Source organism: Tenrec ecaudatus, chromosome 13, assembly GCF_050624435.1.
Source record: "Tenrec ecaudatus isolate mTenEca1 chromosome 13, mTenEca1.hap1, whole genome shotgun sequence".
NCBI lineage: Eukaryota > Metazoa > Chordata > Mammalia > Afrosoricida > Tenrecidae > Tenrec > Tenrec ecaudatus.
This window is the reverse complement of record NC_134542.1, coordinates 22,952,426-23,096,604: the sequence shown is the minus strand read 5'-3', so window position 1 is coordinate 23,096,604 and position 144,179 is coordinate 22,952,426. Positions and strand designations below refer to the sequence as shown.

Sequence of the window (144,179 nt, the reverse complement as noted above, 5' to 3'; positions counted from 1 at the left end):
CTAAGCATGTGAATAGACTTGCTATCAGACAGACAGCTGTAAAGTCAATTATTACTGATATATTTAGGCTAAAATGTAACACCTTATCATTTGATCTCCTTTATGACACATTTTTTAATTGTTTCGGTTTTTTATAGTTTTTGTTCTTTTTAGTGACATTTTTCTGTTATACTTTGTCCTTGTTTATTTTTTTTGTTTGCTTGCTTCTTATTTTTGTTTCATATGATTTTTTATATATAAAACCCAGGAGAGGTAAATCCACAGTGACAGTAACTGGGTTAATAATTACCTAGGGGCAGGGCAGAGGAAGTATGAGGGAAATGCCTACAAATGCCAATTAACTTCCTACCTCCGGTCCTTAGCATATGCTGTTCCTTATGCCAGAAATGCCCTGGTTCCCAATATTCACACGAATAGTTCCCACCTCTACAGTTCTCACTGGAAACACAGGCAACCCCAGGTTACAACCTCTGACATACTTACAACCCAGTTATATACCATCTGCATGAAGCCTATTATATTAAAAATTCAAGGTACAGCCACTAACAAATGGGCACTAATTTGTGACACATGTCAAGCATTATTTATTGTTGTTTTATTATGTTAAATCTGTCTTAATGTTTTGGGAAGTCGTTATTTAATCTCCTTTATGCATAGAAAAATACATTATATGCTAATACAAGCATTGGACTAACTGGGTTGTTACTGCAAGGTCAGCAGTTCAAAACCACCAGCTGTTCCATGGGAGAAATTTCAGGTTGTCTACTCCTGTAAAAATTTATCTCCTCAGAAACTCACAGGGGTAGTGCGACTATGTCCTATAGGATGGCTGAGTCCGAATTGACTTGATGGCAGGGAGTTGGATTCTCGGTATTGTTTTGTATACATGTATATTACATACAAATGTATATGGTATGTAAAATGTATATTACAAACCATACATAATTATTCTTACATACATACAAATTCACCTTAAAGATGGACTTAAGGAACAGAATGCATTTGTGAGCCAGGGACTGCCTGCTTCCAGCTTTTTCCGATGTATCAAATAGCCACTATATTCTTAAGTTTTCTGTTCTCTTTTGACACCGCATTTTAAATCTACCATATCCTTTGTTCATATTTATTTTTCATACCTGTCTCTTCCACCACCCCCAAGTATCTGTATGAGCTGAAGCTGGATAACTGCTCTGTTCACCTCTGCTTTCCCTGAACCCAGCACAGTAGCTGCAACACCCGGGTTTCCCATCGCTTCCTGTGGATGTGTAGATGAATGAAAGAAACACAACCAAGGCTTGGGAATAGTTTTACTCTATGGAGAGTTTTCATTTAAACAATACTAATCTTTTATTCCATCTCATTTTAAAAGTTTAAATCTTTTTTTTTAAAATCATTTAATTGGGGGCTCATACAACTCTTATCACAATCCATACATATATCCATTGTGTCAAGCACATTTGTACATCTGTTGCCATCATCATTCTCAAAACATTTGCTTTCTACTTGAGCCTTTGGTATCAGCTCCTCATTTTCCCCCTCCTTCCCTGCCTTCCTCCCCCATGAACTCTTGATAATTTATAAATTATCATTATTTTGTCATGTCTTACACAGTCTGACATTTCCCTTCACCCACTTTTCTGTTCTCCATCCCCCAGGGATGGAGGTATATGTAGATCCTTATAATCAGTTCCCCCTTTCTACCCCGCCTTCCCTCCACCCTCCCGGTATGAGCATAATACAAAGAAATAATTGAGTTAACCATGCTTGTTTTCAAATACAGCTTGTACCACTTAATACTGAGTCACTTAGGGGAACCTTCTTCCCTTTTTGCTTTTTGAGTCTCCAACGTGGAAATGAGAATAATGAGGAGGTACAGTGATGCAGTAGTTAAGCATTGGCCTTTTGCAAACAGGCCAGTGGTTCGAACCAACCAACTACTCCACAGGAGACAGGTGTTGCAGGAGCAGTAAATTTCATGTGGCTCTTCTAGCTAAAGTCTCTAACTCCCACCAGTTGACCATTTACTGCATGACTCTGATAAGAAGGTGGGAAAGATAATGACATGATTCACCTGTGAGTAATTGCAAACATGATTCCTGGGAGTGCCATCTAGGAATGAAGCTCATCCTCTGGACCCGACTTCCCTGTGCAGTGAACCTCCCGGATCCAGATGACACAATACCATCAGAAGAGCAGCAGCAGAACCAGGAGTCAGAGCATGGAACAGTGACGGACTTCCCAGCCATGGAGCAAGTAGAGCTGAATGCTTTGGTGCAGGGGGCTGGCTTGCAGAGTGGAGTGCCTCTGGGCACTAATAAGGGAAATTGGGTTTGCTGCCCAAGAGGTGGAGCTGAGTGCCTTGGGGCTGCGGCTTTTCTGAGTTTGTTGCCTGCAGGCACTTAATAAAGGGAGCTGAGTTTGCTGAACTCTGGAGCTTAAATGGACTGCCTTCCAGTTGAGGCTTATAGCAAAGTGGTACGTCCTTTGGGCATTTATTAGCGAACTTGACAGAGCTTTCTAATGTGTCCTGATAAACAACTCAGCCCAGAGCTTTCCCACTGGCTTTACAACTTGCTTGCTTCCTTAATGAACCCTTTAATCATGAATTTTGTCCGTCTGCTCTGTGTAGCCATTGCAATGGATATTAAAACTCAGAGAAGTAAAATAATGCACATTAATCAACAGTGCAGATATTCCGTCTGTTTCCATAAAGATTACTCCACAAAACTAAACTCACTGCCACTGAGTAGATTCGGACACATTGTGACCCTGTAGGACATAGCTTCCCAAATGTATTTGGCTGAATACCCCCTTTTCAGGGAAAAATAAAAATCATGCAGCACCCCCCTGGCAATGAAAACATTTGTAGCCCTTATCTAGGATCAAGTGTAGATATCTGCTTTGATAAAACCCCCACAAGCTCGGTCTTCCAGCACTGACCAGGCGGTGGTATGGTCCATGTTGAGAACACTGCGATAGGGTTTCTGGAGGCTATAAATCTTTATGCGAACAGATAGCCGCATTGTTCTCCCGCGGAGCAGCTGAGGCATCAGCCTTGAGGTTAGTTGTCCTTGGAAGCGCTATAGAGCAGGTGCACTCTGCCTCTGGGATTACTTTGATTCACTATGGACTCAAAAGTGAGCTTAGATTTGGAATTTGGTTTATCTGGCAATAGAATTCAAGGTGAATCAAGGAAGGGACGATTCAGCCAGAGTGCAGTATCGCTCCAATGAAACACACAACATGCCTTAGTTCTTGAATGCTGCCTCCCCACCCACAATCATGACCCAGTTCTACCTTACAAATCCGGCCAGGCTGGAGTATGTGCATTGGTCCAGATAAGAGCTCTCAACACATGGAATCCAGGACAGACGCACCCCTCAGGAAGAGTAGTGGGAATATCAATACCATGAGGGTAGGAAGGAGGGCGCGGGAGGGGAACTGGTCACAGGGCTGGATATATAAACCCCCCTCCCAGGGGTACAAATAATAGAAATGTGGGTTCAGGGAGACAGCAGACAGCGTAAGATATGAAATAACAATAATAATGTATAATTGATGAAGGATTTGTGAGAGTGGGGGTGGGGGGAGGACAAAATGAGGGCTCAATAGAAAGAAAATGTTTTGGAACTGATAATGGTAACATATGTACAAGTGTGCTTAATATAATTCAATTATGGATTGTTATAAGATCTGTAAGAGCCCCCAATAAAATGATTAATAAAATTCAATTAAAAACAAAAATTGAAGGTGATTGTCTTTTCTTACAACTTTATTATTCTTTCCAGTTTATCTATTATTATAATCAAGGAAGAGTAATAAGCATCATTTTAGGAAATTCGCATCCCACATTATGTACACCATTAAAATTGGCAGATGCTACAAATCCGGTTTTTGTTTGTGTTGCTTTATTTTGTTGTTGCTTGTCTTCAGAGTCCTGGGAGTTTACACCTCTGCCATCAGAACGTGGAGTTGAACTGTGCCTATCTAAAGACCCAGAAGTTAAAAACAAAACCACCACAACATTTTAACACTTTTCATTCATCTTTGAGTCGGCAGTAGAATATTGTTATTCTGAAGCTGTTTGGGGCATAGCACAGGATAGACAAATGAATCATTCTGTTGCTATTGTGAGAAAGGGAGATGTGGGAGAGCTGGAAGGCAAACAGACACACAGAAGAAGAGGTTAAGGGAAAAACTTCAGTCTTGAATTTGAGTTAAAAGTAGCAGAGTGAACTCATGATGTATTTTGTTCCACAACATAATCATGGCGTGGAACCAGCAAAATTCAAACTACATTGTTTCTTGATTAAAAACAAAACAAATCAGGGACAACTTTTAAATAGAAGACTGAAAAAATACATTACCAATCTCCATGTATAGGCTGTATTCACATCTCCATCCACTCAAGCACTCTTGAAAACTAAAAGGAAAGAAGAGAGAGAATGTGCGGGAGCGCCAAGAGAGCATCCTCCCAGCCCAGTGGTTCTCAACCTTCCTCACGCTGCGACCCTTTCATACAGTTCCTCGTGTGGTGGTGAAACCCCAACCATAATATTATTTTCGTTGCTATGGCATAACTGTAATTTTGCTACTGTGATGAATTGGATGGCCCTTGTGAAAGGGTTGTTCGACCCCCAAAGGGGTCTCGGTCCACAGGTTGAGAACCGCTGTTCTAGCCAATCAAGCAAGTGTGACTGCGGGCTGGCTATGTGAAGCTAGTACGGAATTTTGGTCAATGTTGGGGGTAAGATGATGACATGTGGTTATGTTTTTGAGAACATAGTCCTTGCCTTTTAGAAATACATATTGAAATATTTATATGTGTGATTATATTTTGTCTTAGGTTTGCTTCAAATAATCAGGAGTTGGGGAATTAGGGGAAGCTACAAACCCCTTTAAAAAAGCCCCCAACTCACAGTCATTGAGTTAATTACAACTCTTGGGGACCCTATTTCTGAGACTGTATCTCTTTCCAGGATTAGCAAGGCTCATCTCTTCCGTGAAGCCGCTGATGGTTCACACTGCTGACCTTGTAACCACGATGTCACCAGGCTTCTCAGAGGAGCCCCAGAAAAACAAAATTGCCATCCATGGATCACTGTGAAATTCGATGATGACCACATGGGAGTCCAATATACTATTGGCCTATTTCTGTATGTTGTTGATGTTTTCTTAATGAAATGTTTACTTTTACGAATGAGAGTTTCTCCAAACCACCCCCACCCCCATCTGTCTGCTGGATTTACTTTCCCTGAATTTCCTTAAACACACGAAAAAATGCTTTGATTGACATTATTTATACCATGAAAGGTTATAAATGTAGGTTTCTGTGGGGTTCTTTCCATCATCATCTCCTAAAAAAAGAAAAATCACCCACTAAGCGCCTCACGTGTGGGCCTCAACTTAATAAGATCCATATATTACCCAAGCATAGACATGAAGCATGTTGAATTCATTGGGCCAGGTGTGTGTAACAAAACACCAACTTATTAGAGCCACTTTATAGGCTCTTTTAAGCTTTTAATGAAATGCTTAATTAGAACCACAAACACCTCCCAAACAATAGGCAATAAGAGCTTTTTCACCAGTCACAAGCCTTTAAAAGCATGATTGTTGTTAAATAAAGTTTGAGAGGCCCACAAAGGAGGATTCCTTTCGGCACCCAGAATCTGAATACATCTGTCCCAGGTGAGTCAGCACTGCCTCCATAAAGCCTCATGGCTGACACAGTGAGCTGCTGTGGCCACTTGTATGATTCACTCATCAGGAGCTGGGTTGGCCAGCACTTCCATCCAAGACACATGCCCCCCAGAAAGGAAGCCACCCAGAAGTACCACACGGTGTCAGACCAAACTCTCCGCACTGGTCTTTGGCATGAAGCATCCCTTCCCAATGCAGACAGACAGCAAATATTGAACAAGAAAGAGAGAGGAGACGCAAGTGCAATACTGAGACAATCAATCACGACTTCTTGCTCTGTGGTGAGACATCCGGGAGGCGTTCAGGTCAGTGACCTTTGGACACAGCAAGTGCTTTGGGTCAGTATAAAAAAGGTGGTGTTTAGAGAAGAGAGGCACCCCTGATCCTAGCCCCCGAGTTCCAACCTAATTAAAAAATACCTGACACACCATGCCTTGGCACATGGGTGGTGAGAAACCACCCACTGACTGCATCAGTCCGCATCAGCCAGGGCGATTTCAGAAGTGAACCCGGGAAAGTGCCCTGTGGGTGAGATCACCAAGGGCTGTCACTTTGGAATCAACTCAGGAGTAGTTCGGAAATCTTTCAGTTTAGGGAGGACAGTGGGCTGAGCAGCTGTAAGCCTATGTCCCTGTGAGTGTGTCCACTAGGCCATTTGCTTCAGAACTTCTAGCAGGCGTTGCTAAAATGCAGGTTCCTGGGTTCCATCCAAGACCCCCTACATCAAAATAGGAGGCTCTTGCTTGGAGATCTGCAATTTTAAATAGCTCTTTAATTGGTCTTTATGGCCACACAAAATTTGGGAGTCACTGCTCTGGGTCAGCCATGAACAGTGCTTGTGACCACAGATCCCAAATGCTCGCTATACCCCCTCACCACCACTGCCAGTCAGTCCCTGTCCTCAAGGGCTTCCTGGAGAAGCACTACTTTTGACTTCCTAAAATTGTGGAGTATTTTCACTGCTATGTGCCAAGTGCCTAACGGCATACATAATGCACAGCAAAAAAACAAACAAACCCAAAACCATCAGAACCATGTGCTATGGAGCCAGTTCTGACTCAGGACAGCAGCAGATGCCTCGCGTTGAGCTGCGCAAATTGGCACAATGTCCCACTTTCTTCCAACGTGCCCTGGCTGGATTCAAACTGTTGGCCTTTCTGTCAGTAGCCCTGTGCACTCCTTTGTACTCTCCTGGGTCACTTTCATACAGAGTAGTCACGCAATAAATATTTGCTGAATTAACGTAGTGTACAATTAGCATTCGGTAGGTAGCATAGGATGAGGGCATCCATTCCACAAGCTCTGAGGTTTGAGCTTTTGGCCATGAAGGGGTGGTACACCTAGGTGGGTCTTACACCTGGATTGGTCCATCTAAGCTAGGTGAATTTGATTCAGCCAATGGAGTCGACCAGTATTGTCGACCACGCCTCCCAACGGGGCTCCTGAAAAGGCAGAGGTTTTGCTCTAGAGCGCTCTCTCCCAGCAGCTGCTACGCGATGTAGCCCAGCCCAGCTGCAGTCCCGCCAACTGTGCCATGGACTGTCTGACTTGTGTTCCATTTACTGTAGTACCTGAAACTGCTACTATTCTCTATAAACCCACTTGGACCGCAAACCAGACTTTGGCGTGAATTCTTTCTCAAGTGGAGCCAAGGACCGAGGTGCATCTCCCACCCGAGAGATGGAACATTAAAGCCACCACTGTTAGCTCTGTGGTGGCCTCTGTACAGACTTCAAGTTTATGAATATAGAGCTGCCTCTACTGTTAAGGAGCCCTGGTGGTGTTGTCAAGTAAGTGCTGGATTGCTATCTGAAAGGTCGTCGGTTCAAAACCACAAAGTACTCTGCAGGAGAAAGATGAGGCTGTCTGCTCCCATAAACCTTCCCATAAAGATTTACAGTTTCAGAAACGCTGTTGCTGCAAGTATGAATTGATCAGGTGGCAGTGGGAGTTCGTTTTCTGTTTGTTTGGGTTTTAAATAAATCATTGTATTGGGGGCTCTTACAACTCTTGTAACAATCTACACATCAATTGTATCAAGCACATTCGTACGTAAGTTGCCATCATCATTTCCAAATTTTCTTTCTACTTGAGCCCTTGGTAGCAGCTCCTCTTTTTATCCTCCTTCCCCCACCCTCCGACCCTAATGAATTCTTGTTTCGCTGTCTCCCTTCACCCACGTTTCTGTTGTTCATCCCCCTGGCCCCAGGCAGGTGGGAGGGGAGTGTTATATTCCTCTGTCCCCCCTTGGGGGGGGGTAGTGTTACATGTCAATCATTGCCATTAGTTCCCCCTTTCTGCCTCTTCTCCCCTGATGTCACTGGGTAATGCAAATGGCTAACATACTCACTCAACTGCTAACCCAGAAGCTGGAGGGGTGAGTTTAACCAGAAGCACCGGGGAGAAAGGCCTGATGGTCTACTTCCATTGAAGCACCGTTAGATTCCCACACACACAGGGTCACCATTGGTCAGGGTCAACTGGATGGCAACTGTTTTTGACCCACCGTTGACAAAGTTTCTAGAACAGAGAGCTAGAATGATAAATCCAAACCTAAAAGCCAATCTTAAAGTCTGACCTGGGTAGCAACCAACTAGAGAGCTAGAAATATACTCGTACGTCTTCCTCAAGATTCTTGGAAATCCCTACCAGGAAAAAGAAACTATGCCTGAGTAATGACTTCAATCCTAGCTATGCCTTTCTCTCCACCATGACCCAAATCTGAAGTTTGGGGAATCTAAAATTAACTCTTCATCAAGAAGTGGGTGGAGGTTGCCAAGCCCACACGCAGCTCACGAGTCTATCACGACCCATTGTAAAAGTTGACAAATGTGTATCTGGACTATTAAAACCACATTAAAATGAAAAGAAAACACAAATCCTTACAACTATACCAGTAGGTAACATGGTGATAAATGGAGAAAAGATGAAAGTCGCCAAGGATTTCACCTGGGTTGGATCTGCAGGGGCTGTGGATTATTGAACGCGGCTCTTCTAGCCAAAGTCTCTAACACCCATCCAACCACCTTCCCCTGTGTGAGTTCGGTAAGAAGGTGAAGGAAGATACTGATAGGATTCACCGGTGAGTAATTGCTAACAGAATTTCCTGGACTGCCATCCTGCTGCGTGTAAAATGAACCTCTGAGAAGCAGGAGGAGGGTCTCATTACCAGCAAGAGCCAGGAACGAAGTGCATCCTCTGGACCCGACTTCCCTGCACAGTGAATCTCCCAGATCCAGATGACAGCTATACCATCAGAAGAGCAGCAGCAGAACCAGGAGCCAGAACATGGAACAGTGATGGACTTCCAACCCCGTGGAGCAAGTAGAGCTGAGTGCTTTGGTGCAGGAGGCTGGCTTGCAGAGTGGGTGCCTCAGGTCACATAATAGGGGGAGTCGCCTTGCTGACCCATGGAAGTAGAGCTGAGTGCCTTGGGGCTGAGGCTTATTGGAGTTAGATGTCTATGGGCACTTAATTCAGGGAGCTGGGTTTGCTGAACCATGGAGCTTAAAAGGAATGCCTTCCAGTTGAGGCTTGTAGCAAAATGGTACGTCCTTTGGACATTTATTAACAGACTTGACAGAGCTTTGTAACATGGCCCAAGAAACAATTCTCAGAATTTCTAACTGGCATTACAATTTGTTAGTTTCCTTAATAAACCCTTTAATAATAAATTTTGTCTGTGAGTCCTGTGTAAGTGCAAGGGATATTAGAATCCAGAAAGGAAAAACAGAGAATATTAATTAACACTACACAGGCCCATAAGCAATGCTCATGTAAACAACAGTAAAAAGATCAAACAATAAGTTGCATTGGTTATTGTACTACACAAGAATTCTGGAGAGTAATGAAAAACAAAGATGTTACTTCGATGACTAACGTGCACCTGACTCAAGCCATGGTATTTTCCGTCATCTCATATGCATGTGGAAGTTGGACATTGAGGAAGGAAGACCAAAGAAGAATTGATGCATTTGAATTTGATACTGATGAAGAATACAGAATGTACCATGGACTCCCAAACAAATCTTTTTAAAAAGTAAAGCCAGAATGCTCCTTAGAAGCAAACATGGTGAGACCTCATCTCATGTACTTTGGACATGTTATCAGGAGAGCCAAGTCACTGGAGAAGGAAGTCATGCTTGGTAAAGGAGCAGGGCATTGAAACAGAAGAGGGCCCTGGACAAGATGGATCGAGACAGTGGCCAACAATAGGCTCAAACCTAAAAACAATTGTGAGGGCGGTGTGGAACCAAGGGACGTTTCTGTGGTACATGGAGGTGCTAGGAGTCGGATTCGACTTGACGGCACTTAACTTCTGTGTGAAATTGATGAAACATGCAAGCTAGATGCATTGAGAATTACCGGTGACTGGAATTAGAAAGCAGGAAACAAAGAAGGATCAATATTTGGAAAATATGACCTTTGTAATTAGAAACAGACCTGCAGATCACATGATAAAAGTTTGAGACTTCCTCTTGTAGTCACCTTTTTTCAACAACGTAAAAGATGACTATCAACATAGATCTTGCCAGATGGAGTACACAGGAATCAAATTGACTACATATGTGAGAAGAAAGGATAGAGGAGCTCAATATCAGCAGCCGGCATCAAGTTAGAAGCTGGTTGTGGAACCAATCATCAATTGCTAATGTGTAAGTTCAGGTTGAAAAATCAAAACAAGTCAAGAGTCAAAATATGATCTTCAATATACTCTTATTCCACCTGAATATAGAGAACATCCCCAAACAGATGTTATGCATCAAATACAAATGACCAAATACCAAATGAATTAGCTGTGCGATAACATCCAGACAGAAAATAAAGAGAAGGCCAACGCAGATGTCAAACGAGACTCTGAAATTTGGTCTTCTCTGTAGAGTAGCTAAAATGAATGGAAGGAATGTGATGTAAAAGAGTTGAACAGAAAGTCTCAAAGGACCCCTTGAAAAGGCAGAGTCAAGTATTATAATTAAATGTGCAAAGAGCTAGCCTTAGAAAGTCAGAAAAGGAAGACTCTGTTCAGCGTTTCTCAAGCTAAAAGAACTGCAGCAAACGTTCCAGGTTCAAGATTGTAACGCCGAAGGATTCTCACAACTGAACGTAGGCAACACCATGGGAAATAAAGAACAGATTGAAGTTGACAGGGATTTCATTTACTCGGCTCCACAACCAACTCCCATGGAAGGGAAGCAGCAGTCAAGACATCAAGGACGGATGTATTGGGACATCTGCTTCAATAGACATCTTACAATATTGAATATGAAGATGTCACTTTAAGAACCAAGGTGCCTTGAAGGTGAACAAGTGGCCATCTAGCTCAGAGCAAAAAAGCCCACATGGAAGAAACACACCAGCCAGTGCGATCACGAGGTGCCAAGGGAACAGGTATAAGGCATCATGCAAAAAAAAAAAAGATATATGTGTGTGTATGTATGTGTATATGTATATATATATATACCATATTAAATGAAGGGGGAAGTGCAGAGTGGAGACCCAAGGTCCAAGTGTCGGCCAATGGAGATCCCCTCATAGAGGGGTTTAGGAGAGGAGATGGGTTAATTAGGGTACGAGGTAGTACCGATGGAGAACACAGCTTTCCCCCAGATCCTGGATGCTTCCTCCCCACAACTACCATGATCCGAATTCTACCTGGCAGGGCTGGATAGGGCAGAGGCTGTACACTGGTATATATGAGGGCTGGAGAAACAGGGAATCCAGGGTGGATGATACCTTCAGGACCAAGGGTGTGAGGGGCGATGCTGGGAGAGTGGAGGGTGAGTGGGTTGGAAAGGGGGAACTGATTACAAGGATCCACATGTGACCTCTTCCCTGGGAGAGGGACAGCAGAGAAGGGGGGAAGGGAGACTCCGGATAGGGCAAGATATGACAAAATAACGATGTATAAATTACCAAGGGCACATGAGGGAGGGGGGAGAGGGGAGGGAGGGGAAAAAAAAAGAGGACCTGATGCAAAGGGCTTAAGTGGAGAGCAAATGCTTTGAGAATGATTGGGGCAGGGAATGTATGGATGTGCTTTATACAATTGATGTATGTATATGTATGGATGGTGATAAGAGTTGTATGAGTCCCTAATAAAATGTAAAAAAAGAAAAAAAAAGAACCAAGGTGCACCTGTCCCAAGTCATGGTATCTTTCTTTTCTTTTTAAAAAAATCATTGTATTGGGGGCTCTTATAGTTCTTATTGTCAGGGTATTTTTCAGTCACTTCATACGTAGATGAAAGCTGGATGGTGTCAGAGGAAGACCTGGGGCACTGGCACTGTGCTGCTGGCCAAGAAGGCTGAAAGTACCATGGGCTGCCAGAAGACCAAGCAAGTCTCTTCCAGAGGAAGTACTTCCCACGTGTTCCTGAGGAGCAAGGATGGTTAGAGTTTGTTTCAAACACTTTGGACTTCCTATCAGGTGAAACCAATCCCTTAAAAAAGGACATCATACACTGGTACATATGAGGGTTGGAGGTACAGGGAATCCAGGGTGGATGATACCTTCAGGACCAAGGGTGTGAGGGGCGATGCTGGGAGAGTGGAGGGTGAGTGGGTTGGAAAGGGGGAACTGATTACAAGGATCCACATGTGACCTCTTCCCTGGGAGAGGGACAGCAGAGAAGGGGGGAAGGGAGACTCCGGATAGGGCAAGATATGACAAAATAACGAGGTATAAATTACCAAGGGCATATGAGGGAGGGGGGGGATGGGGAGGGAGGGGAGGATGGGGAGGGAGGGGGGGAAAAAAGAGGACCTGATGCAAGGGGCTTAAGTGGAGAGCAAATGCCTTGAGAATGATTGGGGCAGGGAAGGTATGGATGTGCTTTATACAATTGATGTATGTATATGTATGGATTGTGGTAAGAGTTGTTGGAGTCCCTAATAAAATGTAAAAGAGGAAAAGAGAAAAAAATGATTAGGGCAAAGACTGTACAGATGTGCTTTATACAGTTGATGTATGTATATGTATGAACTGTGAAAAGAATTGTATCAGCCCCAATAAATTGTTAAAATAAAAAAAATTAAAATAAAATAAAAAAAAAGGACATCATGGTAGAGAGTTCGTGAGCAAAAGGAAGACACTCAAGGAGAAGCATTGACATAGTGGCTGCAACAATGAACTTGACTCAGCCATTTTGAGTAATTCCGTATTTCAGCACAGTTCTTCACCCTGTTTTTATACAGATGCTATGAGTTGAAGTCAATGAGAGGGCACCAAACGACATCATCATGCCATGATGACATGGAAATTCTCCGTGAGTAGCTATTCCAACTTGCTCCAATTAGAAGCATGAAACACAAGCATCGCATCTAGCTTGTGGACCCCAAGGCCACATCATCCCAGCAACCAGAATGTCATGGGCTCCACAGCTGGTACCCTCTTCTGTCCCTTAAAGTTCTGTGGAGCCACATGCTCAGAGAGGTAGTCTGGAGTGTCCTCTGCAAGGCTTGTTGTCTAAGACCAAGGTGAGTTAGTTCATTGTGCCAACCTGGCTGATAAACACATGTGGGTTAATTGAAGGGCAGAGGTATAAATGGCTCGGTGAGCCTCGCCTTTCTAGTTCTCAGGTCTCTTGCTTTGTGATGATCAGACCAGGGTGCAGCTGCTGCAGCAGTTCCCTGCTTCAGCTGGCAAGGCTGACTTCCTGCAAGACATCCCGGAGGAGAAGCCACATGGACCTACCCTGATGCAGCCCTGGGTGCTGGAGCAGCCGTGTGGAGACCCCTACCAGCACTGAGATGCTTACATGCTCACTGATTCAGCTTTCCTCCTGCAGTCAGCATCATTGTGTGTGTTTTGTGAGATGGAGGAGGACTTTGTGGATTGCTGTCAGACATATGGGTTAATGTTGGACTTGTGGGCTTGGGCAGCACTGTGTTGGGATGTTTTCTTGATGTGCACTTAACCTTTATATAAAACTTTGTCTTATACATGAGTTTCTGTGGATTTGTTTCTCTAAAGGACCCAGACTGACACACAAGGTGACTCTCCATCTGTTTCAAATGACTCCTTGTTTGCAGGAAGTCCAGAGTCCAGCTAACCAAACTGGTTTAAACCCTCAAGCCCTGTCTCCATGGCACACAGCAAAGGGCTTTCTGAGAAGCTGTGTCTGGAGACAAGAGGAAAATATCGCATCATTAGAGCAGCCTCTTCCAGGGACTGGCTGTGCTGTGTCACTAGATGGTCTTCTTGAAACAAGGCAGAAAGCTGGGTCAGGTCACCTGGACTGGACAGAACCACGGTGCATCCCATTCACAAACCACATCCTTCAGCCCAGCGTCTGGAGAGGCTCCGTGCTGAGGGCACCCTTAGCAAAAGGTGGTGACTCTGACATGTAACCAGAAAGATGCTGCTGCTCCCTGTGGCCAATGTCTGTGGCTGCAGGTGAGGCACGACTGAAATGGCACAAGAACTTTAAGAGGTTTGAAACTATGCATCCCAGAGCTCCGGGGATCAGAACAAGCACCTCAAAAGGCAACAGCAAAGCCTAAGGGGTTTCTCTCTGGGTCAGCCTGTCCAATTTCTCCCAAAGCATATTCAAAAATAATAATAATAATAATAATAATAAAAATAATAATAATCAAAAGCAATTCGAATCTCCACTTCGTCTTTAAAGATAAAAAGAACAAAAAGGTGGCATGTATTTTATTGCTCACCAAGATGTCCTTAAAAACTATTGTACCCAAACACTGCCATTCTCAGTATCCTGCACCCAGCTGGCAGCTGCCTCCTGCAATCATCCTCTCCGGCCCATCCTCACAGCTGGGTCATCCACCTGGCCGCTCCTCTCCAGGACTCAGCTCTCCATCAGGTAGCTCGACAAAGCCTCTGGGGTTCCCTTTTGCCTTCCTGCCAGAGAGCCCAATCATTGAAGTAGTGAATATAAATAATCCTGGAAGACTGAGCTCTAATACAGGGGTCACTTTTGGCTTGTTGCACTGAGGCCCCATGTAAAAAGTTGAAAAGGATTAAAAAGCTTGCTTAAAAGGATGTCCCTGCTCTTGTTCATCCTAAATGGGGTGTCACCCAAAGCTGTGGAAACTCTCACTGGTAATCATTCTGTGGCTAAACATCTAGTGACAAGATGTTTAGTGCTTCACAAAGCAATCTGCATCACTTTGGGCCACATTTCCTTTGGGGAAGTTCTTTCTTAGCCAGCTCTCTGATAAGGTTTGAGGTCTGGCCAATGGTCTTCCTGCTTAAAGAGACATTTCTCTCCATCAACCAACAAACATGTCTCAGTGTTTTAAAGTCCTGTGTTAGTCTCCCAAAGGCTGGTTAAATATACCGTATATATTTGTGTATAAGCCAAGTTTTTCAGCACATTTTTAATGCAGTTTTTGTGGTAAAATTAGTGGCCTTGGCTGATATCGGGTCAGCTTTTACTCAAGTATATACGGTAGTCTCTAAAAAAGAAACTCTCCAATTACTAACACCAGTCCTACTCTCTGAACTCATTTCTCAGGTTGGCCGCTCATAGTAGCCTGCTACAAACAATTCCACAGCATGAAGCATCCAGAAGGAAAAATCCAAAGAAAGAGCATGCAGCAAAAAGGGGAAGAGGCTGAGCAGGATGGAAAGGACAGATCCTAAAGGAAGGCCAGGCTAGAGCTCAATGGCTTGTGAGAAACGGAGGACTTGGAAGAAAGTGTATGTAGACAAATACTTTAGTCGCCTACTTTAAGACACCTGGCAGGTCAGGATTCTAGGTGGAGGGAGGCCTTCACACTTGTGCATTGGAGATAAGTCCAAAACAAATTCTCATAACTAAGATTGATCCACAACTATCCTCCCATAATAGTGCTACCTTAAAGTTCCTTCTTACAAGCACATGGCAGGCAGCTTTACCTGTAGGAGCAGACATGATGTAATTGTTCTCCTTACTCAGGGGACAGTCACTCCCCCTTACCTTCCCCCAGCACTGGTGTTAGGTTACTCTTCCAATGAAGTTGGGGACCTCTGGGGTCAAGGGTACAGCCTACTTTGTTACTTATGTGGTTATCTGTAATTAGGGGGGCTTCGAGAGTATATAAGCTGGTGTTGGGAATACATTTCTCTCTCACTCTTCTCTCTCTCTCTCTCTCTCTCTCTCTCTCTCTCTCTCTCTCTCTCTCTCTCTCTCTCTGCGCAGACCTGGCTCCTGAAGTTAGGGTGGGGGTGAGCACCCCAAAAACTTTTGTCTGTCTCTTAATTTCTTCCCTTTAATTATACAACCATCCCTTAGGACACTTCCAGGTGTGGAGCTGGACTTCACAATGTCCAAGCACCGCACTCCGCAGAGTGGTGCGTCTCTAACCACCAGGCACCACCATCCAAGAAGCCTTGAGCCATCGAGTTGGTGTGGACCGAGTGGTTCCAGATAATTTTGGAGGATCTGGCCTCAGCCAATGCTCCTGCCCTAACAAAATCACTCCTTGCCCTCAGTTCGAACAACCTGGGCCCCAACGCTCTATCTACTTTGTTATCTCTACTTTGTCTTCAATTCCAAACCTCACTCTTCCCATTTCCTGTTGATAACCAAGATCTGCTTCCAACTGAGTCCAGTCTGGTGGAGGGCCCAGTTATCTATGGCTCTCTGAAAACTCGTATATCAACTAACTCCACTCTGCTAACAAGTGCTCCTTGTTCATCAGCAGTTACACCTGGTGCTTCCGAGCTCTAGTCTGGCCAGCCCAAGTCTAGTTCTAGCAAAACTTCCATTAGTTAACGGTTCCAGCCAGGAACAGCCCATGATTAAATCTTTACATTCTCAAGGATCTCTGAATGTTGTCAGGTGAACGGACGAATGAGTTTTTAATGAGAATACCAACAATGAATGCAACCAAAAGCGCATTATGAAGTTCATGCCATGTATTGAACCAAAGCAGGGCATTTTCAATGGCCTCATATATGTATGAGAGCTGGACAGTAAGAAGATTGGAGAATAGATGCCTTTGAATAACGGTGCTGGTGAAGAATATTAAATATACCATGACTACCCGGAAAAGGAAAAAAAATCAGCTTTGGAAAAAGTACAACCAGAATACTCCTGAGCAGCAAGGATGATGAGACTCACGTGAACTTTGGGGATGTAATCAGGAGTGGCCAGTCTCTGGAAAAGGACATCCTGCTTGGTAACAGAGAGGGGATCCGTAAAAACAAATTATATTCTTAAGATGAGTTGATATGGTGGCTGCAAAAATGGGCCCAAGTTGAACAGGGATGAGGATAATGCAAGGCTGGGCAGAGTTGAAGGACACCCCCTTACAGAAAGGTCACGGGAGGAGACAAGCCAGTCAGGATGTAGTGTAGCAATGATGAAACATACAACTTTCCTCTAGTTCTTAAATCCGTCCTCCCCTCCAACTATCATGATCCCAATTCTACCTTACAAATCCGGCTGGTCCGGAGGATGTACACTGGTACAGATAGGAACTGGAAACACAGGAAATCTAGGACTGATGAACCCCTCAGGACCAGTGGTGAGAGTGGTGATACCGGGAGGGTAAAGGGAGGGTGGGGTGGAAAGGGGGAACTGGGGACGGACAGCGGAGAAGTGGGTGAAGGAAGACGTCGGGTGGTGCAAGATCTGACAAAATAATAATATTTTGTAAATTATCAAAGATTCATGGGGGAGAGGGGAGCAGGGGGGAAATGAGGAGCGGATAACAGAGGCTCAAGTAGAAAGCAAATGTTTTGAGAAGGAAGAGGGAAACAAATGTACAAATGTGCTTGACACAAGGGATGGATGTGTAGATTGTGTTAGGAGTTGTACGAGCCCCCAATAAAATGATTTAATTTTAAAAATATGGCTGGGAAGAGTTGCATTCAGTTGCTATGAGTAGAAACCCACTTAATGGCACCTTAATAACAATCATTACATGTCTGTCTTTAGAGTTCTGTCTTTTGTAGCACTGGGAATTCATTGTTTTGCCCAATCTATATCTATTTCCTGTCTTCTGGTTTTCATCTGGGGAGTATCAGTCAAGTCTTTGACCTTTCCCTGAACAAGAGAGTTTCATAGCCCTGTTGGGCCAACAGGTTTCTCTCTCCCAAGAATCTTAGCCGATAGATCAGAGTGGTCATAACTGAGCAAATACCTCCAGAAGGCTGGGCCCATGAAGATTGGCCAATTATTTGAGGGACAGCATGTCACTGCATGGGCACTAAAGCCAAACTGCCATGAGCATACCCTGCCATTTGTTATCCGCAGGACCTCAAGGACTCATTGAAAGGCCCTTTTATTTAACTTCACTCTGCCCTGAGTTCTTTTTCTGTATATAGAGAATATGCATTTAGGGGTCATTAAGGAATTTCTTACATTGAAGCAGAGATTCAGCCTCACAAGACAAGCACCAGTTTACTGAGAAGTCCACCAGAGCGCCTTCAGTATCAGAGTCCTTGCAACAATCCACACAGTAGCAGGACTCAAGAACGAGGGGCTGAGGTCCACAGGAGGTAGGGGTGGGCGTGGTTTCAGCTTAAAGGCCCCATGCCACCCTCTCCCATGTCAGTAATTCTTGAAACCAATTTATAGGCATACCTTTCAGGATGCCCTATATCAGGGCATGCCCATTACAAGAGTCTAACAACTTAAAAATAAAACTCACTGCCATTGAAGTGCTTTTTGACTCATATGGATTCTACCAGTCTAAAGCAGAAATAGCCAGAGCTGTAAATCTTTACAGGAGCAGGCAGCCTCATCTTTCTCCCTCAGAGCCACTGGTGGATTCGAACCACTGACCTTCCTAGTAGCAGTTCAGGGCTCCTTTCAAAAGTGTCGGTGAAAGCCAAAGTTAAAGCTTCCTAACTAACCAATATCTATGGTTCCCCCAATTTGGGTGTACTGTACAAACCAGAGGGTATTTTTACCATGAGCAGAAGTGCTGGGCTGGTTTGACCTAGATCATCCTATCTGGTTTCCAGGGTAACAAGTAGACAGTTAACAACTAAAGGCCATATTCTCATGCAGCAAGAGAAGTGGTTTTTGTTTGTTTTTTAAACTCTTAGACCCACAGGGTCATAAAAATCGTTATTATGCTAACGATGTCCCTACTGTGAGGTAGTGCTTGAGCGAGCCTTACATGAGTGCCTGGAACACAGTCAGCAGAGGAGAGCCCAACACCTGGCAGCTACTGTTGCCGATTCAGACTGCATGCTTCTCTCCTTTCTGATTGTTAAGTCTTTCCTTCAACTCTCTAAGCTCCCAGCACTCCTTCCAATAAATTGATCAGAGTACCTTTCTACTTCTTGCCACCAATCCTTATCCCAGAGTTACCCTGGCTCCTGTCTGTACCCAGTAGCCAAAACCAACCTGACCCTTGGTTCCCTGTACTAAATCACAGATACCTCAAATTACCACATGAGATCCTATGAATGCCTATATTCCTAGGACCCAGAGTGTCCTGAACCTGAAAGTGATGTGCCTTCCAGCCCACCGTCTGGGCAAGCTTGTCATCCAGGGAAAAGATGGAAGAAGCCCTCTTACTCTGCATAACTTGCTCTGGGACTTCAGGGGCTGCATGTATCAGTCACCTTAGGGCAGTAATAACCTTCAGACAAAGGGCAAAGGTTTCGGTAGAGAGTGGTTTCAGAGAAGGTAAGGTGTTTGAACGGATCACTGGAGAGCAGGGAATAGAAACTCGGGTAAACAAGACCAGGATGCATTGCTAAGAGGACCCCTGGCCAAAAGCAGAGACCTCAGTCCAGGGAGGAGCTGGTTACAGAAAATCTGTCTCTAAAGGGGAAGGACCGCAAATAGCACAGTCTTGTCTTTCTCTTGCTACTTGGTGAAAAGGGACGATGATATCAGCACTTCCTGTTCCCCTCCACTTCACTGAGGTAACTGTCTCGCTGTGGAAGCAGGATGACTCACGGGGCATTTCTCCTCCTGTCTCCTGGTTATGGTCATGGTGTCTGGCTTTCTGAATCGATAATTCCTTCTCTTGTCTGAGTTTCCCTGAGTCCCCTGCCCCACCACCCTGGCTCAGGTCTGGCTTCTACCTCACTGCCTCTGACAATGGCTACAAAGAGCAGAGCAAGACACCGAAGTGGCTTTCCTGGCCTGGCGGCCTGATCGAGGGACCGGAGCTTTGCTTCTTACTGAAATGAGCTTCTATTCCTGCTCCCTGGGGTCAAAGAACATTGTCCATGGAAATGAGCTTCTTTAGAAACAAGTCAAGGAGAAAGGATAAGGGTAGAGACAAGGAAAGTCCCCCTCAAGACCAAGATGAACAAACAAGCGAGAGCCACCTTCCTGTCCTCCCCAATTCCGGCCTGACGGATCATCAGAGGACCCCTCCTGATAAAGCATTTGACACAGTTTTGCAGAAGTTATTGTCTATGTTTATCTCGTCACCAAACCACTCCCAACTCTGCATAACAAGAACACATCTCAGAGGGCTTTGCAGATTCAGTCAGCATCGTTTTCATTGTGTATCACTGTTTCCCATCTCGCTTCTCTTTGACTTATGTGTCGAATACAATTTTCTTTTCTCCTCTTTATTATAAAAAGAAAGAAAAGATGAGAAGAGAAGTGGATACCAACACTCAAAGCTGGTGTGTCTTTCTACAGACTGGTGACTCCGACTTACATCTTTCCCTTGGAAGAAGCTCATAAAGATGGAGACCACCATCTGCCTCTTGGCTTCAGGCTTCTCTTCCCTGCTGTCGACCTGCTATTGACTCATTGAAACCAAACCAACTGCCATCAAGTCAACTCCAATTCATAGCAATAACATATGCTGTCGGTACATTACAGAAACAAATCCACAAAAAATCATATGTATATGAGAGTTTTATATAAAGGGTAAGTGTACATAAAGAAAGTATCCCAATGCACACAAACCCACAAGTTCAACATTAGCCCACGTGTCCGACATTGATCTACAATGTCCTCCTCCATCTCACAAAACACACGTAATGACACTGACTGCAGGAGGAAAGCCGAGTCGGTGAGTGTGTGAACCTCTCAGCACTGGCAGGAGCTGCTGCTCCAGCACCCAGGGCTGCATCGGGGTAGGTCCATGTGACTTCTCCTCTGGAATGTCTTGCAGGAAGTAAACCTTGTCACCTGAAGCAGGGAACTGGCTAAGGCAGCTGCACCGTGAGAGACCAAGGGACCCGAGAACTAGAAAGACCAGGCTAACTGAGCCATTTATCTCTCTGCTCCTCAATTAACCCCACATGTGTCTATGGGCCAGGTTGACACAATAAACCTTCCCTGTCTCACATGCTTCCGAGGAGAACAGAGCTCCACAGAATGTCGAGGCTGGGACCTTTCAGAATCAGATCTCCGGGCCATTGAACCAAGACACTGTGGGTGGGTTTTCATCACCAACCTTTTGGGTAGTAGTTGAGCATTTGACCATTTACAGGACCAGGGGATTGCTATAGAATATTATTGCTGTGGTGGTCCTTTATCTCCCCCTTTTTACTGCTGATCGTAGCAGACTCTGAACAGCTTTGAGAAGAATGGGAATTCCAGAACCTTTCATTGCGCTCGTGCTGAACTGGTCAAGGGTCAAGAGCCAGTTGTGGGAACAGAACAAGGGCATATTGCATGGTTTCAAATTAGGAAAGCTATTCTCAGGGATGTATCCTCTCACCATACTTATTCAGTCATCAGAGAAGCTAGATTCCATGAAGAAGAATGTGTCGTCAGGATTGGAGGAAGGCTTATTAACAACTTGTAAGATGCAGATGATGTGTCCTTGCTTGCTGAAAGTGAGGAGGAGGTGGAGCCCTTGCAGATGGAAATCGAGGATTGCAGTCTTCACAATGTATCACAATTTGATGTCAAGAAGGCCAAAAATACTCACACCTGGACCAGAAGGCAACATCATGATAAACAGAGAAAGGATTGAAGTTGTCAAGGATTTTAGCTTGCTTGGGTCTACAATCAACGCTTATGGAAGCAGCAGTCAAGGTATCAAGCCACATATTGCATTGGGTAAGATTGCTGCATGAGGTCTCTCTTTAAGTGTTAAAAAGCAAGGGTGTTACTTTGAGGACTACGATACGCCTGATGCAGCCATGGCATTTTCAATCATCTCATATGTCCGTGCAGGTTGGACACTGAATAAGGAAGACAGAAGACAAACCAATGTGTTTGAATTATGATGCTGGTGAAGAACATTGGCAGGACCACCACAGACTGTCAAAAGAACAAGTAAATCTGTCTTGAACTAAGTACAGCCAGAGGAAGGATGGCAAGCTTCCATCTCACAGACTTTGGACATGCTGTCAGGAGAAACCAGAACCTGGAGAAGAACGCCATGCTCGGGAAAGTGGAGGAGCAGTGAAAAAAAGGAAAGCCCTCCAGAGGATGGACTGACACGGGGCTGCAACAGTGGGTTCAAACGTGAGGCTTGTGCACAACCAGACACTATTTTCTTCTACTGCGCATAAATAAAGATGTCGGGGGATGAAGCGAACTCCATGGCACCGAACAACAATGACAACAACACTTGTTAGTTACTGTCAAGTAGCTCCTGACTCATGACCACTCCGTGCTTACAGAATGCAACTGCTCCACAGAACTCTCTTGACTGCAGTATCAGCAGAAGGAGACCCCCAAGCCTAGCTTCAGCAGAATAGCTGGGTGGGTTCGAACTGCCGACCTTTGGGTTATCAGCCAAGCATTTCACTATTTGCGTTCTCAGGGGACTCCAGCTCTAGACAAGTGTATCCCAATATCACTCATCTTCTTCATATATGGTGAGATAGTTAACGTTTATTGTGCCAGCATGGCCAATGAACATGTGGTATTAATTGTAGGGCAGAGAAAGAAATGACTCAGCGAGCCTCGCCTTTCTTGTCTCTTGCTCTTTGATCATCGGACCAGTGTGCAGCTGCCTTGTTCTGTGCTTGATCTCGGCCTCGATTTGCAAGCTACACTACCTGTGGGACACCTAACCCATGGACTGTGTCGCTGTAATTTGAGGTCCCTTCAAGACCTGCTTCAACACAACATTGGAATTTACATCTCTTCAGCTGGGGACTGTTAGACCCTGTCATCTGGATGACTGTTGGTGAGCTGCCTTGCTGTTTGCTGCCTGTGCCCGGATAGCCTGAATTGCTCTACAGAAGACTACCTGGTGGCCCTCAAGACTTGAAGGACTGCCAGTGTCTTGCAGCTGTCTCACGGGAGTGAGTTGGACTGAGCCATTTGTAATGCTTTATAGATTAAGTAATTGTTTATTTCTTATGTTCTATCTATCTATCTATATATATATATAATTATTAGCATTCTGGTTTTGTTTCTGTAGAGAACTCTGTCTAACATATATGGTATTAGTTACCTGTATTGCTAGTTATCTATTTTACTTTTAAAATATCTACCTATCAATTTCTATTTTACCTTCTTCGAGGTCAAAATATTCAGAGAATCATGAGTTTAATGTATATTTATTTTATTTTATTAGCACACACTTCTAGAGCACTCACCCTTTGCCGGGTACTATTCTACGTGTGTTACAAATATGAACTCACTGAAGCATCACAATGTGTACAGGTGGCTACCATCTGTACAGATTAAGAAATTGAGTTTTCGATTAATGAGGAAACCATCACACAGCGAGTAGCAGAGTCGCGATTCGACCCAGGTGCCATCTGTTTAGGTAAAGATTACAACCTACAAAACCCTTGGGGATGGGGTTGTATTCTGTCATATAGGGTCCCTGTGAGAGGGGATTAACTGAGCGTCATACAACAACAATGGCTCCAGAATTTGATCTCAACTTGAGCTAATCCGAATTACCCATTACTGGATTCTTCCTGACTCCTTTCCAAGATACACCAACTCCCCACTTAACAACACACTTGCTATCTGACACTTCACATTTGTGAGAACTCTGAAAACTTGCTCAGGTGCTGAGCCCAGGGGGCCCTCAAGGCCACCCCGAATGATATACAAGAGGCCCTAGGGAAAACTGAGCTCCACAAGGGGCAGTGAGTGACCGACCATAAATACCTTCTCCCTTTTCTCCCTGACCGATCCATCTGGCCAGAAAGGGCGTGAGATGGCAGTGGAGAGATGTGAGGTTGCAAATGGTCCAAGGGTGTCACTGAGGTTGGTGGGGGAGGTGGAATGAAGGAGCAAGAGAAAGGAGCTGGGCAGAGCCAGGGAAGAGGGAGGAAAAGGGCAGTCCCCACCCAGGGTGGGCAGGGCAACACTTGACGACCACCCCTACAGGTAAACAGAAGGTGTTGTGGGGAAGGGAGACCCAAAACACCAGGCACATCCCTGCCGTAGTGAATGGCATCGAAGGGAAGGGGCACAACACTGGTTAAAATTAAAACCAAAATATTGACAGTGGTGTTTGATTTTCATTCATATACCATCTCTAATCATCTCACACTTCGCCAGCAGTAGAAAACCATACTTTGACAAACAGGAGTCAAGTGGAAGGAATGGCTGGACTTAGCACAGAACACTTAACTACTTTTTCCCCCATGCGTCAGAATTGACTCGATGGCAGTGAGTTGGGTTATTTACTGGTAATGTGGCTTTGAGCAAGTTTTGGAGCCATCTCAGCATTGGTTTTCCCACATATTAACTATAGAGAAAAATTCCCACCCACTCCATGGCAGGGGCGAGGTAAAGGAAAGTATCCCATTTGAAAGTACTGCAGGAGACAGTATTGCCGCAGGTCAACCTCGTCTCCTCTCACGATGAGTAAATGTTTGCGATGAAGGAAATGGTGTCCCCACTTGCTCCCTATAAGCAGCTCTTGCTGGTTAGAAAATTCTTTCAAATCCAAGGTAGATCCTTATGTCCCCCTACACTAGAGGTTGCTAGTGCTGCCACCAGTCCAGAACACAATACTTCATGAAGGTCTGTTTATATGATTCCACTACCTGATGACTTCCTATGGATAACATTCAAATGTGAACATCTCAGCCAAAGACCTATAATAGTCATTTCCCCCACACACACACTTTACACGTCGTTGTGCTAACCATCTGCTTTTCTTGGCCACCTGAGCTGATGCGTTTCACTTTGTACCGTAGTGAGGCCCAGGTGTGAAACAAGGACCCAGACAGAGTCTTCACTCCGTGCCTCAAGAGGGGCCCGGGTTTACAAGTCCCATTTCCCCGGTCAGAGCCAGCAGTGAGGGGGCCTTGCAGCTGGGCTTCATTACAATCAATCAGCCTCCAACATATGCTGGATTTATTGCTTGGTTGGTTTTTGTTTTTGTTTTGTTTCGTTTTGTTTTTTAAGGGAGCAGGCAGAGATGGTGGCTGCATTCTCGCATTTTCAGTCAGGTTGAATCCGTGGCCGTCTGGAAAGAGACTTATGAATAGAAACCCTTCAGAGGGAACTCTGAATTTTCTTTCTTGGCGAGCTCCTACCAGTTAAAATTTTCTTGATTCCTCACTCAGACTGTGAGCTGTTGTCTAGACAAAGCCTGTGAGAATGGCAAGGGGCTGATCTCTGGTCCTTTCTGGTCTTTGTCATCAGCAGGATACAATGAGAATAAATAGTGGTCTGTGTATTGGCTTCCTAGGGCTGTCAAAAGAAGGTACCACAAATTGGATACCTTAAAACAGAAATATCTTGTTTCACAATTCTGGAAGCCAACTGTACAAACTCAGCAGGACAGGCAGGGCCATGTTCTCCCCCAAGGCTCTTGAGGATGCTCATGTCTTGTCTCCCCTTGCTCTGGTAGCTCCAGGTAGATGCATCCTCACATGGCCCACCTTCCTGTGAGTGCCTCCCCCTCTGTCTGTCTGTTCAACACCTTTATAGAACATCACTCTGATTGAATTAGGACTCCCCCTACTCCGGAAGGACCTCGCGATAACTTTAACTGAGAGGCACCAGGATTAGCACGGCAACATCCGTTCTGTGGGGAGTAACTCGATCCCTAGCATCATGTTATAGCATGCTTTGATATATTGCAAGAATCTCCAAACCAAACTCACTGCCACTGAGTAGATTCTGACTCACGGTGACTGTATAGAACAGAGTAGAACTATTCCACAGGGTTTCCAAGGCTGAAAATCTTTATGGAGCCAGATTGTCTCATCTTTCTCCTCTGGAGAGGCTAGTAGCTCACGCTGGCAATCTTTCAGTTAGCTGTCCAATGATTCACTCTCTACACCACTGGAGCGCTTTGTCAGAACCAAAACCCACTGCCATTCAGTTGATTTGGACTCACAGCATCGGGTTTCCAAGGCTGCAAACCTTGAGAGGACCAGAGAGCCTCATCTGCCTCCCTTGGAGCAGCTGGTGGGTTTGAACCACAACACATAACCTACTGCAACATCAGTGCAAGTGAAAGCTGTATCACAGGTGCCTTTCGGGGCTCATGCCTGATGCCAACAACGTATCCATAACAAAGGATTTCTCTTGAATCCTGTATCTATTTTCACCACTTCATATCCCAGACTCAGAGAGCACTTCACTCCTAACTGATCGTTGTGTGAGGAAAGGAAAGATTTTCAAAAGGGAGGAAATGCCTGCAGATCCAGGGCAAACATCTCCTCCCTCCCAGCTGGCTCTTCTCCATCTCTCTGTTGACCAAACCAGAGCTTCCTACCGTGGTGAGAAAACAACTCTTTTCCTGAAACAATAAGCATCTTGTGTTGGAGACACAATCTAATTAAAGAGATGATTCAAAACAAGCTGCAGCTGTTGCCAATAAGCTCATCGGCCAGGCTCTGTCCGTTGCAGCTTTTTCAGTTAATCACTCGAGGGGCCTTGTGACTCGATAGCACCTCAGGGGGGACGGGGCACATGGAAAATGGAGCACGAGCGGTCGATGTCTATTCCTGAATGGGATTTGCTCACAGGGTACAGTCTGAAATGCCTTTGCGCTTGCATTCTTGTCTCACTAGTAGTTTTGCTAAGCACCTCAGTGCTCCGGAGCCTACCCAACACGCGCTGGTCACTTGGTAAAAATGCACCTGGTTAACGACAAAGAACCGTGTTCAGGTAGCTGCTTGGGTTTTGGTCCCCTTCCAACGTCCCTTGATTGCAGAGTTGGCTTTGAAACTGCACAGTGTATCTTTTATTTTTAAAGATGTGAAGATGTTACCTGTCCCTCTCTACGTTGCGCAGTGCCCCCTACTTTGGCCACTTCCCACATGCCCATTCTGACCCTGTACCTTGTGCACGGACCTTCACGCTCAGCTTGAGATCCGCCATCCTTGATTGCGCTCCGCCATGACCGACGGAGGAGGAATCTGTCCCAAGCCCTGGGTTAGATTCCCACCCAGCCTGCCCCACAGCCCTGCCCTAGTGATTTTGCTTCCCGATAGTGACTCTTCCGGCCCCATGTTAAACTCGTTTTGGCTCCCCTCATCCGGACGATATGTCTGTGTCTGTGCCATCTTCATCTCTTATAAAACGGAACACATGTTCTCCTTATATTGTTTTTGACACAGGGTCTCGTTTGGACCATAAAATCCACGTCCAAAGTACATGTGAACCAGTTTTGATGATGAGCACTTCTAAGAAACCTTCTAGTTGTACTTTTCCCAAGCCAGGTTTACTCGATCTGCCGGAAGTCCGGCTCTTGGCCGAATGAATCCATTCTTCTGTGCAGCTGCCCCGTGCATATGCAGCAGTAGGAAGACCTGGTTCGGGTCAGGCACACCTCATCCTCAGAGTGATCCCGGTGCTTTGGCATGCATTAAAGAAGTATTGGTGCAGCAGATGGGCTCAGTTGAGTCATTTGCTTGATTTTCTGGGAGTTTCTTCCATGAGCTTTGAAGCTTGTGGGTTTCACGAATCCGAAATGAAATCCTTGACAACTTTAGCCTTTTTCTCAGCTTATCATAATGTTGTCTATTGGTCCAGTAGTTGTGAGCACTGTTTTTTCTCTTTCACATTGAGTTGTAGTCAACTCAAATTAGAATTTAAAATTAGAAATTAGAAAATGAATGCAAGCTGTTTCTACAAAATGTCACCAACTTCTTATTCTCTAAACATTGAAGCTTCTAAAACTTCAGAATGGATAAGCGAAATAAGAAATGTTTTGCATCGGTAACAATTTCTTTTTCCCAAGATGGTTAATATTACATGTGTCTTAGAGCTTAAATGCTGAGCAGCTGGTTTGCAGGAGGCTATGAATGACATGACAGCCCAACTTACATTTGCAGAATCCTCACACGGATTGAACCTCCATTGAATTCCTTCTCAATTCACCAAAGATGTAGACAATCACACCCTAGGAGGCCTCGTACACCCCCCTCACCACCAATTTGGATCACTTGTTTTTCCCTTGTCCCTGGATTTGTTAACACCACCTCCTTTGCCCCCACCTCCCCTTTGGGTAATGTAACTGAGAGAAATTACTGAAACCCAAATGAAGGCTGAGCATGAGAGTGGGACAAGAGGAAAGTAAAAGAAAATAGAGGAAAGAGCTAGGAGGAAAAGGGCATTTATAGAGGTCTAAATAAAGGCATGTACATATGTACATATATTTATATATGAGGATGGGGGAATATATTTATGTGCATGTATATATAGTATTAAGGTAACATATGGCTATTGGGTCTCCATCATTCCATGATGCTCACCTTCCTGACACGATCGCTGAAGACAGAGTGGGTGCATAAGAAAATGTGGTGAAGAAAGCTGATGGAGCCCAGTTATCAAAAGATATAGCATCTGTGGTCTTAAATACTTGAAGGTAAACAAGCGGCCATCTAGCTCAAAGCAACAAAGTCCACATGGAAGAAGCACACCAGCCTGTGTGATCATGAGGTGCCAAAAGGATCAGTTATCAGGCATCAAAGAAAAAAAATCATATCATTGTGAATGAGGGGGAGTGCAAAGTGGGGACCCAAAGTCCATCTACAGGCAACTGGACATCCCCTTACAGAAGGGTCACAAGGAGGAGATGAGCCAGTCAGGCTGCAGTGTAGCAACAATGAAACATACAATTTTCCTGTAGTTCCTAAATGCTTCCTCCCCACTCACTAGCAAATCCCAATTCTACCTAACAAATCTGGCTAGACCAGAGGATGTACACTGGTACAGATTGGAAATGGAAACCAGGGAATCCAGGACAGATAGATGATCCCTTCAGGATCAGTGCTGAGAGTGGCGATACCAGGAGGGTGGAGGGAAGGTGGGGTAGAAAGGGAGAACTGATTGCAAGGATCTGTATGTGACCTCCTCCCTGGGGTATGGACAACAGAAAAGTGGGTGAAGGGAGACGTCAGACAGTGAAAGATAATATAATATAATAAGATAATTTAAAATAATAATACGAGATAATTTAAAATAATAATTTATAAATTATCCAGGTTTCATGAGGGAGGAGGTAGCAGGGGTGGGGGTGGGAATGAAGAGTTGATGCCAGGGACTTACGTGGAGAGCAAATGTCTTGAGAATGATGAGGGTAACAAATGTACAAATGTGCTTTATACAATTGATGTAAGAATGGATTGTGATAAGAGTTGGCAATGCCCTGAGGGCCTTGGTTGGAAGACCCTGGACCAATTCTTATAAGCTCTTCCATCTAACAATGTACATGTCCCCATCATGGTCTCGTTCCTGCTTCTGTAATCCCACTGGTAACTGCAATGCACTGATCTGCCACTAATGATGAATTTGTTTTCTTTGTTCTGTGCTTCATGTGACTAGTGTCCTGGCCGTAATCCGTGGACACCATGATGACCTCGTGATAATGGCCCACCTCATACAGATGATGGGTCTGCATCTTTGTGTTGTCTTTGTCCCTTCTAAGACTTAATAAATGTTCTCCTCCAATTATGTTTGACATAGGGGCCTCTTTTGTACCTTAAGGCACATACAAATGCCACTGTGGGCAGTTGAAGAGAAGTAGAAAGATGAAGCCACCATTACCTCTGTCAGATGACTGAACCAACTAAGCGTGTAGGATTGTAAGGGGGAATGCTCTCATGGGTTGCTGGTGTATCGATTGGTAACACTTCTTCAAAAGAAAATTTGCCAATATCTATTAAGACAAAGAGTGCATTAGAAATGGAATTGGAGAGCTAAGAAATAGAAAAATATATAATACATGCATATCTCTTTCGACCCCATGACTCTACTCTTTTGAAATGTGTCCTGCAGTTATGTGCTTATCTAGGCACAATGACATGCATGTTAAATTACTAGCTGTGGCGTTTAAAACATGAGGCCGCTCAACATGGTATAAAATCTTCTCCCGGATAGGTAAAAAGGCAAAATACAAAACAGTATTATTCTTTCATGCTGACTTTATAGAGGTGGGAAAACATACCCAGAAACACAGCCTTGCCTTTTAAAAGAATAGGATGTACTCACAAACACACACATTTATACTTGAAGATTGTTTCCTGCAGCTTAGAGCAGAAAATGTTCACTGCTATTGAATATGGAGATTGGACTTAGAAGCTGGGGGCCAGGGATGAGAGGGAGACTCAGTTTTCCTCTCTTTTATTTTTCCCCTTATTAAATTTCTGCCCTGTATCGATGCCATGAAACAAAACTGTTCACAGAATGTATGACTTGCTGATGGGAAAACCAATTGACTCTGTCAACATTTACTCAAAGCATAACCTTTTAAAAAAAGGTTTTAAAACATAAAAAAAATTCTGCTCTGTGCAGTTACCAGTGATGTGAGTGGCAATACTGGAAGGGGAGAGGGAGACAGGGTTAGAAAGGGGGAACCGATTACAAGGATCTACATGTGACCTCCTCTCTGGGGGATGGACAACAGAAAAGTGGATGAAGGGAGACGTCTGACAGGGCAAGATATGACAAAATAATAATTTGTAAATTATCAAGGGTTCATGAGGGAGCGGGGAGGGAGGGGAAAAATGAGGAGCTGATGCCAGAGGCTTAAGTGGAGAGCAAATGTTTTGAGAATGATGAGGGCAATGAATGTGCAAATGTGCTTTACACAATTGATGTATGTATGGATTGTGATGAGTTGTATGAGCCTCTAATAAAATGATTAAATAAAAAAAATGATGGCAACAAATGTACAAATGTGCTTGATACAATTGATGTATGGATTGTTATAAGAGCTGTATGGGCCCCCAATAAAATGATGTATTTAAAACGTTTTATTAAAACAGAAAAAAAAAGACAAATTAGCTTCTTGGAAACCCACAGGGGTGGTTCTGTTGTATCCTCTAGGGTTGCTATGAATTGAATTGATTTGCTATTCAGTGAGATTTTTATGTTGTTGGGTTTTCATCCTCATTCTCTTTTTTGATTATTGGATTCCTGAAGGTCATTATAATTTAAATAAATGATAAAACAATTGTAAAAAAATTAATTTATAGGTAAAAATAATTGCTTAAAATTTGAATCGATTTGAACATTTCCCCAGTCCGTTGTAAAGAGAGGCTGTCACATGCACCTTTTCCCCGTCGTTAAGGGTAAAGAGGCTGTCAGATTTGAGAGGCATGATGGGGTATTTCTAAATGGCAAAGTTGCAGCCGCTGAGCAGGGCTGAACTGAGGAGTCTTTCACTGCCTTCCCGTGATTTTAATTCCACTGTTTCATGAACTTGAAGTGATATTCTAAAGGCCACGTAGTAACTACTGCATCCACATGCACCATCGCTTCCCCGTCCACACTGGAGGCCCTCGGGTGCTCATCAACCCCGCTGGGAGGTGCTGGAGGAGCCACCTCATTGCGCCACAAAATACCCATGAGTCCTCACAGGCCCTCGCACTTCAAAAACCACAACCAAACTCACTGCCATCAAGTGGATGCCGACTCATAGGGAGCCTAGATCCTCAGTGGTCTAATAGTTAGGATTTGGTATTCTCATAGCGACCCTATACACAGAGTAGAACTGCCCCTGTGGGTTGCTGAGACTGTAACTCTGCACTGGAGTAGAAAGCCCCATCTTTCTCGTGCAGAGCAACTGGTGTGTGTTAGTCTGGGTAGGCTAGAGAAACAAATTCATGAACACACATATGTATTTAAGGGTGAGGTGTATATACAAGAGCAATTGAACATTGAGAAAACATTCCAACCCAGTCCAGTCCAAAGTCATAAGTCCGATATTATCCAATATGTCTGATACCAATCCATAAAGTCCTCTTCAGACTCATGAAACACATGCAATGATGCCAAATGCAGAACAATCACAGGCTAGTGGCTACAAAGTCAGTGGTGGTAGAAGCATCTCAGCACTGGCAAGGGTCTCCACGTGGCCATACCAGTTCCCAGGGGCTGCATCAGGGTAGGTCCATGTGGCATCTCGTCAGGCATACCTCGAGGGAAGTCAGTCTTATCAGTAGAGAGTCTCCAAGGGAATGAACCAAGAGATATAATGTCTCCTCTCTCCAAGAAGGAATTCCCAGGCTTCCCAGAATTCTCAGGAGAAGGCCATGCCCACGGAAGTCTCATTGGCTACCTCCAGAGTGACAGCCTAGACTCCACCCCTACACTCTTAATCCTTACATTGACACCAAATTAGGTGACGATCACATGGTGGTTTCAAAGTGAAGACCTTGCAGTTAGCAGCCCAGTGCCTAACCACTGCACCACCAGGGCCCCTTACAGGTTCTGCAGGGCCTAGAAGTATAAGCACTGACCGTCACTAGCCACTGCCAGTGTGTCCTTGCACATGGGTCACAGGCAAACATCTTAAGATTGCTAACACTGAATAAATAATAACCAGGCGTTCCAGCTATCCTCTAGAGCTCCCTTTTCCCAGCACTCCATGGCAAGTTTACGGCCCTGCTGCACGACCACGTGTTTCCATTTCCAGCTCAAGAATCTTTCGGCTACCTTCCCCCAGGAGCCCCAGGGGCCTGGCATCTTCTCAGCACTCCACCTCACACTCCAGGAATTGTGGGAAGATTCTGGAGACCACACTCCCCCAGCCACCTAGGAAACACCCAGAAGAGAGTCATTAGAAGATATCCTGGGACTTCCAACAGTTCAGGCTCTTAGAACACCTGTCGTCAGAAAGACAATTTCACAGCGGCCACTGTTGGCAAGTGGAAATGAATTGTTAATCATTGCAGCAACCGCCTGATATGCAGGCCCATCACAAGCAACCATCAGGGGATATGCCAGCCTTAAAATCGGATCAATTCAGGCAGAATAGCTGTTATCTCCACCGGCCTACCGGGGACACCTCAGCCCTTAATCTCTTTCACAAGGGGCAAAGCGATGGAGGGCCACAGGCAGGCAGAGGACCCAGTGCCTTCTAGGTACTTGTTGAGTGAGTGACTACCAAGGAATTGGCAGCCTTCTCTGTCTCTGCTTTCTCACTGGCCACTCCTTCCAACTTTCCTGTGGGGATAGGAAATCTGAAGAGCCCTGGAGTGCAGTGGTTCGAACCCCACTAGCTGGTTCTCGGGTGAACGATGGGACATTCCACTTCTATAAAGGCTGACAGTTTTGGAAACCCAGTGGTAAATACAAATGCCTAATTTTCAGAAAACCATAACTAATACTATTCTCAGGTACCGCACAATCTTAAAGCGCTTTCCAATCATCCACCCTCCCTTCCCCACACCAACAGCTGGCATTGATCGAGACAAAGAGACCCACCTCATTTGCCCTCCTCAATCGTGTGCCTACACAATGTATTGAGACCAACCAAGATAGGAGGGGAAATCCTTCCAAGGGCACGATGTGAATTGATATCTTTGCGCACTGTCTAGACTGACGAGTCCCTGACTCCTTCTGCACTTTGAAGGAGAGTACAATACAAGTAAAGCTTGCATTGATTTCAGCCTGCTTGTTCCTTGGATGTATAAATCACTCCACACGTCAAACTGTGCCCTTTTCGCTGAATCGGTAATCACTGGCTGGGTATCATGGGAGAGCTGAACTAGACATTTGTACCTGCCATGGGCTCTGACTGGGTTATTTATTTAATTCAGCTGAGAATTTGGGGTGTTATGTTCCATTAATTCACCAACGATCTACTTTAAATTAATGACTCCGAGCCAACTGCTTTTTGAGATGTTGGGCTTGATATAAACACAATGTAGTAAGAAGTAATTCTCCATTTGGCTTAACTTTGTTATTGTCCTAACTATTCCAACAGGGAAAAAAAAGAAAAGAAACTCAAGTGCTTCCAAGCTTCAGATATTTTTGTCTATGTGTTTATGCAGAAAGGTGATCATATTTAGAGTTTCGTTTCCATACTTTGACGGCAAGAAAAAGATTGTAACTCAATCCCCAAAAAAGAAAACCCTAGCTATTTTTAAACAAAGCTACAATTATAAAAATTAGTTATAACTACAATTTTTTCTAGATTTTAAAATTGCTCTTCTGAACACTTCCAAGTGATCTTGTGCAGCCAGCAGATTTAACCAATGCAAATATCTGTTGATCTCTTGATTGCTGCTTCCATGAGCATTGATTATGGATCGAAGCAAGATGAACAACTTGAAAACTTCAATCTTGTCTATGTTCATCATAATGGACTCACTGGTCTAGTGGTGAGGGGTTGTATTAACATTGAGTTGCAGTCCATAGTGAGGGCTCCAAACCTTGATCTTCATCAGCAAATGCTTCAGCCCCTCCTCCCTTCCAGCAAGTAAAGTTGTATCATCTGCATATTGGAGGTTGCTAATAAGCCTTCTTCCAACATTGATGCCACATTGTTCTTCATGCAGCCCATCGACTCGATGGCACCAAACAACAACAAATTCTCTCTAATGCACAGTTGGTATTTAGCTCCACGATTGTGTTAAACTCAAATTCAGTGCCATCGAGTCAATTCCAACACATAACGATCCTATAGGGCAAGGTAAAAGTGTCCCTGTGGATTTGCAATACCGTCACTCTTCGTGGGCATGGAAAGCCTAATCTTTTTCCCTCGGAGCATCTGGTGGTTTCAAACTGTTGACCTTGCAGGTAGCAGCCCAACATGTAACCCACTGCTCTGCGAGGGCTCCTACACATGTGTGGGATGAGTTTTAATCATTTGAAAGAAGGGTTGTGTCTTCTTCCTGCCTTCTTCTTGAGAGCTAACTGCTCAAGTTAGATGACGGGGAAACTCAATCCATTACTCTTATTCATGAAGTGATCTCCATTCGTCTTTGATATTGGAGGATGATGAGCAAACGAGTGAGCCAGCAGTGGCAGCTTTACCAGTCAAAGCAGTGACTTACGCTGACTGCTGACTCATATACAACAACACTGCCCAGTCCCGCACCAAGCTCACAGGGTCATTGTAAGTGTCCTGTAGACAGTAAGTCCTCAAAGATCACACTTCAACATCAAAACTAGAAGCTGATTTGGCATATGACTACTAATGGGATCCAGGATCCCATGACTTAGAGATACAGGGCCACCTCAGGTACATTGCTTTTCCATCTAGGTATGCGTCTCGTCTTAGAAAAACAGCTATTCCCACTGTTGTTTTTACAACTGGAATCCAAATGACCTCCCTCGGTCCGAAGGCAACAAGCAACAGTCAAAACGGACTTTTCTCGATGTTGTGGAGTTTTTCCCGCATCAATAAAAGACACAGAAGTGTGATCTTTGCAAACCGTTACTGCCTAGGGTTCTTAGCACCCTTCTCTCCTGGGGCTCCTTACCGTTAGAGAATCTCCTCTCCCCTTTCCACCTGGGCAAGCCCTCCTGGCTCTCCAAACCACATCAAGGACAGTTCTCAGGACACTGCTTCTTCTCTGAATAGGTAGCAAAGAGCCACACCGGTGACCTGAGTGCTCCAACAACGATGGAAGGGTGAGGCCAACCTCGCCTGCTCCTCAACGAGCCAGGAGTGACAGCCTTTTAAGATTCCTGTGTGCCTGCAGGATAAAGCTGAAGGCAGGGCAGTGGGTGAACAAGATGAATCTGGGGTGGATACTTAGGCTACAGCTTAGTTGTAGCTGTCATCTTGGAGGAAGTGTGTCTACAAACACCCTATGGCAACGCCACTGCCTCCTCCCCCTCCTCCTTCCTCCTCCTTTTCCTCCTCCTCCACCTCCTCACCCTTTTCCCCCTTGCCGGATGTGCTGTCCGAAAACCTTGGCATGTTGGAGTTGTTGGGACAAGAAGTTACAGATCAGTTTCTTTTCTGGACGAAGCACGTGTCGCTAGAAAGAGTGTGACTAGGATGTCATGAAATATGCACGGATGTGGGACCAAAGGGTACAAGGTTGTTAGGAGACTTCAAAGACCCAGTAGATAATGCTGCAATGAATATGCAAATAAGTACAGAAGAGACTCCTCAGGGAAGGGGAGGTACAAATCAGCTGTCTACGGGGCATGTCAACAATGACTTGCTCTCCATGGCCAAAGGTTCCAGGACTTACTTCTGACGAGAAGAAGAAAAGTGGACTCAAACCACCAACCTTCAGGTAGCAGCTTGGATGTACCGCCGTGATGCAACACATCTGTTCTCAAGACCATTGCCCTGAGTTAGGTGTCCAACCTGGGACTAATGAACACAAATGGCGACGCCCGCTCCCTAGCTGGTACCAATGGGTAAGTGATCCGCCAAAAGGCCATCAAAAGGCTGATGATGCAGACTCACACAGAGGTGCCTCATAAGACAGGCCTGGTGACCTGCTTCCCAAAGTCCCCAGCCTTGACAGCCCCCTGGAGCGGCTCCACTCCATGAAAGTGAGCACCAAGATTCAGAATCAACTCCAGGGCAACGAACAGCAGCGAGAGCTCAGCACAGCGCTGTGTCGAGAGGCCCGGACCCTTCCGATATTGAATTGGAGTAAACGTAACCATTTCTGGGCCAGGCTCTGTCTGAACACAAAATAGTAGAGGCTAGATAGTTCAGACAGCTAATTATGAAGACACCACTCGCAGTCCAGAAAACTTTCCAGACGACAAGGCCCGACATACAGGGCCATGAATACCATCTTGGTGAGCATTTGTAACCGGGGCACTGCATGCTGCTTCAGCTTTCACAGTCGGGGGGCCAGTTCTGCCTGGGGGTGCTTTTCTTAAGTGAACCCGGCACTCCGTTCCACCCTCCACCCCTACCCTGGCCTCCAGGAGGCTTCCAGAGCCTGTCGTGCTTCATGAGTAATTTTTAAAGTGCATGCTACACCTTCCTCCTGTTCCAACCGCTGAGGCTTCCCTGGGCTTCTAAACTTTCTATTTCATTACAGTACAAACAACTCTAGCAGCAGGCCTCCTGCCTCTCCCCTCAGGCTAAGTGGAATTATTCATACTCCAGGTCTAAAGAGGAACATCAGCATGAAGGAAAAACAGATGAAGGAGTGAAAACAAATTAGCAATCCAAACAGCCCTCTCCCTGCCTGTCAGGGGAAGGCCTTTGGTGTCTCCGCTCCCATTGCAGGGCTTCTCAGAGAAGAAGATTAAAGGATACACTTTCAGGGCTGAGAGAAGAGACACTGTGTGAAATGCATAGGGACCCAGGGCGGCCAGGGCACACTCTGCAGATGCCGAACCAAGGTGGCCCCAGAAGCCTGCAGGAACCTCCTCGCTCTGTTCAGGCCAGCATTTGGAATTCTGTACCCAGCCGGTCCAGGGCTAACGCTACATTTCATAGTTGATTCATGCGTAGATAGAAAGAAAGGGGGACAATAAACTATTAAGGTATCTTTCGAGTGTTGTAAAACCTTCCTTTCAAGGAGCTGCTCACAATCAGGGTGATTTTGCCCCCCAGAAGGCATGCGGCAATGACTGGGGCTATTTCTGAGTGTTGAGAGGCGTGAAGGGTTTATTGGCACCCAGTGGACAGAGGCCAAGGATGTTGCTGAACCTCTTACAAGCCCCTGGACGGCCCCTCACAGCAAGGAACTATTTAGTCCAAAATGTGCGTCTTGCTAAGGCTGAGGGAGCTTGCCAAACCAAACACGTTCCCATCAAGTCAACTGTGACTCCTGGCGACCCTGTCCGTGTTACAGACTAAAACTGTTCCCCCGGGTTTTCTGGACAGTAAGCTTCCGTGGAAAACTGCACTCATTGCCATCGCGGCAACACCTCCCGCCGACTCGTAGGGACCCTAGGACACATGGTAGAATTGCCCCTGTCAGTTTCCCAGACTGTAGCTCCTTACCTGAATAAGGAGCCCTGGTGGCTCTGTGGGTTTCATGTTGGGCTTCTAACCCCAAGGTCAGCAGTTCAAGACCACCAGCAGCTCTTCGGTAGAAAGATGAGGTTTTGTACTCCCATAAAAAGTTACAGTCTTAGAAATCCATGGAGGCGTCTCTCTCTCTCTCTCTCTCTCTCTCTCTCTCTCTCTCTCTCTCTCTCTCTCTCCACTATGAATCAGCATTGACTCAATGGCAGTGAGTTTAAGTTTCCCCCTCCACACCCCCATGCCTCAATGTACACACACTCTGGACATAAACCCAGACAGGCCGCTCTGGGGTGTGCAGTCTGGTCCCATGTTCAGAAGGACCCTAGAGTTTGACTCAATTCTCTGCCATCACCACGTTGAAAGGATAACTTTGAACAAGGCCTACCATGGTGTCATCTTGTGTCTCCGACAAGCAGGTCCACACACACCGGCCAGGGGCCAGGCCGTGTAGTGGAACTGACTCTGCTGTTGTCCTCCTCATTCCCCTTCACCCCTGACATTTCCCATTGTCATGCATTACATGTGCCTGCTCCCTTTGGGGAGGAGGGCAGAGGGAAGCTGGGAAATCTCACAGGACCTGCAGAGTCCCTTCTCGCCTGCCTGCCCAACTGCCTAGAGCAACATTTCTCAGCCTGTGGGTCTCGATCCCTTTGGGAGCTAAATGATCCTTTCATAGGGGTCACCTGATTCATAACAGTAGCAAAATGACAGTGATGAAGTAACAAGGAAGATCATGTTATGGTGGGGGGGGGGTCACAACCACATGAGGAACTGTATGAAAGGGTTGCGGCATGAGGAAGGCTGAGAAGCACTGGGCTAGAGGACCCACACTGTGAACCAAGTGATGGGACGTGTCCCCGAGTCCCTGGACAGACGCAGGGCTCAGTCGTGTGAGGGCAGCGGGCTGGGGGTTAACAGCCCTGGAAGCGGTAACCAATGAAGTTAGGATAAAAATCATCATGCCTATAATCCAACCAGATCAGCTTTCCCTTCCCTCCCCTCCTCACAAGTCTTTTCTCATCTGATGCCCTCTCTTGTTAACACACCTATGAAAATGTTTATATGGCCCTATTTCAAAACAAAAACAAAAACAGGAAGGTTGTGGGATCATTCTGTTTCGCGTCCACTTGGCTGGGCAGGATCCTCAGTAGTTTGGCAGTGAGGCCGCCCCCACGACGTGCCATAACATCACACAAACAACTCCATCATGAGATCTCCCCAGTGTAGGGAGCCATTGTGGGGAGATCAGGGTGGAGTGTAACCCCTTACTCAGGTCACAGCTTGATGATGTCTTCTGGGGGGTGTGGCCTATGGCACATATGTAAATAGACCCCATGAGAAACCCCCTTCTCCACTTCTTCCTGCTGGCCTGGATCTTGCATCTGTCTTCTTGGGACTTGTGCCAATGACCTGCCGTGGTGCCTGCTGACTGTGGATTCATTCAGCTCAGGCTCCCGCCAGCCTATTTCCAGGTTCTGCTTCCTGCTTCCTGGTTCATCATGCCCAGCAAGTACATGAAGGAGGAAGGTTCTCCAGTTTAGCGTCTGATCTGTGGACTGGCACGAGAGTAGCTTTGTACACCTCTGTGGCTGTGCAGGCCACTCCCTCTATGTAAATGTCTTCCTTTTAAATATGTAAGTGTCCCTAGTTTTACTTCTCTAGAGAACCTAACCTAGCACAAATAGGAACCATTCACCTGTCTCTTTCGTCGTGTTAAAATGTACTCTCCAGGACCAGTTGCCAATGAGTTAACTCTAACTCAGGGCGGCCTGTGTAGTTCGGGCAGAATTGTGCTGCACAGGCTGCTCGGTGGCTGAATTGTTTCCAGGCCTTTCTTTCAAGGGGCCTCTTGATGGATGGACTTGAATCTCCAACCTTTGAATTAGCATCTAATCTATTTCTTCAGGACTCCCCAAGCTCAATAACCATCAGTCAGTCAGTGATTGGGTATTGCAACCTACATGGGTGAACCTATCGACAGAGTTCACAGTCCTGTTCAGTTTTCCAAATGGATCCCTGAAAATGTGCTCTTTGCGGGTCTTCTCTTTATATACTTCCCAATGCACCAGGAGAAACATGGGTGTGGATTATTTGGGAGAGTTATGAGAAAGAAAAAGAAGCAAGAACAAAGATCCCTATAGTTGAAGATCATGGGGAAGATCTTGCCCAGCGGTCAGTTTGCCGTATGATGATGACGTACATGTAGCTGTGATGCTGAAAGCTACGCATCCAAAATCTCCCATGTCAACAAAGTTCCCCGTGGTGGGCAGATTTCCGCAGAGCTTCCGGACAAAAACAGACTGGGAAGAAAAAATTGTGGATGGAGATCCAAGCCTTGGCCATGGATTAACACCTCCACAGAAAGGAAGCCAAAAATCCTCCCCACTGGGTCCATAGATAGCATCGCACGAATTGAAGAAAATGTTGCCATTGTCAAGGATTTCATGTTACCTGGAGGCACCAATCCACACCTATGGGAGCAGCAGTCAGGAAGTCCCTGGACACAGCTGCTGCAAAGATAACTTTACAGAGTTTCCGAGCTAAGGCGGACTTTGATGACTGTGGTGCACATGACCCAAGGCCTGGTATTGTCTTGTCAAAGGCCTCCATGAATAAGGAAGTACAGGAGAGCCAGAATGCTTCTTAGAAGTCAAGATGGCAAGACTTCATCTCAAATACATTGGACATGTTGTCAGGATGGATCAGGGTTCTAGAAAAGGGCATCCGTGCTGGATAAAGTGGACGGCCATCGGAACCGAGAAAGGCCCAGTGACTGCCACATGGGCTCAAACTTAGCCACGGTGACGAGGATGGCGCTAGACAAGGTGCTGTTTCATTCTATTGTCACTGCTGACAATGGCCAAGTTCAGGTTCCTGGAAGAGCTGTGTATAATGTGTCTCTGCTGCCACCTTCTGGCCGGTCCCCCAGCCCATGCCCACCAGCCTCTCCATTGGGCGTTTCCCTGCAGCACTTCAGCTGGTACTTACAAAGAAAATGGGCTTGGGGAATATATTGAAGCACAAATCACAGTCGCTGCCACAGTAGTAAACCATGGAGAACATCAATAACCATTTCCAAGTTTGCAGGCGATTTGAATGATCGCTTTGCACACGGAGCAGAAGTCAGCCTGCTTTGCACAGCTGCTGCCGCCTGGGCACAGGCAGCCCTGCCTTAGCATGGGGGCTCTCCCTGGGGACCTGATCAAGGATGAAGGAGGGACAGCAGGGCACCAGCAGCCTCTGAGTCTAACAGCGCGAGTTCTTCAGGGGTTTTGTTTGTGTGTCCCCGGAGGGGAAAAGGCCCAAGTTCTGAGTCTGCTTATGCAGCTCAAGCAGAAATAGCCTCTGTGTCTCCTTTTAGGTGTCACCGGGCCACACCTTGTGCTCCTTCCTTTTATGGGCATCACAGCACAGGCCAGGTTTGGATGACGATGATGACGACGGTGACGACCGTGGCGGGGCTGACGCAGCTGCATCATTCAATTCATAGTTGTATTATCAGGACCAGAACTGTGTCGGACATACAGTCTGGAGATCATGTGTTAAAGGAATAGTAATAACCAGTAGCCAATTGAGGAGCCGTGGTGGCATAGTCATTACAAATTGGGCTGCTAACTGTAAGGTCAGCAGTTCAGGACCACAGGATGCTCAGAGGGAGGAAAAAAGCAAGGGTTTCTTACTCCTGTAAAGATCTACAGTCTGAACCCATAGGGGCAGTTCTACTCTGTCCTCTAGGGTAGCTGTGATTTGGAATCAACTCAGTAGCAGTGATAGTTTGGTAGCCAATAGAATCATTCCAGAGCTCTTGTGTGTCTTAGGAGCAGTCTGTTCCCGAGAGCTTTCTGTACCAAATTTTCCAGAAGCAGATGGCCAGGACTTCTTCCCAAGATGCTCCACTTGCATTCATTGATGGTGTCTTTCACCATCAGAAAGGTCTGTGTTATCATCCATGTGTCATCGATGAGGAAAGTGAGAGGAAATGGACATGAGTGGCCAGCGGGAAGGAAGCCCATGCTCCGCTGGCTGTTGTGCACAGAGAGTTGGTGGCCTGCTGGCAATAAATCCCATCTTGAGAGGCTACTCTGTGGCCTGGTGCTGCACGACAGTCCAGTGGCATAAACTTGACTGGGTGTTGCTGGCTTGGAGAGGACATTAGAAAATATAAGTAATTTCCCAAGTTAGGAATTGGAAGGCTGCTTTCCCAACTCCCCCTCACTTCACACCCTGCACTGCACCCCACTGAGCTCTCACAACAAGCCCTACCGCCTGCCTTCTGAGAAGGCACCCATCAGAGGCAAAGCGGGGTGGGATACTCCCACATGCAAGGCCCACCAACTGGCAAAGTCTGAGGGGCCTTCTCCCGAAATACTTAACCAGTGGGCATCGAAATTCAGATAGGCACACAGATCCGGCAGGAATCAGATGCTTTCTGGAAATACAAAGGCTTACTTGGGGTTGAACATTTAGAAGGGTGGAGCACGAGGAATTGGGTAGGTTGGTTTGCAGTGGGATGGAGCATCTTCTGAACTAGATGCATTCTTAAGCCCTTCTGACTTCTTCCCATTCCTAAGTGTGCAAACTGTGTGCAACTTCTAACCAAAAGGGTGCATTTGCAGTCCATCCTGGGACGCCATGGACTTGGGCCGGCAGACATTAAGCTTCCCACCCACACCCCTGCCTTCAGGTCAACAGTGTCGCTGTATAGACTTCCTAAGGTCGTACATCCTCACTGGGGCAGAAAGTCGCGTCCTTCTCCCACCGAGCCAGCAGCTGGTGGGTTTGAACTGCTTCGTCCACAGCGCCAACAGAGCTCCTGCCCATTAAGCTTACAGCCTAGAAACCCCGATGGGGCAGTCCTACCCTCGCACAGGTGGGGTCACCCTGAGTCCCAATCCAGTGGACCGCTAGGGACTTGACTTTGGGGACTTTTTGATCTCTCTCCAGGGTCAAATAGGTAGTGACAAAAAAAAAAAAAAAGAAAAAAAAAACCTCACTGCCATCACATCTGAAACCAGTCCGCACCAACCAGGAAATATGGGCCCATGTTTCTTTCATGCTTCGTGGACTAAAAGGATACTATTAATCAGCTCCAGGAAAACTAGTGGCTGGAGAGCCCTGTCTGTGTGTCTGTCTCTCTTCCACTGCCATTAAGTCTGTTCTGACTCATCACCACCCTACAGGACAGGGTAGAACTGCAGCGGTGGCTTTCTGAGACTGTCACTCTTTACAAGAGTAAAGAGATTCCTCTTGCTCCTGAGGGGCAACTGGGGGCTGTGAAGCACTCGCCTCAGCAGCACAACACGAAACCCACTATGCACCTGGGCCCCGTCTTCTGCCTTGTGTGCTACACATGAGCATGAAAGGCCCTGTCTGCCGAGTTTTCTAAACCTGCACGGCAGACTGTAGGAAGGGAGGCCGACTTTCCCCGGGTAGCTGAAGGTTTGCTGGGACACTAGGGCTGACGGGCTGTGAGGTGAGTTCGGAACGCTTTGATTTAAAAGCCGCCAAGTTTGGTGACTTTAGAGCAGCGGCTCTCAACCTATAGGTCTCGACTCCTTTGGGAAGGTCAAACAGAGGTCACCCAATTCATAACAGTGGCAGAATGACAGTGATGAAGTAGTAATGAAACAAATTTTATGATTGGGGAGGGGGGTCACCACAACATGAGGAACTGCATTAAAGGGTGGCGGCATTAGGAAGGTTGAGAACCACTGCTTTAGAGAGATATTCATATAAGGCCATCTGGGGTGAAAATACAAGCGGCAGGAAGATGCGAGTGCGTGGAGGGAGTAACGCATACTGCCTCTACCATCATTAACTGCAATTTCGATTGTGTGCCAATGTCCAGCGTCGAAGGGATTTCAAATATATTCTGGTAGTTTTGCTTTCTTTATATGAGAGTAAAATGCCTAAATACACACGTGTTTGCAATACGAATCTATATGTCTATGATCAATCTAGCTATAACTCAGCTTGCTGATAAGTGGCTCTCTCTTTAGGAGCGTCCTGCAAATACAATGTTAGAGGCTTGGAAAGCGTGCGTGTAGGACAGGTCTCAGAGAGCGCACACGCACGCTGCTCTGGGAGGAGTCAGACAGGTGCTGGAAATGGGTTTGAATTAGACTCCGGCATCACTGAGTGGAATCGAACCAGCAAGTGCTTAATCCGCGCCACCTTCCACCTCACTCTGTAACAAGGGGTTGGTAAGACCCGCCTACCAGGCAAATGAAACTGATGCCTGAGTGAAATGGGGTCGTTTTTTAAAGGGTGGGACGATACACGGGACGCATACTAGTCTGTCCACCTTCTTGTTTAAAGACTTCCATGGTAAAACGTTTTATGAAAAATTAAATTGACAACAACACTCTGGTCAACCAATAAACATCGAACCACCAGAACCCACTGCCAGTTCCGTTTCATAGCGACCCTGCAGGACATGGTAGAACTGCCTCTGTGGTTCCTGAGACCATAACTCTGAACAGGAGTAGAAAGCCCCTTCTTCCCCCCACAGAGGGGCTAGTGGTTCTGAACTGCTGGCCTTGAGGTTAGCAGTATGGCCCATTAAGCCAGCAGGGCTCCATTCTGACTCACAGGGACCCTACATAGAGTTTCCAAGACTGTGAATCTTCACTAGTGCAGATGAGGCTGGTGGCTTTGAACCACAGACCTTGCCGTCAGTAGTCCAACGCTTACCCAGCAGGGTCACAGGGCTCCCATTAAGCATATATCCAATTATAATATTCAAAAAAAAGCTAAAACCAAAACCCCAGTTGATATGTCACCGAAGCAGAGGTACTGGTAGGCCTGAGGTTAACCTGCCTTTTCTGAGGCAGAAACGCAGTTGTGAAAATGATCTTGCGCATAAGCCAGGAGCCTGGTAGTGTGAGTGGCTTGTATTGTTGGGCTGCAAATTGCAGGATTGGTAATTCACCGCCCCTTCCCCCCCAGCCTTCTGCACAGAGAGAGCGACTACAATCTCAGAAATCTTTTAAGGGTCCTCATGCATCAGAATCAGGTGAAGGGCAGTAGGAATGGCGGGGTGGGAGTGGGAGTGGGGGTGGGGGTGGGGGTGGGGTGGGGGTGGGGGTGGGGGTGGGGGGGCTGGTAAGTGAATGAGAATCATTCACGCCCCTTCCTCTTCCCATAGTCTGCCAATCATCAGACGCCTTCCGGAAACTGGCAACCTCTACAACCTGTCCAAGTAAAAGCTCCGAATCGGTCATAAGAGGGGGGCGGGGGAGGGGCATTGACCGAGCTTCCCGAGTTGACGCGGGTGCTTTTGCTGTTTCGTCTGTCCTCGCGTCTCCGTGCGGGCCGGCCACACGCACGAGCCACCAGCAGCCTCTAGCGGTCAGCCGGGATCCCGCGCCGCCGAAGAAGCTGCAAAGCGCTGGCTGCAGCGTGGAGCCGCGCTCACCGAGCTTCCTTGCGGTGGTCTCCGCAGGTGTCCCCACTGCAGAGACTGACAGCATCCGGCTGGGAGCACACCTCTAGCTTCAGTATCGCACCTGTTGCACCGCTACCTTCACCTGCCCGCGACCCCGCTAGAAAACCAGGTGAAATGGCTGAAGAGCCCCGCCCCAGGCGAAGAACCTCCACAAGTGAACTAGCCGCTTCTCCTGGAGTCAATGAAATAGATCCTGTCCATTTGGGAAATAACCCTGATCTTACTTTAATTTAGCTTCCTCTCCCGACCCTCCTCCCTGAGCCCCAATATCCTGAACAGTGATTTCGGGGGAAATTATATAACGCATTGCATTCTAGAAATGAGATTTTTTTTTTAATCTAAAGGCACCAGTGAGTTTTAAAAGCTTTTGTCTTACCCGCCCCTTCTCCCCAACACAGGAAATCATACTCTAGAGTCTAGAGGGGGTGTGCGGAGAGTATTTATCATTTGAACCGGCAATGCTACAAAAAATATAAATAGGACGGCAACATATGTACAAATCTGCTTGATACAATTGATGTAGGGATTGTTGTAAGAGCCCCCGATAAAATGGTTTAAAAGAAAAAGGAATGGTTAAATAACACATGAAAATAAGAGTGCTCCACTTTAACGCAGGGCTGTGGTGGAAGAAGCCCCACTGAAGCACTGGATACTAGCCAAAAGACTGGGCGCGCAAACCCAGCCCAGGAGCCTGAGAAGACAGGGTTGGGGGATCTGCTTCCAAATGGCACAGCCATGAAAACCCTCTGGAGGTTTTTTATGCATACAGGAGTCAGAACCCACAACAAGGAACTAGCCTCAGTAAAACAAAACCCGCTGCCCTCAAGCAGATCCTACTCTTAGAATTTCCAAGACCAGCGATTTCCAAGATCGGAAATACAGAAGTAGAGCTGACAGACAGGTACCTACAGACCTGGTCAAAGGTTGCAAGGTACTTTAATAGAAGTAAATATGGAACTTCATGTCACACAGGTAAGGACACACACACACCCTCAATCGCATTTTCCAATAAGTAAAAAGAGATGAGGTTCTCTCATCTTCTATATCCATGAAAACGCATCACCCCTGCGGTCACTGATGGCCATGCCCGTGGAATGCTGATGAGTTACTGGAAGGTGTGCTTCTGCCATTTTGTGGGTGGAGACCAGAACTGCTGCTAAACATCATACAATGCACAAGACATAACCACCACCACCACCCCAGCACACACACACACACACACACACACACACATCCTCAGATGTCAGTAGTACCATGATTGGAAAATTCCAAGATAAAGTTGAGAATAAAGTCTTTCCCATGGTTATTGTTCAGTGCCAACTCACAATATTTAGCTCTGAATAAGAGTTTTACATCTGTCACATCGAGCTTGCAGAGTGTCTGTTTTGACCAAGAAAAAGAGACTAAGGAAATTTTTCGGATCATACTCCTTGATGCACCATGCAAATAACATTTCAGCCATAAGGTCTGACTGGCAGTTTCTCTCCAGAGTCCCTAGCAGCGCTGAATGGGCTCATGTGTTAGACCGGGTTGACTAGAGAAACAAATCCAGGGACATTCATATGTGGAAGAGAGAGATTTATATCATAGAACAATTGCATATGGAGAAAACATCCCAGCCCAGTCCAGATCATCCCAGCCTAGTCCAGATCAAGTCCATAAGTTCAATATTAGCCCATAAGTCTGAGACTAGTCTATAAATTCCTCTTTAGACTCACACAACACATGCAATGATGCCGAATGCAGGAAGATTGAAAACCGGTGGGTGAAAACTCTTGTGGAAGCATCACAGGGCTGTCTCTGCAGGTCTCCTCCACATGGCTCACTCAGGTCTCAGCGTAGCTCCAGAGGGGCTTATCCACAGGAAAACAAAGGCAGAGAGGAAGGAAAAAAGGAGGTTCCCAGAATCCTCATGAGAAAACCACGCCCACAAAGAGGCATCATCAGGCTGTGACCTGATTGACAGACTAGACCCACCCGTTCACTTTTTTTTTTAAGATCATTTCATCGAGGGCTCTGACAGCTCTTATAACGATCCATACATCAATTATATCAAGCATATTTGTGCATCTCTTGCCATCATTGTTTTCTAAACATTTGCTTTCTATTTGAGCCCTTGGTATCAGCTCCTCTTTTTTCCCTCTGTCCTCGCCCCTTCATCCTCATGACCCCTTGATAAACTATAAATCATTATTATTTTCATATCTTTACACTGACTGCTGTCTCCCTTCCCTACTCCTCTCCCCACCTTCCCCCTACCCTCCTTGTATCTATACTCCCATTTCTGTTCCTGAGGGGTTTATCTGACCTGGATTGCATGTGTCATGAGCTCTTGCTCCGACTTAGCCCACAGTGGAAGGTAGGATGGGGGTCATGATAGCGGGGGGTGAGGAAGCCTCAAGGAATCAGAGGAATATTGTGTGTTTCATCAGTGCTATGCATCACCCTGGTTGACTCATCCCTTCCTTGTGACCCTTCTGTGAGGGGATGTCCCATTATCTACAGATGGGTTTGGGATCTCTGCTCTGACACCCCCTCGTTCTCAACAATATGGTTTTTTTTTTGTTTTGACCCCTTCACTCTTAATATCCTCAAGTTGACACGAGATGATGTAACTACCACACCTGGTGAGCCAGTACTGGCCAGGGCTGTTCTCTAAATGGAGCTCTTTTTTGTTTTGAGGCTTCTTTCCAGTGACAGATGCAGCTTTGCTATGTGGCGTGTCTTCCTCCTATGTCCCTGGATGCGGGAGCGGTGCCTGGAGGAGCAGTAGCCTTCTTGGAGCCAAGAGACTGGCAGCACAAGTCGAGGGTGTGTTATCTCTCACAGATAACACAGCTGTGCCAGGAACAATCATCCCCACATTCCCTGGTGCCTCTTCTTCATTCGGTTCTCTGTTCCTCAAAAGGGCACCCAATCCTCCCCGCACCTACAAATCCCTCGGCCATGCCAGTATCCGAAGTGGACCCGACATGGTTTTTCCTCCACATTTGCTTCGAAGATCGAAGGCATTGGCTAGGATCCAGTTGGCCTGGATGTTGAATCCAAGCCGGGTAGAACACAGTGACCCTGTGCCACCCCATGCTCAGCTGCAAGTCAGACATCTCCTGGGCTGAATACAAGCCAAATCGGCAGATGGTGAGTCAACTCCTACTTCATAGCAATCCTACCGAACACAGAAGAACTGCGCCCTCGGGTTTCCTAGACTGTAAATCGCTATGAATACCCCACCCGGGATTCTGGAATCGACAAGAAGGACATCAGGGGACGACTAAAAACGTCTGAATCCAAGGTGGACTTTAGTCCACGCTGGTGTCTCCCTTTGGATTCATTAGATGTGACAAAGGCTACCGTAGGATGGGAGTGATTCCAGCCATGGGAATTTTCTGTATTCCTTTCTAAGTCTAAAAGCATCCTAAAATAAAGTATTATTTTTAAGACTACATAATCATACAGAATCAATGTATCCCGGTAGTACTTGTTTATCTTTGTAGAAAGCCACCCAGGTTTGAAAAGCTGCCCCTACCCAGGAGTGTCTAGCTGACATCTGGGACCCCCTGCAGCACTCCAAGAAAAGACCCCTGGGGGCTAGCTGCTCAGTCACCACCAAGAAAGACGTCACCCTGTGCTTTTTCCCAAAGTGGACCATGCCGCCCCCCTGGGGTGCTGGAACGACATGGGACGTGGGCAGCAAAAGCAGATCCCCACACAGCCTCCTGGACCATGGGCTACAGGAAACACGTTTTTCATTGCTGGGTAGGGGGAGGGGCTGAATCACGGTTTTTCCATCTGAAGCGTAGGTAGTAGGCCAACTAAGTTTGGGAACATGTGGATAGTAGTCAAGGGATAGGGATGCTCAGGATTTCTGAGAGTGAGAGTTCAGCTTCTAGAGCAGCGGGTACCAACCTGTGGGTGGCGGCCCCTTACCATTTAAGACCCAAAGGGCAGCATTGGCCTGAGGAGAGAGTTCAGAGCTTTAGGAAAGGAGGAGAAATGGAAACAGGAAGCAGCATAAAACGTGGGCTAAGAGGGTTGCATTGGATGAGATGAAACAAAATGTGTACACATTGCTGCAAGCCGTCACCCAATGCACAATAAAAATGCTTTGGAAAAAAACGCTCCAAACCAATAGTGACTAAGAATAAAAGAGAGGCAGGGAACCAGTGGAGAGGTGTGAGGGGGCCGACCCCAATCCCAACTACATGGACACCCCCCTCCCCCCAGAAGAATTTACTTTAGAGTACAGCACTGAAGCTTCTGCTCAGAGAGAGGGGCATGTCTGATCAGAGCACATGGGAGCAAATGAAGGGGGAGGTAGAGAGAATGTAGCACATCCTGGCCCACCAGCCCTGAGGATGATGTCCCTGCTCAGAGCAGCCAATCCACAGAGAAGACCATGGGGCCGGCCCCACTATGAGACACGACATCCCTCACTGACCCATAGCCCTACAGGGGACAACACTGGAAACACAGTGTGGGAATTGCGGCCGATCTGATCCTACCACACCGAGGCCAAACACTAAGGGCGTGCAACAGAACAGAAAGGGGAACAGAGCAACAAAGTTCCCAGGGGATTCAAAAAATAGACTTTGGGACCAGAGCTTAGCACCCCATCAGACTCGACTGCAAAACACTCCTAAAGGCCAACTAACAGTCCTTGAACTAATACAAGCTTTTCTCTTTTGGTTGTTGTTGTGTTGTTTTGTTTTGTTTTGTTGCTTGGTTTTGCTCTGCTTTGTTTTTGTGCATGTTATTATCTCCGCAGGTCTGTCTAAATAAGATAGGCTGGATGAACAATCTGAAGGAGTAAACAGCAGGACTGACCGTTCTGGAGGGACATGGGAGAGTGGGAGGTGGGGGGAAAGGTAGTGGTGTTAACAAACCCAGGGACAAGAAGTGATCCAAATCGGTGGTAAGGAGGGTATAGGAGAACTGATACGGTGTGATCAAGGGTAATGTAACCGAGAGAAATTACTGAAACCCAAATGAAGGCTGAGCATGATAGTGGGACAAGAGGAAAGTAAAAGAAAATAGAGGGAAAGAGCTTGGAGGCAAAGGACATTTATAAAGGTCTAAAAAAAAGGCATGTACATATGTAAATATATTTAGATATGAGGATGAGAAAATAGATTCATAAGCATATATTTATAGGTTTAGTATTAAGGTAGCAGATGGACATTGGGCCTCCACTCAAGTACTCCCTCAATGCAAGAATACTTTGTTCTTTTAAACTGGCATCACATGATGCTCACCTTCCCGACATGATCGCTTAAGACAAAGCGGGTGCAAAAGCAAATGTGGTGAAGAAAGGTGATGGAGCCAAGCTATCAAAAGATATAGCATCTAGGGTCTTAAAGGCTTGAAGGTAAACAAGAGGCCATCTAGCTCAAAAGCAACAAAGCCCACATGGAAACAGCACACCAGCCTGTGTGATTACGAGGTGCCGAAGGGATCAGTTATCAGGCATCAAGGAACAAAAAAATCATAACATTGTGTGCTCACCTCCCCGATATGATCACTGAAGACAAAGCAGGTGAATAAGCAAATGTGGTGAAGAAAGCTGATGGTGCCCGGCTATCAAAAGATATAGCATCTGGGGTCTTAAATGCCTGAAGGTAAACAAGTGGTCATCTAGCTCAGAAGCAACAAAGCCCACATGGAAGAAGCACACCACCCTGTGTGACCACCGGGTGTCGAAGGGATGAGGTATCAGGCATTAAAGAACAAAAAATCATATCATTGTGAATGAGGGGGGTTGCAGAATGGGGACCCAAAGCCCATCTGTAGGCAATTGAACATCCCCTTAAGGAAGGGTCATGGGGAGGAGACAAGCCACTCAGGGTGCAGTGTAGCAATGATGAAACATACAACTTTCCTCTAGTTCCTAAATGCTTCCTCCCCACCCACTATCATGGTGCCAATTCTACCTTACAAATCTGGCTAGACCAGAGGATGTACACTGGTACAGATAGGAACTGGAAACACAGGGAATCCAGGGCGGATGATCCCTTTAGGACTAGTGGTGAGAGTGGCGATACTGGGAAGGTGGAAAGAGGTTGGTAGAGAGGGGGAACGGATTACAAGATCTACATATAGCCTCCTCCCTGGGAGATGGACAACAGAAAAGTGGGTGGAGGGAGACGTCAGACAGTGTAAGATATGACAAAACAATAATTTATAAATTATCAAGGGTTCATGAGGGAGGGGGAGGGAGGGGGGAAATGAGGAGCTGATACCAAAGGCTCAAGCAGAAAGCAAATGTTTTGAGAACGATGAGGGTAATGAATGTACAAATGTGCTTTACACAATTGATGTATATTCGGATTGTTGTAGTCCCCAGTAAAATGATTTTTTTTAAAAAGAGAGAAGAGAGGCAAACTTTAGCAACCGTAATCCTTGAGAAGTATATACCACAAAATTAATGAAGGAGACCAAGTCTGTATCAAAGGAGGAGCCCTGGTAGGTTATGCTCTGAGCAGCTACCTACAAGGTTGGCAGTTCAACCCCACCAGCTGTTCTGTGGAAGAAAGATGAGACTATCTACTTTCATATAGCTTCATGGTCGTACAACCCCTAAGGCGCGGTTCTGTTCTGTCCTATAGGGTCGCTGTGAGTCAGAATCAAGGCGGGGCAGTGAGTTTGAGTGGGCCTCCTTGAGGATATAAATTGGGTATTTAAAGATGCCTTTCGATCCATTTTGCATCTAGCATAGATGCTGTCATGTGAGACTGTGAGCCACCCAAGGATAAAAAGCTCACAACTAGTAGTGGGAGGCAAAAGCCCCATAAAGCAGATGTTTGAAACACGAAGCAGGTGTTGTTTATTTATACCTGGATGCTGCATAGACACTGTTAAAAGCTCAAAGTAGTGTTCTCTCAGCAAACAAGAGGCAAAGGAAACACAGAGACAAGTCACAAAAGAAACAAAAGTGGTAAACAAGCTTGCGGGTGGGGGGTGGAGAAATGTTCCGCCTAACTAAGAAAGAGACATGCAAATTAAATCCTCAAGGACGGGCTGCTTTCTTTCCTATGAGGTTTTTTGGGGGGGTTTTTTATTGATATATATTCCAATGATTATCAAGATTGAGTATAAAGATATTCTCATACATCATTGCTAGGATGAGCATAAATTGGCACAAATATTTTGGAAAATATTCCATGATGTTCATAAACATGGATGTAAATTTTCATGCCCTTTGATTCTTTGATTCCACCAAGAATACAGGATGATGTAATATGCTGAAGCTGTTCACTACAGAGAAAAATTGGAAGACATCTCTAAATGTCACACCAAAACAAAGAGGGGGGGTGGGCGGCAAGGGAGAGAAGAGTGTAACATTTGTTACATTGACTTAAGTAGCATTATAAAAATGATGCTTTGCAGTCTACTTAACAACAGAGAAAATGTTTATGAGCTGTGAAACGTAGTAAACTGTCAGGGAATGTATATTTCTTTGGTTTACACAATATTTTTAAAGATGCTTAACGGTAACTAACATTTGAAAATTGAGAGTTTACATACAAACCGTTTTGTTTGGAATGTTCTGGAAAACTGAGCTCCTTGGTGTGAAAGTAGTCCTTTGGAGCTGAGTAACAGCTGTTCTTTGGGGGACAGGAGCATCGGGACCCCTTAAGATCCAAAGTACCAATCCAGTGGCTCTTGGAGACATTAGAGTTCAGGACCCTTGTCCCAGATTTTAAAATTGGGATATAAAATTGGAGAAATAATTTATAACTATACATAATAAAGATAATTTTTTAATCCTTCCCTGTGACAGCTACATAATCTGTCAACTTGAGGAGTCTAGTCTGTCAATCAGGTCATAGTCAATGAATCCTCTGTGTGGGCATGGCCTTCTCCTGAGGATTCTGGGAACTCCCATCTTCCTTCCTGAAGGCGGGACATACTCTCCCTGCAAGACATTCCTGTTGAAAAAGCTACATGGAGCTATGCTGATGGAGCCAGAGCCCTTCAGCTGGAGGAGCCACATGGAGACCCACGCCAGAACTGAGATGCTTCTACCACCCCTGGATCCACAAGACTTTCCACCCACTGGCCTGTGAGTTTCCTGCATTTGGCGTCATTGCATGTGTTGGTGTGAGTCTGAAGAAGAATATATGGACGGGTATCGGATATATGGGCTAATATCAGACTTATGGATTTCATCTGGACTGGGCTGGAATGTTTTCTGAATATACAATTGTTCTTTTCTATAAAGCTCTTTCTTATACACATGAGTGTCTATTAATTTGTTTCGCTAGCCTACCCAGACTAGCACACCCCTGATGCTATAGATTGGTTGTATTCGAACTCCAGAATTATGGTTGTTTTTTTCTTCTTTCAAATTTTTCTGCATGACTTCTACATTGTTTTAATTGGTTAGACATTGACCCAGCTCAATGTAACCAGCCTTTTGGTAAATACCAAGAATGTCCAGCAATCAGAAGAGGAAGACCAGATGTCTCTTCCCCATAATCCTGTGACCAGGTGGGATGTTACAATGAAAGTAAGTTTAGCCACTGAACACGTACTAGCCAGGATTTACACACTCGGCTCCTATGTCGTCCCGGAGAAGTCCCCTATTTTCTGTTCTCAGCCACTATAATATTGAAATGAATGCTGGAAAGAGACTTGAATGAACTTTTTTTTTTTCTCAGGCAGATATGGCAGTATTTTGCAAGGTCAGAAAACAGAGTGTCAGGTCAGGTGACGGAGTTCTCCATGAAGTAGGCTGACAAAGGATACATAGGGCTCTAGCCCTCAACCACTGGGCTCGACAGGCTCTTCCCACAATGGTGGTGAGAAGCCGGCCATCCTTGTATTTGGTCACATATCTTCACTCCTACCCACTTGGTAAGCGGACAATTCATCCTAACATGCTTTATGCAACCCAAGGTAGCCTCTGACGTCAGCATCTCCAAAGACAATCCAACGGGAAAGTGGTTTCCTGACAGGATGCTTCAATGTTAATTACACGACTCTAAGATCTACGATGAAGTTTATATATACTTCAGATTATTAAAAATTGTAAGGTTAATTATTGCCCAGAAACTAGAGCTCTTGGTTCTTAAAAATATATGGTTTTTCAGTCATTTCTTTATTATAAATGTCAATCATATTTTTACATTCTTAATGCTGTCCTTCCCATATTCATTCTAAGTATTTATAAAACGGATGAGTAGCAAAATCAAGTGAATGGGGTTGGCTACGATGACTAAGTGATCACGAAATGAAACAGCCTATGAGCTGGTTCGCTTACTCAGTTTCCTCAATGCAGTGTGCTAACACCATACAGAAGAGGGATATGAAAATCAGCTTTCCAAGTGTCCATGTGTGTAGTGTGTGAAAATTCAATATAGAAGTAGTGTTTGGACTCCAACCATAACATCTGTTGAAATGTTATAAAGTTCAAAGTATCTGGTCATTTTCATTCAGGTCTCATTCTGTACATGGTGGTGATTTTAGAAATTATGGGAATACACGGTTTACAATACAATGTACTTGAATTTAAACACACGGCTAGTGATATTATGAATAGAGAGTGGTCTGACAAAATGAGTAAAGACATTAATCCAGTTGCAGGGAAGCCGGCTTGTGTCATGACCCCTCTCTGATCACTGGAAAGTAATCAGATAAACTGGTTTCTGCCACTGTCAAAGTGGTCCTTATCCTGAGATCATTGCCTTTAAACGGGAAACTGATGCCGTGGCTTAACCAGACAGGTGATGTTTGTGATGGTCTTTAGAAACCACTTCACCACACAATTTTCTACATCCTTGGTGAGTAGCAATTCCCCAAAACTCATTGCCATCAAGTCGATTCTAGCTCACAGTGGCCCTAGAGAATAGGGTAAAACTGCCCCTGTGAGTCACCAAGACTGTTATTGGGGGTGTGGGGGTAGAAAGTCTCATCTTTCTCCCGCAGAGAGGCTGGTGGTTTCAAACTGTTGACGTTTCAGTTTGCAGCCCAACACATAACCACACTGCCACCAGGGCTCCTGCAATTAGTTTCTTAGAAGTTCATGAGCAGCCATCTAAGTGACAACTATTGGTTTCCCCATCCAGAAGAAAGAAGAATGATGGAAACTGAGAGACATGGAAACAATTAGCCCAATTGACTAGTAGATCACAAAACATCAGTCTCCACAATGCTGAGACCAGAAAAATGGGATCTTTTTTTTCCAAAAGTGGGTCACACCACCCGTCCCTGGGAATGTTGGAAGCATAATGGTTATGTTAGATTATCATCCACAAGGACAGCAGTTCGAAACCACTAGCTGCTCCACAGGAGAAAGATGAGGCTTTCTGCCCCTGTAAGGAGTCAGTCTCAGAAACCCACAGGGCCAGTTCTACTCTGTCTTGTAGGGTTGCTATGAGTCAGAATGGACTCGATGGCAGGGAGGTGTGAGTTTTTTTTTTCCCAATGGACTATCGTATAAAGGGTTTGCCTTGCCAGAGGGCAGCAGGGAGGGAAGGAGTACATTTTTATTCCCCTGGAAAACAGGGCAATAGGCCAAGCAATTTGGGGGAACCCATGAAGTAGTACCCAGCACCACTACCAACTGCCCTGAGAAGGGTCACGTTAGAAAGTCTTTGGTAGAATGGCATAAAAAAATTTTAAAACATGGAACAGACCTCAAAATCCTGAGACCAGGCTGACAGGTTGGATAGATACTGGTGGGACCCCCAGGGACTATGGTCCTTAGTCGCCCTGCAGGTCTGAAATGGAGCTCACCCCTGTGGCTCAATTTTCATCCCAGCTACAGACAGGTCTACGTGGGGAATAGGAACACCTGTGAGGTATGCACACCTTAGCCAACCTATTGTTTAAGATGAAAGGGCAGCATTTACCCAAGGGCAAAGTTCGGGAGGTTTAGGAAAAAAGAAAGGATGGAAACTGGCCACCCAGGGAGGAAGTGGGATACTTAATACTAACCTGAGAGGATGGCAAGGAATGACATGAATCAAGACGCATAACAATTGCTGACTGCAGACTGATGATGTGATCTCCAACTTCACCTCATTCAGTTTTCAAAACAAAAATGAAAAGCTACAGTAAAACCTTCCACTTATAAAAATCATACTGTTATCAACAGTTTCATAACCCATTGCTCCAGGGTGACCTCTACTCCTGGTCACCCCATGTGTGTCTGAGCAGAACTGTGCCCCAAGGGCTTCCACTGGCTGGTTTTTGGAAGGGCACCAGGCTTTTGTCTTTGCGAACTGGAACCTCCAATCTCTCAGCAGAAAACTACTTCAACAATCCGGGGACTCCAGTGACTCATCCGATGTGACAAATGATTTTACGAATCTGTTCAGAAGGGGGGGGTAGGGGAAACTGGGTGTAGAGTTTATGGGAACTCTACTGTCTGCCATTTTTAACAGTTAACTAAAAACGACACTGCAACTTTAATTGTATCAAAATATTTCCAAAAATAATTGATATGAGAAGGCTCCAATCTTCTGACTTGGTGGGTTTGAGAGCACTCAGCTCCTCTTGACCGTTCTGGTCAGTATTGACCACCCCTCTCTTCTAGACTCCAGCTGCAAGCCACACATGACCTGTAACCCCACGTACACCCCAACAAATGGCACGGCTTTGAGACAGAACCCTAAATGTTTATGTTACCCTTTTCCTACTGGGCTAGCCATGAATTCCACTGGGCATCTTTTCACCACCAAGAATTTTAGTACCATCGGAGCTACAGGATGGCCCAAATGGGAGAGCACCTGGCCATCACCTGGACCAGCTTTGAAACCCTTTTCTACTGGGGCCTCGCTCAGAGCTGGTAGTACCCCTGTCCCCTACTTATACGGGATGGAAAAGTAACTCCAAATGAGGCACAAGCTGTCTCCATCTCCAGAACATGAACAAGCCAACAGGACATTCCGTGACCTCCTTGGAGATGGGAGGAGCAAGATACAATGACTGTGTGTGTGTGTGTGTGTGTGTGTGTGTGTGTGTGTGTGTGTGTGTGTGTGTGCAGCATCCCGCTCCCCATGAGCTCATTACCAGCATTGGACGTACAGAGCTGCTGCTGAGCTTCTCAGTAGTGCTACCCCCCCCCCAACGCTGGCCCACCCCGTATCGCTTCAGTAAACGTGTCCACTGTGCCCTCCTGGGAGCCCCATTCAAGAGAAGACAAGCTTTCCTGTTCTTGCAGCAACATCCGTGTGCTATGATGTGGGATGTTTGGGCGCACATTAGAGGTGTGTTTCCCTGGTGTGTTCTTCTATGAAAACAACTGTCACACTCAGCATCACTCGGGTCAACACTGATTGGCAGCACTACACTGTCCATCCACAGACCAGCGGAGCTCCTGCAGTCACAGAAGGACCTGGGATTAGCCAACAACAGGGATCAATGGGGAGACAGTTACCAAGTGGGAAAACTCTCCAGGCTCCCGCACATTTAGTTCTCTCTCAGACACTGATGCCTCCGCGTGGAGGACTGGACTTTACTGCTCTACCCTTACCTGGTTTCAGAACGAAGCAAGGTCCTTCAACCCATCTGCTTCCCTGCCCTTTAATTTGAAGGGATTATGGAGAGAATAGCTGTTCCTTCTCATTTCTCAGAAACATAACGCATACACAGCCAACAGGAAAGTAAATAGAGAAACCTTTTACTTTCTTGGAGGTAAATTTCCTGGGTAATTTCTTCTTTTTTAAAATCACAAAGACAATCTTATCTTTTATTCATTACCAAAAATAAAGACTCTGGTAATACTTTATTCTCCACAGATGTAAACAAGCTCATCTACTTTGGCATATAAAAAGGTAGACACGGAAAAGACGGATCCTTAGTACAAAAATTAAAGCAATACAAATTTCAAGGGCTTTTTTTATTATCCTTGTATGGATTCATTTGCTTGTTTCACTGTGTGTTTATCTTACAAGAATTTTCAGAAGTGAGGAGGAAATACCCGCAGGCTGATTTTAAACAACATGAAAAAGGGATTAAGCACTAAATATAAAATTTCTACTTATTAAGCTAGGAAATATTTTCCTGAAACGCATCAGCTCAATTGGTCAGTAATACCTAAAATAAGTGGACTTCTTCTATTGGAAAGTTTTTCACTATGCCTAAAGGGCTAGCCAGAAGTCAGAGACTTTCAAGTCACCATCCCTGAACAGACCATGTCATTTTTTTAAGACCTGAAGTCAGTTATGCAAAATAGCCATTGTTCACAGTAATCTATTGGTGAATCCCCCAAATTCTTGGTGTCTTTTCAATGAAAGAACCGGACAATCTTCCTGAGAGGCGAGTAACTTTTGAAGTGGATTCCTCAGGCCGTGTAAAGAAACCAAGTGCATCTGCCACGCTGCTCCACTGGGAGGTCCTGCAGTGATGTCAGGGCAGCACTCCCCGTGGACACAGCTTGCAAGAAGGATCCAGGCCTGGTTCGTCTCTTGGTCAATAAGCAGATTAATGGAAGAAAGGGCTGCGGTGGCGTTTCAAGTACCAAATCCTACCCCAGATAAAACAGGAAGGGTTGCACACTAGAAACGGACTCTGTGTAAAATGAGGTCACTGCTATCCAACAGGTGAGAATTTAAGAAGCTGCCCCACAACTGAGCAGAGAGAGGTTTCACGTGGCTACAGGAAGTCCTTTGGGAGTCATTCTATTTGGGACCCACTTCTGAGCAGCGCTCCCAGACATCTCTATGGTCCAGTGCACCCACCAACACCCTCCAGAATTCTGCCGGTCCTTCCCAATCGGAAAAGGGCACAGTATGCCCCGGACGGTGTGGGTGGTAACTGATGTTGTGTAACTAACTCTTTAGAAGTAGGTGATCCACAACTGGGCTCTATTAAGCCATACCATTGCATTCAACTAGAGCATGCCATTGTCCAAATATGATTCATGGGAGGAGGCTTTTGGGCAACCCAAACCAAAACGGGTGTCATGGTGCTTCTTGGAATTTAAGCACACACGACAAAATATCCCATTGACCACTGCCTTTAACACTCTTTCAAGGTACAAGATCACCGGGGGATTTCAACACAATCTGAACAGTTCCTAGAATACGATTCTTATGAAGACCAGGTAGCCAGACCCTTAGATTTCTACAGGAGGCAGAATCCTTCTTCTCTCACTCAGCGCATCTTCTACTTGCTCGCTGTCTTCTACATGTAATCGTCCAGCTGGGGTTGGTGGTTGAGTCCCGGTGGAAGAATTCCAATTCTGCCTCCAGACCTTGCCTTTAGGGACTGGGGACTGGAAGGTAGTGCAGTTCTTTCTGGCCATCTGCCAGGCCTGGGACTCCGTATTTCTTGGGATAAGTTCGACTGGCCATTTTAAAGAACTCCTCTGCAGCATCCAGAGCGATGAGACGATCCTGCCCCGCGAGAAAGAGAAATTACATGTATCTATCTCCGAGACAGGAGCCAGGCTAAGATTTACCATGTAGGGGGGAAAACCAGTCTAACAACAAAATCCACCCTTAGAAGTAATAAGCTAAACAATATAATGTGGTAACTTTTTCTCAGTCAAGTTAAGACACAGGCATTAATCCTCTGTCATCCGAGGGGCACCTCACTTTCAGAGTTACTTTTAAATCTGTTTCCAATCTAGGCTACACCAACAGTGTTTCCCCTCTCTCTGACTAGTGGTTCAGAGCTGCTTGCAGAGCAAAAGCAGCCAAAAATACAGGTTCTGGAGTCATAGCCCGGGCCTCAATAGGTCTAAAGGTGATCCCGAAACCTGCGTTTTTAAAAATCCTCCAGGTGATCCTGATGCAAGTGACCACCAGGGGGCGCTGCCAGCACTATCTTTCTGGCACCCCAAGCTGGAGGAAGTGGTGTGTATTTAAGAAAAACTGCAGTGCCATTCCACGTGTTGAGAAAGGAAGGCACACATGTCAAGCAGAATGAGGGAGATGGGAAAAGCCTCCCACTTACCACCACGATGAGGTATCTCTCTGAGAGCTCCCAGCTTGCCGGGAAAATGTTGGTCTCTTCGGCCAGTTTCAACAACATTTCCCGAGCTTTCCTGGTATTCTTAGAATCACTGATGGTGCTGAGTTTCGTTACCGACAGCAAGGAATCGACTTCCCTTTGGAAACCTATGGTGAAAAGAACAGCCCTCGTGTAAAAGAAGGCAGGCAAAGAAAAGGATGTCCTGAAGCATATACCAGAGGTCCCACCTCACAGCGACCCTACACAGGGTCTCTACAGTTTTGTAAGTCTTCATGGGACCAGACAGCCTTCTCTTTCTCCCACAGAATGGTAGGTGGAAGAGTGGCAGTGGCATCTTGGGGTTAACAGCCTAGAGTTTACCCGACAGCACCAGCAGGCTGCCTAACCAAGGCCATCTGGATCCCAGAGCATCCCTCCTTGAGCAGTTTCTAGCCCACTGTGACCAGCAGGGTCTTGCGTCAAAATTCTTAGTCTTTCTTCTTAAGAAATGTTGTGTTTCAACAAAGATTAAGCCTCAGATACTTACCCACTAACTGCTTACTCCCTATTTGGTTGGTTAATCTGTCTGTCTGTTGATCTGACATCCTCTTTCTACTCCCATCTTGACCTCCTTTCCCAACCTCAGAGTCCCCACCTCACCCTTACTATCCAGAGCAGCCCACCTCCATGCCCCTACCCTATGACGCCAGACTCAGATTCCTCTGGATGGTTGGCTGGTTAAAATAAGTCACCCAATGGTATAAAAGACACATAGGCTGAAAGCTCTCTATGGGAACATGCACTGTAAATAAGAGACTCTTAACTCATTTGGCAGTTACATAATCTACTGTCAACTTGAGGAAGGGGTGGAGTCTAGCCCATCAATCAGGTCATAACCAATGAAGCCTCTGTGTGGGCATGGCCTTCTCCTGAGGATTCTGGGAACTCCTGTCTTCCTCCCTGGAGGCAGGACACACACTCTCTCTGCAAGACATACCTGTTGACAAGCCACATGGAGCTACACTGATGGAATCAGAGCCCGCCCTGGAGCTGGAGGAGCCACGTGGAGACACATACCAGTGCCCGGATGCGTCCGCCACCACTGGATCCACAAGACCTTCCACCCACTGGCCTGTGATGTTTCTGCATTTAGTGTTATTGCATGGCTGGGTGAGTCCAAAGAGAAATTTATGGACTAGTATCAGATATATGGGCTCATACCAGACTACAGACTTGATCTGGCTGGATGTGTTCTGAATATACAACTGCTCTTTTCTATAAAGCTCTTTCTTATCCACACATGAATATCTATGAATTTGTTTCTCTAGTCAACCTGGACTAACACAGCTCATATGACTATTGGATGAGTAAAATGGGTAAAAGCCTGGTCCCATGCCCCTCCACACCAACTCAAGCACAGAGGCCAGCAACTGGGCACTCACTCGTGGAGAGTTCTAACACCAAAGGAGCATGTTCTCCTATAAAGCAGGAGGATGAAGCACTGCAAGGGTTATAAATTCATCTTTCACGCATCAAAACGAGCTTATGTTACCATGGGAAATTAATAGAATTAAGAAAAGCCAATACCCAATTTCTACGTAACACCACCAGAAGGTGCCCAATTTTAAAGCTTTCCTTCCCTCCCAGTCCTTCTGAAATACTATTCTGAGTTACGACCTCTCTTATAGACAATATTTTCCCCAACCTGCTTTGTTAGAATTTCTGGTGGCGGAGTGAGTTATATGTTGGGATACTAGCGACAAGGCCGGGGGTTCAAATACACAACTGCTCTGAATGAGAAAGGTGAGACTATCCGCTCCCATACAGATTTACATTACAGCCTCAGAAAACCCATTCTGCTCTTCCTCCCATGGCACTCCGAGTGGGATCAACTCCATGGTAGTGAGTCTGAGGTTCGCAGTTGCCTTGCCTTATAAAGTGATTGCTTATTGGCCAATCCCAGGACTCCACTGCCCAGGGCTACCCTACCTGAGGGACAGAGTGTGTCCTCCAGACAAGGTCTGGTGGCAACAGAAAAAGCAGATGATTGTATTGAGATGGAAAGATCTGGAAAACCATTAGTGAGCTGTATGCTTAAATTAGTCTATTATTGACGTTCCTTTTATAGAAATCACGATGGAGAAAGTGCAACGTGGGGATGACAACTATGTTCCCCATGTCACCGCCCCGTTCCGACTCACCTAACTCTTCCAAAATGCATTTCCATCTGTTTCTCACTTCCCTTCGAATCTGCCTCAAGGCATAGATATCGTAGTTGAGTTTCTGCCATTCCTGTAAGAAAAGTGAAAATCGGGTTTTATTTTATACTCTTTGTTCTAAGCCGCTGCCTCAATCCCGAACTTCAAGCTGTCCGAAGATGCAGGTCACTTCAAAGTCTGCCTGAATGGAGAGAGAGAGGAAAAAAAGGAGAGGGTTGGGATGGGGTCGTCGATGGGGATGCCAGGTTTATGGGGAAACCGCTGCGTGCCAGGTGACAGGTCCCTTGACATCAAATGACCTTATTTAGACTTTTTACATGAACTACGTTCTCTGTTAGTGTTTTCAGCTGTGAAGTTGGACTGAGAACAGTAAACATTTCTCAGCCGAGTGTTACGGAGATTAAAGGCATGTAAAAGCAGCTACCTGCACCCCGCGAGGGCCTGAGAAACGCCGTGAGAAGGCCACTGTGCAGACAAAGAAACTGAGCTCCACAGAAGTTCACTGACTAGCACTCTATTCTGTATCAGGAGTAGCATGATAACCCAGGTCTGGCTCCACAGTTCACGAGGGGCTAACACATAAGAAAACTAACACAAAGAATTGAAGATGCCTTTTGTTATCAGAATAAAAGAGAACTGGGAATCCTCAAGTTTCTTAATTCCCAGGCAATCGTTCCATCAGCGTGTCTCAGCATCTCTGCTTTTTCTAGGACGGGTCTCTCTAGCATTCAGGAGGAGAGTTCTTAAAGAGTTATCAATCTGGAAACTTCCTTTATCAGTCATAAGGGTAGCCAACCATCAAGTTGGTCCCACACAGGCACCTGAAACTTTCAGGAGCATTAGAATCTTGTTGGAGCTAAGCATGACTTTAAAATGCCGTGGAAATTTGTTTTCAAGGAGACCTGGAAATACAGAACATTTTATAAACTATATATTTTCTTCATTCTTCCCCAAGATATTAAGCCTGCAACTATGCTACTGCGCAGTTTACAACAGCATTTTAAGTGCTCAGCTTATGACCCAAGTCAGATGATATTTGACTCTCCTCAATGAAGATGTCTCAGTAAAGCCTCATTTCCTGTACACAGCTTTCAAGGCATGCCTCCCTCCTTACTAATCAACTTCATGACCACTTCAAAGGAATCTGTTGAGCTGCCATTCACACGCTGGTTTTTCTTACAAAGAAAGGTCTGTTTTGGGATGACTACATTTTAGGTCTTACATCTAGAGGTACGTCATAAAAAAGGGTACAGGGGTTCAACTATTTTCTAGCAATCAGGAAGCAATGAATTTGAAAACTCTCCTGGTCTCTTTTTCATGACGTGCGCGCGCGCGTGTGTGTGTGTGTGTGTGTACACACACATCTGCATTCCCGTGAGTGCATAATGATCGAAGCGAGGGATAAAATTGGTAAGACTAGAACACAGAGCTAAACGTCTCGAAATAGGCAACTCTGACTTGTTCTTTACTGTCATGTTCTGACGCAGCTCTCGATTCCCCTAGAGATCACTCACGGGATGGGATGGGGACTTCAAGAACTGTTTTCAGTGAACAGGCTTTATCTGTTACTGAACTGGCCACTCAGAGCCTCTTGGAAAGGACTGACAGGAGCTCGAGTTAGCCTACTGAGGTTTGAATCCCAATAACTTCAGTTATTAGCAATGTGACTTGGCACACGTTCTTAACTACATTGTGTCTCGGTTGTTTCATCTACTTCCAGGCACGGCAAATCCAAAGGTCAGTGGTTCTAACCCATCAGCAACTCCTTGGGAGGACGACGGGGCAGTCTGTTTTCATCAAGACTACAGTGGAGGACAGCACGGGGCAGCTCAGTTCTCTCCCACAGGGTCGCCAGGAGTCTGACGGGCTCACCAGCTCACCACAACCATTTCAGGGGCTTAGGGAGAGGATTACATGAATGAAGACAAGCCCTCAGTACCCATCCCCCCCATTTCAGAGGTGACCACATTGAACAATTCGCCAGGACTCACACTGCCACATTGAATGTTCTACCAGACGGACTGAACGCATCATACCGCACGTTATTCAGCACCCTACCTGTAAGGGCCCAGAGAACACAGTTTTCTATGCTTTTACGATTGAGTACAGTTTTCAGTTTCCTGAAAGTTATCTTTCTGGGCACTGAATTTCAACATGTACCAGTTGCCTCCCTTTCCTGAAAAATTTGAACCCTTTAGGGAAGATAGAAGAGGCTTAATTAGTAGGCATTTTTTAAATGAGTCTTCATTTTAATCTATTGTTATGTCATTATTTGTATTGTTCCTCTCTCTCTCTCTCTCTCTCTCTCTCTCTCCCCCCCCCCTCCCCCTCTGGGCTCACTGTAAGTTGCTTTAAAAATCCTCCTGGTACACAGCAGCTTATGAACCAAACACTGGCACGGCCCTGTGCGCACCCCCAGTGGAACCGGCCCTGCTTGGGGGGGGGGGGGAGAGGGAAGGGGTCCTAGTCCCACACAATGGACCCCGTGGCTGCCGATGCTCAAACAACCTTATATTATGCAGCACACCACTAGGGGGCTTCATTAGCTTGCGATTAAAGGGCTCTCCTAACAGTGTTTCATTTCCCTATCTCCCTGGGCTGATACCTCAGCCCTTGTTTTCTCAACCAAGGCGACTCATTCACCGGGGTGGGGGGTAGGGGTGGTGGGCTGTCATCCAGAACGCAGAGTGTTTCCACACCAACACTGAAAGTTCTAGAGGGCACCCCATTTTGGCAACTGTTACTCTGATAAAATGTCTGTTGAAGAACCAATCAATATATTAGCTAAGCAATAATATGGAATTTCAAGATCTGCTCATGAGGGGTCCACACCTGATGCACCTTTGGATTCCCCACCTCCACCCTCCCCCACCTGCCATGATTGATACACTGACGTGCATATGATAGGGGTTCTTTTAACATTCGTATAATGAACTATGTACTTCATGTGTTCATACTGTGGATATATCAACCTTAGAAGCTTGAACAGGATTTTAACCAGGAATTGGCCTTTGAAAAAATTAAATAGTAAAAAGGGAAATGTGAATTCCTTTTTAAATATACGACCCAAAAGACTGTAATATAAATGCAGCAAATGAGAAAGGGTGATAACACAAGGTCTGCTAGATGACATACTGGTTACGAGTTAGGCTGTGACACGTAAGGTCAACAGTTCAAAACCCCCAGCCAGCCCACAGGAGAAAGATGAGGCTTTCTATTCCAAAAACGAGTTATAATCTCAGAAACCCAGAGAGGCAATTCTACTCTGTCCTCTAGGATCTACATGAGTGGAATAGATTCTATGGCAATGAGTTTGAGAGAAATATAATTGGAACAGATTGTGTAACATCACCTGGATTGAGAGACCATCTCAAGAACAGATTAAGCTCATTGAACACTAATGACCAAATATCAAGCAAATACCAGAAATCAAGCAGGTGGTGTGATAACATCAAGGACATCATACGTGAAGGACAAAAGGATCATTTAAAAGATGTAAAAGAGAAAGCAATAGAGAAGTCTGAGGGGCCGGCCTCAATCTCAACTACATGGACATCCCCTCTCCCCTAAGAATTCACTTCAGAGGGCAGCACTGAAGCTGCAGCTCAGAGAGAGGGACATGTCTGATCAAAGCACACAGGAGCAAATCAAGGTGGAGGAAGAGAGTGGGGCACATCCTGTCCTACCAAGGCCTGAGGACGATATTCCTGCTAAGAGTAGCCAATGCTAAGAGTACTCAATGCTAAGAGGACCATATGGCTGGCCCCATTACGAGGCAGGACATCTCTCACTGACCCATAGCACTACGGGGCACAACACTGGAGACAAAGCACAGGAATTGTGCCCAATCTGACCCCAACACACAGAGGTGAAACACTAAGGGCATGCAACAGAACAGCAAGGGGAGCAGAGCAATGAAGTCCCCAGGGAATACCAAAAATAGACGGTGGGGCCAGGGCATGGCACCTGATCACAGTCAACCAGAAAACACTCCTAAAGGCCAACAAACAGCTTGAACTATTTATAGGCTTTTCTTTTTGTTGTTGTTGGGGTTTTTTGGTGTTCTGGTTGTTTTGTTTTCTTTTGTTGTTTTGTTTTTGTGCATATTATCTCTGCAGGTCTATCTAGATAAGATAGGTGGGATAAACAACCTGGAGGAGAAAACAACCAGATCGAGAGTTCGGGGGGAGGGGGGCGGACCATGAGAGAGAGGGAGAGGAGGGGGAAGAAGTATGTGTTAACAAGCCCAGGAACAAGGGAACAACAAGTGACCTAAAATCAATGGCAAGGAGGGTGTAGGAGGCCTGGTAGGGATTGATCAAGGGCAATGTACTGAGAGGAATTACTGAAACCCAAATGAAGACCGAACATGATAGTGGGACAAGAGGAAAGTAAAAGGAAATAGAGGGAAAGAGCTTGGAAGCAAAGGACATTTATAAAGGTCTAAAAAAAAGGCATGTATATATGTAAATATATTTAGATATGAGGATGGGGAAATAGATCTATGTACATGTATTTATAGGTTTAATATTAAGGTAGCAGATGGACATTGGGCCTCTACTCAAGTACTCCCTCAATGCAAGAACACTTTGTTCTATTAGCCTGGCATTCCATGATGCTCACCTTCCCGACATGATCACTGAAGACAGAGTGGGTACATAAGCAAATGTGGTGGAGAAAGCTGATGGAGCCAGGCTATCAAAAGATATAACATCTAGGGTCTTAAAGACTTGAAGGTAAACAAGCAGACATCTAGCTCAGAAGCAACAAAGCCCACATGGAAGAAGCACACCAGCCTGTTTGATCATGAGGTGTCAATAGGATCAGATATCAGGCATGAAAGACCCAGAACAAAAAATCATATCGATGTGAATGAGGGGGAGTGCAGAGAGGAGACCCAAAGCCCATCTGTGGGCAACTGGACTTCCCCTTACAGAAGGGTCGAGAGGAGGAGAAGAGCCAGTCAGGGGGTAGTATAGCATCAGTGAAACATACAGCTTTCCTCTAGTTCTTTAATGCTTCCTCCCCACCACTATCATGACCCCCATTCTACTTTACAAATCTGACTAGACCAGAATATGTACATGGGTACAGAGAAGAGCTGGAAACACAGGGAATCCAGGACAGATAAACCCCTCAGGACCAATATTAAGAGTAGCCATACCAGGAGGGGAAGGGAAAGGTTGGTGAAGATAGGTGGAACCAATCACAATGAGCTACTTATAACCCCCTCCCAGGTGGATGGAAAACAGAAAAGTGGGTAAAGGGAGACATAGGTGAGTGTAAGACATGAAAAAATAATAATAATTTATCAATTATCAAGGGAAGGAGGGTGGGGGAGGGAAGGGGAAAATGAGAAGCTGATACCAAGGGCTCAAGTAGAAAGAAAATGTTTTGAAAATGATGATGGCAACGAATGTGCAAATGTGCTCGACACAATGGATGGATGTATGGATTGTGATAAGAGTTGTACGAGGCCCAATCAAATGATTTAAAGATCAAAAAAGAAGTAAAAGGAAGGTAAGACTAAAATGGATATCAGAAAAGAGTCTGAATAGTGCTCCTGAACAAAGCTAGCATGAACGGACAAAATGGGGAAACAGCTGAACAGACTATTTCAGAATATTTACTTGGCTCCAGAAGACTAAGTAAAGTATTATATACAGTGAAATTGCAAAGACCAAGGGTCAGAAACCCAAAAGGAAGAGCAGGCTCAGCGTGTCTCAAGATGAAAGAACTGAAGGGAAAAGCTGAAGCCTTGAGTTGTGATAGTAAAGGATTCGATGGGGACGCACTGGGTAATGTCAAAAGCACCCAAAAAAGACAGGAGCAGACAGAGCTACTGGATGTGACAGTTGGGGATGTTTGTGCCAACATGGCACCTGTAAGAAGATATGGGTGCCGTTTAGTCTGCCATCCAGGGTCGAAGCTTGATGACCTCCTTTGGAGGTGCAACCAAGATAAATGACTCTCTGGAGGCCAGCCTGCTCTCTTTCTCTCTGCCAGAGCCCTAAGATGCATCCACTGCCACTGGACCCACAAGACTTTGCATGCTCTGGCCTGTGATCGTCTGCATTCTGAATCAGTGTGTGAGTCTGAAGAGGGACTTATGGACTAGTGTTGGACTTATGGACTTGAGTTGGTCTGGGCTGGCATGCTTTATTGGTGAATTACTTCTTGGAATGAAGCTCTTTCTTACACATATATGAGTGTCACTGGATTTGTTTCTCCAGTCAATCCGGCATAACACACTGTACTAAAAAAGAACTGATTGACAAGCAACCATTTTAGAAAGTAGCATCCACTCAAAAACTAATGGTATTGAAGGAAGAAGTCCAAGCTGTGCTGAAGGAACAGGCAAAAACAGGGCTCCAAGAATGGGTAGAATTACCACTTGAGCTGCTTCAACAAATGGATACACCACTGGCAGCACTCATCTATGCCAAGACACCTGGAGGGCAGTTAAGCTAACAGACTGGAAGAGACCCTGATTTGTTCCCCTTGCACAGCACGGTGACCCAACAGAACGTGGAAATTACTGAACACTATCCTTACGATCACATACATGCAAGTAAAATTTTGCTGAAGGTAATGGTAAAACGGTTGCAGCGTTAAATTGACAATTAACTGCCAGAAGCTCAAGCCAGATTCAGAAAAGGGCCTGGGATGAGGGATATTGTTGCTGGTAATGGATGGATCATGGCTGAAAGCACAGAATACCCAGAAGACATGTGCTCATGTTTTACTGACTATGCAAATGCATTTGTTTGTATCGCAATAAATTATGGAAACTGTAGAGACCAAGAGGCAACCATTCAAACAGAACAGGGGTTCCTGCATCCTTTAAAGCCAGGAAAGGTGTTCTTGAAGGTTGGACTCTTTCACCAGCCTGTATATTGGACAGGTAATCTGAGAGCTTGAACGATATGAAGATGAAGAGGCATCCACACTGGAGGGAGACCCATTAGCCACCTGTGATGGGAGATGACGCAACCTTACTTGCTGAGACCTGAAGCACTCCCTGATGAAGGTCAAACACTACAATCTCCAGTACCAATTATGCCTCAGCATAGGAAAACAAAAATCCTCACACTGGGTCAATAAGTAACATCACGACAGCTGGGGAAAGACTGACGTTTCCACGGATTTCATTTTACTTGGATCCACAATCGATGCCCACGGAAGCAGAAGCCAAGAATTCAAATGGCAGAATGCATTGGCCCAAGACTGCGAAAGACTTCTTTACATTTTCAATAAGTAAAGAATCACTTTGAAGACCAGGGGCCGCAGACCACAGCCATGATATTCTCCGTCTGCCTTGTGTGCCCGCTAAAGCTGGTCAATGAACAGAGAAGACTGGCAAATTAACAGTTCTGGATTATGGCTTGGAGGAAGACAAGTGAATGAACAAGTCTGACTTGGAAGAAGTACAACCAGTATGCTCCTTAGAAGCAAGGATGTGAATCTTCATCTCACACGCTTTGGGCACTGTATCAGGACAGACCAGTAGTACATTATTACATCGGACCATCGGTACCTCAGGCTTGGTAGAGCACAGGGTCAGAGACAAGGAGATGGACTGACACAGTGGTGGCAACAGCAGCCAGGACGGGGCAGTGTTTTAGTCTGTGAGGATCACGATGAGTCAAAAACAACTCAGCAGGACCTAACAACAACCACATGACGAGTCTAACTCACCTAGTCTTGGCACTAGAAAAAAACACAAGCTTCCTAACACTCTTTTGCAAACTTTAAATTATAATGAATTAGCCTTGAGACAACTCAGCTTTGTGACAAATAACATTTCAAGAGTTGTTAAATAGTCTTCAAAAGTGCCCTGAACCTCAATTCTAGTAGGCAACAAACTTTGAAGTCTTCTTTTCTAAAATAACCTTTTGTTTTCCCAATGTATTTCTGAAAAAATACACTGCAGTCAATGTAATGCAGTAGCCCTAACCTTTAGCAACATGTAAGTAAGAAAAGGTTTAATGAAATAGTACAGAATTATCATATATACTCAAATATAAGCCAGCCAGAGTATAAGCCGAGGTACCTAATTATTACCTGGGAAACCAGAAAACTGATTGACTCAAGTATAAGCCTAGGGTGGAAAATGCAGAAGCTATTGGTGAGTTTCAATAATCAAAACAAATTAAAATAAAATTACTAAAAATTGAGACATCAGTGGGATCATGTATTTAAATATTTATTTTAAATAAAAAACATAAATGAAGCACACCCATACATTCCCTGTCCCAATCATTCTCAAGGCATTTGCTCTTCACTTAAGCCCCTTGCATCAGGTCCTCTTTTTTTTTTTTCCCCTCCCTCCCTTTTCCCCCCTCCCTCATATGCCCTTGGTAATTTATACCTCGTTATTTTGTCATATCTTGCCATATTCAGGGTCTCCCTTCCCCCCTTCTCTGCTGTCCCTCTCCCAGGGAAGAGGTCACATGTGGCTCCTTGTAATCAGTTCCCCCTTTCCAACCCACTCACCCTCCACTCTCCCAGCATCGTCCCTCACGCCCTTGGTCCTGGAGGTATCATCCAACCTGGATTCCCTGTATCTCCAACCCTCATATGTACCAGTGCACAGCCTCTGTCCTATCCAGCCCTGCAAGGTAGAATTCGGATCATGGTAGTTGGGGGGAGGAAGCATCCAGGATCTGGGGGAAAGCTGTGTTCTTCATCGATACTAGAATTGTATCAGCCCCAATAATTTGTTAAAAAATAAAAAATAATTAAAAAAAAATAAAGAGAAACATTAAACACAAAAAAAAAAATTAAAAAAAAAAAAAAACCATAAATGAAAGGACACGTAATTTAACATTAGTAAGCCAGCACAGTAAGTGAAAAATAGGTTCAACAAAACAAAAAGTATCAACCATGATACTTTAAGAGTACTATTCCCTGAGTTCAATCAGCAACCAAGCTAAAATGGAAAGAGTTAAAAATCCTTCAAAACTGGATTCCTCATCATCATCCGTATCCCAATGCAGAGCTTCAGCTACTGTGAGGTCATCATAGACATGGTCCTCACTGAGATCACCGTCATCACCATCACTGCTGTCATGTTCATACAAAGCGCTGTCTTCACTGCTATCCATAGCATTACTAATACTACATTTCTGGAAGGCACGTCACACCATGTCTTCTGGAATGTCTTCCCATGCATCTCGAACCCACTTTGCTATTAACTCTATGTCAGGCTTCATGAGATTTCCTCCTTTTGTTAGTCGGGCTTGACCAGATGACATCCTTTCATGCCACTGACCCATGTATAAGTCGAACTCCCCCTGTTATGAATCGTCATGTAAATATCTGATATGCAGGGGGTATTTTCATTGTTACAAATTGAACATAATTAAAGCATAGTGATGAATCACAAAAACAACATGTAGTTATATATTTTGAAATATTTCTTTCTAAGGACAAATAAATGAAATTTTGTCTTGAAGCATGGTGTAGCATGGGTAACAGGTAACAGTCTTCACCCACTTTTCTGTTGTCTGTCCTTCTGGGAGGGGGTTTTATGGAGATCATTGTGATTGGCTCCCCCTTTCTTCCCCCACCTTCCCCTTACCCTCCTGGTATGGCTACTCTCACTGTTGGTCCTGAGGGGTTTATCTGTCCTGGATTCCCTGTGTTTCCAGCTCTTCTCTGTACCCACGTATATGCTCTAGTCTAGTTAGATTTGTAAGGTAGAATGGGGGTCATGATAGTGGGGGGGGGAAGCATTAAAGAACTAGAGCAGTGGTCCTCAACCTGTGGGTCGCAACACCTTTGGGGGTTCAAAAGAACCTTTCACAGGGGTCACCCAATTCATAATAGTAGCAAAATTACACTTATGAGGCAGCGATGAAAATAATTTTATGGTTGGGGGGTCACCACAACATGAGGGACTGTATGAAAGAGTCTAGAAGCACTACTAGAGGAAAGTTGTAAGTTTCATTGGTGTTATACTGCACCCTGACTGGCTCATCTCTTCCTGTGACCCTTCTGTAAGGGGGGTGTCCCACTGTCGACAGATGGGCTTTGGGCCTCCACTCCACACTCCCCCTCATTCACATTAATATGATTTTTTGTTCTGAGTCTTTGATGCCTGATACCTGATCCCATTGACACCTTATGATCACACAGACTAGTGTGCTTCTTCCATGTGGACTCAGTTGCTTCTCAGCTAGATGGCTGCTTGTTTATCTTCAAACCTTTAAGATCCCAGACACTATATCTTTTGACAGGTGGACACCATCAACTTTCTTCAGCACATTAGCTTCTGCACCCATTTTGTCCTCAGTGATAGTATCAGGAAGGTGAGCATCACAGAATGTCAGGTTATTAGAACAAGGTATTCTTGCATAGTCAACTCTCCTTCTTTGGCCCTGCCCTCCAGCCCCAGCTCCGTGTCTCCTTTTCCCCCTTTTCCATGGGGTGCTCAGCACTCCATGCCCCAGCCCGGCCCTGCTCTCCTGTGATCTCTCTTGACCAGCTGCTGATCCACCAGTTGCCATGGCTCAGGATGACCCACGTGTGTCAGAGAAGTGTGCTTGATGGGGTCCTCGGTGGCTGAGTTTTCAGAGGTAGATGCCAACCCTTTCTTCTGAGGTACTTCTGGGTGGGTGTCAACCTCCAAGGTGAGTCAGTAGCCAAGTCCATTCTCTAGTTACACCACGTCACTGGACTCTCTCAAGGCCACTGAGCCAATACCGACTCACAGAGACCTCATAGGCAAGCGTACAACTGCCCCTGTGGCCTTCCAAGACTGTAACTCTTTACGGGAGTACAGAGCTCCATCTTTCTCCCCCAGAGTGGCTGGCGGTTTCAAACTGCTGTAACCCACTATACCACCAGAGTGCCGAGGGACTCCCAAGGAGATTGAGTCTCCTTGAACTCAATCTTCTAAAGCCAATCAGCCAGCCTGCCATCTGGAGCCTGCCTCTGTCACAGCCCCTTCTCCTTTCTATCCCCCGTCTTTCCTTTCATTTCCCTGCATGACCCCTAAGAGGCCCCTCAGCCTCAGAATATCACTTCTCCAACTTCTCGTGACCAGCTGCCCTAGAGGTCAGGTGGGACATCTCCCTCCCCCACCCTCTCCCCCGCCCTCTTACCGCGTGATGTCAGCCCCTAGTCCAGCAGGCTCTGGTGAACCACCCAGCACAGTCTGGCTCCCATGGCTGTCCCTCCAGACATGGTACATTCCAGCCACCTGGGATCACCACCTGAGCCATTCTCCAGCTGGCCTGGACCCTGCTGCCTTAGACCCCATTCAGTTCACGTGTGGGGCTCCCCAAGGTTTAAGAGCCCACCAAGATCTTGCCATTATTAATCCAAGAACCTAGTGTTGACACCCAGTTCAGACTTCAAAACCCACACCCCTCCCAGTGCCTACGCTGCCACTCAGGGAGCCCAAACCAAGCCCACTGTCGACTGTCCTTTCCTGTCACCAAGTGGGAACTGAAAGACAGAGAGAAGCGGCACAGTAGTAGGAGCCTTCCTTCCCCACGCAGTTTCTGGCATAGCCGCTCTGGTCAGAGGGGTTTCCGCTTCTCCAGTCTCCAGCTGCGCGGTAGGGGGGGGTGGGGGGGGGTGGGGGGGATGGGCGGTGCAGAGGGTAAAAGGGAACTCAACCTGCCCAAGTGCACAGGGTGGGGAGACAGACAGGGCAGGGGAGATTACAAAGAGGAAGTGCAAAGGCCCTCTCTAGGCACATCTGGGCCTGGACAATGTCAAGGCTGCCCAACCCAGGTGGCTTCCCCCCTTTCATCATTAGGAAAGGCTATTCTCTCCAGCCTCCAGACACGGTGTGTAAGTGAGAAAGATACAAGTGGAGTTCATTGTTCCTAGACAGCCAGTCCAGTCTGGTCATCAGCCCTCTGCCTCCGCCTCTGTCCAAATGGCTGGGGATCAAATGACAGAGCAGAAAAGCCATTTACTAGAAAATAAATAAGAGACCAGATGAAATGCAGAGGAGTGTGTGCAGGGAGTGAGGCCACAGAGAGCCAGTGCCCAGGGAATCTGAGGGCTCCAGGACTTGGACGGCCTCCAACAGCTCCCAGCAAGGGCTGTGTGACTGTTTCAAGCCCGTGATCATCACCCTGGAGCGCCCAGCCTAAGACCGGTCCATCACTGAAGACATGAGCTGGTGAGACCCAGCCTACTTAGGTAGGTAGGACCCCCTTGGATCATTTGAGTCTCTTATCTCTCTCTCTCTCTCTCTCTCTCTCTCTCGCTCTCGCTCTCGCTCTCGCTCTCGCTCTCGCTCTCAGCCCTCATCAGACCCACCTATTCATTGAGATGAGAACCAGCTTCTTGGTGACATTCAGAATGTGGTCCCATCCCTCCTGACCTCCCCAAAACATCCTGCCTGTCCTTTCTTGTGGGAAACAAAGATTTCTCCCAAGTTGTCTCCCCCAAATGTAGCCCAAACTTGGCTGCTTGCTACACATGGCAAATGACTGTACACTTGGAGGTCAACAGAAGTAGGTCAGGGTTCTTCTCCCTAAGAGTTATCAGTCATCCAGAGCAAGCAGTCACCACTGTTTATCCCACAACCAGTAGGACCACTCCCTTCTGATAAGGATAGTAGTTGACTGTTTCCTTGTAGGAGACCCCAGAGAGGTCAAGCCCACCCAAGGGTGGACAAAGTTAGGCCACCATCACAAATCTAGAGTCCGCCCTTCTTATCACATGTATACCTCTAGTTCCTCCCCTTCTTATCATGTGCACAGCCCTAGCTCATCCCCTATCTGTTACACCTATGCCCATTGTACATCCCCCTCCCATTGCTTATACGCCTTCCTGTGATGTGTGGTTACCTGTAATCACACCCCCTTAAGTAGACATAACCCTTGGTTAGAATAAACAGAGTCTTGGGTCTCCAGCCAGCTGCTGGGTCTCTGCCCCACCTTGGCTCAGCCCTTGCTGTGTGAGAACTTGGCTGGTAAGATCATGGCCATCCAAGAGGTGAGGATGCTACCATGAAATGTGTCTGACTCCATCATTTCAATCTCTCATGCTCTCTATGACTTTATTGTAATCTTTATATATCTCAACCATACAATAGCGCTTACTGAACCCGAGATTAGTTGTGGAGGACTGGCCCTCCCCCCACACTTTCTCCAAGTCCTAGGAGAGCTGAGCCTTAGTAGGACTTGCCATGCCCCCAGGCTGAGGTCCCACCTGAAGCCTGGCCCCAGATACTGATACTTGAAAGATCAATAAATTCTAAGGTTTCTATTATCTGGTGACTGGGGCAGTTTGGCTCTACACAACACACAGAATATCAGTCCAAAAGATCACCCTGGAGTTACAGCTTCTGATCCTGTCTGCTCACGAAGTCTCCTTTGCTCTTTGCAGTGTGCATCTATCTGCCCTAACCTAGAGGTCTTGACGGAGACAGGTCAAATGCAAATGCCCCGTAATGCCTGTCTACCTCAGCCAGTGTATTTTTATTCCTCAGCTCTGCGGGAGGGCTGCAATGCCCTGCTGTGCATTCAGCGGACCTTGACCTAGTTTCTGTGTGTGTGTGTGTGTGTGTGTGTGTGTGTGTGCGCTCGCTAATCTGGCTTTAACCGCATTACATCAAGGCAGCGAGCGCTCAGCTCCTTCTGCCAAAACGTGCCAGCAGCACCCGGGAAGGAAGGGCTGCCGAGCGCGGATTCGTGGGACGTGAGGATAGCCAGCCCACGTCCAGCTCTGGGCATAGGAGAAGGGGTGGGACTCAGGATGGAGAGGGCAAACGCTGCCAGTGAGCGGGACAGGGGCTTGGTGCTTTCCAAGAGACATTGTTACTCTTTATATTTTCAGAAGTATATAGATATTCACTCACTTCAGGAGCAAAGGACCATCAGTTGCTGTCACCGAAGACAAAGGAAATATGACTAAATTCCTGTTCATGGAGAGAAACTAGACATCGTTGAGTCAATTCTGACATATAGCATCGCTATAGGAACCACAGAATTGCTGAAATCTTTATGGAGACAGACTAGACTATCTATTCTTTCTCCCATGGGGTGGACTGGTGGGTTTGAACCACTGGCTGTCAGATTCAGTGGCCGAGTGCTTTCACTGTTGCTCTACCAGGACTCCTTGTTTTGTTACATGTGCCAAAAAATAATAAAATAAAACTGCTCCGACAGAGTCTCCAAGCCTATAAATCCTTTGAGCTACATCTTTCTCCCAGGCAGCTGGTCAGTTCGAACCACTGGCCTTGCAGTGGACAAGAAAGCGTGTAACTACTGCCCCCCACAGGGCTCCTGATGGATAGGAAACCTTACACCCAAAGCAGCCTCCTTGCCATCCAGGTGATTCCACCCCGGGACCTGCTGAGCGAGAATGGAGAGGAAAGGCCCTCTGTTCTGGCTGGCCAGAAAGAGCTCAGTAGTGCTTATGTAAGTGCCGCTGCCTTTCAAGGTCCAAGGCAAGTGGAGATTTAAAGCCGGCTTGCCTGCCTCCAGAGTCCCCCTAATCCTCCCATGCTGGGTTTCTGCTGCCCAACACTGGCCGTAAGAGAGATGTGGCTGTCTGCCCGAGATGCACTGCAGTGTCACAGAGATGCTGGATTTGGCCAACTTGAATGTAAAAAAGGAAGATATCTTTAATAGACTGGGTTCAACAAAACATACTATTAGGTAAATCACTAAAGTTAATTTCACCTGTCTCTCATTTTTTTAATGTGGCTACTGGAACAATTGTAATGACCTATGCAGTCCCTATTACATCTTTACTGGGCAGTGTTAATCTATGCAAGAGCAGGACCAGTGCTTTAACTTCGGAGAGTAGTGATATTTGATGAGGGTAACTATGCCTTAAAGACTTACCACCTCGGAACCTCTTCGGAGCCATTCTACCACGTGAGGCTGGGCAACTGTGGGTCAGAATTGATTCGGTGACTGGGTTTGGCTTCTTTTCTTTTTTCCTACCTAGGCAAGGAGGCTGGTGGGATAACGGGTTCAGAGGGTCCAGACTCAACAGCTGCTCCTCAGGAGAACGATGTGGCTGTCTGCCCCTTAAAGACTTACAGTCTCAGAAAGCACCTGGTGCAGCTCTCCGCTGTTCTGCAGGGTCACAAGTAGTCGCAACTTGATGGCAGAGAGTTTGGGGCCTTTGATACTGCCGAGGCCACTTCCAACCATGGGCCTTGACAAAGTCAGCGCATGGAGGAGGAGCATTCCAAGAAGGCTCCACCAAGGAAGGTCTCTTCCATGGACCCTTTGAAATCATTATTGATCATTGTAGCTGCTCTCTGGTTCTTGATCATTTTGATCACTTCCCCTTTTAGGAAACAAGTGATGTCAACTGAGGAATATGCCCCAGAAGTTGAGGTTACTCCCCTTCCTATGGCTTTGAAAGATCCATGTCCTGATTTTGTGCAAAGTGGATTGTATAATAAAACTAGAAACTGGAAGCCAGAAATGCCCCCCTTAAGGAATTTATGTTAGATCTTAAGCAAGCTGAGCTATTGCAACCGAAACCCACAGAAACCTCAGAGGCTCATTTGGAAGCTTTTGTGCAAGACTCTAAAAAAGTTTATCATCCTCTTCCCAGTTTTTCCCCTTCATTATATTGGTTATCGCATCGGGGGTAAAATACGGCATCCCCCTCCAGGAAATAACCCAAGGAGAAATAGAGTTCCTGGCCCTGATTTACCTTATACAGGGGTTTACAATGAAAATGGCATAAGAATAGCTAACAAAGAAGGGGTACAAGTTCCTTTTAGTAGTTTAAGTTTTATGGAACAGTTAGCAAGAAGAGGGCCCCTGTGGTGTTTGAAGTCCATTGAAGCAAAACTACCTATTGTGAGGCAACCTGAAGTCCACTGAAGCAATGCTACCTATTGTGAGGCAACTCATACCTCAGTACAGAAACTTTAATTTATGGGAACTTAGTGGAAAAGAAAGAACAAGAAATGAAAGTCCTAGAGGAACCGCCTAAGAAAGAACAGAAAGAACAGCCAAGGCTTGTCAAGTGATATTTGATAATGAAATGTATTAATGCTTTATTGATTTCATAGTTAGAACAATGCGCCCTTGTTGGATAAAGTGTGCTCAGTTATTGTTAGAAGGTTTATGTCAATCACCCTTGTGGTTGAGACAGTTTTAGTTTCAAGATGTACTAATCTTTAACCAAGAATCATGATGTGCTTTATGTAACTTGTCATGGTCTTGTGGCCTGAGAATTTCCTGATGTATGATCTCAGACCATAAGCTTCAAGCCAAGAAAAAGAATATATAAGTTGAAGCTTTGCATGAATAAAATTGGAACAGTCACCCGCAACCTTTGAGTCGTGTGGTTTCTGTCTCCCACTCGCCGATGCTGTGACCCACCTTGAGGGACCCCCGGACCTTGCTGCAGCTGGACTGCGGCATGATACCTAGGTCCAAGTCTTAAGACTTTTAAAAACCTCTAAGACAGTGGGAAAGATTAATGAATCTTACTACATAAACACTTTCATATGTGAAGGCAAGAGACTGAAAATAATAAGCAAGCAGTTAAAAGAAATTTGTTACAACCAGCAAGGGGTCAATACAGAAAGCCCCTGATGATCAGAAGACATGAAGAGGTACTTCACCATATGGTAAGTGAGAAGCTGCCCACTCGACAAATCAAAGAAAGTTTCGTGAAACAACGAATCTTGTGGTGCTCTTGTTTTGCAGCCAAATCATTCAAGGCAACAGAGGATGGAGACGGGCCAATTCCAGGAAGGTGAACCAAGGCATTCTTGTGCGGTTCAGAGCCGCAAAAGTAATGTGATGCGTAACGACTATGTGTCAGGGTGAATCAAGATAGCTGCACACACAGAAAAATCGTTTATTCCAGAATTCCGGTGCTAGAAAAAGGGACAGTGAAGCTTTCACTTTCCCTGTACATGGAAAAAGGTGAAGGATACAGGCCTGACTGCTTTGTGAGTGATCAGTGATAAAATCAGAATGCATATAAATGTACATATATTTCTATTATAAAATATTTTTCCCAAGAAAGATGCAATAAAATCATATAAAACTGTTTACCTCAGATGGGTGGTTTTATTTTTTCCTGATGTCCCACAATATATTCTTTAGATAATCAGAACATAGATGAAGGATCATATCTAGCTTCCTTTGTTAAACTCATCTGGGGTCTGATTCCTTCGAAAATTGAAGAGTCAACTTAGGGGAATTATTACAATGTTCACCTATTTAGAAGTCTTTCCTATGCTCTGGATGGCAGTTCACAGACATTTGATTTCGATGAATGCTGTGAAATGGAAAGTTGTGTCAATAGGTTCACAAGTCTCTGGGCAAGGAGTGTGCTGTGCTCCAGAATCGCTGGCAGTTCCCAGGAGGAGGCATAGGGGGAGCAGGGAGACAGAGCCACGACTTGGTGGTAACAAGGACAGGAGTGCCCCTAGAGCTGAGGTCGTGTGTGTGTGTGTGTGTGTGTGTGTGTGTGTGAGAGAGAGAGAGAGAGAGAGAGAGAGAGAGAGAGAGAGAGAGAGAGAGAGAGAGAGAGGAGGCAGTGAGAGAGAAATTGGAAAGACACGATTTACTTCTCTCACTAACAACCCCAAAACTCAGAAGGCATTTCCTTTGGGGGCCTACATACTACTTGCTGGAGCAGTAACTTTGGTCCTCTGGCTAATTGTCTATAATATCTTCTCACCAATGACCCTCTTATAATGAGCCTTCCTCAATGTGAAAGATGCTTGATCCTCAAGAATCCCAGTCCCTTTCCTCTTCACCCCCCAGGAAAACGGAGGGAAAGTAACTGGCCTGTGATCCATTCAGTCCGTTTATTTTCTAGAGGAAGGGAAAGAAGGCAAGTGACCCTATCACATTGCCTCATCAGCGGACCCCCAGGGAAGTACCAACCTACCAAGCAAGCAGCCAACCAGTTGCCTTCCACTCCCGTCTGACTCCTGGTGGCCCCCTTGGGTGCCAGAGGAGAAAGGTGCTCCTTAGAGGCTTCTGTTTTTCATAATTTATTTTCTTGAGAATGTACACAGCAGCACAGACACCGATTCCACTATTGCTAGGTGCACAATTCAATGACACTCTTAAATGAAAGTGGTACAAGCATCCTCCTACCCACCTCCCCACCCCCTAGTAGAACAGTCCTCCTTTGGGACTTGTCTGATGCTGTCTTATGATTAGTACAGGTTATTTACACTCTACTGGAACCTAGGTTAGGGTGTGTGTGTTCCCCACAGAATCCCATCTGGAGCACACAATGCCCCTTTGTTCTGTATTACTAATAATAATTTATATAAATACACACATATATGAAACTGTATTTGGTTGTTCAAATTATCTACAGCAAAACATAACCACTTATGGACATGGATTACATTCTTCAAGATGTGGAGCCATAATCATTCTCGCTCCTTTCTTCCTCATTAATTCATGCCCCTATCTAATGTTTCTCTGTCATCAATTTAATCCCACATAGCTCTTAGAAGAGTAAAATGCTCAAGTCAGGCATTTGTCAGTAGTTACGTTAAACGACCATTTGGTTAAAAATTGCAAGGGGCATTTTTGATTTGAGGTTTAAAGATGACCTCCGGGCAATAATTCTGGTTCATCCAACCTTTCCGGCTCTAGGAAGTCTAGAATCCATGAGAATTCTACATTCGGTTCTGTGTTTTCCTCCTTTCATCAGAATTCTTCTACGGAGTCTTTGAAGGACATCAAAAAAAGCCAAACTTACTGTCATCAAGCCAGTTTCAGCTCATGGTGACCCTGATACCTTTGTTCCCTTGTCTTATTGCTCTGACTACGACTTCTAAGACAATACTGAACAGAAGTCGCAAGAGCAGATACCCCAGTCTTGGCCCCAATACCAAGGGGAGATGTCTCAGTCTCTGTCCAGTAAGCATAATGGTAGCCTTGCGCTGGGTTTGTCTGGGATGTTCAGAAGTCGGTCGGCAGGACTTTCTTCCTGGGAGGACTCAAACCCCTGACCTTTTGGTTAACAGCTGAGTGCATTAACTTTTCTCACCTCCGAGGGGCTGCGTCGGGTAACTGTACTAATGATATCTGCTAGGTGGAACACAAACGCATTATAGAGCGCTTCATCAGGAGGGCGCTGGTGAAAGAATCCCTCAGAGTACAGACAAACAAATCTTTGAGGATCTCCCTGGAGAGTAACATGCATGCTACATCCACACCAATGAGCGGTGCCCAGGGGAGCTCTTGCATAATCTCAGTGTGTCTTCTGTGGGTGGTAACCCAGTGACCCTCGCTTCGAGAGACGCATGTCCAAGGTGGGAAGGAAGGTTCTCAGGCCGGGCTGGGGGACAGCGGGCCCGCGGGCTGCAGAGGCCGGCAAAATCCTCAGGACCAGCTAACGACACACACCTCTCCGAAGAGGAGCCGCTCCGGCCAACACACGAGGGAGGAGCTCATTAAATGGCTGACCAGCCGGGCCCACAGCGGTGTTAGCAATATCCAAATGGCCCTTGGCAGAAAAAAGAGTTCCCTGCCCCTGTTCTAGGGAAGTATTCTCAATGCCTTCCATGTTCTTCTACGTCATCTGAGCTTCTTGATTACTCTGTGATTCCTTAAGGGATGCTTGGTAGTGGCCACAATCTGGGATCCGGGTGTGTTTGATTATACAGTCCTTGTTTTGCTCACCCACGCACCCCACCAGTTGTTTCCTGCTTTCTAATTTTTCCAAAATTTCAAACAAAACCAAGCCACTTTCCTAATCACACCAAGCACATCTATGGCGTCCTTGACTTCTAAGAATTCGACCCTTCCACGGGAGTCGCAGGATGCTCGCCTTCGGCTTCACCTGGCCATGGACACAGGTGGAATTACTGAAACGCTTGTGGGCCAGCATCCCTGACCGTTCCAGCGCTCCCTTCCCAGCCTGTTTGATTCCTTATGCCCTTCAGCTGGGCCTGCAGACTCGGCCTCTCACTCTCAAGTATCTGGGGGTGACCCCAGGAAGCTTAAAAGCATGATGTAATGCCACAAGCCTCAAGGCAAAATAACCACTTAAAGCTGAAGCCTTCCTGTAATTGCTTGAAAGCTCGCTGGTTACCACATTTGTTGGTAATTACCTCGTCTTTATTGGCTATGAGACACAGCCATGACTCTTTGCCAAGCCAATTAGGAAGCCGCCCCTGAATCCTGAGTTCAGCAGCCACTTCCGGTTTGCAAGAACTCTGTCTTGTCAGTCATGTGCCTGGTGGCTTAATAACAATGGCAGGCTTTAATTAATTCACACGAAGCCCCAGACATAATTCCTGTGAATTCCAAATTCCAAAATGTGGAAGGAATTGCACCATGACCGGGTACAATTTCCCAGGTCTGGAAATTACAGTGTACTGCCTTAGCTCAGGCTAATCTCCTGCCATCGGATACTTGTTCTTCCAAGAAAACATCAGTAGCAAATTGAAAAAAAAAAAAAAAAGTGTGCTTTGCACCCAGGCAAATAAAAATGCTAACAAAGTCTCTCATTCTTGAGAGGATCTCTCCTCCCGACGTGCCCCAAATCAGTGGGTGTACGAAGGAAGCGCTCCTCAAAGGGGTTCACGACGTACACTACATGTATGAAAAATTAAGTTAGAAAAATCCTGTCGGCCAAGTGTACTGAAAGACAAGCAGAAGTCACAGCCCAGGTCACAGCCCAGGTGTCCTTGAGCCAAGCTTAGCTAACTTTTGCTGTGAAGGGCCAGAGCATAAAGATGCATCGCTCTGCATGATGTAAGACCCCTGCCAGGCATGACTACTCCATGTTGTCCCTGCAGTACAAAAGGCATCCTGGGTAAACGGAGGAGCAGGTCTCTGTCCCTGTACAGAAGCAGGCAGCGAGCTGGATGGGGCCTGTTAAGTCACCATCTGCTAAGCCCTCACCTGGAGAGCAACCGCAACTGATTTATGCTCTAAGGTGCACCTGACTCCAGGTATAGTGGACGTGTCTCACCGAGCGGGCATGGACGAAATCCCACTTCTTAAGATACAGACACAGGGAGTGGAAGGCTTAATGTGTCTTTGGTTAAAAGACCCATCGTTGCTGTCCATGTCATAAAACCAGCGACACCCTCTGCCATCAAGTCGATTGTGACGCATAGTGGCCCTGTAGAGGACATAGCAGAATTTATCTAGACTGAAAAGCTTCCAGCAAGCAGACAGTCTCATCTTTCTCTTACCAGCAGCCGGTGAGTTCGAACCACCAACCTGGTGGCTAGCAGTCCAACGCTTACCCGATAGTGCCACTGGGTCATGTTCCCCACACCTCCCTATGTCAGGAGATAACAGGTCCAGAGCGGTTGAGTAGCCTGCCAAGGGTCCCACGGGAAATTAACAGTACGGCCAAGAGAGTTTGGTAGAGTTGGGGCTTGAACACTAGGAATTCTTTCTGTTGGGCCAGCCTCCTGCCTGTGATGCAGCAAACAAACATCAGCTCTACTCTGGGGGGTCCCTGACAGAGCCCCAGGTAACAAAGCAAAGTGGATGAACTCTCCAACTTGTTCCAGCAGGAGAGAAATCCTTCCAAATACTGTCTTAGGGCCCCAGCTTACCACACACATGAAAGTAAGGGTGCTTGGGGTGAGCAGATACATGCCCAGCTCCCTCGATCTAGCCTCACTCAACATTCCTGGGAAGCTTGAGGGGTCCAAAGTATCAAGGAAACCCAATGATTCAAATGAGATTTTCTTTATCTCTTACCATCCCCTCAAGATAACCTCATTCCCAGCATCCTCCCTCCTCTAACTTTCAGCCAGGCTGGAATGTCCAGGGACCAACACTGCCATATTCTCCCTCCATATAGCCTACAGTCAAAGCTCATTAGTCACCAATCCCATTCCCACAGAGGGCCTGTCCTTTGAAAAACTAATTTGCCCCGACTTATTAATGACTGAAGGTTGTGTCAGTTGGAGAAATCTAGGCTCCTGCCCCTACTTTGCCCAGACACCTTAATTTTATTTTAATTAAAATGTACTTTCCTACAATGATTTCACATTGCATTGGGTAAATGTACTGCACAAGACCTTTTTAAAGTGTTGACAAGCAAGGAGGTGACTGTGAGAATTCAAGAGTGCCAGACACAAGCCGTGGTATTTTCAGTTGCATCGTATGCATCATGTGCATGTGAAAGTAGGACACTGAATAAGGAAGGCAGAAGAAAAGGCAATGCATTTGAATTATGGTGGTGGAGAAGCATGTTCAATGTACGGACCATGGACTCCTAGAAGAACCAACAGTGCTGTCTTGGAAGAAGTACAACCAGAATGCTCCTAAGAGGTGAGGATGGTAAGACTATCTCACGTACTTTGAACCCGTGTCGAGACACCAGTTTCTGGAAAAGGACATCATGCCTGATACAGCAGAGGGGCAGTGAGAGAGGAAGGCCCTCAACAGGATGGACTGACACAGTGGCTGCAGCAACAGGCTCACACGTAAGGACAATTGTGAGCATGGTGCAGGACCTTGCAGTGTTTCCTTCTGTTGTACCCAGGGTCGCTATGAGTCAGGACTGACTCAATGACACCTAGCAACATGTACCTTTAATGGAGGGTTGCGGGGGTCGGGATTCCAAAGACAATGGAAATAAAGTTTAAAAATCACAGGCCAAAGCATTGACTCACGCTCAACATCTCAGTCATGGTGCTAGTGTAGAAGCTACTTGAAGAGTGACTAGAATCTTAAATTTAATAAGTTGTCCTGTCAGCGTTTCATGGATGCCACGTCAGAGCCCACCAACACTTCACAATGACAGCAATAGCAGATCAGCATTTGGGGGTGTGGGTTCCCTGGGCTGCAGGTCCTGCACAGGGATGCAGCGCACCAGATGGCCCCTGCATTGTGTAGCAAGTTGCATTCCAGAAAAAGCACCATGAATGAAGGGAACCTGGATCCTCTATATGGGGCATTAGCCTGTCGGGCCTCTAGTCCAGAGGGGGGTACTATATCTGACTAGGCTATAAGAACATTCTTGAAACGGAAGTCCAAGAGGAAAGTCAGGCTATGCCTCTATTCACAAGCCATGAAGACACGCCTGAGCCTCACAGAGAATCGGCTTAACCGGAGGGCACAGGAAGCCTTTCCAGGCCTGCTCCCATGAGTTATGAACTCCCTAAACTGGTGAGCCACGGATCAGAGACAAATACCTTGCGAGGATAAGGGATAGACATGATTTTCTGCTTGAAAGTGCCCCTCACGCCTCTGTGAATGAAATTTAAAATCTTACCCTTCACCTAGAGCAGTGGTTCTCAACCTTCCTAATGCTGTGACCCTTTAATACAGTTCCTCATGTTGTGGTGACCCCCCAACCATAAAATTATTTTCGTTGCTACTTCATAACTGTCATTTGGCTACTGTTATGAATCGGACGACCCCTGTGAAAGGGTTGTTCGATCCCCAAAGGGGCCACGACCCACAGGTTGAGAACCGCTGACCTAGAGGATCCTTGCTAACCCATCCCATATCACATAGCCCCATTCTTTTTCCTGCTTCCTCTACTCCAGCCTCAGTGGCCTTCTTGCCAGGCCCCTTCCTGCCTCCTAGCCTCCCCATGCATTGTTCCTCTGTCTGCAATGTCCCTCAGGAGGCCCACCCTCTCACCTCTTCCGGGTCTCGGCTGCCCACTAGAGTCTTCCTTCCAAGCCCGATCACCACCTGGTATTGCGTTTATTCCTTTACTGGTTACCAGTCTCCTAGCAACAGAAGGTTAAGCTACTTGAGGGCAGGCCCTGCTTCCTGCTACGATGGCAGTGTCTACTCTGACGGCTCTCAGAAAGAACCACAGCGGGCCTTACGCAACAGACAACACAAACAAATGAGCCAACCCATCTAGCAACTATCTGTTTCTATTTGGAACTTCTCAACCAAATGATTATGGCCCACGGCACTGTGCTAAAACCTCCTTCCTGATTTGTACAGCAATATACATGGGCTGGTAGAATGGAGAGGGGGCAAAGACGGGGCCTTCTATTCCCACGAAGAGTTACCATCTCGGAGACCTGCAGGGGCAGTTCCACCCTACCCTGTCGGTTCACTATGAGGAAGCATCAACTTGATGGCACTGAGTTTGGGTTAGTGAGGTAGCTAGTTTATTGTGCCCACCTGGCTGATAAACACATGTGGGATTAATTGAAGGGCGGAGAGATAAATGGCTTGGCGAGACTCGCCTTTCTTGTCTCTTGCTCTTTGATCATCGGACCAGTGTACGGCTGCCTGGCTTGTTCTTTGCCTCAATTTGCAAGCTACACTACCTGTGGGACACCTAACCCGTGAGCTGTGTTGCTGTAATTTGAGGTTCCTTCAAGACCTGCTTTGACATAACATTGGAATTTACATCTGTTAAGTTGGGGACTGTCGGACCCTGTCATCTGGCTGACTGTTGGTGACCTTCCTTGCTGTTTACTGCCTGTGCCTGGATAGCCTGAATTGCTTACAGAGGACTCTACCCAGCGGCCCTCAAGACGTGAAGGACTGCCAGTGTCTCACAACTGTCTCACGGGAGTGAGTTGTACTGCTTTATAATTTAAATAACTGCTTATTCCTTATATCTATCTATCTGTAAAAATATATATATAAACTTATTAGCATTCTGATTTTGTTTCTCTAGAGAACCCTATCACCATTTGTTTGGTTTTTTTAGTTGGTGGACTGGAAAGAGCATGGTCAGGAGCACTGAGTGTCAGCTCCCTATTGACTAGAGAGTCACTTTGCCTCAGTTTCACCAGTTATGAAATAGGAAACACCCACCCTGTCAATGCCAAAGGCTTGTGGGGCTCCGATGTTGTATGTCAAAGTGTGTTATTCTGTAGGGTGGGGTGCTGTACAAAGTGTAGTCATCAGGCATGGTAGGCACAGCATCTGAGCTGCCACGACTGGCACTCAGAGTGCCCACTGCTGTCCAAACGTGGACGCCGAGGTTCCATGGAGCATGACCTGAGCCAGTTTCTATGCACCCAGAGTGCTCTTCATGCCCAAACATCACCTTAACACAGGGAAAGGCCAAACACTCCATCATGGCTTCCGACGTCAGGGGAGACAGTCGGAGGAAGCCGTGGGAGGCTACGACTTTGAACACTCCGCAAATGAGAACCCTGGGTGCCTGTGTGCCTCAACAAGCGCCTCCCAATGACTAGGTCTCAGCCGCTGTCAGATGAGAAGCTGACCTACAGACAGAGGCGCACTATCCTGAGAACACCAAAGCACGCAGAAGGATGGGTGCGATAAGCAGAGGCTGAGCTTGCTTACCTTCCTGGTTATCTGCACAGCCCAGCTCGCCGCTCTCGGTAGCTGGGAGACGAGTCAAAGGGATTGGGAGCAGGAGAAACAAGAGACCACGAAAAGCCTTTCAAAACGAGGGCAGGGGAACCGGTGGAGTAAGCGGTAGGAAGGACAGCCAGTGTTTCAACATGGGCCAAGAGCCGACTGATAAAAGGGAGATCATTTTCAAACGACCCTGCGTCACCCAAGCCCGGTCAGATGGGAAGGACTTCCTGGGCACCCCAGTTAGCCGTCCACATTCTCTGCTTGGTGTCTCACTCACTCACCTCATGCCAGAGCTCAGCCCTCTAACAGTGCAGCCTCTGGAGCCCCAGAGATTGTCTAGTACAAGAAGTGGCCCGGCTTAGCCATTGCCTTGACTTCCATCCAGTGGGATGTCTTCATGCAGGGCCCTATTTCCCTTCCAGGAGACCAGGATCCCAAGTGTCAAGCTGCCCCAACCCGAACTCAGGAAGCCTCAAAACCCACAGCCGCGTTATCCATGGACATATCTGGAAATGCAGCCAGTAGTCACCGCACCAGCTACTCTGCTCAGAAAACCGTTCCCTTCCATTGTCACCAGCTAAGATCAATTTCAGAAGCCCCACTGGCACAGTGGACTATGCACTGGGCTACAAACGGCAAGCTCAGCTGTTCACGCCTACCAGTTGCTCCAAGGGAGAAAGATGAGGCTGTCTGAAAATGTGCACAGTCTCAGAAATGCGAGGGGAAGTTCCACTCTGCCCAAGGGGTACCTCGCGGGCCGCTATGACTTGGAATTGACTGAATGGCATAAGTGAGAGTGGGAAGATGGATTTGGGTCACAAGCTCCTTTTCAAAATCCCAAAGCAGGTTACGTTTACGTTCAGTTATTTTCACCGCTCACCAATTTGTTCATGGTTTCTTCTAGTATCTCCTTTTTAGCTGCTGGTTGAACGAGCCTACATAGAATCATTAAGTATTGCACTGGATATAAAGATGGGTGAAAATATACAGGGTTGGCATGCATGAGGTGGGAGCCAGGCATGACGAGGAGCTGATGGACATGGGTACAGCCAGAAGCAAAATGGGAAGAACAGTGGGGACCAAACTGCCTGGAGGGGGCCTCCGAGAAGTTAAAGGGCAGCTGAAGGGGGTTGGGGGAGGGCTCGGTATGCAAAGCACACCCACGTACTGGTACTAAATGCATCCTTGGAGGAGGGATGCAGGTAGCCCTACTACATGCGCCTAGCGCATCCTCGACTTGCTGTCACTTTCTCCAAGTCTCTGTTGACCGGGGCAAAGGCATCTGGCTCAAGAGTAAGTCCAGAATGCCAGGGATGGAAGCTCCTTGGGCTACAAGCTGTTTCCCTTTTCCATGACACTCAGACATGCCAGGAATTCCTTCGAGTTGGTTCGGCTATAAGTCCAATGGGAATAGGTAGCTCCCTCCTGCAGTGGAGAATGTCCCTGTCCTCCAAGGCTTATTGATCCCCTGCGCTGTGACAGCACGTGTAGGTCCACAGCCTGATTAGACTGGCCCTATTCCAGGGTCCTGGGTGTGGTTCCAGCTGCCTCCCCAAGCTGGAGACTAGAGGCTGAGGCTGTTCAGCCTTGGGGGGGCGGGGGGGGCCTCTAGGAAGTGTCTAGCAGTGTGCACAGATCGATGATGACTCCCCCATCTGCATTCCTCAGAAAAGCTGAACAAATGAGTGACAACTCCCTGCCGTCCTGTTCATCACACTGAGGTCCAGGCCACCCCCACCCCCCGCAAAAGGAAGCACTATAGTCACTACCCCCCATCAGAAAAAGCTAGTGACAAACATTCTAATGACTCCATTTTTGTGATTGCCAAGGCTGCCTCAAAACAATGACCTGACCAGACCAGCCTGCTGTAGGACAGTCCACCTTCTTACAAGCGGTTGACATTCTCATGCCTGATTTTCCTGAGATGGGGGTGGGTGGTGGGAGGGATACTAGAATTATTTTAAGTGCTGGCTGGCAAGGGATCAAGGCCAGTGGGTGGTGGGCCACACCTCTGAAGTATTAGCTGTAGCTCACAACACCCTCCACCCCAAAGGGCCTGTTATCTCCACCCCGTGTACACATGCTCCAAACTCTCCAATTAATTGACCAAGCCTGGGGGCAGGGGGGGCCGCTGGCACAACTGAACACCTCCCAAATCAGATGAGCGGGACTATCGAAGGGCAGGCCCACACCTAAAACCAAACTCACTGCCCTGGTGTCGATGATGCCGACTCACAGAGACCCTCTTGCCAGTTGAACTGCCCCTGTGAGTCCCCAGACCGTTACGGATGGCGGGAGCAGGAAGCCCCATCTTTCTCCCACGGCGGGGCTGGTGGCTTCGAACTGTTGGTCTCGAGTATCACAGCCCACCAGGAACCACTATGCCACCAGGGCTCCTTTAAGAATAAGCCCAGCCACACCCAAAGTGCCTTGCTCAATCCCCGAGTCTGATTAATCAACAAGAGCACCTGGATCTTCTGGTCTCTATGGAGAAATGTGAGTCCAAGCCCCGAACTGGCAACCTACAGTCCGCACAGAAACCCAGCTTGCTCGGGTTCTTCTGCCCTAAAACATATTCTTCAGGGAAAGACTCCGGTCACTGAAAAAGGCCCCAAGGGAAGTGTTTTAACAGTGACAGCAGCCACGAGGCAAAAGGGCTTGGGTGTGACTTTACCTCTCCCATGCTAATTTGTCAATAAATGTGGTAATTCTTTCAAGAGGGCGTACCCGTTCATCGGAATGCCGAGCTATGCCGCCTGCCTCTTTAATTGCAAAACCATAAAGTGGCACCACACCATGCCAGCTTCTGAAAGCAGGTCAAGGTGTGGGTGCTGTAAATAGCATGTGCGGCATGGGGAGGCCACTGCAGGGAGCCAGGGACGACGCAGGGCCCGAATGGAGGGCTGTGTCACCTCTGGAAAAACCCATCACCTTCCGGAGCACCTTGGGGACTGTAAGTCTAAGCAGCAGCAGGTCTGGGCCTGCTTTCTCCCACATTTTTCAATCAATTCCAAAAAAGCGAGACCAAAGCTGCACTTATCGGATGGCCTCATAGCCCTTGCAGAGACGCACCAGCTGCGCCACCGCCAACACTTGAATCCCAGAGTGCCAAGGGCTCTCCTGGGCTCTGGGCAACCAAGCTTATCCGGAGTGGAGCAAGAGCAGCCACCGGAAGGGGAGTTGCAGGGAGCGAGGGTGGAGAAAGACTGACACCCAAGCTGCTCATTAGCATATGAATTCACAGGCACTGGGAGAACCGGTCGGAGAAAAGAGCCAGTTGAGGCAGCTGAGTCCTGCAAAGTGGAAAAGCTCAGAGTTGACTTTAGACTGCATGAACACCGAGTTCCCTCCCCAAACCAAACCCATTGTCGGGTGATTCTGACTCACAGCTGCCCTCCTAGACAGACAGACAGACAGACAGAGAAACAAAGGCTGCTCAGAAAGACCCAGGGAGACAGCCCACACAAAGTATGTGGTGAGAAAAGCACATCATTTTAGTGATAAAGATACATGTATATAATTTTAAATTATTTTACAACTGCCTAAACCAGCGGTTCTCAAGCTGTGGGTCGAGACCCCTTTGGGGGTCAAATGAACTTTTCACAGGGCTTGCCAGATTCATTAGAAAAAGGATAGTTATGAAATAGCAGTGAAAATAATTTTATGGTTGGGGGGGGGGGTACCACAACATGAGGAACTGTATTAAAGGGTCAAGGCATTAGGAAGGTTGAGTGTGACACTGTGCCCTGTAACAATAACAGGCAGCTCACTCTCCCGCCCTGTCAGGAATGGAATGGGTGCCCTGTAACAATAACAGGCAGCTCACTGCCCGGTCAGAAATGGAAACATTTTTAAATTGCAGCCTGAAACAGGTGTAGCCCAGCCCAGGATGTTTGCACTCCAAGAAGCAGCCTAGCCTACCTACTGTATCGTTTGGCAGACCACTGGGGACAAACTGATCTTAAATGTAGAACTTACTTTGTTAGACTTAAAAACTGTTTTGTTTCACTTTTCTGAGAATGCTTTGCCAGTTTCACACAAGAACTTGCCTTCCCCCTCCCCTTGCTTGGCAAGACGCCCCACAAGGATGTATAATAACTTCCCTTTGAAGCTGTTCGGGGCTCTCGCCTTACAGACTGAGCCTGCCTCAGTTGCTGGTGAGGGCCCAGATTCGAATCTGTCTGAATAAAGCTTTACTGTTTCCATCTCTGTTTCAGTGAGTGGTCTGGGTGAGGGTCTCGCTCGCTAACATTGAGAACCACTGGTCTAGGTGGAGAGAAAGCTAAAGTCAAGCCTTCCTCACCGCTGCTAACAAGTCCCCCTTTCTCTCCTTCCCCTCACCAAAAAAAAAAAAAAACCAAACTCAGTATCATCAAATCCGTTCCAACTTACAGTTGATTCTGACTTATAGTGACCCTATAGGACAGGGTAGAACTTGCCCCTTTGAGTGCCCAGGACTGTAGTTCTTTACTGGAGTAGAAAACCTTACTTTCCTCCAGAGGATCAGCTGGTGGTTTCGAACTGTTGACTTTGCAGTCGGCAGCCCAACTATTAGTGGTATAACCCACTATATCACTCGGGCTCCTAACAAATTCCCAGTGGTAGTTACAGTTGGTGTTAGCAGCAGTGGCGTCATCTTCAATTCAAGGTAGCCACACACGATGGTCAAGGACACTGCTCACCTCCCAGAAATGGTATCACCGTGTACCAGCTACATTGACTCAAACAACACTATCTGCTTCTTCGTTTAGGTGCTAGGACTTGTTGTAACGGCCTCATACAACTCCCATACAATATTCACAACTAAAGGAATTCGTTAAAGAAGCTAACAGGTTATCCCAAGTCAGGTCAGCAAACCATGAAGATACGGATGGTCATTGGCTACAGCAACACCTCTCCACAGTCAGCAGCCAAGTCTCTCTCAGGTACTGTTCTCAGCCTGAGTCACATAGTCCCTTGGCCTTTGCCTTCATGGACCAGGAAGCCAGCCTGCTTGTCACTCAGGCTTAGTCCTATACCCTCGGGCCAGATGAAGAGAAGTTACGTCTCAGCGCTGCTTCTCTGAGTCTCCAAGCCACAGTCTTTGGTGCATCTGGTCTTGGCCGCCTCTACCACTTCAGATAAGACAGCTTGGACACACTCTTCCAAAATCCTCTGATCTTTCTCTGTATCCCACATGGCTTGTGTATACTGAGAAATGGGTTTGACGGAAGCGTGACGTGTCCTTTATCTGAGCATACTCCCCAAGAAAAGGAAGGATTCTGCCTTAAATCACACCCTCCAGTAGTCTTAAAGATACCCTCAAGGAAACTCAAGATGTGACGGTCTACACCCTTTACTAAAATCGGGTCTTAGTCCACCCTAATCCTGACCATTAGTAGAGAACTTCTCCCAAAATGGGATTCTAGCCACAAGCATAGGGTCCAAAATGATAACACACCATATAAAGGATTATGACTAGAAGGACCATATGAATTGACTACATCTCTGGTGAGATACGCTTTTACACAAATGAGCTACATTTTACCAAAATGGGAGTATCAATGACTGCAGCAATCCAGTGACAAGGAGCTGCCAGCGTTTCAGGCCAGATTCAGAAGAGGATCTGGAACAAGAGATATCATTGCTGATGTCAGATGGATCTTGACTCAAAGCAGAGAATATCAGAAAGTTTTATTGACTATGCCAAAGCAGTCAACTGTGTGGGTCATATCAGAACTATGGATCACCTTGAGAAGAATGAGACTTCCAGAACACTTCATTGTGCTCACGTGGAATTTGTCCACGGATCCAGAGGCAGTTAGCAGAATGGAACAAGGGAATACTGCATGGTTTAAAATCAGGACAGGTGTGCATCAGGGGTGTCTCTTCTCATCATAACTTGTTCAATGTGGATGAGGAGCAGATCATCAGAGAAGCTTGAGCATATGAAGAAGAATGTGGCATCAGGATTGCAGAATGATTAACCGACAATATGCAGATGATACAACCTTGCTTGCTGAAAGTGAAGAGGGCTTGAAGCACTTACTGATAAAGATGAAAGATTACAGTCTTCTGGCTCAATGTCAAGACCAACCTCATCACAACTGGACCAGTAGGTCACATCATGATCAGTGGAGAAAAAGTTGAAGTTGTCAAGGATTCTGTCTTACTTGGATCTACAATCAATGCTCATGGAAGCAGCAGTCAAGAGGTCATCAGCCTTGCATTAGGTCAATCTGCTGCACGAGACCTCTTTAGAGGACTGAAGAGGAAGGACGTTAATTGAAATCTAAGGTGAGTTCTACTCCAGGCACGGTTATACTATATTCATCAGAGCAATTTTTAAATTAATAAATCATTTTATTAGGGGCTCATATAGCACTTACCACAATACATACATACATACATTGTGTCAGGCACATTTATACATCTGTTGCCATCATTTTCAAAACTTTCTTTTCATTTGAGCCCTGGATATCAGCTCCTTTTTTTCTTCCCCTTCCTCCCCCACTGTTCCTCTCTCATGAACCCTTGATAATTTATAGAATTTTTTTCATGGCTTATACTGACCAATGTCTCCCTTCATCCACTTTTCTGTTGTCCATCCCCCTGGGAGGGGGTTATAGATAGATCACTGTGATTGGTTCCCCCTATCTGCCCCCACCTCCCCTTCCCCTCCTGGTATAGTTATTCTCAATATTGGTCCTGAGGGATTCATCTGTCCTGAATTCCCAGTGTTTCCAGCTCTTGTCTGTACCAGTGTACATGCTCTGGTCTATCCAGATTTGTAAGGTAGATTGGGATCATGTAGTGGGGGAAAGGGGGAGGAAGCATTAAAGAACTAGATTAAAGTTGTATGTTTCATTGGTGCTATACTGTACCCCAACTGGCTCCTCTCCTCTCCACGTCCCTTCTGTAAGGGGATGTCCAGTTGCCCACAGATGGGCTTTGGGTCTCCACTCCGCACTCCCCCTCATTCACAATGATTTGATTTTTTTGTTCTGGGTCTTTGATGCCTGATACCTAATGCTCTCAACACCTCGTGACCATACAGACTGGTGTGCTTCTTCCATGTGGGCTTTGTTGCGTCTCAGCATGATGGCCGCTTGTTTATCTTCAAACCTTTAAGACCCCAGACACTATATCTTTTGATAGGCAGGCACCATTAGCTTTCTTCACATTTTCTTATGCACCCACTTTGTCTTCAGCAATCGTGTCTAGAAGGTGAGCATCATGGAATGCCAGGTTAATAGAACAAAGTGTTCTTACATTAAGGATGAACTTTTGTAGAGGCCCAATGTCCATCTGCTATCTTAATACTAAACCTATAAATATATGTACATAGATCTATTTCCCCATATGTACATAAATGTATGTACATATGTACATGCCTGTATTTACACCTCTGTAAATGCCCTTTGCCTCCTAGTTCTTTCCTCTATTTCCTTTTACTTTCCTCTTGTCCCACTATCATGCTCCGCCTTCATTTGGGTTTCAGTAATTCCTCTCCATTATATTGCCCCTGATCAAGCCCCACCAGGCCTCCTACACCCTCCTCGCCATCAATTTTAGATCACTTGTTGTTCCCGTGTCCCTGGGTTTGCTAACACCACTTCCTTCCCCCCACCCCCTCTTCTCCCATGTCCTACTCACGCCTTGTTTTCCTCCCCCATATTGTTTATTCGGCCTATCTTATCTAGATAAACATGCAGAGATAATAATATACACAAAAACAAGACAGAGCAAAACAAATCAACAAAACAGCAACCAAAAAATGACTCAAAAAAGAAGTCTATAAATAGCTCAAGGTCTGTTTGTTGACCTTTGGTCGAGTGTTTTCAGGTCGAGTCTGATGGGGTGCCATGCCCTGGCACCAAAGTCTATATTTGGTATTCCCGGGGACTTCATTGCTCTGCTCCCCTTGCTGTTCTGCTGCACACCCTTAGTCTTTCACCTCCGTGTGGTGGGGTCAGATCAGGCACAATTCCCACACTGTGTCTCCAGTGTTGTCCCCATAGCGCCATGGGTCAGTGAGGGACATCGACGGCATGGTGTTTTCAATCTCCTCATATGCACGTGAAAGTTGGACGGTGAATAAAGACCAAAGAAGAATCGACGCATTTGAATTGTGTGCTGGGGAAGAGTATTGAAAGTACCGTTGGCTGCTAACAGGACAAATCAATCTGTCTTGGAAGAAGTAGGGCCAAAGTGCTCCTTGGAGGCAAGGACGGCAAGACGTCATCTTACACACTTTGGACATGTTGCCAGGAAAGACCAGTCCATGCAGAAGTAGACGGGGGCAGCAAAGGAGAGGAAGGCTCTCAACGAAATGGACTGACATCATGGCGGCAACAAGGGACTCAAGCATGTGAACGATGAGGAGATGGCACGGGGCCTGGCATCCGTTCTGTTGTGCAGAGGCTCCCTAGGGATCAGAGCGACTCAATGGCACCCAACAAGAGTATTCAGGATGAGCCATCATGGCACGGTGAGTTCAGGGTCTCAGCTGCTAAATGAGAAAAAGGAATTTGAGCCCAACAGCGACTCTGAGGGAGGAAGACGCAGAAGTCTGCTTCCATAAAGATTACAGAGCCTTGGAAGCCCCTGGAGCAATCCCAACTGCTGCTTCCATAAAGATTACAGAGCCTTGGAAGCCCCTGGAGCAATCCCATAAGGTTGCTGGAAGTGGAAATGGGCTCAAAAGCAATGGGCTTCACTTCTCTTTTGTTTTTATAGTATTTGTTGGGATAGCTTTGGGCTGCCAACCACCAAGATCAGCAGTTTGAAACCACTAGTCGCTCCATGGGAGAAAGATGAGGCTTTCTAGTTCCAGAAAGAGTTAACCCTCTGAAACTCACAGGGGCAGTTTTACCCTGTCCTATGGGGTCGCTGTGAGTCAGAAATGACTCAATGGCAGTGAGTTTGGTTTGGGTTTATTGATACAGCTACATAGGATCTGTTCATCCTCTCACTGGGTAATTTTATATCCAGCTCTTGACTTTTCAAAGCACCACTGCAGAGGACATTTGGTCTCATAAGTAGGACACCCATACAATAAACCTGTTAATAGCAAAATTGCCAGGCAAGTTGATTTAACTCAGATTCAAGAGTAGAGATTATCTATGGGGAACCAAGGGAGGAAACAGGAAGATGGCAATTACATTAAGGAAATTCTAACTAATGTTACAGAGCAAAATACGTATACATTTTTTAAATGGGAAACTAACCTATTCTGCAAACTTTGACCCAGACAGCAATTTAGGAAAATAAAATAAAATGCAATCTTCAGAATAAGCCAAAAAGAAAAAACAAAAGAGGCTATTCTGCCTTAAGAATTTCAACAGAGAAGTAGAGCTCAAATGACTGAAGGGGAAGCAGAGGAGAGGCTCAAGAGAGAGTCTCAGGGCAACCACTTCCCGTGGCCAGGGAGATCTTTGTGGAAAGGGCCACCAGCCCTGCAGGCAACGATTTCTCAGAACCTAGTGATCTCTCCCGTTTCTGTGTCCTTGGTTCAGATTTCATATAATAAATAGTAAGCACGAAAATGAAGGAGGCTGCATCTGGAATTGGGGTAGGCAGTCTTGCAGGAGAAAATGGGACAGCTGGACAGAGGTGTCTTGCTAAACCTGAGTGGTACATTTAAGTTCTGTTGGTTAAAATCTGGATGTTTCACAGGGACCGTGATTTCTACAGACCCCCACCTTCCACTCCATCCCGTATCTCCTGTCTGTGTAGGAACCTGCTGGCTCTTTTTAGCCTAGCCTCACAAGTTGATCCCTTATATTAAATGCTCCAGATTAAACATTATTAAACCCAATATTAAACATTATCAGGGTCTTGCCTTGGTTCCACACTAGGAGGCCTGCCCTTCCCATTTCAGCCTCTGTCCAAGCACCACACCCCTGCCCACCTGGAGCAAGCTTCAGAAATTTCTCTCTACCGTGACCTGTGGGCAGGGCATCAACTGTCGGGGAGATGTGGAAGCAGTGGTGAGATGCAGCAGACCTGATACCTAGTTTTTTGTTGCGTGCAGGGATCCAATTGGTAACATGTGATTTATAATCAGGACTCTCTAAGGTGGCGGCTGGGCAGTTGCCCAATGTGGAAATCACACATTTACATTCCTTCCTCTTTTTTTTATCACTACTCTTTTTTAAAGTTCATCTGCACAACAACATTTTCTCAGTACCCATAGTAATGTTCATTCCGTCCACAGGTATGAAAAATTAGATGGAACTCTGCTTGTAATATCTATTTATACATTTCATAAAACGCATTACTTTTCATGAAATAACATTTTGATTCTTCCTTTATTACTTGCATTTGATACTTCAGTAATCAAATACATAATATAAAGAGAAACAGTGCCCAACAAACAGAAGGTGACACGCCTTCATTCTTTCAGCCCGTGCCACGCCTCAAATTCCCACGAGATACTATGAGTGAATTATGCAATTCCTGAAAGTGTCCAAGGAGCTAAAAATATTGTCAATGACAAGTGCTGTAAGTTCAGCAGAAGCAGCAAGGGGCTTTCTAAGAGGAACATAACATATTCAGCGAAGAGTAGCCTCCTGCTTCTAATATAGCAAACACCACGACTATTGTCTGACTGGTCTACCTCTAAAGGAAGGGCTCCCACTCGTACAGTGACAAGATGGCTAAGGAGAAATCACAGGTCTGACCATGCTCAGATAACAGTGGAGGATATTGGAAGTGAGGCCACCAACCAAGAAGAATCATGGGAATACGTTAAATAACAATTTTGGGCTTTTTTGTCAGATATTATTTAATATTTATTTATTCATTAATATTCATTAATGCTTTCTTATAACATAATCTAGTTTTATGCCTACTTTTATGGTTCTTATTTAAGTATTAACTATATGAAATAATAAGCTACCTTTCGGTATATTGTTACTCTGGACCTAAAATGGTCATTAGGGCAGCGAACTGATTGTTAAATTATTTCCATCGCACCACTGCATGGAAGAATCGGGTATTTATACCTTGAAGACACAAAACCAAGCAAATCTACTGCCACTGACTTGATTCCCACTCAAGACAAACCTAAGGGACAAAGAACTGCCCTACAGGGTTTCTAAGGCTGTCACCCTCTATGGAAGGAGACTGCCGCATCTTTTCCTCACAGCATGGCTGGTGGCTGTGAGCTGCCAACTTCTGGCCAGATGTCACAGCTGCGCCCACCTCCCCACCCAGGCTCCCCCACCATGAGGGCAGTGGCACTGAGTGACAGTAAGTGTGGAGACCACACCTGGGATGCAGTGAGTGCTCAGTAAGTGTCAGTTGTCCTTATTCCCTGGTTCCTTCTCACCACACCGCCTTCTAGTTTTGGCCACTGCTTCCCTTCAGAATTTATTACACCGGCGCTCAGTTCGTTTGTGCTGTAACAGATGATCATAGGTATTGGATTTACATCATGGTCTCTTATGAATTTGGTTACTGTCAGCCAAACCCTCTGAGCTAATATAGCTCTAGGTACCTTGACCAGGTCAAGTTCAGAGACCTGCAAAGCTCGTCACCAGGAGTTATCTCACCCACGGGATTAATTGCTAGCCTTGAATGAAACGGCACCCCTCACTGAGGCATCTCTCGTGTTGACCTGAGAGTAGTTTTGAAACAGGAAGTGGGCCTGCACACTGAAAGAAATAGAAACTCGGGGGGACTGTCCATCAGCTAGTTCTCATAGTGACTCGAGAGGGGGAAGAACTGAGACGAGAGAGACATTTTCTACACTAACCCTACATGGCCCTCGGGCCTGAAACGCATTAGCCTTTCCCGAAGACTTGGAAATCCTCTCACCCCCAGTCAATCATGTTTGACTGCTCATTAACATGAGACACAGCCCCTCAAGAAGAAGAAAAAATAAACACAATCAAGTAAACGATGAATCACTCTACGCCTTTGTTGAAACACATCCTGTATATAAGAATGGTATGGGCACTTTTGGGGGAAAACTCAAATAGGCAGCTTTCTTCTGAAGGAAATTAGCAAGACAGGTCTTATAGTTTTGTTTGTTTGTTTGCTTGCCTGTAAGCTTACTTTGCATATGGTTGGTCCTGTTCACATGTAAATAAAGGAATAAGTGAAATCATTCCGATCTCTGCCCTAAATCCTCAGAATCTCCTTCTAGTCTTCCTTTCTCTTGTCCAGTCGAGGGCACTGGACCCAAAGCGCAAGGACATGACTTAACAGGAGTCACCAAGCCTCTTTGGGTTGCATCTATTGGTTTACCAATAGTTCACTCACTGTAATGTTTACAGGAGACACGCTGATTACGTGCTAGGAAGGAATCACTGATGGGCCATATTTTCTAGTGAATATCGCATCCAACCCTGATACAGGTTGCTGGCAACTCAAATTGGCATTAAGCCTGGTCATTCATATTTATATTTAATCAACTGTCATTCAAAGGGGGGGGGGGGAAACAGAGACCCAACTCGCCTATGATAGGGCCCTAGTGGCATAGTGGTTCGTATTGTACTGCCATCCCCAAGGTCAGCAGTTTGAAACCACCAGCAGCTCTGCGGGAGAAAGAAAGGACATCCTACTCCTGTAAACAGGTCCAATCTCACACACTCAGGGGACAGTTCTATCCTGTCCTACAGGGCCACTGTGAGTCATCACTGACTCTATAGCAGTGAGCTTGGCCTATGCAAAGTGTAGAAAACTAGAGTGAATTCCTACCAGAAAATTATCCTGTGCATGCTTGCAATCAAATACGTGGCCTTCCTTCTGGAAATTCCACCATCACAAACACAGTGACACAGTGTGTCAATCCATGGCTGTGACCATGAAATATCGGGTAGTATGAAACTTGGCCAGCTTCCTGCCCTCCAGAATATCTCCAATGTGTTCTCCATCCTTGCTCTTTCACTGACCCGTCAGCACTCACAAGGCACCTTATCCACTGCTGTCCACACACCTTCCCTGGCTGTCAAGCTGATTCCATACCACTGAGAAATGCCCCATCAAGTTTCTAGTCTGTAATACTGGGGGGAGGAGCGCTGGGAGCAGTAATAGGTGGTTAGCTGCTAACCAATAGGTGGGTCGTTTGAACCCACCAGCTGCTCCAGCCCTGGAAACTCTAAAGGGCAGTTCTGTTCTGTACTGAAGGGTCGCCATGAGCTGGACTCCACGCAAGGGCAGTCCATCCATCTTCACGGGAGCAGATGAACGAGTCTTCTTTCCTACAGAGCCACTGGGGGGGTCAAAGAGCCAAGCACTTAGCCATTGCGCCACCAGGGCTCCTGAAGGACAGTACAAGGAGGCCTGCTTCTTCCCTCCGAGATGTGGATCCCCGAGAGGGGCATTCCGATACAGAAAGCTTCTCTCTGCCCTCCACTCCCCTTCCATGTCCCTCCAGCTTCAAGGGAAGCCTGCGAGACAGCAGTCTCGGCCTGGTTTGCATATCTCATGATGAAGATCAGCAATGGAGACCAATCCACCCTTACATCTCTGTCTACATAGATGTGGAAATGGACTCATTTCTAGCCGCCAGCTATTTTGAGAGTGTCCATCTTTCCGGCAGCAGAAAGCCTCATGCTTCTCCCCCAGAGAAGCTGGTGGGTTTGAACCACTAACCTTGTGGTTAACGGCCCGATGCATGGCCCACTACGCCACTAGGGCTCCTTGTGCCCAACAAAGGCTGATACTACACAAACACCCCAGTCACCCTGTGATGTAGATTGTACATGGTGAGTCGTAGTCAAAAAAAATAAACAGACGAGAGCATCTAAATACGGCAGGAGGTCAACATCTGTTTGATGACATGTCTTGTACAGAAGAGACTCCCCTGAAACTTTTTCTAAGCTCACCGAAAGACAGAGGCAGTATTTCCGGTCAAACAGGCTGCAGAATCACATCAACCAGAAGGAGCAGCAATCCCGTCTCTGTCAGCCCTTTTCTTTGAAAGCCTCTAATATTGGGGACAAAGATGCCCCCTTCCTTGTGTCTCTGTGAGGTCTGAGTCTTGCTCTGGAGCATACCAAGCATGTAACTTACCCTGAGCCCACTGCCACGGAGCCCGTTCCAGCTCACAGTGGCCCAGTGCAGGCTTTCGGAAGCTGTCATCCTCTGGGACAGACAGCCTCGTCTTTCTCTCTAAGAATGGCTGAGGGGTTGAACTGACAGCCTCACAGTCAGCAATCCAACGCTTCCCCAACGGGGCACCACCGCGGCTCCGACATGGGCAGCTTACCAACTGACAACTCAGGGCGACCCCAAATGTGCCAGGGTTTTCAGGGACTGGTTTTTCAGAAGTGGGTCACCAGACCTTTCTTCCGAGGCACCTCTGGGTGGGCTTGAGGCTCCAGCTTTTCTATTGGCAGCCATGTCCATGAGCCATTTGCACCACACCTAGGGACTCCAACAGCACACAGCTACATACGCTATAAATATTATGTAGAAAACAGAAGGCAAGATTGTTTGATGCTGAGAACCTACTAAACTTTAAAAAATTCACACCCAAGGAGACATTCACAAGACAAACAAAAGAACTCACTGCCATGGATGATGCCAAATCACTAGCAGAGGAAAACAAAGAATAGATGCATTCAGTAATCCTGATAACCTAGGCCCCAACGAACAGGCCCTCGTTGCTAAACCCAGAATGATGTAGAGAATTCCTTCAGTGTTCCATTTTCATTTTGCGCCTCCATCCTTGTTTTGCAAACAGATGCCCAACAAAAGCCAATGTTTGCGAATTGTTCAGACATCAAACGCCCTGTCAGAGTGGGCCTTGTCCCGTCTGGGTAGGACAGGTTGGAGAGAGGAACGTGGAGTCCCACTGCTTAGGAATGATGTGGCTAAGAAAGGTCAGTCCAGCCTCTGTCCCCTACCTCACACTGGCCCTCCAAATATACCTGCCAACTCTGGCTCTGCTCTGTTCTTGCCTTTCTGTATCTGGACTATGAAAGGTGAGTAAACAGATAGTCCATACCTTGGAAACAACTCCTGAGATCTATTTCTATGTTAAGCACTTTATAGGAACTGCCTGGCAACACAACACACTGCTGCCAGGAGTCCTGATGCTGCATAAGAACAAACAACATTAAACCAGGAGCATTTTATGGCTTTAAACCAACCAACCACGCTCAGCAGCTCCCCAAGGTTGTGCCGTGTGGTTTTCCTGGGCTCACTCCAGGCACCCACGCTACCTGTGCGCGCACAGAAGCCGGCTAGTTGCAAACACCTCCTCGCTTTGTGAAGCGGTGTCAAAGAGAACGCTAAGAAAGGCATTGGGGCCCCATCGTCTTCTGACCTCGTCTCCCTCCACGAGAGCAAGTGCAGACTCAAACTCAAAACCAGCCCCAGGCTGGCACTGTGCGAAACAGGACCGGGAAGAGAGTGGGTGCAGACAAATTCTAAGGGGATCCAGTGGCAGGAGACCTTCATGTTTGTGGGTTGGAGGTGCATTCCAGTCACCTTCTCCTAAGTAAAAGTGATTCCCCACGATGTCCCCCCTCATAAGAATGCCAATTTTTAAGGTGCTACTTGCAAGCACATGGTTGCTACTATATACTCTTGAAGGTCAACTGCTTGAGAGGCTATCTGCCTAAAGGTTGTCTGCCATGAAAAGCAGTCAGACCATCTAACCCTAAGTAGAGCCCACTCCCTTCTGATAAGGATCACAGATTCTTCCCCTGGAGAAGAACTCAGGCACATCTAATATCAAGCCAGTGCAGACACAACCAAGGTTAGACTGCCTTCTTGACTCTAGGCCCTACCCCTCCTGTTACATATGCACCTGCCTGTCACAGGTATGCCTCTAATACCCCCACTTCCTATTGTATGTATACCCCTAGTTTGTCCCCAGTACAATCCCTTCCCATGACTTACTGAATGCCTGAGATTATTTAATTCTGGAAAGAATACACTACTGGATCAAAGACTCCATGTGCAGAGATCTCGGGTTCCAATGTCACTCCTGGCCCTTCTTCCTTGAGGCAGTGAGATCCCTGACTCCTGCTTCTCAGGCGGCTCATTTCATATCCAGCAGGATGGCAAAATCAACCAATCTCCACGTTAGAGTTCCACAAGCTTTTACAATCACAACCTGGTTAACAAGCACAACGGAATCCTATCAACATCTTCTTCTACCCCGACTAATCAGGAAGAGAGGTACAGCGCCCCCCTCTCCCCAGCTGCATGGTCCCATCCTGTTGTTTGACAAGAGTTACAAAGACTGTGGTTGGGTGAGTCACATTAAGGAATTCCCCGCACCATAAAAACCAGGGGCATTTTCAGCATGCCACTACTTAATAGCTTCAAAATTAAATACAGAATTTCAATCACAGATTATGCCAACTAAACATCATTTTTTTGGAACCAATGTCGTGTTTACAAGTGTTTATGTGGTTTTTTTGGTTGTTATTTATCTGTTTGTTTCTTTGGGGAGAAAGTATTCACGGCCATAAGCGTGCCAACTCAACAATTCCACGGGCATCATCACATCCAGTGACACCGCTTACACGTTCGAGTTCTGCCACCATCTGCGCTCTCCTTTCCCTCATTACTCCTCCACCATCCCCTTCACTAACGGTGTGAACCATGGCAGACATCACTGACGTCACTGAACCTGTGGCCATTCCACAATCTATCAACTTGCTAAGGGGTGGAGTCTAGCCTGTCAATCTAGCAGGTCACAGCCAATGAGGCCTCTGTGTGGGCATGGCCTTCCCCTGAGGATTCTGGGAACGCCAGTCAACCTCCCTGGAGGCAGGACACAGACACTTTCAGGGAGACATTCCTGATAACAAGTCACATGAAGCTACGCTGAGGGAGTCAGAGCCCTGGAGCTAGAGGAGCCACGTGGAGACACACACCAGTGCTGAGCTGCTTCCACCACCACTGGATCCACAAGACTTTCCGCCCACTGCCCTGTGATCTTCCTGCATTTGACGTCATTACATGTGTTGTGGGAGTCTGAAGAGAAATTCAGGCCTATAGGCTAACAGCGGACTTATGGCCTTGAGCAGGACTGGGTTGGGATGTTTTCTGAATATACAATTGCTTTTATATAAAGCTATTTCTTATACACGTGACTATCTATGAGTTTGTTTCTCCAGTCAACCTTTACTAACACAGAACCATTCACGTAGGAAATGCTCACCCAGCAAATGTTTTGTTCCATATATTTTTATCATAATAAACAAAAAATACGTATTTTCTTCATCAAAGTTTAGGCACTTCAAGCAGGGTAAACATGACTCAGTGCCATGGAGGAAACCGCAGGACACCGGCTACAGAATCATCAAAAGGAGCCTCGAAGAACCAAGGTCAAAGAGCACTAAGCCAAGTAAAGAAGCAGCCGGAACAGTGGGGAAGCAGCTTGGCGCTGACACCATAGTCCACTCCACTGCGGGAATCTGAACTGGCTGCAATCCCCGTGCACAGGCATCACGTTGGGAAACACGTGTCAGGACGGGAAGCACTTCCTGGAGCGGGTCACACGCCCCACATACCACACATAGCTGCCATCCCACTGCTGGGAAAATACCTTTCATGCTCACTGGCGTCACTTCTCACAGGGAAAGGCTTTGAGTAGGCGTAGCTCAGGCAGTTTGCAGTCTGTATTGAATCACGGGTGCTACCTGGTCCTCCCCCAAGATCTCAATCATTGCTCCAGGGTGGTGCCAACAGTGAAATGGCCTGCCACTAACCAAAGGCAGATGGTCTTAATCCACCCAGAGGGTCCCTGAGAAGAAAGGTCTGGTGACCCACTCCCAGAAGATCACAGGGACTGAAAAGCCCACGGCCACAGCTCTACTCTCAATCCAAACCAGAAAAAAAAAAAAAATCAAACACTGCCACGGGCCCGTTCTGCCTCATATCGGCCCCCCATAGGGCTTCTAAGGCCGTAAGTCTTTACAGGAACAGACAGCCTCATATTTCAGAGGAGGAGTGGCTGGTGAGTTTGAACCACTGACCTCAAGGCTAGCAGCTCAACGCCACCCACAGCACCACCTGGGCTCTTTGAAACATGGTTACCAATTTGGGAGAAATCGCTCCCTTCGCTTGAGCAACCTGTAGTTGCTCCTTCGTGGATATCCGGTTCTGTAGGATAGGGACGCCCAGGTGGCAAACAGGGGCCTTTAGAAAAGATTTCTCATGACTCAGGCTCCCAGCAGCGGCTGGGCAGCTGCTCCAGTTGCTTTGTTGCTGGTGCTACCCGAGGAAAACCAGTGTCCCTTCACACGGGGCTTGAGCTCCTAAACTGAATCACGCCCAACTATCTAGGATTCCTTGTTCTGTACCAGAACCAAACCCCACGGAGCAGAGGGCATCGCAGAACCCAAACCAAAAGAACCTACCACCACTGGGTGGATGCTGTGACTAGTGATCAGTCCTACATGCTTCAGAGAGCAGACCTGCTGCAAGGGGGCTTGGGGGCGTGAGCCAGAAGCCACTCAATGGCAACAGGTTTGGGAAGGGGGTGGGCGTGAGTGTTTTTGGAATCTTGATAGACGATCAACAGGACTTTCAATGGCATAGACAGGTAGGTTTGAACCTCGAACCTTTAGGTAAGTAGTTAGGTGCAAGCCCATTTACATCCCACTTCAGCAACCACAAAGCAACTGTCAGCCCTCTCCCCGCCTGTGGCCCCTGCTCCATGCCCACATCTAATACCCAAGCACAACGAATTCACACAACAGAAAGGACCTGGGCACGGGCACTTCTAAAAATCACTAGGTTCCCTGAGTGGAGTCAAACCACTGACGTTTTTCTCAGTGAAACGTTTTGTGTCCTCACTAAAGGTGGGCGTCATAAAGAGTGCAAGAGGTTTTCATAAATATAATTTATCCCCTAGTGGCGCTGGGGGTGAGGGCATTGGGTTGCTAACTGAAAAGTTGGCAATTCAAACCCACCACCACTCCACGGAAGAGCCCTGGTGGTGTAGCGGGTACCCAGTGGGCTGAGATTCACATGGTCGGCAGTTTGAAACCACCAGCAGCCCTGCAGGACAGAGACAGGGATTTCCCGCAAACTCTACAGAGGGCCGCTATGACTCAGTAGCTCCCACGCTCACTCAATGCACTGTCCTCGGGTCGATTCCTGCTCACACTGACCCTCAAGGGCAGGATAGAACTGCCCTGGAGTGCTCCTGAGACCCTAACTCTCACGGGGGCATGGAACACCTCCTCTTGCTCTCCTGCAACAGATGGCGGCTTCAAATGGCCGACCTTGAGGTCAGCAGGCCTCCAGGGCTCGGAAGGATAGGTGTGGTATTTCTGGTTTGGTAATGCTTTTCTCAGTCTGGCCCCATGGGTCACCCTTCTCAGTCTCGCAGACGGGTCTTTGAAATTCGACATTGGCCTTGGGGGGAGACTTCCCCTTGGGTGGCTGGAGACTTGGCTGATGACTCCCGACTCCCTCTACATTCTGGTGTCTTCTCCATAGCCTTTATCACTTTATTAGACACATTATATCAAACGTGTACAATCCCACTTCAGGACAGATTGGGGGTGATCTCCTTTGCTGCTTCATATTCACTTATTGAATCCCCATCTTTTTAATATCTCACATTCCCATGCCAATAACGTTAGAGTTAGGAGTGGGGTAAAGCCTGCCTACAAAAATCGTCTCAAACATGGCAGATCCCCGTACAAGACAGTGGGGGGCTGCCCCTGGGGGTATCAGAGATGATACCTGTTGACAGGAGTAGAAAGCCCTGTCTTCCTCCCAAGGAGCGGCTGGTGGTTTCCAGCTGCTGACCTTGTGAGCTGTGGCTCAATGTGTAACCACTACGCCACCAGAGCTCCACCAGGGACAGAAAAGAGCTTCCTGCTCCTGAGAGCAGAGGGAGAGCCCACAGAGCCATCTGCCCTGCCCGGTCCGTGAGGCACAATAGCCTCGATGTCTCTGAGTTTGTTTGGGGGACTTGGCACCCTCGCTCGGTCAGAATCACCAACTGCCAAGATTCTGACATGGATGGTGAGAGCCATGGAAGACGATGAGCCATCTTCATGCTCCTGCCCAGCAGCAGAGCCTGGTGTGTAATCTGTACTGGTGAGTCACGGTTCGAAATGCGTCCTACCTGTGGGTCAAGCAGTTTCGGTCGTACCCTGCGAGGCTGTAAAAGGTGCTTACCTCAGAATCCTTGGCCTGTTGATTCCGCACGACAATCAGGCTGTACAGGACTCTGTCGTCATCGGCCTCCGTGTGGGACACATCGTGAGGCATGCTCCACAGGTTCTGCTCGTCATCCCTGGCCAAGGTCGCTCCAAACGAGGAATAGGGATTGGTGCCACTGGGAAGAAGGAACATAGTAGCAGGCGTCTTACTTTGATGTTATGGTTTCTCTGACCCACCAAGGCAGCTACGCCCCAGCCAAAGCCTGCCAGGAACTGCTCTGTACCCCAGACTCACTGCTGTCGGGGTGATTCGGATGCACAGCAGTCCCGCGGAGCACGGGGGACTGCCCCAGCAGACTTTCCGTGGCTGTCAATATGGATGGCAGCACACAGCCATTCTTTCTCTGCGGAGCTGCCCTGGGGTCAAACCACGGGCAGTTCAGCGAGCAGCCAAGCACTGAACTCCTGCGCTCCTACCCCCCCCCCCCCCAACCGCTGCTGAGCTGATTCCAACCATAGCAACTGGAGAGGAAACCCCACAGTGCCCACGCCTTTCATCTTTACAGAGCCAGGTGGGCTCATCCGTTTCTCCTGGAGCAGGTTTGAACCTCCAACCTTGCGGTTAATGGACCAACACTTAACCACCGAGGCTCCTTTTGACCCTTTCTTATCCAACAAACCTCTGCCTCCTAATTCAAATCTCAAAACGTCTCTTGGATTCAGATGGGTGGAGTGCCAAATGATTAGCAAGTAGGCAATCATTTACATTAGCTGCTGGTTGGTTTTCTAAACAGACTTCCATCTCCCGCCTCTTCTGGTTATCAGCTCCGCTGTGTCTACCTTCTTCCTGCCATTTTCTTTTTCTAGCATCACAATGGCCTCCATATGTGTTTATAAAGTAACTCCTCGCAGGTGTGGTCAAGCACGATGCCTGGCTATCAAGAATAGTGCCTGGGATTTTACAGGCTTGTGTTCAAACAAGCAGTCATCTAAGTGAGCTGTCAACTAAGTCCGCATGGAAGAAACACATCAGCCCGTTTGATCCAAGGATTGTAAATCACAATCCAACTCTGAAGGAGGGAACAGTGTCAGAGCTTAAATTGTGAACACATGATTTGTAGAAGGCTATGGATGACAGTGATAGGCCAAAATCCATCTACAGAGGACCTACTCAGATTGAGCCACTGACAGATCTTCTCTGAGGACATTTGAAGGACTCCGGGAGCCTGGATGCCACACAGGGATTATTGTAAACGTCATGATGATGGATGGAACCTCAGTGCAGTACAATATCTGCTCATTTCATCTCCCTCTTGATCCATCCTGGATTTGTTCTATGTTTAAATATTTCTTGCATGTTTCTAGACAGAGGATTTCATTATGACTTATTTTAATATTGCTGGTAGTCTTTTTTCTGTCTTCTTTTTTAAAAACACTAGCGTTAGCCTTTTTATGAAGCATAGAATGGGTACATATATAGAGATAATAACTGATGAAATAGCTTACTGGGGAGAGCAAAGAGAGGAAGGTTGAGGGGAATTGGAGAGTAAGCAATGACTACAGGAGAGGGGAGGATGCACCAGAACTGAATGTGGTAATATATGAACAACTCTTTAAAAATACAACTAAACTATGGAAGTGTATTGCTGAGCAAATCATCAGAGAAGCTGGAGTATCTGATGAAGAGTGTGACATCAGGACTGGAGGAAGGCTGATTAACAACCTGCGGCACGCAGATGACACAACGTGCTTGCTCAAAGTGAGGAGGAATTGAAGCGATTTCTGATGAAGATCAAGGATTGCAGCCTTCAGTGTGGATGACACCTCCATGTAAGGAAGGCCGGAATCCTCACAACTGGAGCAATAGGTAACACCATGCTAACTGGAGAACAGGCTGAAGTTGTCAAGGAGTTTGTCTTCCTTAGATTCACAATCAAAGCTCATGAAAGCAACAGTAAGGAGATCAAAAGACATTCCGCATTAGATAAATCTGCTGCACAAGACCCGTTTAGAACACTGAAGAGCAAGGATGTTCGTTTGAGGACTAAGGTGCGCCTGACCCAAGCCAGGGTGTTCTCCCTCGCATCATATGTATGTGAAAGTAGGACACTGGATAAGGAAGATTGTAGAAGAATCGATGCTTTCAAATGATGGCGCTGACGTAGAATATTGAAAGAACCAGAGAGTGCTAAAGGACAAATAGATATGTCCTGGAAGAAGTAAGACCAGAGTACTCGTTAGAGGTGGGGATGGCAAGACTTCATCTCACATACTTTGGACATAATGTCACAAGAGAGTAGTCCCTGGAGAAGGACATCATGCTTGGTAAAGTGGAGGGTCAACAAAAAAAAAAAAAGGAAGGCCCTAAAGTAGAAGTATGGACACAATGACTGTATCAATGGGCTCAGGCAAAGGATCAATTCTGAAGATGGCGCGCAGCCATGCAGTGTTTTGTTCTGTTATGCATAAGATTGCTATGGGTCAGAGCCGATTCTGTGGCACCTAACAACAAGAACACTGGTGTGTGATACGTAAATTGTATCCCAATAAAAATATTGGGCGGGGGGGGGGGATTAAAAACAACTGCTCACAATAAACCTTGGGTCCGTTTAAATTATTCCTAACAGTACTAAGGTATTACAAGGGAGCTCCGTAGCAAAGTGGGTTTTAAGTTGGGCTGCTAACCTCAAGGTCAGTGGTTTGAACCCACCAAGCGCTCCAGGGGAGAACGCAAAGGCTGTCTCCTCCTGTAAAGATTTAGTCTCCGAAACCCTAAGGAGAAGTTGTACTTGGTCCAATCGGGTCACTGTGAATCAAAATCACCAGGGAGATTTTGTGATATGAAGACAAAAAGGCATTTATAACATAAACCTATATAAGTATACCTACGTCAAGACAGTCTGACTTTTCTTTAATGACTAAGCCTAACACAATAGAATAATCAACGTGAGCAACAACAAAAACAAACCCCTTTAAAAAGAGCCAAGAAAGATAGAACCAGACACCGGGGCAGAGATCACAACAGTTGAACACTGAAGTCCACACCGAGTGTCCCTCCTAGGAGACCAAAGGAGAGTAGTCTTCTTGAAAGATATGAAAAAGAAAAGCATTCACAGGAAGAGAGGAACTCTGCATCAGTTCTAAACTCAAGGAAACAATGATCGTTGAGTCTAAGTCCTCGTACCAAGAAAATGAAATCATAAAAGGCACATCCAAATCATTTTAATAAATAATGCAGGATGCCGAATAAGAATTTCAATTGCCCATGCCAAGTATGGTTTTATGATGTATCTTTCTAAGGTGAGACTGGTGTCTGAACTTATGGAAGAGATGAGTGGTGGTCATCTCACCCAAGATGTGCCTGAAATTGGCCTCATTGACGTCTGTCTGTCTGTAGGACTAGATAGGTAAGGCCACCCTAGAGCGATTCCCACCATCTAATAATATATACTGAGCACAGACTATATACTAACCACCAGCTCAATAAAGAGTGAACAGAACAGACATGGTCCCTGTCCGTGGATCACACTAGAGTCTAGAGAGGGAGATGCAGTAATGAGCAATCACGTGGATAAATAATTAAAGGCTGTGATAAGTGCTATAAAGGGGGAGTTCAGAGAGCTGTGTGAGCATATGCAAGATGCTGGTGGAAAGCTCTAGTGGGAGAGAGTGTCAAGCAAACATGGTGAAGACAGGGGGTTCAAGCTTTCGATTGAATGAACAGAGTTCTAGGTAAAGGAGACAGCAGGTTCAAAGGCCCTGGGGCAGGGAAGAAGCCAGGTGTCTTGGTTACCTCATGCTGCTATGCCACAAGGAGGGGACATGTATTTTTTCCACCGTACAGGAGACTAGAAGAAAGCCTTCTTTCTGTGTCTGCGCTGCAGGCACGTCCTCATTTCTGAGCTTCAGCTCCTGGGCGAGCTTCAAGTGGCTTGGGATCCCTTTTCCTCCCTCTCTGCTTTTCTGCCAGCTTGTTTAATCTCTTTCATAGCTCAAAATGTATGTATATGTATGGATTGTGATAAGAGTTGTGAGTCCCTAATAAAATGTAAAAAAAGAAGAGAAGAAAAAAAAAAGAAAATGACTAGGGCAAAGAATGTACAGATGTGCTTTTTACAATTGATGTATGTATATGTATGGACAGTGATAAGAGCTGTATGAGCCCCTAATAAATTGTTTAAAAAAAAAAAGAAAGAAGAAAATGTTCCAGAACGGATGGTGGTGATAATTTCACAGCTCTTCTTGATATGACTGAACTATTGAATTTCATGCTGTGTGAATTATGTGCCAATAAAACAAAACATTGGAGAAAGTTTCATTAAAACATAAAAAAAAAGACTGACTCAAAACACACCCTGCATTCATCCTGTCTCAGTAACAGCAAAGGCAACCCATTCCCAAATGGGGTTAGGACTTACAAGCCTTATTTGGGGGCAGGGACGGGGGCGTAATTCGGTGCAAGAATACTTTGTTCTAATAACCTGACATTCTGTGATGATCACCTTCCCCACTCGATCACTGAAGACAAAGCAGCTGCCTAAGCAAATGTGGTGAAGAAAGCTGATGGTGCCCAACTATCCAAAGATACAGTGTCTTGGGTCTTAAAGGCATGAAGATAACCAAGCAGCCATCTGAGTAGCAACGAAGCCCACATCGAAGAAGCACACCAGCCTGTGTGATCATGTGATGTAGATGGGATCAGGTATCAGGCATCAAAGACCCAGAACGAAAAATCATATCATTGTGAATGAGGGAGAGTGCAGAGTGGAGACCCAAAGCCCATCTGTAAACAATTGTACATTCCCTCACAGAAGGGTCACAAGGAAGTGAAGAGCCAGGCAGGGTGCAGTATAGCACCGATGAAATATACAACTTTCCTCTGGTTCTTTAATGCTTCCTCCCCCACCACTATCATGACCCCAATTCTACCTTACAAATCTGACTAGACAAGAACATTTATACTGGTACAGATAGAGCTTACAACACAGGGAATCTAGGACAGATAAACCCCTCAGGAGCAATAATGAGAATAGCAATACTAGGAGGGGATGGGGAAGGTGGGGGGAGAAAGGGGGAACCAATCATAACGATCTATCTATAACTCCCTCCCAGGGAGATGGAAAACAGAAAAGTGGCTGGTCTAAGACATGAAAAAAAAATTTAATTTATTAATTATCAACAGTTCATGAGAAGGAAGGGTGGGGAGGGGGGAATGAGTTGATACTAAGGGCCCAAGTAGAAAGAAAATGATGAAGGTAACATATGTACAAATGTGCTTGACAAAATTGATGGATGTATGGATTGTATTGCGAGCTGTAAAAGCCCCCAATAAAATGATTTCAATAAAAAAAAAACCCTCTACGTGAAGTCTTCCATAAGCTACATGATTGCTTCCACTCTTTCATGCACAACTCCCACCTAGTACCTTTTTCCATACTGCGTGGGGGCTAGAACACACTGAGCTGGGGTTCCAATCTGCTGAAGGAAATCCCAGACATAACTCCTGTGAGGACCTTCTGAAAACTGCCTTAAAGCAAAGGCGTAAAGCCAGGTAGTCTCTACTCACATGATCTGAAGGAGAATTTTGACCATGAAAAGTAGCTCAGCTGCTTGCCTGTCTAGAGAGTCTCTCTCCCTTCTCTCTTCTCTCTTCTCTCTTCTCTCTTCTCTCTCCTCTCCTCTCCTCTCCTCTCCTCTCCCCTCCCAATCTTACTTGGCCTGCTACACCCTTTATGAAAAACAAAAACTCTGCATCCCCTGGCAATGAAAGTTTTTTGCACTATAGCCCATACCCCAGAATCAAGTGTAGGCATCTGCTTTTGCCGCCCCCGGGTCATCCCAGGGCTGGTCCATTAGGTAATGTCTTCCACTGGGCTTCCAGGGCCTCCTCCTTCAACCTGGGCCTGATTCCAGCTGCATTCTTCCCACTTATTAGCATGACCAGTAAGACTACTTTGGGACACAGGAAAGAAGTTGGGTTCTATTATGAAATAAATCATTGAATTGATCATCTGCAAAGCTGCAGAGTTCCCGTGAAAGGTTCTCTAAATGAGGGTGTGAGGGTCTCATCTACAGCGTCAAAAGAATCCGTCAAACCCAGCCTGGCTCACTGGATCCCAGGTGCTGCTACATTCTGGCGTGCCTGCTCCTTTTGTTCCTGCACTGTCGCCCTGTCGGGACATGGATCCATTAGCTTTTAAAATACTGGCTCGTTGGGGAGGAGAGACCAAAAGAGAGAGAGAAATCTAACTGAAACACGCAGAGAAGCAGGGTGGAAACCTAGGTGAACCCAATACTGCGAGCGTGCTGACTCAGAACCCTCAGTTCTGAGTGTTCCCGTCAGTTCTGACTCAGGCCACTCCATGAGTTACAGGGTGGAACTAGCCCAAGAACTACTGGGCCAGGGCGCTGCTGGGTGCGTTTGAAATGCCAGCCTCTCAGGTGAACAGTGCAAAGCAACCTGCATGCACCACCTGAGGGCCTCCGCTCCGAAGGGCGAACTCTAAGGTGTGTGTTTGAGCGAGTTCAGTGTAAGGCCCCAGATCAGGCCCAGAAGCCCGGGAAGAACAGCTGAGAGCAGGAAGGGGCCTGGGGACAGGAGCGTCACTTCTCCTCTGAGATTTCCAATAGGTTCTCGGGAAATTAGAGCAGCTCTGGTTACCCCGGCCACCATCTGCTGGTGATAAACAACGTGTTCACCTCAGGCACTTGAGAGGTCGTTCTGACATGACCTGCTAAGCTAAAGCTGCCTTCGCTCCCAAAAGGCAGAATGAGAGAAGCAGGACTTCAGAGCCGTTCCGAGGTGGCTGATGAGGGGAAGCCACAACACACCCGAGTTTGTAACCTATGGGTGTACCAAAACGGGAAAAAATACGACGTGGCACCCTGCTAGAAACTTAATCTCCCTCTTGGAAAGCAAGGGCAGTGCGCACGTTGTAGACCAGCCAAGTATTTTGATCGACAGTGTCTGCAGTGAGGGTGCCCGGCTCAGCCAGGGAGGCCAACAGCGCTGCTTCGAATGTGTGCTGCCCCAGTCCTGGCAATCGTTCAGTCTCCCCCATCAGGCGCCCGGAAGGGCCCACTGCTCCTCCTCTGAGTCTTCCATGCCAGGACTCGAAAATCTCCTTTTTCCCATTCTGGTTACCATGCTGCTTCACCCTCATTTTTTGAAATTCGAGTCTGTGACCGTTTCACCGTATCAGCCACGCCTGAGCTAGTTGGAGCCAGTTAAAAGTCGGAGAGGAAAATCCCTAGTTCCACCCCATGTGGGTCAGGAGCCTTTTCTTTCAATACCAACTAAGGGAGACTCCCGGTTTCAAACGGCTAGACTCCTTGCCTAGGGACAAGCATTATAGCAGGCCCGTGAGCACTAAAGCGATCCTTCTACCTGAACAATGTCCGTGTGTAAAAGACTTGGAGGCCCCACGAAGTACTGTGTACAACCACGGCTGGCTGTCATCCAGGCTCCTCATTGCTGGCCCATAGGCTGTGTGTCAGGGAGCACTGGCTTAACACAGAAGCCCTTAAAACGGTGATAAAGTCTCCACTGGATCCATCAGAAAATACACAAGCTGCCGTTTGCACCACCTCTTACCTATGGAAGGCCTTGCCATCAGATTCCCCAGGAGGAGCCTGTCGGCCAGGCCCACCGCGTCTCTCCTCCCTGGGAAGATCCTCTCCCTTTCCTGGCCCCTTCCCCTGCCAATTGCTCAGTGATGCCACTCAAAGTAGAGCAATGTCTGGCCCATCACCGGTGCGCAGTAGAAGTATTTGCTGAAAAAATGTACTGGCGTTTCCCAAGCCACGGGCCTCTGAGCGGTCCCAGTCTTCAGGCTCCTGGACAAGCCCTATTTCTGAGCTGTGTGAATTTATGAAGACGGGGCTCAAGGTCTCCGTGGAGGATGTAGAGAGTAAGCACATATGTGCATGTCAGGTGACCACTGGGGCGAAGAAGAAATAGCAACACAAAAGGACAGAGCAAGGTGGGCAGGGCCTCTTTCAGGTGGCATAGTGAGGGAAGAAATTCCAACGAGGTGGCTTTGGGGAGAGACCTCCGTGACGCATGGGACTTAGTCAAGCCGGGAACTGGAGGAAGGGCAGTCTAGACACTGAGGCAAAGGCGCAGTGCCCTGAGAAAGGGACAACACGCCTGGTGCATGTGAGGAAGCAGGAGAGGGCCAGTACGGCTGACACGGGAGAAATTCCATCTTCTGTGGTACCTTGAAGATCTTAACCACGTACGTGTAGGAGCTTCGGTCTACTCAGAAGTCTACCCAAGGGCAAAATGGAACCTTCCAGAGAAGTAAAAAGAACACCGCATGCAACCACAGGCTTGAGTTAAGCGGTGCCCGGACACACACACAGTTGAGTGTCCATGACCCGAAGTTTAAAAGTGGTTAAGAATAAAGCACGTCTTAAGAGGCAGCATAGACAACACTCCCTGCCGTCCGGTCAAGGCCAATTCATAACCACCCGATTCAGAGGGCCGAGGAGAACTTCCCGAGGGTTTCCCGAGAATGTGAGTCTCTACAGGAGTAGAAAGCCGGGTCTCGCTCCCTCAGAGCGGCTGGTGGTTAAGGGGCTGACAGTTAGCAGCCAGGGCCCCCAGGGATCCTTCAGACACAGATGGTCAGGCTGACAAGAACACGCCCGATACAGAAGCCTCTAGACCATCAGGGAGGGGCCAGAGTGCTGGCAATGGTCATGGCCCTGGAGAGGGGTTACCTGAGAATATACTTTATAGCTCTTCCTTATAATATACTTGTTTTTGTGTATTTTTAGTCTCTACAGTCACACACACACTTTGAAAAGTTAAAAAAGAAAGATCTAAGTGAGAGTGGATTCCAGAACTTCTGATGGGATACAAGCAGTACAGGGTTTCTTGTTAAATGCCTCTATACCCACTACTTGACCAGTGACTGGGACAAAAGCAGAAAAAAGAGCAGAGTACCTGGTATGTAATTGGCACACACCAAACATTTGTCAACCTGACTCCAAAGGGCTCCAGCTACAGACAGAATCCAGATAAAGTTTACTTTCTAAACAAAGGTGAAATGAAAAGATCAGGTCAAGATATCCAGGGACAAAAATGTTCCCGGGAAACACAGACACGTGATATGCGAGAGCAAGCACGTTCATCTGGGGAACTTCCAACATAACTGAGACCAAAGGGCAAGTCCCACAAAGGATGCTGGGAGCCCTTTAAAGCCATTCGGAGCCACACTGACTTCGAAGGGGAAGACTGGGCCGCCTCACAGGACAGGAGGGCTTTCTGCCCTGCTCTGGGAACCGCCCCCATGCAGGGGACCTCTCTCTGTGTGGCTTTCAGAGGAGGAAGGAAAATACCAGTGCTTGAAAGGGGTTCTCCCAGGCACAAGCACCTTCCTGCAGCAGGAATCCTGCCTAGCTCCAGCCTTTGCAAACGCTGGGTGCCGCCAGGAAGAGTTCTGTGCAGCCTGCTCACAGGCCTGGTGCAGCGATGCTCAGCAGCAATGGTATGGGGCAAGAACCCTGGCCCCACAGGAGGCCACCTGCACTCTGCTCTGAGAACGGTCAGGACACCTGACAACACTTTTCCAAAGTTCCACCTAAGAGCAGAAGATGAGCAGTGCACAGGGCACTCAAGGCCACGCTGTGAGATGGGAAGCTCTGGACAAATAGCAAACATTATCCTCAACTTGGTGGTTAAGTCCCTTTAAAAGGTTTACTCTTCCTTACTCCCTTCCCATCTTTCCCACTGGCACCTGGTTTCACTCACCTGAGAAAGAGACATTGAGCCAGTGTTCTGGGCCCTGACCACTTGCTGAGTAGTCAGCCCTGACCACAATCTGCGGGGCAGCTCTGACATTTCCTGTCCGTGTCCCTCTGAGAAAGCTACAGAAGCTCCCAGGGCCTCCGTTTCTTCTAGTGTCAAGTGGTGACTATGGCAGGAAGTACTTCATAGGTTATGGGAGGATGTTAGTAAGAGACTAAGGGCTTCACAACAGTACCCAGAACCACCTAGACAGGACCAGAAGGACGATCTATGTGTGGGATTCTTTCTTCTCCAACCTTGTACGGTGAAACAATTGGAACCAGCTGTTATGACCGGTGGTCAGGAAATCCCATTTTGTGCCCACACTCATAGACCCCAATCCATTTCTTTTTAGAAAGTGCCTCGTGTGGGCACTAAACAATTATCACAGGGGAACTGAGATGGTGTGGTAGTTACATATTCTGTTGTCAATTTGAGACTTAAGAGTGAAGGGATAGAGTGTAGCCTGTCAGTTCGCAGCTTGATGACCTCATTTGGAGGCGTGAAGGAGACAGATAGACCTTTGAAGGTGGGGCACACGCTCACTCCCTGGGAGACATTCCTTCGGACAAGACACATGGAGTTACGCTAGAGCACAGGAGCTGAAGGACCCAAGTTGGAGACTCATGCCAGCGCTGAGATGTTTCCACCGCCACTGGATCCACAAGACTTTCCACCCAGTGGCCTGTGATCTTCCTGCATTCGACGTCATTGCATGTGTTTGTATGAATCTTAAAAGGACTTTATAAATTGGTATAAGACATATCAGCTAATATCAGACTTAGGGATTTGATCTAGACTCAATATTCAATTGCTCTTGAATATCAAAAGCTCTTTCTTATACATATGAGTGTCTATGAACTTGTTTCTCTAGTCAACCCAGACTAACACAGGTGGTATTTTATTGCTCCCTAATGGGAATTCCAGAAACCCTGGTGGTAGAGTGGTTATATGTTGGGCTGCTAACCAGAAGTACAGCAGTTCGAAGCCACAAGCCACTCCGCTGGAGAAAGACAGAGCTCTCTATTCCTGAAAAGGGTTACAAACTCAGAAATTCATAGACCTCTACTCCTGAAAAGAGTTACAATCTCAGAAACTCAGGGACAGTTCTACCCTGTCCTATTGGGTCACTGAGTCAGCATCAACTCGATGACAGTGAGTTTCGAGTTTGGGGAATGGGAATTCCGAAGTCCTGGGTAGCTCAAATGGTTAAGTGCTCAGCTATCAGCCAAAAGGCTGGGGATACAAACCCACCCTGAGGTACATCAGAAGAAAGCCCTGACTGATCCACCTACAATCCTGGTTTGGAAAACCCTAATGAGCACAAGCCTACTCTGAAATCCAGGGGATCAGTTGATTCAGAATCAGCTAGATGTTTCCATTTGTTATTGTTATGGTTGCCTTTTTTTTTTTTTTTGAAATGTGATTTCAGGGCCCAGAAGCAAAATAAAACATGATGGCAGTTCCGCATTCATTGCCCACATACATGTGCATAAAGTCTGTTAACTTGGATAGAGGCTGCAGGTGGGTATCGGACATAAAACAGCAAAGATTAGAAAGCTCACAATAGGGCTCACTTTGGGTTTCTGAGGAAGCCAAAAGTCAACACTTCCCAAGGAGGCTCATTCTTTGATTCTTCGGTAGCTTTTGAACCATTGGAAAGCCAGGATGCTTACCAGTTATTAACAGTCAAAAGAAACAAAGTCAAAAAAACAAGAATACATTATCAACGAGTTCAGTCCACCCCTAATGACCCTACAGGACAGAGCAGAACTGCTCCCTAGGCTTTCCAAGAGCAAACTCATTACAGAAGCAGACTTGTTTGTCCCATGACTCTCTCATGGCGCTACTGGTGGGAGGTTCCAGTTGCTGGCGTTTCAGTTAGCAGTCCAGTGCTTACCCACTGAGCCACACGACTCCATCAGTCAGAGTGAGCGAGGAGGGAATTCTACCTCCCTGAGACAGTTCAAAGGAACCCCTGGAAAGGGTGCCTGCATGCACGGACACTTACCCCACAGTTTTCCCACATGCCCTTGGTCTCTCTCAAGGCTCTGATGTCCGAATCGGCTATCATTTGGCAGTACACTTTGTGGTGCCAAAGGAGATGGGCAGCTTTCTACTCAATGCCTCCAAACACTTATCAGCTCGTGGATTACAAGTCTTGATCAGGTGGGTTTGTATGTGGTTAAAACGTACTTCTGTTAGCTTACCTTATGCATTCAGTGCAAACGTTCTCCTCACAAGCACCCTCCTGAGAGCATGTGAATGGGGCTTGTCAATGTGACCCTATGTGGAGACAGAGCCTTGACAAGGGTAATTAAACCAACAGGAAAGCATCTAAAGCGTGAGCTCTCAATTCAACAGTGTCCTCAAAAGAAGGCAAGAGAGGGAGCTGGGAGACACAAGGACACAGAGGAACAGAGATACAATGAAAGAAAAAACATGTGAAGACAAAGCCCAAGCCAGCCTGCAGGAGCTCTGCTGTCCCAAGGCAGGAGCCACGAGCTGGAAGAAACAAGAGAGACTCTCCCCTGGAGCCTTCAAAGGGAGTGTGTCCCCTTTGGCCACTTTGACTTCAGCCTTCAGTGGTCCAGAACTGTGGGGAAAGAGGCTTCTATGACAGACCCGCTGGTCTGTGCTCATCGGTTACAGCAGCCCTGGGGAAGGAATATTCCCAACATGTCTTGTCATCGTTGTCATTGTTTCTGTGAGGCACCTTCGACTTGACTCTGACTCATAGCGACCCATGTACAGCATCATGATGCTTTTAATTAGTAATGTGAAGCCTTGAACTAAAAACTCATTCGGTATTTTACCGACAAATGATCACCCTTCCAGAACTCTCCTGTCCTCACGTCACATTGTTTCTGGTGCACTACTGACCCTAGTTAGCAGAGTAGTTGGGGTAGGGAAGAATGGCATGCAGAACATCATACGTTATATGTTGTTGCTAGGTGACGCTGCTTCAGTTCCAACTCAAAGCAACTCTGTATATGACAGAATGGAACACTACTGGTGCAGGGCAATCTGTACAATTGTCATGTTCAAGCTCCTTGTTGTAGCAACCATGCTGGTTTACCTTCTTGAGGTGCTGCCTCTATTTCACTGCCCCCCCCCACTTCCCAGCATAATACGCTTGCTTTCCACTAGACTAATCTCTCTCGATAGTATGTTCAAAAAACATGCAGGAGTCTTGCCACCCTCGCTTCTAAGGCACATCCTGGTTGTACTTCTTCCAAGACAGATTTGTTTGCTGTTCAGGCAATCTATGGTACTTTTGGTGGTTTTTGCCAACACCACACTTCAACTGCATCAGTACTTGTTTGATCTCGGAACTCATCGTTCGGCATTCACATGCACATGAGGTGATTGAAAATACCAGGGCTTGCCTCAGGATCACCTGAGTCCTCAAAGTGACACCTATGCTCTCCGACACTTCACAGAAGTCTTGTGCAGCAGATTTGCATACTTGGTTGGACTGCTGTTTCCCTGTGCGTTGATTGTGAATCCAAGAAAAATGAAGTCTTTGACAACTTCAATCTCATGACGTTGTCTGTTGGTCCAGGTGTGAGGATCTGGGGTTTTCTTTACACTGAGTTGTAGTCTATACTGAAGGCTGCAGTCCTTGACCTTCATCAGCAACTGCTTCAAGTCCCCCTCACTGTCAGCAAGCAAGGTTGTATCATCTGCATAATATGGGTCAGTAAGAAGCCTTTCTCCAATCCTGATGTGGTGTTCTGCATATAGTCCAGCCTCTCGAATTATGTGCTCAACACACAGATTGAATACGGATAGTGAAGGGATACAACCCAGATGCACACCTTTCCTGATTTTAAACCATGAAGTATTATTCCCTTGTTCTGTTCAAACAGGATGGTAGATGGTGGATAAGATAAAGCATACGTGACTCAGTCATAAAATGGGGTGCAAATGAGTATATGATTCAAACATGAACAAAACCCATGGCTTTTATTTGGGGCTGAAGCTTAGACCAAGTCATGTTTCCTTTCCCAGGTCCAGACTTGTTCTGAAGCTTCCTTGGGTTGAAGATGACTACTCAACATTGGCAGATAAATCATTCCTGAGCCGCTATACAAATGGAGGGAGCCCTGTTGGTGTAGTGGGTATGTATTGGGCTTCAATCCACAAGGTCGGCAGTTTAAAACCAGCAGCCAGCTCCACCGATGGTAAAAGATGGGTTTTCTACTCTGGTAAGCAGTTAAGTCTCAAAAACTCACAGTCAAGTTCTACCCTGTCCTTTAGGGTCACTATAAGTCAGCATCAACTCAGTGACCATGACTTAAACAGAACAAAAGGCCAAGTCTTGGACTCCTATCTAGCATCATAGGCAGCTTCGGGGGTCCTGTGATCCAAGTCAGCTCATCCCGAGTCTTGGCTCACACAAGTCCGCACAAATATGCGGGCAATAGGAAAGGCAAGGGACTAGAAACTCTTAAGCCTGGAAAGGCCCCTGTAAATTACACATTAAAGCCTGATTCCCCCCATTTTAAAGAAGATCCTAAAGTCCAAGTCGGTTAAATGTTAGGTGCCTTGAAGTTGGCTCCAACTCACAGCAACCCTTTGGACAACAGAACAAACACTGCCCAGTCCTGTACCCTCCTCACAGTTATTCTTATGTCTGAAAGTAAATGGCTTCCCTAAAATCCCAAAGTGAGTTAATGGTAGACCTTAGGAGACTTACGTCTCTCAACTCCCACAGGGCTTGGTTCAGAATGCCAGGTTGCTCACCCATCCAGGTAGAATGATCATCATGAAGGTCATGGAAGGAAGAATGGGAAAGGGAGCCAAAACAGGAACAGGGCAAAGGCCTGCTAGCAAAGGCTACCAGTTTCTAGGATGTAGACCTTCCAGGTTCCCTCTGGGAAGTTTCCTAAACTTTCTACAATGCCAGGCACCGGCTCCAGAAGTCAGAGGGACATGGTTGCAAGGTTGGCAGTTTGAACCCACCTAGCAATGCTGCAGGAAAAAAGGCCTGGCGATTTACTTCCCTACAGAGTATAGCCAAGAACACCTCTACTTTCTACCCCATAATCCACGGGGCCTCTATGAATCAGAATTGATTTGTCAGCAATAGGTTATTCGTTGCACAATTCTGGGACTATGCACACATACCATTGTACTTCACACATTATAATTTTTTTAAATTTTTCAAATCGGACCTTCAGTAAAAACAACATGCAGGCACTAAACATCCCAAACACACACATACACATAATGAATGCTTCACGTGGCTATTAATGAGGAGTTCTTTCCAAATATTGTTACGTTGAAATGATGTCAGAATGACAGTAAGCCACATGGGACCAGGCCAGTCATCTTCGCATGCGCAAACAAATAACAATGATAATAGTACCGAAAATTTCCTGGGGCTTTTTTTAATGTATCAGACTCATCATCTGTATGAGCTAATACATTTCTTTCTTTCACTGCAGCCCTTTGAGGTATGTGTGTCATTGTCCTTCCCATTTTACAGAGGGAGACATCTAAGCACAACCAACTTTAACAACCCGTGCTGAGGCAGCCACTAGGGATTTAATTTTAGCCCCGGGCAATCTGCTTGGAGGACACTAAGCTATTCTGCCCCCAAATGACCGTATCTCCTGAAATCACTTGCGTCATTCACTGGCAGGGAGGTGTAAAACTATTAACTGAAATAGCAGAAAACTGGGAATACCCAACAATCTGAGGCTGAGAGCAAACTGCGTGCTGTATGTCATGTGACTAAGAAGTGGAGTCTGTAACCTAAACACTTAAGCTCTGGATTGTTACTCACTGCTTTTAAGACCCAGAGTCGGTTACTGGATTGCTCCCGGCCCATGATAAGATAATGCCATAAGTAGAAATGCACAGTGAAGCCCAGGTGGGATTTGGGGGGAGGTGTGAAGAATCCCACCTAGAGAGGGTCAGGAAGGATAGTCAGGCACTCACTCTACCGGAGGTGACCGGGAGGGAATGGCAAGAGTGCATTGTTCTTCAAGCAGGAATGAAGCCCGTCCCATTGCATCAAGGAGTGGACATTGCTTAACGCACTGGAAGCTAAAAAAGTGGACAGGCAAAAAGGGGTTACTTAAGATCTCAAAAGTCAAGGGAAGTGTTTGGGCTTGGTGTACTCAGAAAAGGTAAACCAATTGTTGAAGCTGTGTGCTTAGTTGTGTACTTTACACACAAACACTTGCTTCAGTATTTGCTCACACAACGCTGGCGTTCAACCTTAGGCCCTCCTTTTCCCTCTAAGTATCTTGCCATGCCTACCTGCGCGGGTGACCTAGTCCAGCGACCGCCAAGATGGAAAAGAGTTGCTTACAATCGCAGCTGTGCTTCCTGATCTGTCCCAAAGTCACTTCACCCACTGCTAGCGCGTGTGCGGTTTCCTCTCACCTCACTACGGTGACTCAACCTCCCAATGAAAAAAAGGTCCCTGAAAAAATACGAAGGGGCTTCAAAAAGTTCGCGGAAATATGGAATGAGACGATCATGGAAGTTTTCCACGAATTTCGTGAAGACCACTTCGCACAACTTTTTTTTTAATATGAAGATAACAACAAAAAACATCGTGTGTTCAGTCACTGAAATGATCTTCTTTTGGGTAATAAACGAAATGACAATGTACCCAAAGTCTCCGCGGAGTGAAATAAATAAAGAAATCACAGCTGTGTATTTTCACTGAGACGTACATTTCCCGTAAACCACCGCAGTTGGGCGAGCTCGGAGACCCGGGCACCTCCTCTCCCCACGCCGCGAGCCCCGATTCTCCGCACCTGCCACAAGCATCCACCTGGGCCTCCGAGCCTCTGAGCCTCTGAGTCTGAGGATCTCCACTTGGGGCCCGAAATCTCCTTCGAAGATAAATAAGCCCCGGGGACAAGGTACAGGGCGCTGTGGAGTGCCGTCTGCGCCTGTGACCTGAAATCAAGTCGCCGCCCCAACTGGGACGAGCGCACAGGTGCCCCCACTTTGTGACGCCGGCTCCAGCCAGGTGACCCCGGCGGCCGACGAGCGCACTCACCTGACCAGGGGTTCCTTCTCGGGCAGGGCGGGCTCCTCCAGGCACCGACAGCGACAGCAGCAGCACGCGACCCGGAGCCAGTCCCGCAGCCCCATGGAGAGCGAGGTCCGCCGCCGCCGGGAGACTCCGAGCCGGCCGCCGGCTCCGCGTCCGGGCGCAGGGACAGTCGCGGCCGGGGCGTCGCGGGCCGGTCCTTGCGCATCACGCCGCGGCCGGGGACGGCGCGAGGCCGGGGCCGCCTCCAGGCCCGGGGCCGCCGGGCCCGCGCGCCTTTCTGCGCCTGGCTTTTGTTGGGGGCGTTTGTTTGGTGGAGGGTGGCTGGCTCCCTCGCTCGCCCGTTTCTTTTTAATTCCCCGGGCGCAAGTTGGGGCGCATGCGTCCCCGGGCGCTCCGCGGCTGCCCTCTAAGGAGGAAGCCGGGACTGACTTTGATTTCAGCCCGCGGTCAACTGCGAGCGCACCCACCCGCGGTGGCGGCGCTCCGGAGCTGGCGGGGAGAGGGGAGGGGAGAGAAGCAGGGAGGGGAGGGGAGGGGAGGACAGCTAAGGAGGGGAGGGGAATGGAGAGGAGGAGTGGAGAAATCCCTGGAGGCGTGCAGCACGAGGTTAGCCTGAACCCAGTCAGACCAATAAAAGGTCCAATAAATGAGATGAAAGGCCCTCTTCTCCCTCCTCCTCCTACTGGAAGCATGGTTTGCATTGTATTTTCATTGGTCACAAGGAGTAGGCAATTAGCCAGAGTGGGGATGGACCCAGTAGAGAACGTTTCTGGTTTTATGGAATAAAGCTATACTTTTTTTTCTCTTCTAAATCATTTTATTGGAGGCTCATACAACTCTTACCACAATCCATACGTACATCCATTGTCAAGCACATTTATACATCTATTGTAATCATCATTCTCAAAATATTTTCTTTCTACTCAAGCCCTTGGTATCAACGCCTCATTTTACCCCCCACCCCCACCCCATCAATGCCTCATTTCTTCCCCTCCTTCAAAAACCCTTGATAATTTATAAATTGTGATTATTTTATCATGTCTGACACTGTCCAACGAGGAGGAACCAATCACAAGGATCTACATACAACCCAAAACCTGAAACAGACAACAGAAACGTGGGTGAAGGGAGACATCAGACACTGCATTCTTTTTTTCTACCCAGTGTTTTCACTACTCTTTATCATTTTCCATCCCATGCCTTTTTAAAAAACTTTTTTCAGTCCTCTTCTTAAAAAAGAACAAAAACTTTTCTGCCATTCAGTCTATTCAACCTCATAGTGACCCTATAGGACAGAGTTGAACTCTCCAGGTGGTCTTCTGAGACTGTCACTCTTTACAAGAACAGTGGTCTCAAACTGCTGACCTTGAGTTAACAACCAGGCAGGTCCCCACAGTGCCCCCAGGCTGTGGGATGAAGCATAACAATTGGGACAAGGTGTTGACCAGCATGGGACTCTCATTGTTTCCTTCATTGTGCTCAGGATAGCTCTGGCAACAACAGCCGTTAAATTCCACTTTTCGACTTTTTTCTCTGTAATTCTCAGAGGTGGTGCTGGAAAAAATTATACAACACTAGTGATGGCGGTTGCCCTCGTGAGGGCTTTAATCAAGGACTACACCCAAGCCCAAGGTCCTCCGGTCAGTTTCCCAACACCTCCCTTCTTCCACAGTCCTCTCAATCAGCCCATTTCCATGGCTAGTCTTCTGGAAGTAGCTAACCAGGCCTTTCTTCTAAGTTCCACGGGGTGGACTCAAATGCCCAACCTGCGGATGAGCGATGAGCCCTAACCAGCTGCCTCTTCCTGTTGCAGATGCTTCGCTGGTGTATAGTGCATTGGAAATGACTCAATGACCATGGTTTGGGGGTTGTTACTGATAGACGTTACTCTCAGCCTTTGGTTGTTAACATCACCAGGCAATGAACACCTCTGAGCCCATGGACTTGGACACATCAGCAAATATACCTAGTAAACAAATGCTTGGAAATTTTAAGTGCTGGGTCATCGGTGAGAAACCTCAAAGTTTTTTGCTCTCAGAGTAGGCTGCCATCAAGTCACGCTGCCTGCGTGTGTTACTGCGTGGAACAGCTCCATAAGGGTATCTTGTCGTGGTCCTTGCGGAGGGCTTTCTACTCCCGTTCACAGATGCAGTCTCAGAAAACTCTCAGGGCAGTGCTACCCTGCCCCACAGGGTCACTGTAAGTCACCATCCACTTCATGACAGTGAGTTTGGTTTGGGGGTTGGGGGTTTAATTCTTATGGAAGCAGGTTGCCAGCCCAACTGCCTCAGCACTGCTCTGTGGGTGTGAACTGCCAACCTTCCAGTTAGCAACTGCCCTCGTAAACATTGAGTTAACCAGTAATCCTGGTTTTCATTATGATTTGCTGCCAATGACAGCTTTTGCCCCTCACCAAAAGATGATGCAATCTAACTTTAGCTCTTTGCAAACCTGATTTCATCAGGAACTATTGATTGACTGTCCATTAGTTGCTAGGAATGTTCTAGATGCGGCGGATAGAGCCGTGAACAAACCATGACCGCACCACTCATGGAGCAAGCACACCCCTGCAGGAGGTAGGTAATAAATGAAAGAAGTGTGTTGTTTAGTGTGTCAGAAAGCCATTGGTACAACAGAGGAAAGATAACTCATGGAAGGTGACAGGAAGTACATGGAAGCTGTGTGTGGGATGGGGGAGTGCCTACAGTCTTTCTGGGGGAGGGGGAGGCGTTAGAGAAGACCTCTTTGACAGGGTGTCATTGAAGCCGACTTGAAGGAGATAAGCAAGTTAGGCTATAGGAGCAGGGGGAGTATATAAGGCAGAGTGAGGGCCAAGTGCTAAGCTCCAGCGGAGAAAGAATGAACTTAGAGTGCTTATGATGGGGGAGGTGTCCAGGGGTGCAGGGGTAGAGCAGGCCCAGGAGAGCAGTAGGAGAAGGTGGGCTGCAAGACTCGTCAGCCATTGGTTTGTGCTCCTCGGGTGATGAGGAAACCAGTGGAGGTTTGGGACAGGGTGAATGCTGGGGTATGCCCGGGACAGCAACAGGGCCCTGGGGGAGAGAAGAGAACTACTTTAGGGAGAGTCAGACAGAGACCACTCTAATCCGGGTGACAGATGATAGTGGAGACGTGGCAAAGAGCAGTTGGATTCTGAGGGGGGATTTGAAGGGAGAATCAACAAGATTCGCTGCTAAGGGCTGACAAGGAGAATGTGAAAGGGATGTGGCCCTGAAGTCTGGGATTTACACACTAGGAGGATTGACGTGCCATCAGTCGGGAAGAAGAGGGCTGGATAAACAGGTCTCAGGGAGAAGGCGTGACAGGAAAGAACAGCATTTTTTTAATGTCAGCTCTCATAGGTGCTGTGTTAATTATGCCAATGTCCTAACTGCACGGGGGTTTTCCCTCCGGCTACAGCATGAGGCTGGAAGGGACAGCGTTCGCCAGGCAGCACAGGACCATGCTGCCAAGCCCAGTGCCATGCCAGGCGGCAATGAATCGGCTGCCAGACCAGGCTGGGTGGTAGTGTGGACAGCACCCTTCGTGGTGCTGCACAATCCCCTCGGTCCCTGGATTCTGCTCCGGAATTGGAATGTGGTTTGACTCAAAAGTCAGTTGTCAAGTAGAAAATGGTAAAAGGATGTGGCCCAAATGCGAAGTCACACCGAGAAGATGGAATGTTGGAGTGACACTGCTATGCACTCCAGATGGTTGGGTTTGTGGGGAAGGGAGAAGTTGGAGAAAGCACTTCGCTCCTGGGCAGCACGGGTGCCCTTGCTTTCACTGACGTTGACCTGCAACGGGCCCTTGCATTTCTGGAGCCTCGAGTTTCCAGGCTGTGACTTGGAGACTATGAGCCTGCCTTACCTAATAGGCATTGTGTGTGAGACTCAACTGAGCGGCTTTCAATGTCCTGCAGTGCTGAAGACATTAAAGGATTCAGGGAAACCCAAATCATAGCAGCCTGCTGGGCCAAGCGTCCATTCCAGTTTGGTATGTGGGCATATTTCTTTTCACATTTGTATGTCGGCAATAGACGTGTATCTCTTCTGTGGTCAGTGTCACATAGACGTGCATAAAAAAAATGTTCTTACATTCCTTAAACATAGAACTACTATAGTTATGTTTAAAGTTCCCTAGAACTACTAACCCTAGTCCTCGTGCACTCTCTACCCTCCCACAGTAACTATGAATGCTAACACGGGCCAAACCCGTTTCTGGACACAAACTCGTACCTACAAATATAAGCCCTTGTGGTAGGTACGTAGTCACCGTGGTTCACGTGCTCTGTGGCTAACCAAACACTTGATAGCTCCCACCCAGCGCTGCCCTGCGGGAGAAAGACGTGACAGTCACCTTTGGTAAAGATGCCAGCCTTGGAGACCCACGAGGCTCTTCTGCTGTGTCCTCCAGGGTCAGCGCAGCAGGCTACACCCCACTGTGGTGAGTTGGGGCGGGTTTGTTTGTGTGGGGTGGGGTGGACAGTCCATGTGCTTGGCCGCTCCCTGGAAGAGTACACAGAGGTTCCGCAGAAGAAAAGCCAGGCAACCGGCTTCCTAGGATCAAAGCAGAGCAAACGCACTGCCATGGAGTCCTTTTGTTCTCACTCCCAGCGGCCCCACAGGCTGACAGGGTAGAAGTGCCTGCATGCTTTGGAGACTGCCACTCTAGGAGCTGGTGGCTTCAAACTGCTGACCTTGTGGTTGGCAGCTCAATGAGGAACGCCGTGCCACCAGGGGTCTATGGAAAACTCTGTCCAGTTCTATTCTGGCCGACAGTGTCTTCAAATGCCAACCCCCCCCAAAAAAAAAAACCAAAAACGCTGCCATCAAGTTGTCCCCAACTCATAGCGACCCTATCGGACAGGGTAGACCTGGCCCCTGTGAGTTTCTGAGACTGATGAACTGTTAATGGGAAGAGAAAGCCTCATCTGTCTCCTGTGGAGCAGCTGGTGGTTTCGAACTGCTGACCTTGTAGTTAGCAGCCCAGCAAATAACTCCTCTGCCACCAAAGCTTCTTGTATTGTCCAGTGGTGATATATAAATACCCTTATTCGTTGTATTATGCTCAATGGTGAGTTTTGTTTTACATAAAACCAAAAAAAAGGAGCTCATTGCCATGAAGATTGTGCTGACTCACAGCTCCCCCTGTGGGTTCCCCAGACTGTGACTGTTTATAGGTGTAGAAAGCCCAGTGTTTCTTCCATGGATCTCAATCCTGATGGTCAAAGGAAACAGTCATTATCAGTGACTTGCTTTTCCCCTCAATGATAGATCTTAGAGGGCTGTCCTTATCAGTACACTTAAAGCTACCTCTCCCCCTCCCTGCCCCCGCCCCAACCTGGTGTGAGTTTTGTTGAATCATTTTCTAAGGATTTACCTAACTACTCGTTTTTGTAGTCCTCATCTTCTGAGAAGTTGAAAACCTTGGTGATTTCGCTGGTTTTAACCAACTGGACTTTGATGGGACTAGCAAGCCCACCGAAGGCCCACCTTCAGCTTCTAGGAGGAGGAGACCACATTTCACAGTCTCATTTCCTGTTTCAGAAATTCGCAGGAGTGTAGCTTGCTTCCCCTTGACTTTTTTTTAGAGTAGTGTTTAATTGCTCCTCTGCCTGCGGTGACTCCCACCACCAGGGGTACAGCTGACAAGTCCAGATATCCCCCGGGAACTGCTGTGGTCCAGTGGGCAGGTCTCTCAGGGAGAACAGCTGGGCAGCCAGTGATCTGCAGACTTGCATCAGCTGCCTGTTTTCAAGGCCCAAGTGCTGCCTCGTGCCTCAGATCGCCTCCTAACCGAGGGAACGCTGGCAACCACTTGGAAAACAACTGGTGTCCTGGGTAAGTTCCCTTTGGTTAAGAAAGTCTTGACCACGTCTCAGAGCTGGAGGAAAGGGAGGGACCAGTTAGATGCTCAGAATATGTAAGCTCTCACACCCCACCCTTAGGGCACTCCAGAGGAAAGTTGTGCGCTCAGTCATTCCTTCAACAAAGTCTTGAGTCAAGGTGTGTGGATACAGTGAGGAACGAGGCTGTAAGTTTCATTCATGAAGGTGGGGACTTTGGTTGTTTGCACTCGGGCAACACCTAGAACAGTGTGGACCCACAGGTGTCCTTAGTTGCTTATGGGGACCCTAAGTGTCGGAATGAAACACTGCCGGCTCCTGTATCATCTCCGTGTTCACTGGCATGTCTGAGCCCCCTTGGCTCCCGCCTTCCAGATCGCTGGGCTCATCACCCGGCGCTGTATTAGAGGATATTCTGTCAGGATCCCGCAGAGTTCATTTTCTAATTTCTTAGAAGTTGTTTGCCAAGCCTTCCTTCCAAGTCTGTCAAGGTCTATTTCTTTTGTTTTGTTTTTCTTTTTTAAATCATTTTCTTGGTGGCTCATACAACTCTTATCACAATCCATCCATACATATATGCATACATACATCCATTGTGTCAAGCACATTTGTATATTTGTGGCCATCATCATTTTCAAAACACTTTGTATTTGAGCTCTTGGTATCAGCTTCTCATTTTTTCTCTTCCCTCCCCTCCCCTCTCTCCCTTCCCACCATCTCGCTCTCCCCTACCCTCTCTCTCATGAACTCTTGATAATTTATAAATTATTTTTATTTTTTCATGTCTTACCCACCCGTGTCTCTCTTCACCCACTTTTCTGTTGTCTATCCCCCTGGGAGCAGGTTATAGCTAGATCGTTGTGATCAGTAACCCCTTTGTCCCTCCATTTTCCCCTTCCTCTCCTGGTATAGCTACTCTCAGTATTGCTTCTGAGGAGTTGATCTGTCCTGGATTCCCTGTTTCCAGCTCTTATCTGACCCCGTGTACATGCTCTGGTCTAGCCAGATTTGGAAGGTAGAATTGGGGTCATTAGAGTGGGGGCTGCCATACTCTTTCAAGCTCTGGTCACTATGAGGGACCCGGTGGTATTTGAAATGCTTCTGGGACAGCTCCCAGCATCGTAACCACACCCCCACTCCCACCATCTGACGAACTTGACAGATGGGTGGTGGGTGGAATCACCACGATTCTTAGGGGCTGTTGAGCCTGTTCTTACTCATAGCAACCTTATGTACAAGAGCACGAAACCCCACCCAGTCCCCCACAATTCTCACGATGGTTCTTATGTTTGAGCCCATCCATGTAGCCATGGCATCAGTCCATCTTGACTAAGGCCTCTCTGTTTCATGGCCCCACTACTTTCCCAGGCAGAACATCCTTCTCTAGGGACCGGTCTTTTCTGCCATCCTCACCTCTCAGGAGCATTCTCGTCATACTTCTTGCAAACAAATCATCCTAATTTGTATGTTCTTTTGGCAGTCCATGGTACTTTCAACATTCTCCAGCAGCGCAGAACCATGATAAAGGCTCACTAAATAGAACATGCTGAATCCCAACATAGACCCGTATGACATGTACTGAATCAGGGGTCCTCAAACTTGTTAAACAGGGGGCCAGTTCACTGTCCCTCAGACCGTTGGAGGGCTGGGCTATAGTTTACAAAACAACTGTGAACAAATTCCTATGTAGACTGGACGAGTCGGCTGCTAAGCAGGACAGGTAGCAGCAGCAGCAAAAACACCAGCAGGCCAGATAAATGTCCTCCACGGGCCACATGTAACCCACGTGCAGTAGTTTGAGGATCCCTGCATAATTGAATAAAAGAAAAAAGGGGCTACTTAGTAGCCCAGAGTTTGCGTGAAAATTAAATAATTTAAAGGCCTATCTCTGGGCTATCCATATTGAGTACAGAAAAACTGTCCTCCATAAAGAAAACATGCTTGGAAACATGACAACATTCTTAGCCCACCCCAAGATGCTCTCCAGCTCTGGAGAACCCCATTAGGAATAACGTGACTGGATGTCCCCAGGGTAAAGGCTGATCAAAGGTCCCTGCAGTGTCTCCTGTTCCCACCTCAGCAGCACCTTGCTCCTCTGCCCCTCACCCCCTCACCTTCACCAAGGGATGAGCAGGTGACCAAGGAAAGCCAGTAATGAAGGGTGCTTTCCTGTAGTTTGGATCTTGAGGGCAGGCATTTCCCTGAGGCTTCCCTGTGCCTGTCTCCAAAGGTCTCAACCTGTTTAGGTTCCTCTTCATTCCCTGGACTCCTCTGTGGTCTGTCGACCGAGACTTTCATGTTCTTCTGGTTCTGCTGTTATTCTCAAGGAGGGTCTGCGTATTTTGTTTTGTTTTCAGAACCTAAACGCCAGACAGCCTCACTGAAACAGGGGAAGAGGCAGGAAAAGGGTCATTGTGAAGAGAGGGAGTGAGCGAATCACATGAGCACACTTCTCTTCCTGTGGAACTAGAGTTTGGCTTCATTGGCTAAGACCCAATCTATCTTTCTCTCTCTCTCTCTCTGTGCGTGTGTGTATGTGTCTCCCTGTCCCGACTTCTCCTCCCCCAAAAGAAAGACTGAGTCTGTCAAGTACGGCTCCCTCTATTGCTCAGTGGTCTGGCAAAATGCAAAGTACTTTCCCAATTGTTCAGCTAGTGTTTACTGACACAGTCACCAGCCCATTTCATTTCCCCTCCTGCCTTCTGAGGGCATGCTGAGGACCTTTCCTTGAGCCGTCTTTGTGCAGTGTGCTGCAGGGTCAGATGATGAGCGTTAAGCTCTCCTCTACCTGCAGCGTGGGTTCTTCTCCAACAAACGGAGTCTGCCCTCTTGAAAGAACCCTCTGAAGCAAATGACAATGACCAGTGTCTTTCGCCATGCAGTGGTCTCCGCTTATGCTGACCGCACATGTGTCACGGTAGAGTCATCCTCCTCAGGGTCTACGAAGACGGTTTTCTGAAGCAAACCATCAGTCTCCCCAACCCCCGGATCAGCAGCTGAGCACATGAACCATTCACAAAACTCCTCCGGTCGGCTGAAGGAGCCGTTCTGAGATCTAAGAGCTCCTTGGTCCATCAAACATTAACATTCTCATGAGGGGATTTGAACTCGTTTTCGCCTGGGTTCTGTGTCAAATTTTAGCCAACAACTTTTTCTGTCTAGATTTTAGTGTTTTTTGTCCTATCAGTATAAGTTAACATTTAATGATGAATGACGAAAGCATCATTCCAATGAAGTGTCACTGGAAAGTTTGAAGCAATAAGTAGCTTTAGACATACCTGGTACTTTTCTTTTCATTAAAAAAAATAACGTCAAAGAAAGCTGATGGTGCCCAGCTATCAAAAGATAAAGTGTATGGGTTTTAAAGGCTTGAAGGTAAACAAGCAGCCCTCTAGCTCAGAAGCAACAAATCCCACATAGAAGAAGCACACAAGCCTGTGCGATCACGAGGCGTCGAAGGGATCAGGTATCAGGCATTATCAGAACAAAAAATCATATCATTGTGAATGAGGGGGAGTGCAGAGTGGAGACCCAAAGCCCATCTGTAGGCAAATGAACTTCCCCTTACAGAAGGGTCTCGGGGAGTTGGTGAGCCAGTCAGGGTGCAATGTAGCAACGATGAAACATACAACTTTCTTCTAGTTCCTAAATGCTTCTTCCCTTCCCACTATCATGAACCCAATTCGACCTTACAAATGGCTAGACCAGGGGATGTACACTGGTACAGATAGGAACTGGAAGCACAGGGAATCCAGGGCAGATGATCCCTTCAGGACCAGTGGTGAGAGTGGTGATACCAGAAGGGTGGAGGGAGAGTGGGGTGGAAAGGGGGAACCAATTACAAGGATCTACATATAATGACCTCCCTGGGGAATGGACAACAGAAAAGTGGGTGAGGGAAAACGTCAGACAGTATAAGATATGACAAAATGATAATTTATAAATTATCAAGGGTTCATGAGAGAGGGGGGGAGAGGGAGGGGGAAAATGGGCTGGTGCCAGGGGCTTTATTGGAGAGCAAATGTTTTGAAACAGATGAGAGCAATCAATGTACAGATGTGCTTTACACAATGAATGGATGTATGGATTGTGATAAGAGTTATATGAGCCACTAATAAAATAATTAAGAATAATAACAGCATAAGATCAGGGTTGTTCTCTTTACCTTTAGCCCTCTCAGGCCTCTAAGGTTTCCATCAGGCTGTCTGGTCGTCATCTCAAGGAAAGTACACGACTCTTCCCCACACCGTCCCTCAGCAGTCCATGGCCTGAACCTTCACAGACCCCTCGTGGAACCCAGCGTTCTAGGGAAAAGTGGGAAGGATGCCAGCTGAGCAGGCTTGAGTCTCTAGCACGAGTGTGTGTTTTTAACCGTTTCATTGGCATGTAATTCACACATCATGCAACCCGATAGTTTCAATATATTAGAAAGTACTGTGCGGTCATCTGCACCATCAGCTGTAGGACGTTTGCACCATTCATGTACCATTACTATGAGCTCTCCACTTCCCCCAACCTGTCCTGCCATAACTCTAAGGAACTGTTGATCTAGTTACTCTCTCTATGGCTTACCTGTTTGGATGTCATATCATATGACAAATGCCTCCACAATGACAGCAGAATAAACACAGATCAGCCTTCATCCTAAAGAAAGCTGACGATCACAGAAACTGGAACAAGTTAAACTGGGTGAAAAGGGCAGAGAATGATAACATTCCATTGTAACCCACCTCACTCACTGCCCGCGAGTCACTGCTGGCGCCCCTTTCCGCCACAGCACTGCCCTGCAGCTTCCAGCACTGTTTACAGCGGGAGAAAAGCTGGTCTTTTCCCCTCGGAGCAGCTAGTGGCTTCCAATTGCTGGCTTTGTGGATTTCAGCCTAGAGTAACCCTGTGCCATCAGGGCTCCTCGGCCTAACTCTGTGCATTTGATCACGTCCCAGCATGCTCTGAGGGCAGCACTACACACATCCCCAGTCACTGATCTGCAGGAGGCAACGGGTGCTGCACCCGAGTGGGGGCTCTCCTAACGCGACGCTGGGCTTTCACGGTCATCCATAGCCTCCCACAAACCACGTCCAGCACTCGTGCAGGGCTCCAGTGAGGAGAAGGGAGAGACGGGAAAAGGCAATTGCTGGACTAAGAAGGGAGCAAGCTGACTCCCCTAGGCGACCCAACTACTACCATGATCGGTGGAACAGGTGTTGGCAAAGCAGGGGTGGGGGGAGCTGATGCATTGCAGAAGGGTGACTGTGTGTGTGTGCGGGGGGGGGTTGATTCTGCCTACTAGGATGCGAGGGAAGAATCGCGCAGAAAGACCCACCCATGGTCCTGTCAGGCTGAAAGTCCACCACCACCACCACCAGGGACTCTATCCAGCAGTGACGTTGGGTCCCGCTACATCCTCTACAAATCCAGAGAGTGAGTCCATGAGCTCAGCAAAGCCAGTCCTAGAATCACGAAGTGAAAAATTATCAAAGCAGATAAAGGCTCTGTCCTAATTTCTCAAAGAGGGATTGAGACCGCTGTGGCAGAACCCAGTGATACTTATCCAGGTCCCTGGCTCATGAAATCTTGTGCGTGGTAAACCTGGTGTAGGGTCTGGGAAGTACAGTTTGACCAAGTGTCCAAGCAGGGCTGGGGCTAGAGGGAAGTAAGCGGGTTGCTTAGGGTAGTACATTTAAGGGGTGCTCACACTCAGGAATGAACGTGCACTTACATGAGCTCAAAGTGGGTGCCTCTTTCAATGTGGCAACCTCAGTACCTCAATACCCTCACCCCATTTCTGACCCTACTCCTGAGGCTTAAAGGATACTGAAGTACACCAAGTCTGAGAACCACTAGCAATGTGGTTAGGAGACTAGGTGGTGCCCTGGGTTAAGGATTGGGCTGTGAACCGACAGGTCAATGGTTCAAACCCACCAGTCAACCCACCGGAGATAGATGTGGCAATCCGCTTCCATGAAAGCATGTACTCCCTCAGAGACCCACGGGAGCAGTTTGACCCTGTCCAAGAGTGCTACAGTGGGTCTGGTCTGATTCATTTGGCAGTGTGGTTAAGACCATGGTCTTGGACAGAATGAGGCTTGCAAGCGTCTGCCGTCAGGATTAAGGGAGAGAAGACCCATGGAGGGCTGAGGGCAGTTTCGTGAGGATAGGAAGCATGCTGTACATGTTTGACATAGTTACTCCTGCTAGTAATAGTCACTAAGCATACACGCTTCCATCATATCCCACCCTGTCCCCTTACATAGCAAATTGTGACCCCCTCAAAGGGTACCTCAAGTACTTGGTGAGCATCAGTGTTATGAGCATGCACTATGTGTGCCTTCTGGGAAGCACAAAGGTGGGGATGAAGCAAGGCTCCTGCTCTGAATACCAGCCAGCGCAAAACTCAGAAACGCGTGAAACAGACATGTTCAGTGTTCACCTGGGGCCCAAGGGTACAAGCACAGTCCAGAACCCAACATTTTTATTTCCATAATATGCCTCATTCTCACCATCAGTTTCCATACACAATGATACTCCCATAGCTTATTATCCTGCTGTGCCTAACTAGTCTGCTGTAACATGCTTTCCAGGCCCAGAACCATCCCAACCCTTAGCAACTCGGGTCTGATCTGGAATGGAGATGTTTCCCCGCCCCTAGAAAAAGCCTCACCCTACAGCCTCCAGCAGTGTGGTCCCCCAATGGCCCTCCACATTGTATCCACCCAAATCTAAACATAGCCTCAACTCCTACAACAAGGCCACATCGATGGCCAACTCAGTGTATGCCCATTTGAAAAATGTTTATTAAGCACCCATTGCATTTAAACATTACAAAGCACGTATTGACAACTCTAGGTACGGACCAACAACATGAGTGTCAGTCGTATTTTCTCAGATGTGCTAGGCCAGGTTGACTAGAGAAACATCCAGAGATGCTCATAGAGATACAAGAAAGCTTTATATCATGAAGTAATTATATATCAAGGAAATAGCCAAGCCCAATCCAACTCAAGTCCATAAATCCGATACTTGCCCATAAGTCCCTCTTCAGACTCACACAGCCACGTGAACTGATGCAGAATGCAGGAAGATCACAGGCTGGTGGGTGCAGTCACGTGGACCCAGTGTCGGTGATTGCAGGGCTCTGCCAGCACCCAAGGTCAGTCAGCAGGAAGGTGAAGGCAGAGAGAAGGGGAGGTTCCCAGGCCCTCCTCAGGAGAAGGCCACGCCCACAGGGAGGCACCATCAGGCTTTGGCCAGATTGACAGGTTGAACTCCGCCTCTGCACTTTTCTATATAGTCCAGTTGACATGAAGTGATGTAACTCCCACAGTCCCCAAATGCTGGCTCCAAATGCAGGCCCAGGTCCTACCACCTAAATGTCAACATGTGAGCAGAGCGATGCCTGCGTGTTTTCAATTTTCATTCCTTTAGATCGCTCTTCCTCCTCCAAAACATAGTGATAAACAAACAGAACCCAGCAAGTCTTCCACACAAGTTCTAAGCAAGTAGAGTCCAGGTAAATCTCAAAGGTTCTACCACATCTGCTGCTGCTGCTGCTGCTAGGTGTCATCGAGTCTGTTTGGACTCATAGCGGCCCCTGCAGGACTGAAGGAAACACTGCCCGGTGCTGTGCCATCCTCGCACCACTGTTCTCATGTGTGAGCCCATCAATGCAGCCATCATGTCCATCCATCTTCCGCTTTTACGCCCCCCTTTAGCACGCATGATTGATCTCTCCTGACAGCACATGCATAGGACATGAGGGAAAGTCTCCATCCGTGCCTGTTAGGTGCATTCTGGCTGTACTTCTTCCAAGACAGATGTGTTTTTCTTTTGGCCATCCAGGGTACTTTCAATATTGTTCACCAGCACCATGATCCAAGTGCATGGATGCTTCTTGGGTCTTCCCTATTCAATGTCCGACTTTCACAGGCAGAGGAGGCGATTGAAAATACTATGGCTTGGGTCAGGTGCACCTTAGTCCTCAATGTCACATACCACACATATCAAGCCAACCTCACTATCTTCGAGTTAATTCTGACTCAGAGGCCCTATGAGTGGATCAGGGGCTGGAACCGCCCCAGTGAGTGTCTGAGACTGACTCTTTATGGGAATAGACAACCTTGTCTTTCTCCCATATCATGCTAACCATACACAAACCCTCCTAAAATTCCCCATGCTGCCACTTTGTGGGCTTCAATTGTAAGTTAACCACTTATGTTTTGATTTGGTGAGGGACCCTATAGAGCAGCAGTTCTCTACCTATGGATGGCAAACCCTTTGGGGGTCAAACGACCCTTTCACAGGGGTCACCTAAGACCATCGGAAAACTCATATTTCCGATGGTCTTAGGAACCAAGACACCACTCTTCTATCCATCTCCTGGCGGGTCCACCCCCAGACAGGTACCTGGTTTGAAGACTGTTACCCGTGCTACACCATGCTTCAAGACAAAATTTCATTTATTTGTCAGTAGAAATAACTAGTTCACAATATATAATTACATATTGTTTTTGTGATTCATCACTATGCTTTAATTATGTTCAATTTTTGACAATGAAAATACATCCTGCGTATGAGATCTTTACATGACGATTCATAACAGTAGCAAAATGATGAAGTAGCCATGAAAATAATTTTATGGTTGGGGGGTCACCCCAACATAAGGCACTGTGTGTAAGGGTTTCCCATTAGAAACGTGGAGAACCACGGTGTACAGAGCGACTCTGGAGAGCCCAGAGCACTGGAGGTGGTGCCAGAGTTCTGAAAAGAGTTGGATCTCAACATAGACTATAACAAGGATGAATCAGGAGAGCATTCTGCTAAGGGAAGTAAGTCAATCAAAAAAGGACTAATACTGTATGATATCACTATTATGAAAGGGGTTAGAAAACCTTTTCTTTTTTAAAAACAGTCGTTTAAAATTAATATTTTAATTAATAATTTATTTTGGGTGTATTGATTTATTTTCGGTTTTTTATCATTTTGGGGGGGGGGACTTGTACAACTATTATCACCATCCATCCATCCATTCATTGTGTCGAGCACCTTTGTACGTTTTCTGGCATCAAGCTCAAAGAAAATTTTTTCTTTTTTAAAAATAATTTTATTAGGGACTCATACAACTCCTATCACAATCTATACATACATCAATTTGTAAAGTACATTTGTACATTCCTTTCCCTCATCATTCACAAAACATTTGCTCTCCACCCAAGCCCCTGGCATCAGGTCCTCATTTTTTTCCCCTCCCTCCCTTCTTCCCCCTCCCTCATGAACCCTTAATAATTTATAAATTATTATTTTGTCATATCTTGCTCTGTCCCACGTCTCCCTTCCCCCACTTTTCTGTTGTATGTTCCCCAGGTCACATGTAGATCCTTGAAATAGGTTCCAGCTTTCCAATCCATCCTCCATATACCCTCCAGTATCGCCACTCACACCACTGGTCCTGAGGGGATCCTCCGTCCTGGCCTCCCTGTGTTTCCAGTTCCCATCTGTACCAGTGTACATCCTCTGGTATAGACAGACTTGCAAGGTAGGATCCACATCATGACAGTGGGAGGGCAGGGGGGAGGAAGAATTTAGGAACTAGAGGAAAGTTGTATTTTTCATCGTTGCTACATTGGACACTGACTGTTTTGTCTCCTCCAAGACCCTTCTATAAGGGGGATGTCCATTGCCTACAAATGGGCTTTGGGTCTCCACCCCGCATTCCCCTGCTCATTCACTATGGTAAGATTTTTTGTTCTGATGATGCCTGATACCTGATCCCTTGACACCTTGTGATCGCACAGGCTGGTGTGCTTCTTCCATGTGGGCTTTGTTGCTTCTGAGCTAGATGGCCGCTTGTTTACCTTCAAGCCTTTAAGACCCCAGACGCTTTATCTTTTGATAGCCTGGCACCGCCAGCTTTCTTCGCCACATTTTCTTATGCACCCATTTGTCTTCAGCGGTCGTATCAGGGAGGTGAGCACACAATGATATGATTTTTTTGTTCTTTGATGCCTATATTAACTGATCCCTTCAGCACCTGGTGGTCACACAGGCTGGTGTGCTTCTTCCATGTGAGTTTTATTGCTTCTGAGCCAGATGGCCACTTGTTTACCTTCAAGTCTTTAAGACCCCAGATGCTATATCTTTTTATATCCGGTACCATCAACTTTCTTCACCACATTTAGTTGTTTACCCACTTTGTCTTCCGCGGTTGTGACGGGAGGGTGAGCATCATAGAATGCCAATTTAATAGAAGAACGTATTCTTCCATTGAGGGAATACTTGAGTGGAGGCCTAATGTCCTTCCGCCACCTTAATAATAAACCTATAAATATAGGCACATAGATCTTTCCCCAGCCTCATGTATAAATATATTTGCATATATACGTGTCTTTATCTAGACCTCTATAAATGCCCTCTGCCTCCCAGCTCTTTCCTCTATTTCCTTTGACTTCCCTCCTGTCCCACTATCATGCTCTGTGCACACCAGGGTTTCAGCAATTCCTCTTAGTTACATTACCCTTGATCATGCTCAACAAGGCCTCCCACACCCTCCGCACCACCGATTGGGATCGCTTGTTGTTCCCTTGTCCCCGGGTTTATTGAAACCATTACCTTTCCCCCCACCTCCCCGTCTCCCATGTCCCCACGGAACTATTGGTCCCGTTCTTTCCTCCTCCAATTATTCATCCAGCCTATCTTATTTAGACAGACCTGCGGAGATAATAACATGCACAAAAACAAAACAGAGCACAACCAAACAACAATATACAACAAAACAACAACAAACCCATTACAAAAACAAAAGAAAATACAACAAGAAAGAAAAGCTTGTAGTTAGTTCAAGGATTGTTTGTTGGCCTTTAGGAGTGTTTTCCAGTCCAGTCTGTTGGGGCACCACACCCTGGCCCCAAAGTCCACCTTCAGCATTCCCTGGGAATGCTCCATTCCATTGCTGTTCCATTCCATTGCTGTTCTGTAGCACCCCTTAATGTTTTGCCTCGGTGTGGTGGGATCCGATTGGGTGCAATTCCCACACTGTGTCTCCGATGTTGTCCCCTGTAGGGCTATGGGTAAGTGAGGAGCGTCATGTCTCATAGTGGGGCCGACCATGAGGTCCTCTCTGTGGACTGGCTGTTCTAATTGGAAACATGGACCTCCTGGCCTGGTGGGCCAGGATGTGCTCCACTCTCTCCTCCCCCTTCATTAGCTCCCTTGTGCTGCGATCAGATAAGTCCCTCTTCTGGAGCTGTAGATTCAGTGCCGTCCTTTGAAATAAATTCTTCTGAGAGGAGGGGCAGGTGTCCACTTAGTAGTTGGAGATGGGGCCAGCCCCCCAGACCTCTACACTGGTTCTCTACTGCATGCCAGCATGTTGCATTCACATCTTGGAGCATCGGATTGAAGTCTGGTCCCTCTTCCCCTGTGGAGACACACACAATACCCTCCCCTTAGGTGGGTTATTGCCCTGGGCCCCCGCTACACTTTTCTTTTTTTCTCCTTTCCTCATCTCCTTTTTAGTTGTCTACCATGTGTATCCCTGTATTTGGTCTGGTCCCTGCCATATTACCTGGTCCTCACCCCAGGAATATTTGTATACCATAGCTTTTCCCCTATGCCCCATTTCCTTTCAAAAGCTTACTTCAGCAGCCATTGAAGTCTTTCCATCTTCAAGTCAATGCTATCTTGAGGTCTGTTTTCTCTTTTTTGCCCTCTGGGTGAGGTTGTTCTATATGGTGGTCTCTTATTTATGCTTGGTGAGTGTTGTTCTTCTGCCCATACCGTGTCGGCAAGGATCTTTTGTAAGGCTGGGTTTCTGCTAACGTATTCTTTGAGTTTTTCCTTGTCTGGGAAGACTCTTACTTCTCCATATATCTTGATCAATTATTTGTCCGGGTAGAGTATTCTTGGGTTTTCATTGTTTTCCTTCAATTTTTGGAATATGTTACTCCACTCTCGCCTCTTCTTCATAGTTTCTGCTGATAGGTCTGAGCATATTCTTATTTGGGAACCTTTATATGTGATTGCTTGTTTTTCCCTAGCTGCTCTCATGATTTTCTCCTTTTCCTCAAAGTTGGATAATTTAACTATTATGTGCCTTGGTGACTTCTTCTTGGGATCCAGTCTCGCCAGTGTTCTTTCAGCCTCCTGAATGGTTGCCTGGTTTTCATTCACTACGCTGGGGAATTTTTCCGCCAAGAATTCTCTCACTATTGTTGCAGATGTCTTCTTTGTTGTGACTTCCACCGGTAAGCCAATAATTCTAATGTTGTTCCACTTCATAGCAACAGACATAGCTCTTAAGTTTTCTTCTGCTTCTCTGATGATCTTATTAGATTTTTGTTCGCATTTGTTAAAGTCTGCTTGGCTGTCCTCCAAGTCACTGATGCGGTTTTCTGATTCCTCCAGTTGCTTCTCGAGGTCTGTGAGTCTGCTACTGGTTTTTGTTATCTCCTCCCTAAGCTCCTGTATTTCTTTTTTATTTATGGCTTTTACCTCTTATATCATTTCATCCTTTTTCTGTATTGTTTCTCTCATATCCTCTATGACTCCAAATAGTATTCTGAAAATTTCTTTGTGTCGCAGCTCAATGTCTGCTTCCTGTGTGCATGTCATTATGTTCAGGACATCTTCTGGCATTGTTTTCTGTTTCTTCCATTTTCTCGTTGAGATGTTGAGATCGTTGGGGCTGATGGCTGTTTGAGTTGCATTGTTTTAGATGAGCCAGGTGCCATTTTTTCCAGAGAGTCGAAGAGCACTGACTGTCTCTGGGAGATTTGTAGGAGTGAAGTGCTTCTTTGAACTGCCTATAGCTTATTTCACTACGGAATTAACCTTCCACTCTATCCTCCTGTGGCTTCCCTCTCAGGGGAGTGACCCAGAAGTTGCCTGCTTTGGTGTTATGGAGGTTGAGCAGAAGCTCCTGCAGCAGCTTTTGTTGAGGAGTGTTGGCCGAGCTGCCTTATGCTCCCAGGCACACAGACAGGAATTCCTCAGTAAGAAGTTGATCAGAGTATCCCCTGGTGGGGGTCAGCAGGGCTTTTTCCAGCCTGGCTAGCTTCACAGGGTGGAGCTCACCTAGCTGGGTGTGGCACAGGCATAACTGCCCTAGGATAAGGGGTGTGGTCTGGAGGTTAGCAGTAGAGTGTGAGAGACCAAGAAAGAGAAAAAGAAGGGGAGGGGGAAAGGTTCAAAAGCAAGCCCCCTGAGGCTGTCTTTGCTATCAGGTTGCAGTACACCTAAATTGACAAGAAAATAAATTATGTTGAATCACTTTCATAATTACTCCTAATGGTAATAATGATGTGGAGAATCCTTTTAGTTTAATTTGCAATGAAGCTTTGGATACTGGACGCATGAAATCACATCCTAATACTAAGCATGCAGTATACTGCAATATACCAAAGAAATGTTAAGATTTTTTAAATCTTCAAAGAAAGAAAAACAATGTTTTGAGAAACGTGTTACTATCAAGCAAACGTATTTATTTGCATTGTATGAAACATCTTATTTCATAATAAAAATAAAATTTTAAAAAGCCCTTCATGATTGAAGAAAATCTTGTTACCTAATGTTATTAAAATGTCAAAAGACGTTCATAGAAGAAAATCAGAGGATTAAATGCCTTTATTGAATATCAACTCTGAAAAACATTGAAGATGCTCTATATTCTGCAGGATCAAATATTCTGTCAAGATTTACTTGTTTATGTAAAATAAATAAGCACATATGTCTCATTAGTATATTTTCTTTTGTTGTTAATAAATGGTAGAATTATATGTATGCAAAAGTTGCTTTTAGATTATTTTTTATGATTTGTATACTTATTGTATATATCTCTATATCCAGGGTGCTGTGAAAATTTCTCAGATGAAAAGAGGGTTCAGTGGGAAAAAAATGTAAGGAGGTATATTAGTCTGGGTACTATAGAGAAACAAATCCACAGATACTCATGTATAAGAGTTTTACTAAACATTAAGTGCACATCCAGAAAACATCCCAACCCAGTGTTGCCCAAGCCC

The 144,179-nt window shown here is 46.6% G+C and overlaps 1 protein-coding gene and 1 non-coding gene across 2 annotated transcripts; one reads left to right on the top strand and one right to left on the bottom strand.

Annotated features, from left to right (window-relative positions):
• Nucleotides 1–57,913: 57,913 nt before the first annotated feature.
• Nucleotides 57,914–124,770, bottom strand: MREG (melanoregulin). The gene is made up of 5 exons (XM_075529052.1): nucleotides 124,326–124,770; nucleotides 107,522–107,681; nucleotides 62,202–62,292; nucleotides 60,004–60,167; nucleotides 57,914–59,441 (listed from the first exon to the last, which is right to left on the bottom strand). The coding sequence occupies exons 1-5, from the start codon at nucleotides 124,418–124,420 to the stop codon at nucleotides 59,307–59,309; spliced, it is 645 nt and encodes a 214-aa protein (XP_075385167.1). The 5' UTR covers nucleotides 124,421–124,770; the 3' UTR covers nucleotides 57,914–59,306.
• On the top strand, nucleotides 89,064–89,155 carry LOC142425172 (small nucleolar RNA SNORD116). Its single transcript, XR_012779532.1, has one exon. It is a non-coding gene; the product is annotated as a small nucleolar RNA SNORD116 (small nucleolar RNA).
• Nucleotides 124,771–144,179: the final 19,409 nt, after the last annotated feature.

Excerpts from the sequence above, each read along its gene's own strand:
- MREG (XM_075529052.1), bottom strand. The coding sequence starts at position 124,420 with ATGGGGCTGCGGGACTGGCTCCGGGTCGCGTGCTGCTGCTGTCGCTGT. Across the intron at positions 60,168-62,201 it reads ATGCATTTTGGAAGAGTTAG|GTTTCCAAAGGGAAGTCGAT; the intron begins GTGAGTCGGAAC and ends TTTTCACCATAG. Across the intron at positions 59,442-60,003 it reads AGAGATACCTCATCGTGGTG|GATCGTCTCATCGCTCTGGA; the intron begins GTAAGTGGGAGG and ends CTCGCGGGGCAG.